This window comes from Sciurus vulgaris (genome assembly GCF_902686455.1).
Source record: "Sciurus vulgaris genome assembly, chromosome: 8".
Lineage (NCBI taxonomy): Eukaryota > Metazoa > Chordata > Mammalia > Rodentia > Sciuridae > Sciurus > Sciurus vulgaris.
In genome coordinates, this window is record NC_136468.1 from 67,281,645 (window position 1) to 67,403,540 (window position 121,896).

General features: G+C 34.9%; 1 protein-coding gene and 2 long non-coding RNA genes across 7 annotated transcripts in view; 2 read left to right on the plus strand and 1 right to left on the minus strand.

Moving 5' to 3' along the window:
* Positions 1-20,477, plus strand: part of LOC306667430 — a 26,931-nt gene extending 6,454 nt beyond the window's left edge. The window contains exons 2-3 of one of the 2 annotated variants that reach the window (XR_013765542.1): positions 16,616-16,688; positions 20,016-20,477. This is a non-coding gene — a long non-coding RNA (uncharacterized lncRNA). The other variant, XR_013765543.1, reaches the window with a different exon arrangement.
* Positions 20,478-31,951: 11,474 nt separating this feature from the next.
* On the plus strand, positions 31,952-121,656 carry KMT2E (lysine methyltransferase 2E (inactive)). Of its 4 annotated transcripts, XM_079149961.1 has the most exons (27): positions 31,952-32,324; positions 55,279-55,351; positions 59,152-59,336; positions 80,963-81,077; positions 82,092-82,321; positions 85,597-85,677; positions 88,849-88,907; positions 89,979-90,151; positions 93,941-93,979; positions 95,473-95,700; positions 95,819-95,949; positions 97,447-97,564; positions 98,461-98,570; positions 101,049-101,313; positions 102,487-102,585; positions 110,162-110,326; positions 110,858-111,166; positions 113,960-114,214; positions 114,324-114,468; positions 115,110-115,360; positions 115,711-115,767; positions 115,908-116,471; positions 117,518-117,807; positions 118,609-118,697; positions 118,808-118,933; positions 119,096-119,193; positions 120,008-121,656. In XM_079149961.1, exons 3-27 carry the CDS (start codon positions 59,266-59,268, stop codon positions 121,517-121,519), a joined length of 5,580 nt encoding a protein of 1,859 aa, XP_079006087.1. In that variant the 5' UTR covers positions 31,952-32,324; positions 55,279-55,351; positions 59,152-59,265; the 3' UTR covers positions 121,520-121,656. The 4 variants fall into 4 exon arrangements, with proteins under 4 accessions (XP_079006087.1, XP_079006086.1, XP_079006088.1 ...); XM_079149960.1 differs by lacking the exon at positions 55,279-55,351; XM_079149962.1 differs by lacking the exons at positions 31,952-32,324; positions 118,808-118,933.
* Positions 72,077-76,143, minus strand: LOC306667434. Its single transcript, XR_013765548.1, has 2 exons — positions 74,125-76,143; positions 72,077-74,051 (listed from the first exon to the last, which is right to left on the minus strand). It is a non-coding gene; the product is annotated as an uncharacterized lncRNA (long non-coding RNA).
* Positions 121,657-121,896: the final 240 nt, after the last annotated feature.

Sequence of the window (121,896 nt, forward strand, 5' to 3'; positions counted from 1 at the left end):
TGTATTTGAGATTATGTGCTTTTGTGTTGCTTCTCTTTAAGTGAAACTGCTTAATTGGTTGAATTGATACAGCCTTAAATTGTTAAGCTTCTCCCTAAACATTATTTTTAAGAGCCAGACCAAAAAAATGAATTTTGAGTGTTTCCCTGGCACTAAGGATATGGAGAGTGATAAAGAGTGTTTCTTCCTTAAGGGAGGCTTGTAGTTATTTTCACCTCTCAAAAGCCTGCTATTTTAGGGTTTGTTTGGATGCAAGGAACAGACATCAACTCTACTCTAGCTAGCTTAAGTAAAGAATTTGTCATAGGCTTTAGGGGAAATCTCAGATAATTTATTTGAAGAAAGTACAGATAGGCCTCAGAAATTAGCAAGGTGTCATAGAACTACTATTCTCCATCTTGTTCCCTCTAATTAGCTGTTACTGGATAAGGTGGTGCTTGTGGGGAAGGTATTTATGGGGTGTGGAGGGGAGTATCCTTGGATGAGGAACAACAGAAATACACCTATGAGTTACCTAAAAGGCGTTTTCTTTTTGTGAATAATCTTTAGAAGACTGCCTCCAAAGCTAAATAATTGCTATATCAAATTGAGTACTCCATTTTTTAGCTTAAAAAAAGCAAATACACCAACACATATATATGTTGAGGAATGCTTAAAAAAGGCAAGACTTTTTGTTTTGACTTACTTTTGAAATAATTTTGAAGTTACAGAAAGTTTATGTAACTTGTTTGTAGAACTTCATATACTCTTGAAGGCATGGTAATGACACCAAAACTTTTGTATCCCCCCCTACCCACAAGCCTGAACTGAGGATTGAACTCAGGGCCTCACTCATGCTGGGCAAGTGCTCTGCCACTGAGCCACATCCCCAGCCCTTTTTATTTTGAGACAAAGGTCTAAGATGCTGAGGCTGGCGTTTGAATTTGTGATCCTCTTGCCTCAGTCTCCCAAGTCATTGGGATCACAGGTGTGCACTACCATGCCTGGCCTAGAATTATAAAACTACAATTTTACTTATTAATAGGGAGTGTGGGGTTCTTGTTTTCTGTGATAGTGGGAAAAATAGTGGGTTTGTGTCATCTTCACATTTTTATACCCAGATCACCCAATTTGTAACATTTTGCCTTATTTGCTGTATTATTTCTACATACATACACATATTTTCCTGCACTATTTGAGAGTAGATTGCATATGTCCTGTCCCTTTATAGCCTTTAGTATGTATATATTCATTGCCTAAGCACAAGCATGTTTTCCTGTGTAACCAGAGTAGTTATTAAATTTGGAAATTTAAGCATTGATATAACACCTTTAACAGTCTATATTTTATACTTCACTTTCATTGATTGTTCCAATTATGTCCTTTATTAGCATCCCCCATCCCCATAGCCATTCCAGAATCTCAGATTGCATTTAGTTCTTTTGTGTCTTTCTTAAGTCTCCTTTCTTCTGGAGCAGTTGCTCAGTCTTTTCTTTCTTGACATTGACAGACTGTTTATACAGTGCCCCTCATTTAGGTTTCTTCATGTTTCAGTTTTTGTATTTTTTTTTTGACTGGAAGTCATCTGGAGCCATGATGTTTGTTTGCCCTTTACCAGTATGTTTTCATTTTAATTACTTCTTTAGGGTGTTGAACTGTTTCTCTATGTTATACTTACTGTATTTCATTTTGCTGTTATCAGTTGATCTGTAGCAATTGAGGGATTGTGTAAATATCCTGTTTGTCATCTGAGATTATATAAATGTGGCTGTTCTTATCAATTTTCTCTCTTCTAGATTAATATTTATTCTTGCCTGACTTTTTACTATGTTGATTGTAGATGTGTCAGAGTTTTAATAGTGATTTGTTTCTCTGTAATAGAGATTATGCGAGTTTTTTCTTGCTTTTCCAGTATTTTTGTGATGCAGATGGGTTGTTTAATCACAACAAATAAATTTTAGGGAAGCAGAAATTTATAGAATTTTATCTATAAATTTTAGATAGAATAAAAATAATATTCCTGCACAGTTTTTCACATAAATGAGATTTAATTTCCTGGATGCTTGTTTAATTTGAAATCGAGAACACAGAAATTAAGTATTTAGCTGGGCACGGTAGTGCTTGCCTGTGATCCCAGTGACTCAGGCGGCTGAAGCAGGAGGATTGGGAGTTCAAAGGCAGCCTCAGCAAAAGCAAGGCACTAAAGTAACTCAGTGAGATCCTGTCTTTAAATAAAATACAAAATAGGCTGGGGATGTGGCTCAGTAGTCGAGTGCCCCTGAGTTCAATCCCAAGTACAACACCCCCCCACCAAATTATATATTTTTTAAAAAACTTTGTGATTACAGCTCCTCATTTAATATTCAGAATTATTGTTAAGTGTATCTTAGGTTATATTGCTTAGGTTTATGATTTGCTCTAACACTATCAGTTTAATTTTTTTTTTTTTTTTGTACTGTGGAATTAACCCAGGAGCATTTAACCACTAAGCTATATCCTCAGCCGTTTTTATTTTTTTTTTCAAGACAGAGTTCACTAAGTTGCTGAGGATAGCCCCAAACTTGGAGTCCCTCCTGCCTCAGCCTCCCAAGTCAAAGGAATTGCAGGCGTGTGCCTCCATGCCTGGCCTAACAGTTAATTTTTTTAAGAGGGCAGAAAACATCTAATTTCCATTAAAAAGTCATTCAAAGCAAGTGTTATGTGAAGTAAAGAAATTTTTCTGAAATCACATTTTTTCCATACATACAAATTAATAATTTTAAAAAGGAGTTTGGTAAGATGGTAACATTTAACACAGTAGAGCACAAAAAACATCTTGTCATTGTAGAACAAAGCAGCACATCCTTTCTCAAACCTTGTGTTTGATGAAATATTACTCCCAGAAAAAGTTTGGAGTAGAATGATGACAAAGGAAAAAGAAACAGAATCCTCTAATCAATTTGGCATATTTCCTTTTGGTGATAGCAAAATGTTGGTGGTGAATTTGAAGGACAATTTGAATATTATGTTAATTTATTATTTATTGGGTAATTTATTAAAGGAATATTATTAATTTCTTTGGAAATAGTGGAGAAGGAAAATTTGAGAACCATGAATATTTAGAGTAGCAGATTATATTCTCTAAAACTTAAAATTCCTTCCAAGAAAATTAAGATACTATTTCACAACTATGAGGATTAATGAAATGATATGGGGGTAATTTGCATTTTGTAGGTGCTTTAAAAAATGTATTTGAATCTACTATATCCAAATGTCTGAAGAAATGAATGAAAGTTCAGTTTGTAGGTACTAACAAATGTTACCCAGTGTTTTAAGTATATTGTGAAAGTGCAGAAAGCAAGCCGCCATGATGAACTAGAGGATTTTCTTTCAGGCCAGAGCTTCCATCTTGAACATGTAAAGTGGCTTCCTATTGACTGAAATACAGCACTAGAGTTATATGTGTGAGGCCCTTCAGTTAGATATTTCTCACTGATATCTCATGTCAGTTACCATGGAGTGCTTCTAAAAGTGAGCATTCCTGGGCCCCATCCAGAGCTACATAATTGTGTCTTTAGATATATACATCTGCATTTTAGTGGCTTTCCCAGCTGATTTTTTTAAAAACTATTTTTCAAGCTCTTTGCTTTTATTTACAAGAAGAATGAACCCCAGAGAGGTTAAAGAAATTTTCCTAGAATAATATAGTTTAGATGGTGGTTGTTAGGGATTAAAAGTTAAGGTTCTAATGCTGGTGCTTTATAGCTTTTCTAAGAAATTGTGTTGGACATTCCTCTTTAGTAGGGCTGGCCTATGTTAGAGTCACTGAAAGAGGGAATATTGGTCTTTGTGGCAATGTCAAGTGATCACTGTTTACATCCAATGTTAAGATGATTTGTTGATTTCTAGAAACCACGTGTGTTATTGGGTAAAAGATCTAGATTGAAATTATGTCATTACACATTGGCGTCAAGCCGAGAGCACAGTGGCTCATGCCTGTAATCCCATCAGGCTCTGGAGGCTGAAGCAGGAGGATTGCAAGTTCAAACCCAGCCTTAGCAATTTAGCAAGGAACTAAGCAACTCAGTGAGATCCTGTCTCTAAATAAAATACAAAAATAGGGGGGAGGGCTGAGGATATGGCTCAGTGGCTAAGCGCCCCTGAGTTCTATCCCAGGAACCCAAAAAAAAAAAAAAAAAAAAAAAATTGGGATCAAGTTAATGATCCTTGAACATCAGAATAAAAGTATGTGTACTTTGTGGGAGGGGCTTCAGAAAGTTTCTGTTTGGGAAACGACATAATGGTACATGCTTATTTACCTCCTGCCAATTTTTAAGATTGTGAAAATAGTGTATGATTATTAAAAAGAACTCAAAATGGCACTTCTTTAGAGGCAAGGTAGAGACTAAAACCATACTGCTTGATTTGATTGCACTGTAACCAGATTGTGAGAACAGTACAACCAGTAATTTGATTGGGCAAATTATTTACCTGTTTGTACCTTAGTTTCTGGATCTGCAAAAATACAGATGATAATAAGATTCTATCAAGGGGTCGTTTTTGAGAGTTCAGTAAGATAATATCTGTAAATTCTCTGTAGGCTCTATAGCTGTTCAACTTTAGTTTCTGGAAAAAAGCCTTTGATTCTTTTTTTTTTTGTTTTTGCGGTGCTGGAGATCGAACCCAGGGCCTTGTGCTTGCAAAGCAAGCACCCTACCCGACTGAGCTATCTCCCCAGCCCAGCCTTTGATCTTATTTCAAAGGTCTCTCATGTGCGAGGGTGTTCACAAGTTTATAGTTTATTTTTCCTAAAGTGGTTTTTTTTGTTGTTGTTGTTGTTGTTTTTTGTTGTTTTTTTTTTTTTGAGGTGGGGGTCTTTCTATGTTGTTCCAGGCTGGCTTGAACTCCTGGACTCCTGGGCTCAGGTGACCTTACCTGTGCCTCAGTCTCCCAGGTATTGGAACTATAGGTGTATACTTCTGTGCCCAGCATTCCTAAAGCGTTTTATGTAGATACTATAGGAGTTCCCTTAGCCTTCGGTTTATCAACTTGCAGGATTAATACTCCTTCTTTAAAAAATATTAATGTCCAGGCATGTTGAATGAATGTAAACTACTGGTGTTTCTGCCACTTGAGTTTGTTCCCCAATTGACAATTTCAGTGTACTTGGATGGTGTTACTTTATTGCATTTGTGTGTGTGTGTGTGTTGCTGGGGGATTGAATTCAGGGCATCATGCATGCTAGTCACATGCTGTACCACTGAGCTACAACCCCATCCCAGGATTGTTATTTTTTTTTAAATATTACATATTTACATAAATCAATGATAATATATGGAGGTAAAGGGAATTTTTGTTTAATTGAAAACAAATGCTTTGGAGAACTTGATGAAGGCAAGTTAATTACTGAAGAAAAACTTGTTAAGGTAATTTACTAAAAAATTACTAAATGGGAAAGATAATAAAAATCTAGAAGGAAGTTCATATGCAGAATACTTGACAAGTATCTAAGTGATTTCTTATCTTGAAGTAAATAAAAACCAGTAACTGTAGAAAGTGCATTACTATGTATTATAAAGATATGAGAACCCAAATTCCAGTGATTTCCTAAATAATACACAAAGAATGTGTTTGGGCTTGACACCAAAAAATTGATGTTCATATTTAAATTAAAAATTTACAGTGTTATTTATTCGGTGCTAGGGATTGTACCCAGGTGCACTTAACCACTAAGCCACATCCCCAATCACTTTTTATTTGAGACAGGGTTTCCCTAAGTTACCTAGGACCTTGCTAAGTTTTTGAGGTTGGATTTGAAGTGACTATCTTCCCGCCTCAGCCTCCCAAGTGTCTGGGATTATAGGAGTGCACCACTTGACCACACTCTATTATTTTTAGTACATGTTAACTTTGATGAATTATCACTTCTACTCCTATTGTATATATGTAAATTCGGATTTTTTAAAATCCAGAAATAAATTGATTCTATTGTATGTTGTATATTTAGTATCTTGGAAATCTAAAATGTTATATCAAGACCAGTCTTTGTTTTGTTCAGTGGAGTTGATGATAGGAAGGGACCCAAACTTGATGAAATGACAGATTTCAAAATGCTTCTGGAACTTAAACAGATAGAATGACCTATCAATATCCAGTAACACTTCTTACCTTGTCAGATTTAAATTGTACTTTTTTTTTTGGTACCAGGGGTTGAACCCAGGGGCGCTTAGACCACCCAAGCCACTTCCCTCTTTTATATTTTATTAGAGTCAGTCTTGCTGGGTTGCTTAGGGTCTTGCTAAGTTGCTGAGGCTGGGTTGAACTCAAGATCCTTCTGCCTCAGTCTCCCCGTCTCTGGAATTACAGGCCACCACACCAAGCTTGTACTTTTTCTTAAGGATATTTTGAACTGTGATAATTTTATAAACTAGATTCATTTAGTGGCAAATAGTTGAATATCTTGTATGTAAAATAGCTATTAATTTTGCCTTGTTGATCTTGTATATACTTTTTAAGGGAAGTAACTGAGGACTGTGTTGCTAATGCTGCTGGGATCAATTTGGTTTTCACATTTAAACCTGTGGTTGGTGTACTTTATACACCAAAAAGTAGTGTTGTTAAATATATATTCACTTGTTAGCTATAATTAATCTATGAACTGCTTTATCTTTGAATTCCAAGTTAAAACTGAAATCCAGTTTTAACTGTAGCAGGTCTTAGCAGAAAAGGAACAGTTGTGCCCAAAGACATGGTCTTTGTGTATTACTTTAAAAGCAACTGAGAAACTGTAATATTTATATTTGAATTTTATCAAGTGTAATGATGGAAGTTGTATTAAAAAGGAATTTCAGTTGGAATAGTCTAAAAATATCACTTGTAGGAATTTAAAAATTCATGGCTGCTTAAAATTCATTAAGGATTTTGGAGAAAAAAGTTTGTAGTTCATTTTCCAATTTCACTCACAATTTCTCCATTATTTTACAAGAATGATCAACTCAGTATGTTGGGATATTTTTCATTTATATATAACTCTACAGAAAATTTCTTTACAGTGAAGCTCCGAAGTGAAAGAGTGCAGCCTATCTCTTGTAAATATGCTGATCCCTTAGTGTGCTCATAGTTATCAAACCTCAATCTTGACATTTTATTTTCCCCTTAATTTAAAAATTTTCCAACAATAATATGCCTTATTCAAGACAGGGCTACTTAAAAAGTTAATAAAATTTGTATATCTGAGTATTTTTCCTAATAGAGATATAAATCTATTTGTTGATTCATTTTTGAGAGTGAGGTAGCATAGACATTTTCCCTCAAGCTTCACCTTTCTAATTGCAATATACTAGTCTTTACATTTCTAGGTTTTTGTTTTTTTGTTTATAATAATGTAGGAAGAGGAAGAACTTGGTCTTTGAATGTCATAAGTCTTGGAATTAAAGAACTACCAAATGCTATAAAAGTCAGCTATTTGAACATAATTATATACATGTAGGTGTTTTTAAATAATTTTTATCCTTTGCTGATTTTATAGGTTGCTAAATACTTAGAAATTAAACTATAATCTCAGATTTTTTTCCTTTGGTACTGGAAATTGAACTCAGGGGAGCTTTAACGCACTGAGCTATATTCTCAACCCTTTTTTTAAAAATTTGAGATAGGGTCTCTAAGTTCCTGAAGGCCTTCACTCAGTTGCTGAGGCTGGCCTTGAACTTGTGATTCTCCTGCCTCAGCCTCCCCAATCGAGTTTACATATGTTTGCTGTCCCGCCTGGCAAGGATTTTTTCTTTGTGTTGCTGGGGATCAAAAGTCAGGACCTGCTAGGCAAGTGTGGCTACCACTGAGCTCTATATCTCCAGCCCCTTTACTCTTAAGATTTTTATAGTAAATATTTTAAGTGCATTTTGAATATCAAGGGTAACTTTTCTCATAGAGTGTGCTATTATTTCCACATTTGAGGGGTTGTGGCTGCCACCAGTTGTGATTTGAATTAATTAAATCATAATTGGATTGAATATATCTTCATATTTCTAAGAGGCAAGACAACTAATAAATATCTACAGTGTATTACATATCTTAACTTTTCAAGGTAAATATTTACCCACAGTCATGAGAGGCTGGTCAAGACATATTTCTTAGGGCCGCATAACTAAAGAGGACTGATAAGAATTTAATCATTTGAAAGTCTGTTAATCTGAACATAAAACACTAATTCGTTGACCAGGTAATGAGAAATCAAAATTAATCAAAATAACTTTGATAAACCTTTAATCAAAAGGTAATTACTTGAGGGACTGGGGTTGTAGCTCAGTGATGGAGCGCTTGCCTAACACATGTGGGTGATGCACTGGGTTTCATCCTTCACACCACCATAATTATTTACTTATAAATAAATAAAGGTATGTGTCCTTCCATAACTAAAAATAAACGAATAAATAAAGCATTGGTTAAATAGTGAGATGTTTAAAAAAAAGAAGAAGAAAGGTAGTTACTTCAGAGAACTACTCTGAGGTGCCCATGAACATTGAACTACCCAGACTCATTTCAGGTGCCTTAAGAACAACTTAATTTTGTTCATTGTTGATTCCCAAGCACTTAGAGCGGCATCCATAACATAGTAGGTGTTCAGTGAGTACATTAAATGAATCAATGTTATTGATTTTATTATATTTTGAAAGGGTAGAATAGTTGCCATAATCTGTGGGGGGGGAGCAATGGTTGTACAACATTAAGGATTTCTCCCATTATTAGAGACAAGGTACTCAGAACTTGATGGCAACAAGCTGAAAGAACTGTTGATTGTTGGAAGTTACTCGAAGGATGAAGATGGTGGTGGAAGCCATGGAGACTGAGGAAGAATAAATTTTATTTGTGGTGCTGAAGATTAAACCCAGGACCATGAGCATGCTAGGTACATTGTTCTGCCACTGAACTATATTTCCAGTTCAAGAATGAATTTTAAAACATTGGGGAGGCACAAAAGACTGAATGCAATAGAAGACTGGAGGAAAAAAGGATTTTATAGAGAACTGAAAGAATGAGAATCTAATAAACGCAGTGAAAGAAGATGGTAAAAAAGTTTCTGTTTGAAGGTTTGATTTTTGAAATGATTGTAGATACTTGAGTAGATATATAATCTAGATAACTGGGAACAGAAAAACAATGAATTGTTGGATTGATGAGAAACTAATAATTGGGAGGGGCCGAGCCTTAGGGGACAACATAGGTAACATTCTTCAGGGCAGGTTTTGCTTTTTTTTTTTTTTTTTAAATGAGTTTGTGTTCATCCAAAAGGAGCAGGAGAAATTAATGTGTTAGGGAAATTGTTGTTTAATCTTGGGTGGGTATCTTAGCCACCGAATTCTAGACTTAGAGAGCTAACATATAAATATCTCTAGTCTTGCTTTGGGGTTAATGGTCTCATTGTGGAAGCTATACCTTTTTTAAACAATTTTTTTTTTTGTTTTAATATTTTTTTAGTTGTCAATGGATTTTTATTTTATTTATTTATATATGGTGCTGAGGATTGGCCCAGGGCCTCACAGTGCTCTACCACTGAGCCACAATTCCAGTCCTGCAAGCTATACTACTTCTTCCTTCTTCCTTCTTTATTTCTTTAGTTGTAGGTGAATACCTTTATTTTTAGGTGGTGCTGAGGATCAAATCCAGTGCCTCACACACACTAGGCAAGCACTCTACCACTGAGCCATAAACTGCACTCCTGGAAACTGTACTTCTAATTGCTGTTTCAAAATAATGTGTGGTCAAATATAAACCAGTGGATTAAAAAAAAAAAAAAGGTAATACATTCTTGTATTACTTCGTGGGAAGCTAAGAAGGGAAAGATGAAGTTGGACAAGGTTTTATAGTTGGAATAGTGTTGAAACAGTCAGAATTTTGTTTTGGGTGATCGCTTAGGTATCCTAAAACGAGTTTTGTGGCACAGATGTAAAAAGTTGGAAAATTGGGAAGACTTAAAGGAAATATTGGTACTTAAAATGTCTTTGAAAGTTTGATAAGGTTTTATTGGATGGAAAAGGGAAAAAAGTGTAAGAGAAGGACTTTAGAAAATTTTTTAGGAGAATGAAGAGGGATATGACAACAGTACCAAAACTTTGCATATTTGATGGATTTTTATATTGGAAGGTTGTTAGTATGGAACAGGGTAACCTGATAAAATGTCAACATTAGGAACTTAATTTGATTGTTAATTACTATGAACTATGCTTTTTTTGAACAGGGCAAAGTTAAGAAGAAACTAGTAGCCTTTGAAGTATGATACATAGTGTAATGTTGTAAGCATTATTTACAAAACTGAGCACTGAAGTAAATGCATTTGTTGGGGAGTGAGGAGGTAAGATATCCAGGCCACATCGCAGACCTACTATATCAGAATGTGTGGTGTGAGTCTAGGAATCTGTCATTTTCTACGCTTAACCTACCATATTAGTAGAAAATTAGTAGTTTGTGAATCTGTATTTGGGAGCTACTAATTCAAACATCAAGTTAGAACATGGAGAGAAACCACTTAGAAAATTATTCATACTGTACAGTTCTGTTAATAAAGACAGAATCAGAAAGATTCATTGAAATCCTATTAATTAGATTTAAGGTACATTTCTTTTGAGTGAAAAAAGACTCAAGTTCTCTAGTCTGAAATAATTGAATCAGAGTAGTGATAGAAGCATACTTAGTTACCCTGAAGAGTGAAAACATTCTTCTACTTGAGATTAAAGAATGAGAGAATAAAATTATATGCCCCTACCTGGTGGTCTTAAAGGCTAACAGAGTAATAATAAACAAATCTCTTAATCTATACAAGTAAGGTGAATAAAAGATAAATGTGTTTGTAGAGTTTTGTTGTTTTTTTGTTTTTATTTTAAAATTTTATTTATTATTTATTTTGTAGTGCTGGGATCAATCCAGGCCCTCATGCCTGCTAATACATGCTTTACCATTGAGTTATACCCCCAGCCCTATTACTTGGTTTCCTATTATAAATGGCTTAAACACTACTTTTGGAAGAACGTTTCTTCTTTTCAAGGACAGGTAAAGTATACCAATAAAACAAGTTTTTTTATATCATATTTTGAGTCAGTAAATAATTTTCTTTTAGCCAGTGATTTTCAAAGTGTTTTCCAGAAAGCCCTAGGCTTGTCCTGTAGCTTAACTGGCAGTTGGGAGCACATGCAGGCCATGACATTCTCCCACCATTCTTTTTAACCATGGACATAAAAATACGAGGTACAAATGCCTACTGTACCCATTGTGGCTTTCTCTGTTATATCTGGTGGTAACTTCAACAGCACTTCATGTTGACACTGTCTTTGGGAAAAGCATAGGAAAGTAAGTAATTTTCATCATAGGATCAAAATAGATGCTTGAATATCTCTGTGAGATTTCATTTTTAGGAAAGTTGTTACCAGTGCTTAAAAAAAGCTTAAAAGGCCACAATTGTGAAGTCCTTTATTTGAAGTTTAAATTTTGAGGTAATTGTAGATTGATGTGCAGTTTTAAGACATAATGGAAAGATTTCTTGAGTTCTTTACCCAGCTCCCCTCAATGGTAATAACATCTTGGCAGAATTATAGGACAGTGTTACAACAAAATATTGACATTGATACAATCCACCCATTTTATTCAGATTTTCCCCAGTTTTACTTGTACTTCTTTGTGTATATTTACTTGAATGAATGATTACCTGTGTCCACCACTACAGTGTGTTACGGAACAGTTCAGTCACCACAAGGATCCTTGGCATTGCCCCTTTTATATAGCTGTATTTACTTTTCTCTTCTTATGAATCTGTTTTTTTCATTTCTATAATTTATCATTTTACGATGCTATGTAAGTAGAATTTCATAGTATGTAACCTTTGGGGATTGACTTTTTTTTAAAAGTCAGCATAATCCCTTTAGATTAATCCAAGTCGTTGCATGTATCAATAGTCTTTGCTAGAGTATCCCATTTAATGTTTTTTTCACATTGGTTAGCTACACATAGAGTATAACAACTTCAAACTTTTTAAATTTATAGAATTTAAATGTTGTTCCTCATATTTCCTTTGTTAGCTTTTCTGTTTCCTTCTATTGCAATCCCTAAGTTCCCTAGGACTGTAGGGAACATGGTTAAAAACTGCTCACCTAGAGCTGGGTTCAATTCCCAGTATCACCAAAAAGAAAAAAAAAAAAATGTTCATGTAGGTTTGGGTTATAACCCAGCAATAGGTCATTTGTCTAGGATGTGTGAGGCCCTGGGTGTTGATCCCTAGCACTGAGGGAAAATTGACTCATGTAGATAATAATTACTTTTCTATAAACTGGAAGAAATTTTATAACTCATTGAGCTTTATGGTGTTGCACTTTGCGGTACTCAGTACTTTTGTACATAAAGTAAGATTTTTAGGAAATTTGGGAAAGTGTTTTTTTTTTTTTTTTTTCTTTTTTCTTCTTGCTGTGATTGGAGGGAGGTGATTATTATTAAGTAAAAATTATTTTTGTATTTGCATCTTGAGCAGGGCATTCTAAAGTTACCAGATATATGATAAGTAGAAAGCAGGTATCGATAACTTTTAGGATGAAATGACTTGTGAGTTATATTCTTAGAGAATAAACCAAGGCTTAGCTTAATTCTAAGAAAAAACTTTTTTTTTTCTTTCCTTAATACAGGGTTTCATTAAGTTGCCCAGGCTGACTCAAACTTGTGATCCTTCTGTTCCGCCTTCCGGTCCTCTGGAATTGCAGGTGTGCACCACTACACACACTTTTTGTGTGTGTAAGAAATAGAAATCATACTTTTTATACCTGGAAATTCCAAACTTAATCAATACTAACAATATCTGGATTGCTGTTTGGCATAGAAGGCCACATTTGACCATATTTTACTTTATAGTTTAGTGTTCTCCCCAACACTGTCGGGAATGACAAATATTATTTTAAAATAATAGAGTGGGGAATTTTAAAACTGGATAAAATTGAAATTCATTTATTCTATTTTGAGGGGTTTTGGAATGGAGGAATATACCAGTAGTTTAGCTGGTTGCAAAATTGGTGTTGAGAACAACTTTCCAAAACCCTTTTAGGGCTGAGTGTGGTGGCACATGCCTGTAACTCCAGCATCTCAGGAAGCAGAGGCAGGAGGATCACAAGTTCAAGGCCAACCTCATGAACTTAATGAGCTCCTGAACACCTTAGGGAGACCCTGTCTCATACAAGGCCTGGGGATATAGCTCAGTGTTAAAGTGCCTCTGCGTTCAATCCTCAGTATCCACCCTGCCCCCAAAAATATTTTGTTATGTCTTGTTCATACCTGTATTATTTTTAAAAATTAATAGACCTTATTTTTTAGAGCAGTCTTAGGTTAGCAAAATTGAACAGAAAGTACAGTTCTCATGTGCTTCCGCCCCAGCACAGGCACAACTTCGTTCTACATCAACATCCTTCATCAGTGTGGTACGTTGAACAAGCACATCATTATCAAAGTTCACGATTTACTTAGGGTTCACTCTGTGTTTATGTATTATTTAAAAACACACATTTTTTAAATTTTAAAAGGTTGTTCTTAATTCTTTACTTTGATTCACATCTCCAGTGAGCTAATGATACAATAAACTGGGTTGCTAGATAAGCCATTATGAAGTTCCCAAAGTACTGACTGATTGGGGTGTCCTCTGCCTTGGCTTTATAAGGATGGTTTTATTTTCATTGGGTAATATGAATGTTGCCATTGGTTTCTTTCTTTAAGATACTAATCTTAATCAGAGCCAATCTTATGTTGGCAAAAATTCTGTAAAAAGAACTTCAGGAAGGACTGGGGTTGTGGCACAGTGGTAGAGCACTTGCCTTGCACACATGAGACACTGGGTTTGATCCCCAGCACAACATTTAAATAACTAAAATAAAGGTATTGTGTCCATCTACAACTAAAAATATTTTTTATAAAAAGCTTATGAAAGCTGCCATATATATGTGTGAGTGTGTTTGTGTGTGTGTTTATTTAAAAAAAAAAAAAAAAAAAAAAGAACTTCGAGGTCCAGATGGCTTATTTATTTTACCATTAGTCTGCTAAAGAATTTCAGTTTAAGAAAGTAATTGGAACAGTATGTTTGGAGTTTGTAATAAATGGTGTGACCGTTGGCTTTATAAATGAAACTACTCATAGCATAGTCACTGATTTGTAGTCCAGTACAAGAAGCATCCTTTCTTCTTTACTGAAAAGAATGGGTTCTAGAATAGGTTAGAATCTCATAGGAGCTTACTTGATATTTATAATAGCCAGAAATTGTTCTCCAGTACTCAGTTTTAAATAACTTTAACTTTTAATTCCTGGAATTGTTACCTGATTATAACTGACACTTAACTGAGTGCTCCATACAAATCCTTAAACAATTCGGAAAACATACTCTATGATTGGTCTCACAGGTGAGGAAACAAAAAGAGAGTACGTAACCGTTATCAGTAAGTGGCATAGTATGAAAACGAAAGCTTTGCTACTTTTATATTGCAATTTAGTACAAATGATTGGAATTGAACTAAACATGATACAGTGAAACTCTTAAAACTCTTATAGAATCAGAAAATGTGCATTTTAAACATTGAATTATGTGTATATGTTTTAGTTTTTCAAGTAGATCACCAGCAAAAACCGTGAGTATAAGACTGTTTCTCAATAGAGTGTTATTTGCCTCAGAAGTATACTGTAAGTTGAATTGGTGAAATTCTGTCCTCTGCAAACCAAATTATGTGATAATTGTGTGTGTGTGTGTGTGTGTGTGTATACTGGGGATTTAACCCAGGGGTATTTTACCACTGAGCCATATCCCCAGCTCTTTATTTGAGACAAATGTCTTATTAAGTTGCTTAGGCCTCTCTAAGTTGCTGAGGCTGGCCTTGAACTTGGGTCCTCCTGTCTCTTGCTAGGATTACGGTGTGTGCCAAGGCGTCTGGCTGCAAATGGTTGTTACAAAGAGAGAGTCAATTAAAATGTAAGCAGTTGGTCTTTGTTTTGTACAAGGTGATACTTGTTTAAAAAAATAATTTCTGTAAGGATCCATGAATATACTTATGCATATATTAGTAATCTTGAATTAGAAGCATGATTCCCTTAATTCTTAAGAGTTACTTTCAGCTTTCTAGTGAGGCATGTTCTTTTTTCTGAAATAATGGGCAAAGTTTATCTTTGATTATGCGCTTTGCACTTTTCCTGAAACATTTTAAACTAATTTTAGACTGAGCCTGTAGTTTTCTACTTTTGTGTTGTTCTAATGCATTATTGTGGAATGGATTGTGTTTGCTAACTAGATCAGGTTTGGCAGAAGAATAAAGATGGATTTTGTTACATTTCATTAACATACCAGAGTAAATGCAGACCAATATTCTGGAGTGAGACATTTCTATATTTGATTAATTTATCAGTCATGACAAATTTTAATTTCAGGCAAAGTAATGTATACGCTAGGGAAACAGACCACTTGAATTCAATCCCGATTTGGCTATTTATTGTTTATGAACTTTGGACAATTTTATCCTCTGTCTCATCCATAAAATGAGAATAATAAGTATGCTTGTACTGTACCTTATGCTTGTTGTGAGAATTAAGTAGCATTATAAATACTTGGTATTTGTTCATTATAACCTACTAATAAGAAAGCTTGGGGTATCAGTCAGATAAGAACTTGTAGAGTACTTGTTTAGTACTAAGATAAGCCCCACTGGAGAAATACATACTCATTGTCTCATTGGGTATTTATTCTGTGGTTTTGATTATCAAATAATTTAATAAATTTGTGATTATAAGATGTAAACTACAAGATCATGAACCCAACCAGCCTCCATTTTTAGTTAAAGCAAAGAGCACTGAAATGACTTGCCCAAGGTTTTATACATATTAAATTGGAATGGAATCTTGATTAAGCATTATTATATATTAGCTGCTATAAATAAGAAAATCTTGAATGACCAAATTGAATTTCTGATTATAAGGAATCTCAGATACATAGTCCCTTGCCATTTCTTTTCTAGTTTATGTAATTTCCATTGGAATTAGGCCCAAAATGCACCTAGCCTGGTCTCTTAGTGATATACGAACAATAAACTAAAATTGTCAATATTTTTGAACACTGTGTCTAGTGCTTATAAAGAACAGAAAGGTATGGATGGCCCTTTCCTCAAAGAGATTATTAGATTAGGCATTTTATTTGTAATTTTAGGAAAAACATTTTCCTCACATTTCCATTCTTTTTGTCTTTTGGGTGATCTTTTCAGTGATATTTTTGTGTTCTTTTTTAACATGGTCTTAAAAACAGGGTCAGTCTTCTAGCTTTTCAGATAGACTGTTTTCTATTTGAAATTGCTTTTTCTGTCTTTAATGCTTTTTTACCTTTTATTTTGTCTTTATTGTTGTCATTGCCTTTGCTTTACTAAATCTTTTTAATATTGTATTTTCCCAGTATGTTTTCAGTTTGATTTGGTACTTAACTTTAATTGTTGCCTTTATTGTGTTTACATTCATTTGTGTAAAGAATTGAAGAATAAATATATCACTAGGAATTTGCTGCTATTTTTGTGTGAGTCCTTTGGTTTTAGGTACCATGTTAATCAGAAGTACCTAGAATTCTATGCCATTTAAAAATAGCTCAATGCTCCTGTGTTCACTTGGTTTCTAGGTCTATTCTGGATAGCAGGTTTTGTGAAGACATTTATTCTTTCTTGGACCTCAGATTTCCCAGACATCTCATGGTATTTCCTTTTATATTATTTCATTAATGGCTGCCATTTATTCTTACTATATTTTGTACATATCTTGTTTGACAGTTGGAATGAACAGCTTTTGATTCGCATATGTCAGAGTTTGTGATAATTGTTTGGATTTTGTTAATTTTCCATCCTGTGTTATAAGCTCACTTTTTTTTTTTCTGCTTACTACATTGGCTTTCCCATTAAAAAACTTGTTTCTAAGAGAGAATGATTTGGGTGGCAGGGTATTGTTAATTGAACCCAGGACTTGCTGTATGCTAGCAAGAATCCTATCTGTAAGCTACATCTCCTGCCCCTTTTAAATTTTTATTTCTACACAGGGTCTCTCTAATGGCCCAGACTGGCCTTGAGGTTGCCAACTTCCTACCTCAACCTCCCAGGTAGCTAGAGTTACAAGCATGAACTTCTGTAGAATTTTATTATCAACCAGATTTTTAAGCAGTATGAGTTTTTTTGGCAATAGTATTTTTGTTATTAATGGAAATATTGAAATATTTGCCATTTTTGGTCTCAGTAGATAGGACCTCTTGTCTTCTGATCAGTTGTGAGTAGTTACTGATATTCCTTCTTATTGAGTCAAACTCAATATAAAGCTCTGTTTCACATGTGATGATGTGTCTTTATTCTGAGGATGAGCATTTGTGTTTATAGAGAGACATAGTTCTGAGTGTGTCATGTAGTTGTTTTATGGCATTTGATATGTAGATTGACGGTTCATTTGGTCAGCAAGACCAGAGGTGAACTTTCATCCCAGATGCTCCAGTTCATTCACCAATCCCTTGTAAAGTAACGTATTCCAGGCACAATAAGGGTTTGGGAGACGGGCAGAAATCACACAGATACAAGGCATTGTCCAAAATAGGCTTATAGCAAGTTCTTCTCTGCTATTTAAAAACAGCTCAAAATAGTTTTTATTGAGGATTGCATATTTACATAAGAATGGACACACTATTATATATGTGCCCTAGTAGGTCATTTTAGATTAAAAATATTAACTGATTTACTTAAAAAATATGTAATGACTTGCTTTTCGCTTCCTACCTTTGGTAAACGAATGTACATACCTAAAAATACAAGACTTCTGATAAGTCTAACATAAAGATAAGCAGTTAGAAAACTTCTACCAACCAGATGCTATTAACAAGATTATTATTATTTTTTTAATTGCAGTAGTTACCTGTTGTTAGGTCCAAGTCTTTGGCATCTTAAGGAAATACAGAATAATGTAACATCTGAATAGAACAAACTTGTAGTTTCCTACATCTAGCGCTGTCACATAGAAATTTTATAATTTTATAGCCTTATGCTAGTTAATAAATATGGCATTTACAAAGTAAATCTACTATGGAATGGCGACAGAAAAGGAGGTAAGACATTTCCTTTTGTGCACTTTGCTTCTGTTATCTTTGGGGAGAGACTTTTAATTGTGGAGCAAAGATAAAAATGGCAAGAAAACCATAATTATTTTACTTTTGAAAACTGTTAGGACTTAAATGAGAACTATGGTGTTTTTCTAGCCACACATTGTTTTGTGATGAAATAAAAATTCTTGTTAGGTGGCTACAGGTGGAGTATCCCTTTTCTGAAATGCTTGGCACTGGAAGTGTTTCAGATTTTGGGATATTTGTGTGAATAAGTTGAGCATCCCCAATCCAAAGTCTGAAATCTGAATGAATGGATTTCAGAGCATTTTTAATTTCTCATTAGCAGTGTGCAACCTATACTGTATATCAATTGCTAAATTTGTGTGATCCATTCTTTCTGTCTTACATTCATTTTCTTCACAGAAACCCTATAAAGATAAATCCCCATTTTGTGAACATGGAACCTGATACATAGGTTTTTGTTTTGTTTTTTGAATTGTGCTGGGGACTGAACCCAGGGCCTTGCACATGCTAAGTAAGAGCTGCTGAGTATATCCCTAACTTTTTATTTGACTTTGAAAAAGATCTCCCTAATGTGCTCAGGCTGCCTTTGAACTTGGGATCCTCCTGTGTCAGCCTACTGAGTAGCTGGGATTACAGGCATGGGCCAGGGTGCCTAACTCTTAGGTTAAATAACTCATCTAGCATCACACACATCTAGTAAATGATAGAGGCAGGCTCCAAAGTTAATTTTTTTTAATTTTTACGAGTAATTGCCAAGTATTGTTTTTTGTTGTAGTTGTTTTATATATGTGTGGAGATTTTGTTTTGTTTTAAGGTGGGGTCTTGATGTTTCCCAAGCTGGTCTTAACTGCTGGGCATGAGCCATCCTCCTGCCTCAGCCTCCAGAACAGCTGGAACTACTACATGCATATGCTACCATGTCTGGCTGATTGTATATTTGTATACTATAATAATTTGTAATCTAGTAGCTTTCTTCCAGTTACACATTGTTTAAAAGTAAAGACTGGTTTTCTTACAGAATTCAAACCATTTTTGACATCTTATTTTCCTATTTTCATAATTTTTCCTCAAAAGGTATGAACTTATAATTTGTATCATTTGTGAAATAGAAATTGACCTTTATAGGCATTGTCAAGTTTAATTGTAAAAATTAAAGATAAATACAAGGACTTCTATTTGAAGAAATGCTGCTCTTCTTTATTTCAGGTATAGCATTAAGAGATAGGGACCATCTTGACGGTGTTATTGTTTTCCAGTTTATGGGATTGTTGATTTTGTTCCCAAGTTATGTCATGATTGAAAAGACTTTGAGTAGATATAAATAACATATTTAGCAAGTGTTATAGAGTAAATTTAGATTAGAATACTTACCTTTTAGTTACTATCATAAATTTAAAAGACACCAAGTTTATTAGTTTTCTCTGCTCACTGGTATTAAACTTGCTAGAGTAGTAACTGCAGTTATTGACTCTAGAGAACCCTAGAGTTCTCTAAGAAATAGAGAATCCCTTTGATATATGTAGATTTATTTATATATTATGGAAAATGAATTGATTTTTATTACAAAAAATAGTTTTCCTTGTATGCATATATAAAGAGTGTAATAGCATTGGTATCATCTCAAGCTGAGCAACCTTGATTCAGTTAGTCTTTCTTAGTTTTGTGTTCCTTAGTGGTAAAATGGAGATACCTTACCCAGAACATGAGGATTCAGTAGACCATTTGTGCAAAATGGCACCTAGATAAGTTGTTAATATATTGTTAGATTACTCACTGAACCAAGAAGACTTGTTTTTGGGTACTAATAAGTTCCAATTTTATCTTTTAAAATGAATAACATTTGTTGGCTGTTTACTGAACAGTATCCCTAAGAATATGCCTTAAGTAATCCATTTTTTTTCTTGTTTTATTTTGGTATTAGGAATTGAATTCAGGGGTGCTCTACCACTTAGCTACTTCCCCAGTTTTTTTCGAGCCAGTCTCACAGAGTTGATGAGGCCGACCTTGTGATTCTCCTGCTTGAGCCTCCAGAGTTGCTGGGAATACAGGCATGCATTCCTGCACCTGGCAGTAATCCTTGCAGCATCCTAAATTCATTCCTTAAGGAAGATTATGATTTAGAAACTTGTTTTGTGTTGTTTTGGGTACCTTGCATGTGTTAAACATGTGCCCTACCACTGAAATACACCCCCGGAAGCTTTTCTTTTGATCATAATCACACAACTTAATTCCAGGAAAATAAATGAAATAGGTATTCACCGAGCATGTTCCCATTTTGAGATCTTAATAAAGAATGCTTTCTTCCCCTATTATTTACTATTGTTATATGGTGTGATTGTTGCTAGTTAAGATGGTTCTTAACTGTTTTGTTCCCATTTCTTTTAAACAGGGTTTGTGGATGCACTTAGATGTTTGCAATGAGCACTGTGGCTGGCATGCCCCAGTGTTTTGGATACCAATGCATAGGACTCCATAGTAATCGAATTTACCAGAGGCGAACGTCATGAGCATAGTGATCCCATTGGGGGTTGATACAGCAGAAACGTCTACTTGGAAATGGCTGCAGGCTCAGAGTAAGTATTTAAGCTAAGGTGTTTTTTGATTGGGAAGGGGAAAATATTTTACAATCAATTCAGTACAACCAACTAGTGCTTAATCTGCATTTATGTTTTTTTGTCTTTTTGTACTCTTAGCTAAAATATCAGAAACTGAAGGCAAAAATCCCTTTAACTGAGATTAGTTCTGCTAACTTTTGAGCCAAAATGCTGTCTTTTTAAATTTTTTTGTCTTTTCCATTTGCTAAATTGTTGGCATCAAAAATCAAGATAGATGGGTGTGGTGGCACATGCCTGTCATCACAGCTACTCAGTAGCTGAAGCAGGAGGATCACAAGTTCAAGGCCAACCTGGGCAACTTAATGAGACCCTGTATCCAAATAAAAAAATTTTAAAAGGGCTGGGAATATAGCTCATTGGTAAAGTGCCCTTGGGCTTAATCCTTAGTACTCCCACTTCTCACAAAAAAGAAGATAATTTGTTTTAAAATTTTTTATGTATATATTGGAAAGTAGTTTGGTTTTAAATTTTAATCTAAACTTCAGACTTTATTCCTCTTGAGATGCTGGGGATTCAAACCCATGGCCTCACACATTAGGCAAGCATTCTGTCCCCTGAGCTACAACCCCAGCCATAAGTTTTATATTTTAATCCTAACAATACATAGATATATTATAATATCCATTTTAAGTACATAATTTTCTTTTTAAAAAGAAAGTTGAGTTAAAAAATAAAACTCGAGAATTAAAGGAATGGTTCCTGCTAAATGATTTTTTTGACCACTTTGTTTTTCTGGGTGCCATTTCTGAAGGATTCAGTGAGATTCTTACCTTGTCTCTTGGCTATTTGGAATATGCACTTGTATGGATAGATTTAAATATCTTTGGTTTTTGAGTGACTAACTACCATAACACTAAGTTATTGCTTTGAAAATTGTTTTTGAAAATTCTGAGTTCAAGTGAGTATTGAAGCTAAGGGATGGAAAGATCATGTTTGTTATCTGGTTCAGTGTATTGGTGTATCTTACTTAATGGGACTTTAATCAGCCAGGAAACTGAACAAAATGTCATTTTAAAAAAAGGAAAAATTTTCTTTATTTTAGGACTCCAGAAATTGTCACATGGAGCACAAGAAAATAGTCTTATTGTTCCTTCTTTGCTGGCATTTCTAGTGGTCTAGAAGCATTTCTTTTTTACCACTCCTGATTCTGCCATTGGGAAAGACCCATAGATGTTCTCTAGTATTCCTATAATACACTATACAGTGCATTTAACTGTGTGATTAGTATATGGTTTTTAAAAATCATTATAAATTGCACAGTTTAATTCCAGAAAAATAAATGAAATAATTTCTTTGTCTGGACTACATATAAGTTGCTTTTTGTTTTTGTTTTGGTAAATGAAGACATTCCCAAACAAGGCACTCTTAGGACAATTGACTGTCACTCATTCTCCCCAAATATGGATACTATGAAGGAAGGAAACCCAGAAGCAAGAATTGAGAGGCACCGGACTGAAAGTCTAAAGTACTAGTCTTTGTTTCTTTTTTGCTGTGTTTTGTTTTGTAGTGCTAGGATTGAATACAGGGCCTTGTGCATTCTAGGCAAGCAGCATTTTACCACTGAATTAATATTGCACAGTCCCTAGACATTTCTTCTCTTTAAAAATAAAGTATCTGATAGATACATATCCTCATCTAATGAGTTATAAGCATGCAGGTAATAATAAAAAAATTCTTTGCTCCCTAGAAATATTAACCTTCACAGTCCTTATTTATTTATATAAATATATTTGTATAATTAGTATACAGTGTGGGAGATATATCTGTACCTTGTTTGTGTGTCTGGTATGTGTCTATAAGTCAATTTACAAAGTCTTGTGTTAATTATACAGTTAGAAAGGAATGAATAACTTGCTGAAAGAGGATAGTGGAGGGGGTAGATACCTACCTGTTTTCTTTGTTAAATGCATTCATAGAATATTTATAAGATAAGTATAGGATAACTGTGAGTTATATTATGGAATCAAATCTTTAAATAGTTCTCATTCAAGAAAAGTTTTTCTGTTCCTCATAAAGGTGTATGTCCCTCAGGCATAATTCAGAATGCAAAGTGCCAAATTTTGTTATGGGACCAACCATCAGAATTTTTCTGGTTTAATTTTCATATTTTTAAATCCTCCTTTTTTTAATGTAAGACCTAAAGCTCAATAAGATCCGTAAGTCACATTTTCCACCTTTCCAAAAAAATATAAACTTTGAAAATCTGTTTCATGAGAAATTTTTATATAACTAGAATATGGCTTCCTTTTTACTTCCAATATAGCATCAAAAGATACTAAATTATATAAGATGCAAGTGGTTGTTTGGTGTGGTGGCACCTGCCTGTAGTCCCAGGTGCTCAATATTGGGGGACCAAGGCAGGAGAATCACTTGAACTTAGGAGTTTGAGGCCAACCTGGGCTATATAGTGAGACCTTATCTCCAAAAACAAGCAGAAAATACTGAAAGGAAGAGATTGAGGGAAGGATGCATGGAACTCCCTTGTAGGTTCCTTTTGTAACCTCTTTATGAATATATAGTTATTTAAAAATAAAGTTTAAAAAAAGAATTATATTTTATTGTCTTGTGTAGTTTTTATTAATTGCACATTTTAAAAAAAGATTGTACTGATTAAAATCACTAATAAACTAATTTAAAATTTGGGAGGTACTCAATGTTTTTATAGCAAATAAATTAATATATTGGATTAAAATTTATACTCACTTCTAAGACTATGAAAGAAAACTTATTAGTTCACTTAGAGTTCATCTAGTCTACCCTAGTAGACTATTTTATGGATAGAAAATTGAAGGTTTAATTCAAGATCTATGAAGAAAGGGTTTGCTAAATGCTAGTGTTTAATGCTAGTTAAATGCCAGTAACATTATTTTGGAGTTTTTGTATCTCTGAAATAAAAATCATTATTCCCTCCATTTTCATTTTCTTTATTACATATTTGTTTTCCACTCATCAGTAAGTTTTGGCAATTGTGATTTCATTTGCCTTTCCTTTGGGATAGAGATCTTATATTTTACTGCTACTTACTCACTATTGCTTTACCTAGAGTTGGCTCTTCCTAAACACTTGAACTAAAAAGAACAATTTTAAAGTACTTTTGGAATAACTGGTTACTAAGAATTGATAGACTGCAAATTAGGGATATCTGCTTTGTAAGAAGAATAAAATTTTGTTTCATGAGCTCAAGTTTTTTCGTAAAGCAATTTTAAACTTTCCACAGTCCAATTTAACTAAAAAAAAATTATTTTAAAATTACTTTATACATAAAATCAAAAGCCAATACTTAGATTTCTGTGAATAAAAGTGGAATTGAAACCAGCTACTTGTAGTAGAGACTCTTGTAAAAAACCCTAAGAAATTGCCTTCTAGCCACTTTTGAATCTTAGCATAGTCATTTGTTCCTAGATTTGAAAAATACCAATAACAGCACACAGGTTAACATGACTGACTGGCATAATTCTTAGTACAGTAAAAAAAGTGGAAAAATAATATTAAAGGGAAAATTGAGCAAGGTGTACATATAATTTCGAAAAAATTGCTGAGTGGCAAATTTTTTTAGATTAGGAATCTATATCTGTGGAGTCCTTTGATTGCTCTATGTCCATAAATGTAGGCTAATACTGAATGTTCAATAAATCAGAATGTCCCCCAATTCAGAGTTTGACATATTGCTAAACTATGCTCTGTGTATTCACCAATCATGTTATTTTGCCCCTCAAGAATGAAGTCATTCGTAACAGCAGTAGAAACAATCTGGCTTGAAAGTTAAACTGTAGTTTTCACTATTTTCAGAATTTACACTATATTTTACTTTCTAAGAAAACCTAGGGCAGGCAAATAACTGAAAATGTAGGTTTAAAAACAAACCAAAAAACAAACAAAACAAAACAAAAAAATCTCTAAAATAAAAGGGTAAACTTCAGATTTCTACTCAGAATCATATAGATTAGTTGTTAAGTAGCTTAAAATGCTATTTGAAGCATTATAGACAATCTAACAGTAAAAAGTAGTGCTTGGGATAGTCATGAACAAAAATTATTTTATTTTTATCCTTACTACAGCTAATCAGACTAAGGTAAGGATATATGTACACAGTATATAATTTAGCTATTTAAAAAACTAAATGGGCTGGGCACCATGGTGTCTGCCTGTAATTTCAGCCCCTAGGAAGGCTGAGGCAGGAGGATTACAAGTTTGGGGATAGCCTCAGCAATTCAGAGAGACCCTATCTAAAATAAAAACATAAATAGTGTTGGGGATGTGTGGCTCAGTGGTAAAGCACCTCTGGATTCAATCCCCAGTACCAAAACAAGCAAAACCTAAATGTTCCCTTTCCTTGATGTAAAATGTGAACTAAAGATGTTGGCTTTCTCGATAGATTTGTCTACTATTTAGATCACATCTATTACTTTTGACTTTCATCTCTACAGACGCCTTTACAAATCTGTTACTCTCCTTGAAAGCCAGTTTTTCTCTCTCTATGCAGGCAACAAGCATGGGCATTTTTACAGTGTGTTACACACTTCCTTTATTCTACTACCATAAGGGCTTTAAGAGTCAGTCCTTCTGCCCCAGTTGAAGGCAAATAAGTTTTAAAACGTTCTTCCCTGTTCCATCCTGCACCTCCAAAATAAGTCTTTGGGCTAAGCGTTTAGCATTTGCTTAGCAAGTTTAGTGCTTGCCCTGTATGCATTAAGACCTGACGTCAATTCCCAGAAACCAACACACACACACACACACACACACACACGAAAAAGTTAGGTCTTTGTTCAGATGATATACTCTAGGACAAAAACAATGAACTTTGGTGAGGTGAAGAAGAGGTATTGAAATGACTGGTCTACCACCTTAGGTAAGAAAATCACTTAATTGGCATAAAATACATACAAGAGCATGAAATGGTTCTGGGTACTCAGAAAACATTTGGTAGTGATGGTGGAAGGAGTCACACTAGGAATTAAGAATTTCTGATCTGGCCTAAAATTAAGACTTCCCAATAATTCTCTCCACTCACTAAACTAGTATCAATAATAATCTAGTATGGCATGATTTGCTAAGAAAATAAAAACTTATTTATTCTAAGGCCTTACTTTTAATTACTATACCTCACTTACTAATCAGCGATCTTTCCTTTGTTGGATAACTATCAGCAACACACCAAGCTATATAAGGAAATGGAAGTAGCGTGAAAATTGAGCTAAGTTTAAATAAGTGGAATAAAGGATGGGAGAAAATAGCAATAAACATTTAGATATAAAGGGTTAAAAGTTCTAATTACCAAATAATTAATAACCTTATTGACCTAACTAAAAATGTAAAGGCTAGGACTTAGGTTGTGTGTTTTAAATATGGTCAAATAAGGATTATTTGACCAAAATTAAAACAAAGTTCTAATTTGTCCTAGGAACAAAGCAATGGTTCAGGGGAAAAAAAATATCAATCAATACTTTTGGAGGGGCACTTTAAAAATAATCTCTTTTGAGCTAGGCACAGAGGCATTGTAGTCCCAGCAACTTGGGAGGCTGAGGCAGGAGAATCCGAAGTTTGAGGCCAGTCTGGGCAACTCTATAAGACCCTGTCACAAAATAAAAGGGGAAGGAATGCAACTCAGTGATGCAGCATAGATGGGTTCAATTCCTAATATGATAGTGGGAGGGTCTCTTTTGAGGAGAAGGGGAACTAAAGTGATATAATCTCTAGAAATAAGTTTCTAGGTCATATAACAAGTTAGGTTTAAGTTATATGAAATATTTGTCATACAACCAATTTAGTTATTATATAAAAAACTGTTATATAAAAGATAGTTGTTTGTTGAAGATGTACCCTATACCTCAGACAATTTTGTACTTACACTAAAGGAGAAAAAAAAAAACCTCTAAAACTCAATTTTTAACATTAAGAAATATAAATGCAGAAATAAACTCTGCATACTCTGATGCTTATGTATGTATACATAAATGCCATATTTTTCCTAGAAAACAACATCAAAACACAATCCCAAGCTCTAAATAAGGAACAGTTGCCAAACTTGGTACATTTACAAATCCTGATTTAACATTCATTCTCTTCTCCAAGCAAATAAAGGACCTCCAATAGAATTTATAACATGTTTTTCACTGTATATTCAAAGTTTACAGTGAATATGAAAGAATCCCTTTTTACTATATTATTTTTAATACATGCTATTTAGAGACATTAAACTCTAGTCAAAATTCAGTTTACCTAAAAACCACCCAGAAGGGGTCTGTAAGCTTTTCCAATGTGTAGGTAGATATAATACACTATTAGTTCCTCTCATTTTCAGATGGAAAACCATAATAAAAGACGATTCAAATTTGAATTAAACACAGAAGGGATCATGGATCACATTAGTTGGCAGAGAGCAGAAAACTTTTCAGAATGTTTTTTAGATACTTGCCTTGGAATTACTAAGCAAGTGCTTTACACTGGGCTACATCCCCAGCCCTTTTATTTTACTCTGAGACAGAATTTAAGTTGTTCACACTTGTCTTCTAACTTGTGATCCTTCTGCTTCAGTCTCCCAAGTAGCTGGAATAACTTGTGTACCTAGCCAGGAGTAAATTTATTATCTCTTTAAAGAAGAAGAAGAGAAGAAAAAAATCAGGTTGATTCAAGGTATCCACAACCCACAAAATACAATGTTTTGTATTTTTAGAGCACTATTTGTAAATATGGACTTGAAAATTAGTGTTAACATAGTAACACTGAATCCATTCTTCAAGTTAAAAGCCAGTGGCCCTTGGAAGGCTAAGGCAGGAGGATCCAAGTTCAAAGCCAGTCTCAGCAACTTGTTGAGGCCCTAAATAACTTAGGGAGACCTGGTCTCTAAATAAAATATAAAAAAAAGAACTGGGGATGTGGCTCAGTGGTTGAGTGATCCCTGCTATGAAAAAAAGTTAAACCAACCAGTCAAGCTGTGTGTTTAACCACAATTTTTAATGTACAGAGACTTATTTCAGTTTGAACCATTTTCATATATAATCTTTTCATTCTTCTATATATACAGAAAATCACTAAAATGTCAGGGGTGGGAGTGGGCCACAGGTGAAAATTTTATATAAACAAAACCCAGTAACATGTTAAGTTAGAATGTTTTCTTATGTTGAACATAAGTTTCAGCAATTATGTAAATGGTAAAATAATACTCGTGACTACTAAAAAGTATACCAAAAAGGTCTAAGGGCAGACAATGAGTAAATGATACTTAAACTTACCAAAGGAGATTCATTTCAGGACTTCGTATAATATACAATGTTAATAAGTCCCTGTTATTGGAATGCCAATTTCATGATACAAAAAATACATAGCTATACAGGAGGCCCATACAGTGACATAAACAAGTGACACAAACTAAACTTGATGGGTAACAGCAAATTAGGTCCTCTAATATCTGAGTAAGCAGTGCCACATACCCTGTTAAACCTCAAACACATCATGGTTTCCTAAAGCTATTTAATTGATGGTGTTTACTACTGTTGAAGTTTGTAGGTGAAACCATTCTCTAGATTTGAGAACACGGATATCCAAAAATACTCAGCAGTTTTATTTTCTTCTTCCTGTGTTTTTGCAGAACTATCTCTGGCCCATCCAGCTTGCCCCCTGTCTTACTCTCCCTTGAGTAATCTTTTCCTCTTACTCAAACAATAGTGCTCTAAAGAGCTCTTGAAAACGTTTGAAAGTCAATTATTTTAGCTTAGACTATACTGTCTATAAGGAAAGTGTTTAATCTTAACAATCTCTGAAGAAACATGTACACTCAAATGCCAAATAAATTGGGCTGAAGAATCATCAATCAGCCCAAGGATTTGGGAGATTTATTGGAAGAGTTTCAAATGTAAGGAAAAGGCTAAAGTTGTGTTACCCAAAAGTGGGAAGAAGCACTCCAGATAGGGGGCAAAGGTACAAAGTTATGATAACGTGCTGCACAAAACCAGTAAGATTACTGCAAATGTACCCGACAATGATTGGAACAAAAATAATCTGTGAAGGGATGAGAAAAGAAAGTTCTTAGGAATCAAGTCCCAAGCCTAGTATCCATGAGCTCAGAAGTCCGTGACCCCCTTTAAGCCTTAAGATTTGCATTTGAAGCTAGAACTAAGATGGAGGTGAATAATGGAGAGTTCATAGAATAGGCACAAATGATTTTGTCCAGGGAGAACATAATTCAAGAAGGCAGTCAAAGAAAGTAATCCTGACTAGAATTTAAATATCACAGAATAATCAAGATAAGATAAAGAGTTTAATGGATTTGGCAATTATGAACCACAAGAAACACTGATTAAAGTACAGAAGGTTTGTTTCTATTAACTTAGAAAATGGCTTCTTTTTTCTTATTAGGTAGAATGAAGTTGAGAACATTCTGAAAATTATATAATCCACTGGCTTCATATTTAGTACCTTTTCTAAGTAAGAAGAGTTGCTATGAGTAAAGAAGGGAGCCAGGAACTTACCATAACAAATACTTATTCAAGGGTTCTACAAAATGCCTGTTTTTAAGTCTGGAAGGCAAAGGAGAAAAAAAAAAAAAAAAAAAGCTTTTGAATGTTAAATTCTTTGTATTAAGTAACTATTTACATTTCAGTACTGGCTTTTCAGTTCACTCACATTTGGTGACTTAATAACAAAAATGAAATCACAGAAACTAAGGATAAGCAAATTAATTAAAATCTTGTTTTCAAACTACCACAAAACTTACAACTAAAGAAACGTTACAACTTTGACCCGGGGTAAAGTCCTCTTTTTAGGTCCAGGTAAGCACTTCCTCCCTAACATCCAATTAACTACACATACTGTCAATGAGCTATCCAGATTTTGGTTGCAAGTACTTTTTGTTGAACAATTTCCCCGCTCTTAACGCCTTTAAATTATCACTAGTTTTTGGCTACGATTAACTAGACCGGCCAAGTGGGATAACAAAATATATAAATACACAGTCTCTAAAAAGTGTTGAGTTTCTGGACATTTTCACCTATTCAAGGTTTCAAACAATAAGTGTCTTTCATACGACTACAAAATTACTTTAAAGAGGGGGTTTTAATATTACACGGTTCAAGGACCCTATTGAATAGTATTTATCAGAAGTGCTTACAATTCCATTTTTTATTTTTAAACACCAGAATAAAAACGAAAGGCAACAGACTTTAAGGTATTGAAAACCTTACAAGTTCATACAGGCTCAAACACTGGCAGCTTTTATTCTGCCTACATTTAAAAAGAAAGGCAAATCCCACCAATAAGATTACACATTCTTACAGGATTTACAGACGAGGGAGGGTACTGTTAAGAACAGAAGGCAGGAATGGAAGCGGAGTTTGAAAAGTGCCCTTCAGTTCAGGAGACTCTCTGGTTGCTTTACACCTGCTTGTAAATTTTGGTGATACTGTATTTTTCTATTCAGATTCGAGAAACTTCACGTTTTCTCAAAAAACGGTCAATACTCCTCGTCAATGTGCCCCCGCACCTAACCTCCCCGCTGGCTACCCACCCAGTGGGCCTCACTCAAAATTGACTCCCATTTCCAGAAGAGGGACTTGCCACATTACGTAAGTACACTTTGCAAGGAGAAAGGCTGATAAGAAATTAGGGCGCCAAACCTCCTCCACCAACAGCGGTCACACCCGAAACGAGTGTCCCTCCCGGGGCTTTCCCGGGAGGCGCAGCAGCTCTGCTGTGTGGGGGAGGGGAAGCTTTGAAAGAGTCATCTCTTCCTCTTCAGGCCGCCAACGCCGACCGCACCACAGTCTCCTCCGCCCAAGTCCTGTACCCTCCCCCGCCCCAGCCTGGGTCTGCGCCAAACCCCACAGGAATGCAGCCGGTCACATGCGCTGCGGCGGCGGTGGACGTGCCTCTCCCCCCGCGCCCCAAGGAGACCCAGCGCCATCTTGCCCTGACGCAGTTAAAAAAGTCACAAGAGCAATCGTGTCTCCTCGTCCGCGCCATCGCCCCAAAGTCTTGCAGAGGCCGAGCCAGGGCCCTCACCTCGCGCAGGGACAGGAGAAAATGGTCAGGAAAGATCCTTGCGAATCCCTTCGCCACTGCTTGGGTTCCATATCAGCCGCGGCGACAACGATCACCATCGTCACTTCTCCCTCTCAGCCTTTGCAACAGCCTCCCCCGGCGGCCTTGGCCCCACCCGCTGCTGCAGCATGAGGTCATCGCTACCCAATCACGACGCGTCCGACAGAACACATCAGGCACCGATTGGCTGCCGCGACCGCCTCTGCCTCTCCCCACTCAGCTTACCCAGAGCTCGGGGTCGCTGTGGGGCAAGAAGACGGAAACCGCCATTTCGGGGAGAGACCTCCCCCCACCCCAAAACGAGCGCAGGAATTGCCGTGTCACTTTAGTGGGGGGAAATCCTTGTTTTATTATTTGGCCTTCCCCTTTTGTTTTAAGAGATAGCCGTCTCCCTGCCCTTCCCCCGTTCAATCACCGCCACTTAAAGGAATCACCGCTCCCCTCCCCACATATTGTCCCGCGGCAGGGGAAATCTTTTCCCGGGGCCAAGAGACGTATAGGAGGCAGCGACGGCAACTGCACCGATGGCAACGGCAGCTTTTACCCCGATACACGGTGGCAGGGAGGCGGCGCTGGCGGTGGCTGCATGTTTTCTGGTGCTTCTCCCCCCGACCTCTTCAGTTTCGCTCCTCCATCAAGACGGCTCTGTACCTGCCAGCTCCGCTTTTATCCGGTGCCCGGAGCCTGCGCACTGGAAGTTCCTCGTCCCCTAGTGGGCGTCGAGTGACATCCCAGCCGGGTTCACCCTGCGCTGGAGGCCAGACTGGGGCGGGGAGGGGGAGGCTGGGGCTGAGGTTGTTTTGCGGATGGAAGAAAATGCATTGCTTTAGGAGGGCACTGTGAGACGGGGTGTGGGGGTGGGGACCTATCCAGGCCCTACGGTCATCATCCTTCCACATAGTGGCATGCCCAAGCTCACTTGCTAACGAGACATGAGGGCTACTCAGGGAAAACGGGTAAAGAACCAATTCCATCAGATGTTGAAAATTTCCCCCAAACCTTTGGTGAACTGTTGAATGCATCTGTTGTTAAAAAGACTGAGACTCTATCCATCCTACTATCTTCAGTTACCTTCGCGCCTCTGTTGAGAGGCAACGGCCGGGCGGCAGCCCACAAGCAAAATGGCGGCGGACAGCTTCGTCCCCTCCCCCCCGCCCCTGCGGAGCGGGGCGGGCGGGCCCCGTGCACTTGCCGCCGCCGCCGCCGCCGCCGCCGCCGCCGCGGCCGCCGCCGTCGCCGCCATTTTCCCAGAGCGAGAAGCAGTGACACTGAGCGGGCGCAGGGGGCCGAGTCGGAGACGGTGCCTGAGTTCGGGAGCGGCAACAGAGGGGGCACAGATACACCGAGCAGCCTCGCCGTCGCCTCTGCGTTCCTGTTGACTGCCTGGGTGCCCCCTCCCCTACTCCTTGGCTCCTGGCGAAGAGGCTGCGCGCTGCTGTTTGGGGAGGGGGTGTGTGGAGCCGGGTCCTGTGTCCGCAGTGGCTGCTGTCGGGGGTTCGTCTGATCGCGGAGGTGTGAAGAGACTCCTTGGGGGTCGAGCAAATAACGGGGTTCGGGTGTCTGGTGTGTGAACATCACAGGTCAGTGCTTGTCGTCTCCGTGGGAGTTCGTGGGGTTTGCAGGGTGAGGGGACTGTGTTTCAAGGCGGTGGGGGCTTCTCATCTTTATCCTTCGGGAGCGGGGAGTCGACGTTGACTCTCAGGTGTCTTTGCTGGGCAAGACGTCGCTCGTTTAAATCGAATGTGTCCTTTCTCTTGCTTGACCCTAGAAATGGAGCATTATGGCGGGTTTTAGGGTAGTGGAAGGGGAAACTGGCAGTTAAACCCCCTTGAGAGTGGGAGTTAGGGAGGGGGGCGCACTCCTCCAGGCAGCGGGTTAAGGCCGCTTAGGTGAGGAGGGAGGCTGTGACTGTTAGTAGGGTTTGTGTCGAAGAGGTCCCAGGAGCTACCGGTTCTCGCTTTTCTCAGCTGCGTCTTGTTCAGGTGTGGAAAAGCCGAATAGGCCCCATTTTTTTTTTTTTTCTTTTTCCATCTCTTGATTGGCAGTCTTTGGCACAGTGTTCTCGTAAATATGAAGGGGGTTAAAAGAACGCCCTGGGCATCCCTCTTTGTGGGAAAGCGAGACAGCTCCTCATCCTCTCTGGGAGAGGGTAAACCCGCCCCTGAGGTGGTCACCCCAGTACCCAGCCTTCTCAGTCTCCTCCCCCCACTCCTCTTGCATTACCGCCGTCCTTTACTGTGCTGGAGCCTTAGAATCCACAATATGGCTTATTTCAGAAAAGCTTACTTTGACCAAAGGATTGGCACAAACACTGTGGCAGCAGACACAGATGAGAAACAAACGGTTCCCTGTGCTAAACGGAGGAGGAGGGAAAGAAAAAAACAATCCGGAGTGCTCTCTTCCACTGGCCTTAGTTCCGTGTAGATGCGTCCTAGCTGGGCTCTCTCTTGAGAATGATACAATTTGAGGTCAAAGAGAAATCAACTCTAGAGTAAACCCCGTGCTATTTTATTCACCTTTTAGAGATGTGAATAACGTAAGGTGTTTGGAGTTCTGGAGACCTTGGAGAGGATTAAGTGAGGTGCATTCAACTCTAGGCAGGAGACATCAATGCCTACTTGGAAAATAGTCCTTTTTTTCCTTTAATTTCCGAGATGGGGAGTAAAAATTGTAATTTCCCTCTTTTGTCCTTTACAGATTCTAAAAATGGCGGCCCCAGGCTGATGTTGTGGTAATCTAATCAGCTCGGGTCCTCCACACCCCATGCAGTGCGTTTGTCTGCAGCATATTACAGGCTTATTTATGTTTACATGAAAAGACTGGGATTTTTTTTTCTTACCCAAGTCATTTACAAAAAGGTGTTGATTTTACTGCAAATTAAAATTCTGTGTTTTAGTAGATTAATTTTATTTTTTTCCTGAGAGGCAAATTAAAAGACACCACTTTTAAAAAAAAATAACAGGTAGTCTTGGAAATTTCAGTGGTCAGGGTGGATGGAGCTAAATATTAAAAATATTATTTAGGTACCCATAATAGTTTGTGTTGGGTTTAATTTAACATCTTTTATTCAAGATGTCAGAGTAAATTAAAATATTCTTCTAAGTGTGTAAGTGTAATCTATTTCATATGATTGGGTATTTTAATCTACAGTAAAACATTTCCCTTCAACTCTTGACCAAATTTTTGCATTTTGGTTTTTGTATTCTGTTTCAGAGTAATTTTTAGGGAGCTGTACAAACAAGCCTAAACCTGTTACTTCACTAGGTGTAGAGATGCTGTTCTTCCCAACTGTTATATTTTGCATCCATTTTCCCATGTATTTAAAGCTTTCCTTAAGAATTTTCAAAGTTAATTGTATAATCGATAAAATGAAGCTCCTTATTTTGCTTGCTTTTAAATTTGTCTTATAGCATACTATCATCATTATGTAAGTAAAAACAGTAGGGCTTTGGTTTTTGGTCCTCAACCCCCAGACATGACCATTTACTTATTAAGGGATTGTGGAATTTAGTCTGTTTTAATAAACTGCAAGTAAAAACGTTACCATAATAGGGTCTAGAATCCATTTTTTGCCATATGCAGAATCTTATAGACTGAGGCCCACAATTAAATGCTGTCAGGTGTCGTTTAACTGTATTTTTAAAAGTGTAATTAGAATCATTTCCATAGTGGAAGGTTGATCTGTTGGGACTGAACTCAGCAGTGAGATATCAGTGGTCATTAATGGCATTTAGTGACCAGATTGTGGGGCAACTAAAAGATGAGTGCTTTTCAATATGGTAATACTTAAAAAGAGTGGGTATATACACCCTTTTTATGATTCTCTTATTCCATTGTCAGTATTTCAGAGCAGAATTTACTTCATATGGTGAACAAGGTTGATGATGAGGTTCTATTCTAAAAAATAATTATGGAAGTAACTGGTTTAGGGATTTTCCGCGTACCAGCGAGTTCATCCTTAAAGATTGAGCACACAACCTTACTTTGAATCTTTGAAATATTTTATTATGTAATGAAATGTAGGTCAATAATGGGAGAGTTTGCATAGTGATTTGGGATCAGTGCTCATTTGTATTATGCTCTTTTTCGAGTATGTAAGTTGAGATCCTTCACTGCTGTATTAAATGCTATGCAATTATTTTATGGACTTTGTGGTTAAGAGCTGTGATTCAGAAGAAGATAGGTAATTGAAACTTACTATCCAGTTTAAGAATCAGTGTATTCTCATACATTTTATTTATGTAGCCATAGGAGCGTTCACTGCCTATGCCCATGGTTTTCTTGATAGTGACCTTGGTCAGGTTTTTGATACACAAAGTAGTTAGAATCACTTGGCTTTAAAAATTCGATACTTAGGAATAATAAGAAAAGCTTCTGCCTTCTTCAGTCTACTAGCTTCATACTCGCTTGCTTTATTGCTTTGAGTTTTGTTCCTGTAAAACAGACTTTTAAAAAAGTGTTGTTACTCATTTTAAATACTTTATAAGTAACATGAGTATAATTTTTAATCAATTGTACATAGTTAAGATTATGGAGGCAGATTTATTAAAAGGTTATGTGTAATTTTTGTTCCCTGAGAGTTTTGAAACATTTGGCCCCTTGGGTTTTGTTCTTAGGGTAGCTAAGGATAGCTGAGTTTGAGGGATTACTTGCTTATCTGTTTAAGTGGATTTGTAGAAAACTAAATGTAATTGGAGAGTAAATTTTATTTTTAGAGACTATATTTTGATCATTTGGCTTTTGTTGTCAGTATAAAGGATCTCTGATCCTTAAGTTGAGAACCTTTGCAGGTCTGCATTTTCTTCCAACCCTATAGAACTCTGAACAGTTTTGGCTTTTCTGACTTCCTCATGGCTTCTAGTCAGAGAATTCTACATATATCCACAGTAAGCTCTAGGACCTTTGACTCTAAAAATAAGGAAGTAGGGAGAAAAACCAGTTAAAAAATTAGGAGAAATTCCTCCTCTCAATACATATCTTAGTAGTTGCAGGGAAATTATAACTTTTATTAAATTGGCTTTTTTTGTGTGTGGGGGGGTGGTTACTGAAGATTGAACCCAGGGGTGTCCAACCACTGAGCCACATCCCCAGCCCTTTTTATTTTTAATTTTGAGACAGGACCTTGCTAAATTGCTGAGGCTCGCCTTGGACATGGAATCCTCCTGCCTCAGCCTCCTGTGTCACTGGAATTACAGGCCTGCACCACCATGCCTGACTCGCGCATTAAACTCTTAAAACCCGTAGGCTTATTTTTAAAGGTATATTACGTAAATCCTAACAATTCTACTTTTCTGCATGTTACTACAGGAACATACATGTATGTATACTATCATAGTTGTATTTAAATGTATAAAACTGGGGTGTGGTGGTGCACACCTATAATTCTAGCGAATTGGGAGACTGAGGCTGGAGGATCACAGGTTTGAGGCCAGCCTTGTTAACTTAGCCTGTCTCAAAATAAAAATAACAAAAGGTCTGCACATGTATAAAACCAACAGAACATTGAAGAACTATCAAAACCGCTTAGGGAAGCTGAGCATGGTGGTGTGCACCTGTAATTTCAGCAACTTGGTAAGGTGAGGTAGAGAGGATCAAAAATTTGGGGTCAACCTCAGCAATTTAGCAAGACCCTGTCTCAAAATAATAAAAATTTTAAAAAATTACAAGAGTAGGGAGGTGACTCAGTGGTTGAGCACCCCTGGGTTCAATCCTCACACACACCCCTCCTCCCCGCCCCCCCCAAAAATACTGCTTAGGGAATATTAGGATGTAGTTTTCTTAGAAGGTGCTAGTTTGTTACTTGAAAAAAATTTTAATAAAGTGTAATAGGTTTTCTTGCTAAAGGATTTAGTCTTAGCAGATGATAGGTGCTCAGTTTGTGAATTTAAAGCTTTTGTTTAAATGAATACATTTTCATCTCAAATAATTCTGAACGATCAGGGGCTGTTCCTAGTTATGTGTTAGAATAGATTGTCGAATACTTTGTTCTGTGAGACTTTTTACTACTGAGTATAGAGTCCTTTTTGCTTTATGGTAAAATTACTATTTGGGTTACTGACCATAAATTAAGAGGGATCTATGTAAAATATTGCTGTTTCTAGCTTTTAGACTGAATTTAAAATTGGAATAGCTCAAACTTAATTGACTGCTTTATAATGTAGGAATATTACAAGGAGCCTTATGTTTTTCTTAATATTGAACTTGTTAGGGGCTGGGGAGAGTGGTAGAGTGCTTGCCTTGCAAGCACAAGGCCCTGGGTTCAATCCCCAGCACCACCAAAAAAAAAAAAAAATTATGCACACACACATATATATTGAACTGGTTACTTTTTATTAACTAAATTTTACTTAATACAAAAGTATTTGTATTGTGGTTGCAAATTGCTTTCTACATTAAATTTGAGGTAGATAGAATTTAACTAAAAATAGCACTATTGCTGTTAAACAATGAATATTTTATAGAGTTAAGGAATAACCATATTAAGGCAAAGAAACAGTTATTATGGTAAATATCTATACTAAGTGCCTCAGTAAAAATCAAATGATGGTGACCCACACTAAGTTAATTAGATTTTGTGTCTTTAAGGATATGAAAAGTTTTTAACCTTTACTAACTAGGATGCTTTTTACTTAAAAAGTCAGGAAAATAGTTGTTATATTTCACTAGAAAAACATTTTCCTTTTATGAAATCAATTCTTTTTTCCCCTCTTGAATAGTTCATTAATCAAATCTTGGTTTTAGTTTAAGAAATCATTTTTATATTATTAGGTGAATTTTAAAGCTTATATTGTTACTTAGCAAAACTAAATTTTTTGAGATGTAGGACATTTGCAATGCAGTATGTTGACAAAGAATTGTTTTTTGATGTGTTGCATTAAGATTACATCAAGGGGGCTGAGGTTGTGGCTTAGTGGTAGAGTGCTTGCCTAGCACATGTGAGGCCCTGGGTTCTATCCTTAGCACCACATAAAAAATAAATAAATAAAATAAAGGTATTTAAAAAAAAGATGACATTAAGGGCTGGGGAATATAGCTCAGAGGTAAGAGTGCTTGCCTAGCAGTTGAGACCCCAGGTTCAATCTCAGTACCCACACACACGTCATCAAAATAGATGTTTTGTCTTTTAATGAGTAAATAATAACCTACAACAACTTAATGAGTACCCCTAATCAACTACTTATCCATTATTTTATTTTATTTTAGGTACTGGGAATTGAATCCAGGGTGCTTTACCACTGAGCTATAATCCCAGCCCTTTTTATTTATTTTTTTAAATTTTGAGGCAGAGTCTCACTAAATTGCTTAGGTCCTTGTTAAGTTTCTGAGGCTGGCTTTGAATTTGAGATCATCCTGCTTCAGCCCCCCAGATTGCTGGGATTACAGGCATGGGCCACTGCACCCAGCTATCCATCATTAAATTGTTGAAGTTTAAAGATTAAATGTTTTCTTTATGTTTGTGCTAAGAACAAGGTCAAACCTAGTATCAATGGTTTTTCAGGAGGAGGAAAAAGGAATGTGGTGAAAAATGGTTACTACTTAGATATTATCAGGAAAATATAGCTTTGTTTTTTTTTAAATGTTCACAGATAAGGAGAATGTATATGAGAAAAATACTCTCTTCCAACATTTTTGTGTTCTTATTTCACACACTAATAAATGTAAAAAATTCTATGAGTTTATAGAAACACATCTTGGATTTCTTTTTATTTTCTTGCTTTATATATCATTTAAAGAAAGACAAGATTCAGGAATTTGAAAACTTATTTCTTCTTTAATGAAGTGGCGGATCAGAAGAATCTTGACCTGACCAATTTGAATGGTTAGGACTGTGCCCTGGTAGCCATAAATTGATAGAAAACTGAGGTTCATCTAATAATATTGTAAAGTTCATCTAGAAAATAATATTGCTGTATTTGAGATTATGTGCTTTTGTGTTGCTTCTCTTTAAGTGAAACTGCTTAATTGGTTGAATTGATACAGCCTTAAATTGTTAAGCTTCTCCCTAAACATTATTTTTAAGAGCCAGACCAAAAAAATGAATTTTGAGTGTTTCCCTGGCACTAAGGATATGGAGAGTGATAAAGAGTGTTTCTTCCTTAAGGGAGCTTGTAGTTTATTTTCACCTCTCAAAAGCCTGCTATTTTAGGGTTTGTTTGGATGCAAGGAACAGACATCAACTCTACTCTAGCTAGCTTAAGTAAAGAATTTGTCATAGGCTTTAGGGAAATCTCAGATAATTTATTTGAAGAAAGTACAGATAGGCCTCAGAAATTAGCAAGGTGTCATAGAACTACTATTCTCCATCTTGTTCCCTCTAATTAGCTGTTACTGGATAAGGTGGTGCTTGTGGGGAAGGTATTTATGGGGTGTGGAGGGGAGTATCCTTGGATGAGGAACAACAGAAATACACCTATGAGTTACCTAAAGGCAGTTTTCTTTTGTGAATAATCTTTAGAAGACTGCCTCCAAAGCTAAATAATTGCTATATCAAATTGAGTACTCCATTTTTTAGCTTAAAAAAAGCAAATACACACACACATATATATGTTGAGGAATGCTTAAAAAAAGGCAAGACTTTTTGTTTTGACTTACTTTTGAAATAATTTTGAAGTTACAGAAAGTTTATGTAACTTGTTTGTAGAACTTCCATATACTCTTGAAGGCATGGTAATGACACCAAAACTTTTGTATCCCCCCTACCCACAAGCCTGAACTGAGGATTGAACTCAGGGCCTCACTCATGCTGGGCAAGTGCTCTGCCACTGAGCCACATCCCCAGCCCTTTTTATTTTGAGACAAAGGTCTAAGATGCTGAGGCTGCGTTTGAATTTGTGATCCTCTTGCCTCAGTCTCCCAAGTCATTGGGATCACAGGTGTGCACTACCATGCCTGGCCTAGAATTATAAAACTACAATTTTTACTTATTAATAGGGAGTGTGGGGTTCTTTGTTTCTGTGATAGTGGGAAAAATAGTGGGTTTGTGTCATCTTCACATTTTTTATACCCAGATCACCCAATTTGTAACATTTTGCCTTATTTGCTGTATTATTTTCTACATACATACACATATTTTCCTGCACTATTTGAGAGTAGATTGCATATGTCCTGTCCCTTTATAGCCTTTAGTATGTATATATTCATTGCCTAAGCACAAGCATGTTTTCCTGTGTAACCAGAGTAGTTATTAAATTTGGAAATTTAACATTGATATAACACCTTTAACAGTCTATAGTTTATACTTCACTTTCATTGATTGTTCCAATTATGTCCTTTATTAGCATCCCCCCATCCCCATAGCCATTCCAGAATCTCAGATTGCATTTAGTTCTTTTGTGTCTTTCTTAAGTCTCCTTTCTTCTGGAGCAGTTGCTCAGTCTTTTTCTTTCTTGACATTGACAGACTGTTTATACAGTGCCCCTCAATTTAGGTTTCTTCATGTTTCAGTTTTTGTATTTTTTTTTTTGACTGGAAGTCATCTGGAGCCATGATGTTTGTTTGCCCTTTACCAGTATGTTTTTCATTTTAATTACTTCTTTAGGGTGTTGAACTGTTTCTCTATGTTATACTTACTGTATTTCATTTTGCTGTTATCAGTTGATCTGTAGCAATTGAGGGATTGTGTAAATATCCTGTTTGTCATCTGAGATTATATAAATGTGCTGTTCTTATCAATTTTCTCTCTTCTAGATTAATATTTATTCTTGCCTGACTTTTTTACTATGTTGATTGTAGATGTGTCAGAGTTTTTAATAGTGATTTGTTTCTCTGTAATAGAGATTATGCGAGTTTTTTTCTTGCTTTTCCAGTATTTTTGTGATGCAGATGGGTTGTTTAATCACAACAAATAAATTTTAGGGAAGCAGAAATTTATAGAATTTTATCTATAAATTTTAGATAGAATAAAAATAATATTCCTGCACAGTTTTTCACATAAATGAGATTTAATTTCCTGGATGCTTGTTTAATTTGAAATCGAGAACACAGAAATTAAGTATTTAGCTGGGCACGGTAGTGCTTGCCTGTGATCCCAGTGACTCAGGCGGCTGAAGCAGGAGGATTGGGAGTTCAAAGGCAGCCTCAGCAAAAGCAAGGCACTAAAGTAACTCAGTGAGATCCTGTCTTTAAATAAAATACAAAATAGGGCTGGGGATGTGGCTCAGTAGTCGAGTGCCCCTGAGTTCAATCCCAAGTACACCCCCCCCACCAAATTATATATTTTTTAAAAAACTTTGTGATTACAGCTCCTCATTTAATATTCAGAATTATTGTTAAGTGTATCTTAGGTTATATTGCTTAGGTTTATGATTTGCTCTAACACTATCAGTTTAATTTTTTTTTTTTTTTTGTACTGTGGAATTAACCCAGGAGCATTTAACCACTAAGCTATATCCTCAGCCGTTTTTATTTTTTTTTTCAAGACAGAGTTCACTAAGTTGCTGAGGATAGCCCCAAACTTGGAGTCCCTCCTGCCTCAGCCTCCCAAGTCAAAGGAATTGCAGGCGTGTGCCTCCATGCCTGGCCTAACAGTTAATTTTTTTAAGAGGGCAGAAAACATCTAATTTCCATTAAAAAGTCATTCAAAGCAAGTGTTATGTGAAGTAAAGAAATTTTTTCTGAAATCACATTTTTTTCCATACATACAAATTAATAATTTTAAAAAGGAGTTTGGTAAGATGGTAACATTTAACACAGTAGAGCACAAAAACATCTTGTCATTGTAGAACAAAGCAGCACATCCTTTCTCAAACCTTGTGTTTGATGAAATATTACTCCCAGAAAAGTTTGGAGTAGAATGATGACAAAGGAAAAAGAAACAGAATCCTCTAATCAATTTGGCATATTTCCTTTTGGTGATAGCAAAATGTTGGTGGTGAATTTGAAGGACAATTTGAATATTATGTTAATTTATTATTTATTGGGTAATTTATTAAAGGAATATTATTAATTTCTTTGGAAATAGTGGGAGAAGGAAAAATTTGAGAACCATGAATATTTAGAGTACAGATTATATTCTCTAAAACTTAAAATTCCTTCCAAGAAAATTAAGATACTATTTCACAACTATGAGGATTAATGAAATGATATGGGGGTAATTTGCATTTTGTAGGTGCTTTAAAAAATGTATTTGAATCTACTATATCCAAATGTCTGAAGAAATGAATGAAAGTTCAGTTTGTAGTACTAACAAATGTTACCCCAGTGTTTTAAGTATATTGTGAAAGTGCAGAAGCAAGCCCCATGATGAACTAGAGGATTTTCTTTCAGGCCAGAGCTTCCATCTTGAACATGTAAAGTGGCTTCCTATTGACTGAAATACAGCACTAGAGTTATATGTGTGAGGCCCTTCAGTTAGATATTTCTCACTGATATCTCATGTCAGTTACATGGAGTGCTTCTAAAAGTGAGCATTCCTGGGCCCCATTCCAGAGCTACATAATTGTGTCTTTAGATATATACATCTGCATTTTAGTGCTTTCCAGCTGATTTTTTTAAAAACTATTTTTCAAGCTCTTTGCTTTTATTTTACAAGAAGAATGAACCCCAGAGAGGTTAAAAAATTTTCCTAGAATAATATAGTTTAGATGGTGGTTGGTTAGGGATTAAAGTTAAGGTTCTAATGCTTGGTGCTTTATACTTTTCTAAGAAATTGTGTTGGACATTCCTCTTTAGTAGGCTGGCCCTATTTAGAGTCACTGAAAGAGGGAATATTGGTCTTTGTGCAATGTCAAGTGATCAACTGTTTACATCCAATTTAAGATGATTTGTTGATTTCTAGAACCCGTGTGTTATTTGGGTAAAGATCTTAGATTGAAATTATGTCATTACACATTGGCGTCAAGCCGAGCACAGTGGCTCATGCCTGTAATCCCATCAGCTCTGGAGGCTGAAGCAGGAGGATTGCAAGTTCAAACCCAGCCTTAGCAATTTAGCAAGGAACTAAGCAACTCAGTGAGATCCTGTCTCTAAATAAAATACAAAAATAGGGGGGAGGGCTGAGGATATGGCTCAGTGGCTAAGCGCCCCTGAGTTCTATCCCAGGAACCCAAAAAAAAAAAAAAAAAAAAATTGGGATCAAGTTAATGATCCTTGAACATCAGAATAAAAGTATGTGTACTTTGTGGGAGGGCTTCAGAAAGTTTCTGTTTGGGAAACGACATAATGGTACATGCTTATTTACCTCCTCCAATTTTTAAGATTGTGAAAATAGTGTATGATTATTAAAAGAACTCAAAATGGCACTTCTTTAGAGGCAAGGGTAGAGACTAAAACCATACTGCTTTGATTTGATTGCACTGTAACCAGATTGTGAGAACAGTACAACCAGTAATTTGATTGGGCAAATTATTTACCTGTTTGTACCTTAGTTTCTGGATCTGCAAAATACAGATGATAATAAGATTCTATCAAAGGGTCGTTTTTGAGAGTTCAGTAAGATAATATCTGTAAAATTCTCTGTAGGCTCTATAGCTGTTTCAACTTTAGTTTCTGGAAAAAAGCCTTTGATTCTTTTTTTTTTTTTTTTTTTGCGGTGCTGGAGATCGAACCCAGGGCCTTGTGCTTGCAAAGCAAGCACCCTACCGACTGAGCTATCTCCCCAGCCCAGCCTTTGATTCTTATTTCAAAGGTCTCTCATGTGCGAGGGTGTTCACAAGTTTATAGTTTATTTTTCCTAAAGTGGTTTTTTTTTGTTGTTGTTGTTGTTGTTTTTTGTTTGTTTTTTTTTTTTTGAGGTGGGGTCTTTCTATGTTGTCCAGGCTGGCCTTGAACTCCTGGACTCCTGGGCTCAGGTGACCTTACTGCCTCAGTCTCCCAGGTATTGGAACTATAGGTGTATACTTCTGTGCCCAGCTTCCTAAAGCGTTTTATGTAGATACTATAGGAGTTCCCTTAGCCTTCGTTTTATCAACTTGCAGGATTAATACTCCTTCTTTTAAAAAATATTAATGTCCAGGCATGTTGAATGAATGTAAACTACTGTTGTTTCTGCCACTTGAGTTTGTTCCCCAATTGACAATTTCAGTGTACTTGGATTGTGTTACTTTATTGCATTTGTGTGTGTGTGTGTGTTGCTGGGGATTGAATTCAGGGCATCATGCATGCTAGTCACATGCTGTACCACTGAGCTACAACCCCATCCCAGGATTGTTATTTTTTTTTTAAATATTACATATGTTACATAAATCAATGATAATATATGGATGTAAAGGGAATTTTTGTTTAATTGAAAACAAATGCTTTGGAGAACTTGATGAAGGCAAGTTAATTACTGAAGAAAAACTTGTTAAGGTAATTTACTAAAAATTACTAAAATGGGAAAGATAATAAAAATCTAGAAGGAAGTTCATATGCAGAATACTTGACAAGTATCTAAGTGATTTCTTATCTTGAAGTAAATAAAAACCAGTAACTGTAGAAAGTGCATTACTATGTATTATAAAGATATGAGAACCCAAAATTCCAGTGATTTCCTAAATAATACACAAAGAATGTGTTTTGGCTTGACACCAAAAATTGATGTTCATATTTTAAATTAAAAATTTACAGTGTTATTTATTCGGTGCTAGGGATTGTACCCAGGTGCACTTAACCACTAAGCCACATCCCCAACTCTTTTTATTTTGAGACAGGGTTTCCCTAAGTTACCTAGGACCTTGCTAAGTTTTTGAGGTTGGATTTGAAGTGACTATCTTCCCGCCTCAGCCTCCCAAGTGTCTGGGATTATAGGAGTGCACCACTTGACCAACTCTATTATTTTTATACATGTTAACTTTGATGAATTATCAACTTCTACTCCCTATTGTATATATGTAAATTCGGATTTTTTAAATCCAGAAATAAATTGATTCTATTGTATGTTGTATATTTAGTATCTTGGAAATCTAAAAATGTTATATCAAGACCAGTCTTTGTTTTGTTCAGTGGAGTTGATGATAGGAAGGGACCCAAACTTGATGAAATGACAGATTTCAAATGCTTCTGGAACTTAACAGATAGAATGACCTATCAATATCCAGTAACACTTCTTACCTTGTCAGATTTAAATTGTACTTTTTTTTTTTTGGTACCAGGGGTTGAACCCAGGGGCGCTTAACCACCAAGCCACTTCCCTCTTTTATATTTTATTAGAGTCAGTCTTGCTGAGTTGCTTAGGGTCTTGCTAAGTTGCTGAGGCTGGGTTTGAACTCAAGATCCTTCTGCCTCAGTCTCCCACGTCTCTGGAATTACAGGCCACCACACCAAGCTTGTACTTTTTCTTAAGGATATTTTGAACTGTGATAATTTTATAAACTAGATTCATTTAGTGGCAAATAGTTGAATATCTTGTATGTAAAATAGCTATTAATTTTGCCTTGTTGATCTTGTATATACTTTTTAAGGGAAGTAACTGAGGACTGTGTTGCTAATGCTGCTGGGATCAATTTGGTTTTCACATTTAAACCTGTGGTTGGTGTACTTTATACACCAAAAGTATTGTTGTTAAATATTATATTCACTTGTTAGCTATAATTAATCTATGAACTGCTTTATCTTTGAATTCCAAGTTAAAACTGAAATCCAGTTTTAACTGTACAGGTCTTACAGAAAAGGAACAGTTGTGCCCAAAGACATGGTCTTTGTGTAATTACTTTAAAAGCAACTGAGAAACTGTAATATTTATTATTTGAATTTTATCAAGTGTAATGATGGAAGTTGTATTTAAAAGGAATTTCAGTTGGAATAGTCTAAAATATCACTTGTAGGAATTTTAAAATTCATGCTGCTTAAAATTCATTAAGGATTTTGGAGAAAAAAGTTTGTAGTTCATTTTCCAATTTCACTCAACAATTTCTCCATTATTTTACAAGAATGATCAACTCAGTATGTGTGGGATATTTTTCATTTATATATAAACTCTACAGAAAATTCTTTACAGTGAAGCTCCGAAGTGAAAGAGTGCAGCCTATCTCTTGTAAATATGCTGATCCCTTAGTGTGCTCATAGTTATCAACCTCAATCTTGACATTTTATTTTCCCCTTAATTTAAAAATTTTCCAACAATAATATGCCTTATTCAAGACAGGCTACTTTAAAAGTTAATAAAATTTGTATATCTGAGTATTTTTCCTAATAGAGATATAAATCTATTTGTTGATTCATTTTTGAGAGTGAGGTACATAGACATTTTCCCTCAAGCTTCACCTTTCTAATTGCAATATACTAGTCTTTACATTTCTAGGTTTTTGTTTTTTTGTTTATAATAATGTAGGAAGAGGAAGAACTTGGTCTTTGAATGTCATAAGTCTTGGAATTAAAGAACTAACAAATGCTATAAAAGTCAGCTATTTGAACATAATTATATACATGTAGGTGTTTTTAAATTAATTTTTATCCTTTGCTGATTTTATAGGTTGCTAAATACTTAGAAATTAAACTATAATCTCAGATTTTTTTTCCTTTGGTACTGGAAATTGAACTCAGGGGAGCTTTACCACTGAGCTATATTCTCAACCCTTTTTTTAAAAATTTGAGATAGGGTCTCTAAGTTCCTGAAGGCCTTCACTCAGTTGCTGAGGCTGGCCTTGAACTTGTGATTCTCCTGCCTCAGCCTCCCCAATCGAGTTTACATATGTTTGCTGTCCCGCCTGGCAAGATTTTTTCTTTTGTGTTGCTGGGGATCAAAGTCAGGACCTGCTAGGCAAGTGTGCTACCACTGAGCTCTATATCTCCAGCCCCTTTACTCTTAAGATTTTTATAGTAAATATTTTAAGTGCATTTTGAATATCAAGGTAACTTTTCTCATAGAGTTGCTATTATTTCCACATTTGAGTGGTTGTGGCTGCCAACAGTTGTGATTGGAATTAATTAAATCATAATTGGATTGAATATATCTTCATATTTTCTAAGAGGCAAGACAACTAATAAATATCTACAGTGTATTACATATCTTAACTTTTCAAGGTAAATATTTTACCCACATTTCATGAGAGGCTGGTCAAAGACATATTTCTTAGGGCCGCATAACTAAAGAGTGACTGATAAAGAATTTAATCATTTGAAAGTCTGTTAATCTGAACATAAAACACTAATTCTTGACCAGGTAATGAGAAATCAAAATTAATCAAAATAACTTTGATAAACCTTTAATCAAAAGGTAATTACTTGAGGGACTGGGGTTGTAGCTCAGTGATGGAGCGCTTGCCTAACACATGTGGGTGATGCACTGGGTTTCATCCTTCACACCACCATAATTATTTACTTATAAATAAATAAAGGTATGTGTCCTTCCATAACTAAAAATAAACGAATAAATAAAGCATTGGTTAAATAGTGAGATGTTTAAAAAAAGAAGAAGAAAGGTAGTTACTTCAGAGAACTACTCTGAGGTGCCCATGAACATTGAACTACCCAGACTCATTTCAGGTGCCTTAAGAACAACTTAATTTTGTTCATTGTTGATTCCCAAGCACTTAGAGCGGCATCCATAACATAGTAGGTGTTCAGTGAGTACATTAAATGAATCAATGTTATTGATTTTATTATATTTTGAAAGGGTAGAATAGTTGCCATAATCTGTGGGGGGGGAGCAATGGTTGTACAACATTAAGGATTTCTCCCATTATTAGAGACAAGGTACTCAGAACTTGATGGCAACAAGCTGAAAGAACTGTTGATTGTTGGAAGTTACTCGAAGGATGAAGATGGTGGTGGAAGCCATGGAGACTGAGGAAGAATAAATTTTATTTGTGGTGCTGAAGATTAAACCCAGGACCATGAGCATGCTAGGTACATGTTCTGCCACTGAACTATATTTCCAGTTCAAGAATGAATTTTAAACATTGGGGAGGCACAAAAGACTGAATGCAATAGAAGACTGGAGGAAAAAAGGATTTTATAGAGAACTGAAAGAATGAGAATCTAATAAACGCAGTGAAAGAAGATGTGTAAAAAAGTTTCTGTTTGAAGGTTTGATTTTTGAAATGATTGTAGATACTTGAGTAGATATATAATCTAGATAACTGGGAACAGAAAAACAAATGAATTGTTGGATTGATGAGAAACTAATAATTGGGAGGGCCGAGCCTTAGGGGACAACATAGGTAACATTCTTCAGGGCAGGTTTTGCTTTTTTTTTTTTTTTTTTAAATGAGTTTGTGTTCATCCAAAAGGAGCAGGAGAAATTAAATGTGTTAGGGAAATTGTTGTTTAATCTTGGGTGGGTATCTTAGCCACCGAATTCTAGACTTAGAGAGCTAACATATAAATATCTCTATTCTTGCTTTGGGGTTAATGGTCTCATTGTGGAAGCTATACCTTTTTTAAACAATTTTTTTTTTTGTTTTAATATTTTTTTAGTTGTCAATGGATTTTTTATTTTATTTATTTATATATGGTGCTGAGGATTGGCCCCAGGGCCTCACAGTGCTCTACCACTGAGCCACAATTCCAGTCCTGCAAGCTATACTACTTCTTCCTTCTTCCTTCTTTATTTCTTTAGTTGTAGGTGAATACCTTTATTTTTAGGTGGTGCTGAGGATCAAATCCAGTGCCTCACACACACTAGGCAAGCACTCTACCACTGAGCCATAAACTGCACTCCTGGAAACTGTACTTCTAATTGCTGTTTCAAAATAATGTGTGTCAAAATATAAACCAGTGGATTAAAAAAAAAAAAAGGTAATACATTCTTGTATTACTTCTTGGGAAGCTAAGAAGGGAAAAGATGAAGTTGGACAGGTTTTATAGTTGGAATAGTGTTGAAACAGTCAGAATTTTGTTTTGGGTGATCTCTTAGGTATCCTAAAACGAGTTTTGTGGCACAGATGTAAAAGTTGGAAAATTGGGAAGACTTAAAGGAAATATTGGTACTTAAATGTCTTTGAAAGTTTGATAAGGTTTTATTGGATGGAAAAGGGAAAAAAGTGTAAGAGAATGACTTTAGAAAATTTTTTAGGAGAATGAAGAGGGATATGACAACAGTACCAAAACTTTGCATATTTGATGGATTTTTATATTGGAAGGTTGTTAGTATGGAACAGGGTAACCTGATAAAATGTCAACATTAGGAACTTAATTTGATTGTTAATTACTATGAACTATGCTTTTTTTGAACAGGGCAAAGTTAAGAAGAAACTAGTAGCCTTTGAAGTATGATACATAGTGTAATGTTGTAAGCATTATTTACAAAACTGAGCACTGAAGTAAATGCATTTGTTGGGGAGTGAGGAGGTAAGATATCCAGGCCACATCGCAGACCTACTATATCAGAATGTGTGGTGTGAAGTCTAGGAATCTGTCATTTTCTACGCTTAACCTACCATATTAGTAGAAAATTAGTAGTTTGTGAATCTGTATTTGGGAGCTACTAATTCAAACATCAAGTTAGAACATGGAGAGAAACCACTTAGAAAATTATTCATACTGTACAGTTCTGTTAATAAAGACAGAATCAGAAAGATTCATTGAAATCCTATTAATTAGATTTAAGGTACATTTCTTTTGAGTGAAAAAAGACTCAAGTTCTCTAGTCTGAAATAATTGAATCAGAGTAGTGATAGAAGCATACTTAGTTTACCCTGAAGAGTGAAAACATTCTTCTACTTGAGATTAAAGAATGAGAGAATAAAATTATATGCCCCTACCTGGTGGTCTTAAAGGCTAACAGAGTAATAATAAACAAATCTCTTAATCTATACAAGTAAGGTGAATAAAAGATAAATGTGTTTGTAGAGTTTTTGTTGTTTTTTGTTTTTATTTTAAAATTTTATTTATTATTTATTTTGTAGTGCTGGGATCAAATCCAGGCCCTCATGCCTGCTAAATACATGCTTTACCATTGAGTTATACCCCCAGCCCTATTACTTGGTTTCCTATTATAAATGGCTTAAACACTACTTTTTGGAAGAACGTTTCTTCTTTTCAAGGACAGGTAAAGTATACCAATAAAACAAGTTTTTTTATATCATATTTTGAGTCAGTAAATAATTTTCTTTTAGCCAGTGATTTTCAAAGTGTTTTCCAGAAAGCCCTAGGCTTGTCCTGTAGCTTAACTGGCAGTTGGGAGCACATGCAGGCCATGACATTCTCCCACCATTCTTTTTAACCATGGACATAAAAAATACGAGGTACAAATGCCTACTGTACCCATTGTGGCTTTCTCTGTTATATCTGGTGGTAACTTCAACAGCACTTCATGTTGACACTGTCTTTGGGAAAAGCATAGGAAAGTAAAGTAATTTTCATCATAGGATCAAAATAGATGCTTAGAATATCTCTGTGAGATTTCATTTTTAGGAAAGTTGTTACCAGTGCTTAAAAAAAGCTTAAAGGCCACAATTGTGAAGTCCTTTATTTGAAGTTTAAATTTTGAGGTAATTGTAGATTGATGTGCAGTTTTAAGACATAATGGAAAGATTTCTTGAGTTCTTTACCCAGCTCCCCTCAATGGTAATAACATCTTGCAGAATTATAGGACAGTGTTACAACAAAATATTGACATTGATACAATCCACCCATTTTATTCAGATTTTCCCCAGTTTTACTTGTACTTCTTTGTGTATATTTACTTGAATGAATGATTACCTGTGTCCACCACTACAGTTGTTACGGAACAGTTCAGTCACCACAAGGATCCTTGGCATTGCCCTTTTATATAGCTGTATTTACTTTTCTCTTCTTATGAATCTGTTTTTTTCATTTCTATAATTTATCATTTTACAGATGCTATGTAAGTAGAATTTCATAGTATGTAACCTTTGGGGATTGACTTTTTTTTTAAAAGTCAGCATAATTCCCTTTAGATTAATCCAAGTCGTTGCATGTATCAATAGTCTTTGCTAAGAGTATCCCATTTAATGTTTTTTTCACATTGGTTAGCTACACATAGAGTATAACAACTTCAAACTTTTTAAATTTATAGAATTTAAATGTTGTTCCTCATATTTCCTTTGTTAGCTTTTCTGTTTTCCTTCTATTGCAATCCCTAAGTTCCCTAGGACTGTAGGGAACATGGTTTAAAAACTGCTCACCTAGAGCTGGGTTCAATTCCCAGTATCACCAAAAAGAAAAAAAAAAAATGTTCATGTAGGTTTGGGTTATAACCCAGCAATAGGTCATTTGTCTAGGATGTGTGAGGCCCTGGGTGTTGATCCCTAGCACTGAGGGGAAAATTGACTCATGTAGATAATAATTACTTTTCTATAAACTGGAAGAAATTTTATAACTCATTGAGCTTTATGGTGTTGCACTTTGCGGTACTCAGTACTTTTGTACATAAAAGTAAGATTTTTAGGAAATTTGGGAAAGTGTTTTTTTTTTTTTTTTTTTTTCTTTTTTCTTCTTGCTGTGATTGGAGGGAGGTGATTATTATTAAGTAAAAATTATTTTTGTATTTGCATCTTGAGCAGTGCATTCTAAAGTTACCAGATATATGATAAGTAGAAAGCAGGTATCGATAACTTTTAGGATGAAATGACTTGTGAGTTATATTCTTAGAGAATAAACCAAGGCTTAGCTTAATTCTAAGAAAAACTTTTTTTTTTCTTTCCTTAATACAGGGTTTCATTAAGTTGCCCAGGCTGACTCAAACTTGTGATCCTTCTGTTCCGCCTTCCCGGTCTCTGGAATTGCAGGTGTGCACCACTACACACACTTTTTGTGTGTGTAAGAAATAGAAATCATACTTTTTTATACCTGGAAATTCAAACTTAATCAATACTAACAATATCTGGATTGCTGTTTGCATAGAAGGCCACATTTGACCATATTTTACTTTATAGTTTAGTGTTCTCCCCAACACTTCGGGAATGACAAATATTATTTTAAAATAATAGAGTGGGGAATTTTAAAACTGGATAAAATTGAAATTCATTTATTCTATTTTGAGGGGTTTTGGAATGGAGGAATATACCAGTAGTTTAGCTGGTTGCAAAATTGGTGTTGAGAACAACTTTCCAAAACCCTTTTTAGGGCTGAGTGTGGTGGCACATGCCTGTAACTCCAGCATCTCAGGAAGCAGAGGCAGGAGGATCACAAGTTCAAGGCCAACCTCATGAACTTAATGAGCTCCTGAACACCTTAGGGAGACCCTGTCTCATACAAGGCCTGGGGATATAGCTCAGTGTTAAAGTGCCTCTGCGTTCAATCCTCAGTATCCACCCTGCCCCCCAAAAATATTTTGTTATGTCTTGTTCATACCTGTATTATTTTTAAAAATTAATAGACCTTATTTTTTAGAGCAGTCTTAGGTTAGCAAAATTGAACAGAAAGTACAGTTCTCATGTGCTTCCGCCCCAGCACAGGCACAACTTCGTTCTACATCAACATCCTTCATCAGTGTGGTACGTTGAACAAGCACATCATTATCAAAGTTCACGATTTACATTAGGGTTCACTCTGTGTTTATGTATTATTTAAAAACACACATTTTTTAAATTTTAAAAGGTTGTTCTTAATTCTTTACTTTGATTCACATCTCCAGTGAGCTAATGATACAATAAACTGGGTTGCTAGATAAGCCATTATGAAGTTCCCCAAAGTACTGACTGATTTGGGGGTGTCTCTGCCTTGGCTTTATAAGGATGGTTTTATTTTCATTGGGTAATATGAATGTTGCCATTGGTTCTTTCTTTAAGATACTAATCTTAATCAGAGCCAATCTTATTTTGGCAAAAATTCTGTAAAAAGAACTTCAGGAAGGACTGGGGTTGTGGCACAGTGGTAGAGCACTTGCCTTGCACACATGAGACACTGGGTTTGATCCCCAGCACAACATTTAAATAACTAAAATAAAGGTATTGTGTCCATCTACAACTAAAAATATTTTTTATAAAAAGCTTATGAAAGCTGCCATATATATGTGTGAGTGTGTTTGTGTGTGTGTTTATTTAAAAAAAAAAAAAAAAAAGAACTTCGAGGTCCAGATGGCTTATTTATTTTACCATTAGTCTGCATAAAGAATTTCAGTTTAAGAAAGTAATTGGAACAGTATGTTTGGAGTTTGTAATAAAATGGTGTGACCGTTGGCTTTATAAATGAAACTACTCATAGCATAGTCACTGAATTTGTAGTCCAGTACAAGAAGCATCCTTTCTTCTTTACTGAAAAGAATGGGTTCTAGAATAGGTTAGAATCTCATAGGAGCTTACTTGATATTTATAATAGCCAGAAATTGTTCTCCAGTACTCATTTTTAAATAACTTTAACTTTTTAATTCCTGGAATTGTTACCTGATTATAACTGACACTTAACTGAGTGCTCCATACAAATCCTTAAACAATTCGGAAAACATACTCTATGATTGGTCTCACAGGTGAGGAAACAAAAAGAGAGTACGTAACCGTTATCAGTAAGTGGCATAGTATGAAAACGAAAGCTTTGCTACTTTTATATTGCATTTAGTACAAATGATTGGAATTGAACTAAACATGATACAGTGAAACTCTTAAAACTCTTATAGAATCAGAAAATGTGCATTTTAAACATTGAATTATGTGTATATGTTTTAGTTTTTCAAGTAGATCACCAGCAAAAACCGTGAGTATAAGACTGTTTCTCAATAGAGTGTTATTTGCCTCAGAAGTATACTGTAAGTTGAATTGGTGAAATTCTGTCTCTGCAAACCAAATTATGTGATAATTGTGTGTGTGTGTGTGTGTGTGTATACTGGGGATTTAACCCAGGGGTATTTTACCACTGAGCCATATCCCCAGCTCTTTATTTTGAGACAATGTCTTATTAAGTTGCTTAGGCCTCTCTAAGTTGCTGAGGCTGGCCTTGAACTTGGGTCCTCCTGTCTCTTGCTAGGATTACGGTGTGTGCCAAGGCGTCTGGCTGCAAATGGTTGTTACAAAGAGAGAGTCAAATTAAAATGTAAGCAGTTGGTCTTTGTTTTGTACAAGGTGATACTTGTTTAAAAAATAATTTTCTGTAAGGATCCATGAATATACTTATGCATATATTAGTAATCTTGAATTTAGAGCATGATTCCCTTAATTCTTAAGAGTTACTTTCAGCTTTCTAGTGAGGCATGTTCTTTTTTCTGAAAATAATGGGCAAAGTTTTATCTTTGATTATGCGCTTTGCACTTTTCCTGAAACATTTTAAACTAATTTTAGACTGAGCCTGTAGTTTTCTACTTTTGTGTTGTTCTAATGCATTATTGTGGAATGGATTGTGTTTGCTAACTAGATCAGGTTTGGCAGAAGAATAAGATGGATTTTGTTACATTTCATTTAACATACCAGAGTAAATGCAGACCAATATTCTGGAGTGAGACATTTCTATATTTGATTAATTTTATCAGTCATGACAAATTTTAATTTCAGGCAAAGTAATGTATACGCTAGGGAAACAGACCACTTGAATTCAAATCCCGATTTGGCTATTTATTGTTTATGAACTTTGGACAATTTTATCCTCTGTCTCATCCATAAAATGAGAATAATAAGTATGCTTGTACTGTACCTTATGCTTGTTGTGAGAATTAAGTAAGCATTATAAATACTTGGTATTTGTTCATTATAACTACTAATAAGAAAGCTTGGGGTATCAGTCAGATAAGAACTTGTAGAGTACTTGTTTAGTACTAAGATAAGCCCCACTGGAGAAATACATACTCATTGTCTCATTGGGTATTTATTCTGTGGTTTTGATTATCAAATAATTTAATAAATTTGTGATTATAAGATGTAAACTACAAGATCATGAACCCAACCAGCCTCCATTTTTAGTTAAAGCAAAGAGCACTGAAATGACTTGCCCAAGGTTTTATACATATTAAATTGGAATGGATCTTGATTAAGCATTATTATATATTAGCTGCTATAAATAAGAAAATCTTGAATGACCAAATTGAATTTCTGATTATAAGGAAATCTCAGATACATAGTCCCTTGCCATTTCTTTTCTAGTTTATTAATTTCCATTGGTAATTAGGCCCAAAATTCACCTGCCTGGTCTCTTAGTGATATACGAACAATAAACTAAATTGTCAATATTTTTTGAACACTGTGTCTAGTGCTTATAAAGAACAGAAAGGTAATGGATGGCCCTTTCCTCAAAGAGATTATTAGATTAGGCATTTTATTTGTAATTTTAGGAAAAACATTTTCCTCACATTTCCATTCTTTTTGTCTTTTGGGTGATCTTTTCAGTGATATTTTTGTGTTCTTTTTTAACATGGTCTTAAAAACAGTGTCAGTCTTCTAGCTTTTCAGATAGACTGTTTTCTATTTGAAATTGCTTTTTCTGTCTTTAATGCTTTTTTTACCTTTTATTTTGTCTTTATTGTTGTCATTGCCTTTGCTTTACTAAATCTTTTTAATATTGTATTTTCCCAGTATGTTTTCAGTTTGATTTGGTACTTAACTTTAATTGTTGCCTTTATTGTGTTTACATTCATTTGTGTAAAGAATTGAAGAATAAATATATCACTAGGAATTTGCTGCTATTTTTGTGTGAGTCCCTTTGGTTTTAGGTACCATGTTAATCAGAAGTACCTAGAATTCTATGCCATTTAAAAATAGCTCAATGCTCCTGTGTTCACTTGGTTTCTAGGTCTATTCTGGATAGCAGGTTTTGTGAAGACATTTATTCTTTCTTGGACCTCAGATTTCCCAGACATCTCATGGTATTTCCTTTTATATTATTTCATTAATGGCTGCCATTTATTCTTACTATATTTTGTACATATCTTGTTTGACAGTTGGATGAACAGCTTTTTGATTCGCATATGTCAGAGTTTGTGATAATTGTTTGGATTTTGTTAATTTTCCCTCCTGTGTTATAAGCTCACTTTTTTTTTTTTCTGCTTACTACATTGGCTTTCCCATTAAAAAACTTTTTCTAAGAGAGAATGATTTGGGTGGCAGGGTATTGTTAATTGAACCCAGGACTTGCTGTATGCTAGCAAGAATCCTATCTGTAAGCTACATCTCCTGCCCCTTTTAAATTTTTATTTCTACACAGGGTCTCTCTAATGGCCCAGACTGGCCTTGAGGTTGCCAACTTCCTACCTCAACCTCCCAGGTAGCTAGAGTTACAAGCATGAACTTCTGTAGAATTTTATTATCAACCAGATTTTTAAGCAGTATGAGTTTTTTTGGCAATAGTATTTTTGTTATTAATGGAAATATTGAAATATTTGCCATTTTATGGTCTCAGTAGATAGGACCTCTTGTCTTCTGATCAGTTGTGAGTAGTTACTGATATTCCTTCTTATTGAGTCAAACTCAATATAAAGCTCTGTTTCACATGTGATGATGTGTCTTTATTCTGAGGATGAGCATTTGTGTTTATAGAGAGACATAGTTCTGAGTGTGTCATGTAGTTGTTTTATGGCATTTGATATGTAGATTGACGGTTCATTTGGTCAGCAAGACCAGAGGTGAACTTTCATCCCAGATGCTCCAGTTCATTCACCAATCCCTTGTAAAGTAACGTATTCCAGGCACAATAAGGGTTTGGGAGACGGGCAGAAATCACACAGATACAAGGCATTGTCCAAAATAGGCTTATAGCAAGTTCTTCTCTGCTATTTAAAAACAGCTCAAAATAGTTTTTATTGAGGATTGCATATTTACATAAGAATGGACACACTATTATATATGTGCCCTAGTAGGTCATTTTAGATTAAAAATATTAACTGATTTACTTAAAAAATATGTAATGACTTGCTTTTCGCTTCCTACCTTTGGTAAACGAATGTACATACCTAAAAATACAAGACTTCTGATAAGTCTAACATAAAGATAAGCAGTTAGAAAACTTCTACCAACCAGATGCTATTAACAAGATTATTATTATTTTTTTAATTGCAGTAGTTACCTGTTGTTAGGTCCAAGTCTTTGGCATCTTAAGGAAATACAGAATAATGTAACATCTGAATAGAACAAACTTGTAGTTTCCTACATCTAGCGCTGTCACATAGAAATTTTATAATTTTATAGCCTTATGCTAGTTAATAAATATGGCATTTACAAAGTAAATCTACTATGGAATGGCGACAGAAAAGGAGGTAAGACATTTCCTTTTGTGCACTTTGCTTCTGTTATCTTTGGGGAGAGACTTTTAATTGTGGAGCAAAGATAAAAATATGGCAAGAAAACCATAATTATTTTACTTTTGAAAACTGTTAGGACTTAAATGAGAACTATGGTGTTTTTCTAGCCACACATTGTTTTGTGATGAAATAAAAATTCTTGTTAGGTGGCTACAGGTGGAGTATCCCTTTTCTGAAATGCTTGGCACTGGAAGTGTTTCAGATTTTGGGATATTTGTGTGAATAAGTTGAGCATCCCCAATCCAAAAGTCTGAAATCTGAATGAATGGATTTCAGAGCATTTTTAATTTCTCATTAGCAGTGTGCAACCTATACTGTATATCAATTGCTAAATTTGTGTGATCCATTCTTTCTGTCTTACATTCATTTTCTTCACAGAAACCCTATAAAGATAAATCCCCATTTTGTGAACATGGAACCTGATACATAGGTTTTTGTTTTGTTTTTTGAATTGTGCTGGGGACTGAACCCAGGGCCTTGCACATGCTAAGTAAGAGCTGCTGAGTATATCCCTAACTTTTTATTTGACTTTGAAAAAGATCTCCCTAATGTGCTCAGGCTGCCTTTGAACTTGGGATCCTCCTGTGTCAGCCTACTGAGTAGCTGGGATTACAGGCATGGGCCAGGGTGCCTAACTCTTAGGTTAAATAACTCATCTAGCATCACACACATCTAGTAAATGATAGAGGCAGGCTCCAAAGTTAATTTTTTTTAATTTTTACGAGTAATTGCCAAGTATTGTTTTTTTGTTGTAGTTGTTTTATATATGTGTGGAGATTTTGTTTTGTTTTAAGGTGGGGTCTTGATGTTTCCCAAGCTGGTCTTAACTGCTGGGCATGAGCCATCCTCCTGCCTCAGCCTCCAGAACAGCTGGAACTACTACATGCATATGCTACCATGTCTGGCTGATTGTATATTTGTATACTATAATAATTTGTAATCTAGTAGCTTTCTTCCAGTTACACATTGTTTAAAAGTAAAGACTGGTTTTCTTACAGAATTCAAACCATTTTTGACATCTTATTTTCCTATTTTCATAATTTTTCCTCAAAAGGTATGAACTTATAATTTGTATCATTTGTGAAATAGAAATTGACCTTTATAGGCATTGTCAAGTTTAATTGTAAAAATTAAAGATAAATACAAGGACTTCTATTTGAAGAAATGCTGCTCTTCTTTATTTCAGGTATAGCATTAAGAGATAGGGACCATCTTGACGGTGTTATTGTTTTCCAGTTTATGGGATTGTTGATTTTGTTCCCAAGTTATGTCATGATTGAAAAGACTTTGAGTAGATATAAATAACATATTTAGCAAGTGTTATAGAGTAAATTTAGATTAGAATACTTACCTTTTAGTTACTATCATAAATTTAAAAGACACCAAGTTTATTAGTTTTCTCTGCTCACTGGTATTAAACTTGCTAGAGTAGTAACTGCAGTTATTGACTCTAGAGAACCCTAGAGTTCTCTAAGAAATAGAGAATCCCTTTGATATATGTAGATTTATTTATATATTATGGAAAATGAATTGATTTTTATTACAAAAAATAGTTTTCCTTGTATGCATATATAAAGAGTGTAATAGCATTGGTATCATCTCAAGCTGAGCAACCTTGATTCAGTTAGTCTTTCTTAGTTTTGTGTTCCTTAGTGGTAAAATGGAGATATCTTACCCAGAACATGAGGATTCAGTAGACCATTTGTGCAAAATGGCACCTAGATAAGTTGTTAATATATTGTTAGATTACTCACTGAACCAAGAAGACTTGTTTTTGGGTACTAATAAGTTCCAATTTTATCTTTTAAAATGAATAACATTTGTTGGCTGTTTACTGAACAGTATCCCTAAGAATATGCCTTAGGTAATCCATTTTTTTTCTTGTTTTATTTTGGTATTAGGAATTGAATTCAGGGGTGCTCTACCACTTAGCTACTTCCCCAGTTTTTTTCGAGCCAGTCTCACAGAGTTGATGAGGCCGACCTTGTGATTCTCCTGCTTGAGCCTCCAGAGTTGCTGGGAATACAGGCATGCATTCCTGCACCTGGCAGTAATCCTTGCAGCATCCTAAATTCATTCCTTAAGGAAGATTATGATTTAGAAACTTGTTTTGTGTTGTTTTGGGTACCTTGCATGTGTTAAACATGTGCCCTACCACTGAAATACACCCCCGGAAGCTTTTCTTTTGATCATAATCACACAACTTAATTCCAGGAAAATAAATGAAATAGGTATTCACCGAGCATGTTCCCATTTTGAGATCTTAATAAAGAATGCTTTCTTCCCCTATTATTTACTATTGTTATATGGTGTGATTGTTGCTAGTTAAGATGGTTCTTAACTGTTTTGTTCCCATTTCTTTTAAACAGGGTTTGTGGATGCACTTAGATGTTTGCAATGAGCACTGTGGCTGGCATGCCCCAGTGTTTTGGATACCAATGCATAGGACTCCATAGTAATCGAATTTACCAGAGGCGAACGTCATGAGCATAGTGATCCCATTGGGGGTTGATACAGCAGAAACGTCATACTTGGAAATGGCTGCAGGCTCAGAGTAAGTATTTAAGCTAAGGTGTTTTTTGATTGGGAAGGGGAAAATATTTTATACAATCAATTCAGTACAACCAACTAGTGCTTAATCTGCATTTATGTTTTTTTGTCTTTTTGTACTCTTAGCTAAAATATCAGAAACTGAAGGCAAAAATCCCTTTAACTGAGATTAGTTCTGCTAATAACTTTTGAGCCAAAATGCTGTCTTTTTAAATTTTTTTGTCTTTTCCATTTGCTAAATTGTTGGCATCAAAAATCAAGATAGATGGGTGTGGTGGCACATGCCTGTCATCACAGCTACTCAGTAGCTGAAGCAGGAGGATCACAAGTTCAAGGCCAACCTGGGCAACTTAATGAGACCCTGTATCCAAATAAAAAAATTTTAAAAGGGCTGGGAATATAGCTCATTGGTAAAGTGCCCTTGGGCTTAATCCTTAGTACTCCCACTTCTCACAAAAAAGAAGATAATAAATTGTTTTAAAATTTTTTATGTATATATTGGAAAGTAGTTTGGTTTTAAATTTTAATCTAAACTTCAGACTTTATTCCTCTTGAGATGCTGGGGATTCAAACCCATGGCCTCACACATTAGGCAAGCATTCTGTCCCCTGAGCTACAACCCCAGCCATAAGTTTTATATTTTAATCCTAACAATACATAGATATATTATAATATCCATTTTAAGTACATAATTTTCTTTTTTAAAAAGAAAGTTGAGTTAAAAAATAAAACTCGAGAATTAAAGGAATGGTTCCTGCTAAATGATTTTTTTGACCACTTTGTTTTTCTGGGTGCCATTTCTGAAGGATTCAGTGAGATTCTTACCTTGTCTCTTGGCTATTTGGAATATGCACTTGTATGGATAGATTTAAATATCTTTGGTTTTTGAGTGACTAACTACCATAACACTAAGTTATTGCTTTGAAAATTGTTTTTGAAAATTCTGAGTTCAAGTGAGTATTGAAGCTAAGGGATGGAAAGATCATGTTTGTTATCTGGTTCAGTGTATTGGTGTATCTTACTTAATGGGACTTTAATCAGCCAGGAAACTGAACAAAATGTCATTTTAAAAAAAGGAAAAATTTTCTTTATTTTAGGACTCCAGAAATTGTCATATGGAGCACAAGAAAATAGACTTATTGTTCCTTCTTTGCTGGCATTTCTAGTGGTCTAGAAGCATTTCTTTTTTACCACTCCTGATTCTGCCATTGGGAAAGACCCATAGATGTTCTCTAGTATTCCTATAATACACTATACAGTGCATTTAACTGTGTGATTAGTATATGGTTTTTAAAAATCATTATAAATTGCACAGTTTAATTCCAGAAAAATAAATGAAATAATTTCTTTGTCTGGACTACATATAAGTTGCTTTTTGTTTTTGTTTTGGTAAATGAAGACATTCCCAAACAAGGCACTCTTAGGACAATTGACTGTCACTCATTCTCCCCAAATATGGATACTATGAAGGAAGGAAACCCAGAAGCAAGAATTGAGAGGCACCGGACTGAAAGTCTAAAGTACTAGTCTTTGTTTCTTTTTTGCTGTGTTTTGTTTTGTAGTGCTAGGATTGAATACAGGGCCTTGTGCATTCTAGGCAAGCAGCATTTTACCACTGAATTAATATTGCACAGTCCCTAGACATTTCTTCTCTTTAAAAATAAAGTATCTGATAGATACATATCCTCATCTAATGAGTTATAAGCATGCAGGTAATAATAAAAAAATTCTTTGCTCCCTAGAAATATTAACCTTCACAGTCCTTATTTATTTATATAAATATATTTATGTATAATTAGTATACAGTGTGGGAGATATATCTGTACCTTGTTTGTGTGTCTGGTATGTGTCTATAAGTCAATTTACAAAGTCTTGTGTTAATTATACAGTTAGAAAGGAATGAATAACTTGCTGAAAGAGGATAGTGGAGGGGGTAGATACCTACCTGTTTTCTTTGTTAAATGCATTCATAGAATATTTATAAGATAAGTATAGGATAACTGTGAGTTATATTATGGAATCAAATCTTTAAATAGTTCTCATTCAAGAAAAGTTTTTCTGTTCCTCATAAAGGTGTATGTCCCTCAGGCATAATTCAGAATGCAAAGTGCCAAATTTTGTTATGGGACCAACCATCAGAATTTTTCTGGTTTAATTTTCATATTTTTAAATCCTCCTTTTTTAAATGTAAGACCTAAAGCTCAATAAGATCCGTAAGTCACATTTTCCACCTTTCCAAAAAAATATAAACTTTGAAAATCTGTTTTCATGAGAAATTTTTATATAACTAGAATATGGCTTCCTTTTTACTTCCAATATAGCATCAAAAGATACTAAATTATATAAGATGCAAGTGGTTGTTTGGTGTGGTGGCACCTGCCTGTAGTCCCAGGTGCTCAATATTGGGGGACCAAGGCAGGAGAATCACTTGAACTTAGGAGTTTGAGGCCAACCTGGGCTATATAGTGAGACCTTATCTCCAAAAACAAGCAGAAAATACTGAAAGGAAGAGATTGAGGGAAGGATGCATGGAACTCCCTTGTAGGTTCCTTTTGTAACCTCTTTATGAATATATAGTTATTTAAAAATAAAGTTTAAAAAAAGAATTATATTTTATTGTCTTATGTTGTGTAGTTTTTATTAATTGCACATTTTAAAAAAAGATTGTACTGATTAAAATCACTAATAAACTAATTTAAAATTTGGGAGGTACTCAATGTTTTTATAGCAAATAAATTAATATATTGGATTAAAATTTATACTCACTTCTAAGACTATGAAAGAAAACTTATTAGTTCACTTAGAGTTCATCTAGTCTACCCTAGTAGACTATTTTATGGATAGAAAATTGAAGGTTTAATTCAAGATCTATGAAGAAAGGGTTTGCTAAATGCTAGTGTTTAATGCTAGTTAAATGCCAGTAACATTTATTTTGGAGTTTTTGTATCTCTGAAATAAAAATCATTATTCCCTCCATTTTCATTTTCTTTATTACATATTTGTTTTCCACTCATCAGTAAGTTTTGGCAATTGTGATTTCATTTGCCTTTCCTTTGGGATAGAGATCTTATATTTTACTGCTACTTACTCACTATTGCTTTACCTAGAGTTGGCTCTTCCTAAACACTTGAACTAAAAAGAACAATTTTAAAGTACTTTTGGAATAACTGGTTACTAAGAATTGATAGACTGCAAATTAGGGATATCTGCTTTGTAAGAAGAATAAAATTTTGTTTCATGAGCTCAAGTTTTTTCGTAAAGCAATTTTAAACTTTCCACAGTCCAATTTAACTAAAAAAAAATTATTTTAAAATTACTTTATACATAAAATCAAAAGCCAATACTTAGATTTCTGTGAATAAAAGTGGAATTGAAACCAGCTACTTGTAGTAGAGACTCTTGTAAAAAACCCTAAGAAATTGCCTTCTAGCCACTTTTGAATCTTAGCATAGTCATTTGTTCCTAGATTTGAAAAATACCAATAACAGCACACAGGTTAACATGACTGACTGGCATAATTCTTAGTACAGTAAAAAAAGTGGAAAAATAATATTAAAGGGAAAATTGAGCAAGGTGTACATATAATTTCGAAAAAATTGCTGAGTAGCAAATTTTTTTAGATTAGGAATCTATATCTGTGGAGTCCTTTGATTAGCTCTATGTCCATAAATGTAGGCTAATACTGGAAGTAGCCTTCTGGTTATGACATAATTTTGCAAACAAGTCAAGAGGAAACACAGTTTGGATCAGTCATTTATAAGCACCAACTATGTGAAAGTGTTTTGCTAGAGACTAGGGTTAAAAAAGTGAAGTTTGAAATTTTATCCCTCTTCTTAAGGAAGTTATAATCAGTGGGACAGTCAGAACTCTAGACCAGAGTTCACATATGTAATTAAAATTTTCTAGTAGTAGTATTAAAAGGTTTTTTAAAGAAATGAGATCAATTTTATTATGTATTTTACTTAACTGCATATACCCAAAGCATTATTTTAGCATATTATCAGGATAAAATATGGTGCTACTTTATGTCCTTTTTTCACACTAAGTCCTTGAAGTCCTTTATGTGTGTTAAACTTCCACACCTGTCAGTTCCAAATGACATTGTAAGTACTCATTAGGCCATGTATATAGTGACTACTGTATTAAATAAAGCAACTCTGAGATTAAATAAGAAGGTAGAAGGATTTCAGAGAACAGGCTTGTTATGAAAGTTGTGAAAGAATAATGGGTTCTTTCTGAGCAAGAAGAATAAGAATATAAGTTAGCTGTTGTCATTTTCATTTTATAGATTAAGGAAATTGAGGTCACAGAGCAAATAAGCAGAAGTGGAACTTAATGACATGTTGAATTTGGACTTTTTCTATTGTAGTACCTTTGGTAATATTACAAAGAACCACTTTCATTTGATGTGGTAGTTTCAGTTCTAGCAGTAATAAATTCAGTGTAATAAATGACTGTATACAACAAATGTAATCCTTAGGTCTTTGCTCAAGGGGTAAGGAATTGTAAAAGGAACGAATCTAGAACCCATTATCACTTGATAATAGGAAAGTTGAGCCAAAATTCAACTGTTGATTAGAATTATGTGTTTTTATCACAGTAGAATTTGTTACTTTTTTCCTCTTTTGCTCTAGCATTCCAATCCTAAATTGGTTACACCCCCCTTACCACCCCACCCCACACACCAAAAGGAAACCCTCCGGAGCTGGAAGGAAGGAAGAGGTATAAATGGAAAAAAAAAAAAAAAAAAAAAAATCCAAGTTACTTTTCCTTTTTAGGATTGGAAACATAAATTATTGCTACCAAGTTTCCTCAGTACCACTAGAAGTCATTATAATAAGCTGTTATATAATTATGTTTTTTGATAAAGTGAACAGATTAATAAATTTATCACATGTAAGTAGAAACGAATTATTTTTACACTATGCCTGGCAATTAAGAGGACCAAATAGAGATATCTATAGATTCTTTCATTTTTGTTCTGTCACAAGCATGCTAGTGAGTCCTTAAGCCACTTTATTATTCTAGACTTGGGTATCTTCATTTGGAGGAGGAGGTTTGGAGTATTGATATGACTTTTTTTTACTCCACATTTCTGAGAATCAATACTTTTTTTACCTCATGTATTTTGCTATAGTATATGATATTGTCATGTCATTGTCACTAAAGCAACCTGACAGAATTCATTAATTTGTTGATGTTTGAGTCCTTTTTTTTTGGTACCCAGGATTGAATTCAGGGGCACTCAACCACTGAGTCACATCCCAAGCCCTGTTTTGTAGTTTATAGAGACAGGGTCTTACTGAGTTGCTTAGCACCTCACTTTTGCTGAAGCTGGCTTTGAACTTGCAATCCTCCTGCCTCAGTCTCCCGAGCTGCTGGGATTACAGATGTGTGCCACCATGCCTGGCGTGAATTTGTATAACTGAAGACGAGAAAAATGTATTATGTATAATGAAATGTTCTTAGTTTTTCTTTTTTTTTTTTTTTTTTTCACTTGTCTGTTTTCACTAGTGGTTTTTGTGTGTGTTATTAGAGTTTGATCCCAGGTCTTTGTGCATACTAGGCAAGTGCTTACCACTGAGCTGCATTCTCAGCCTTAGTGCTTAACTTTTTGTTTATGATTTCTTTACCTTTAATCCACCATCAAGAAACTAAAAGTGAATGTTGATTTGCTTATATCTTTATTTGGAAGTGCTTTCATTTAAATGTGGCTTTAATATTTAAAAGCCTGTTTTAAAATTCTGTGCTAGCATAGAATACTAGAATACTTGGGAGGCTGAAGCAGAAGGATTGTTAAGTTTGAAACCAGCCTGGGCAATTTAGCGAGACTCTGTCTCAAAAAAATAAAAAGGGCTGGGGCTGTAGCTCAGTGGTAGTGCCCCACTGTGTTCATCCTTACTACTGGCAGGGGCTGGGAACAACTGTTCTTAGAATGATGCTGAGTTTTTCATTAGTTTTATATTAATCATAAACAGATTTTTCTTATAATTTTTTTAGTGGTGGTACTGCACACAGAACTCTGTATCCACACAACTTATAGTGTTAAGAAGCTCCCCTACTTTGAGCAACTCCTTTTTTTTTTTTTAAAATATAGGATCTCCTAATTATCCCAGCAAAAAAGTCAGATAGGCTTTATTCCCCTTTTAAGAACTGCCACTCAACACTCAAAGAGATTAACAGACATAATTAATAAAATGGAAAATTAAGTTTGAACCCAGGGTTTCATGGCTCCAGATCCATGCTACCACATTACAGAGGAGAGTCAATTTTTTTTTTTTTTTTTTTTTGGTGCTGGGATTGAACCCAGGGCCTTGTGCTTACGAAGAAAGCACTCTACCAACTGAGCTATCTTCCCAGCCCCCTCAGTTTTTCTTAACAGAAAAGTTAAAGTAAAATGCCCATATGATAAACTAAGTCCAATTGTCATACCAAACTTGCTTCCCATTTTAGAATTTCTCATACTATGATGTAATTTTAATGTCTTTTAAAATAATAGGGTATAAGAGGGATAAAAGAAATGGGCAGATTTTGGTTACAGATTGGTAGGAGCACATTGTGAACTCCTGGAGATGATCTATACAGTATATAGTATGATTAGTATACTCTATCCGTTGTGCCATTACTGATAACCAGTGTGTGTTATTGAGTTTTAATAAGAAAGGGAGAATTAGAGGTTTGACCTAAAACACTGGTTTGAACTTGTTATCAGAATTCACCTATAATTTGAAGACTTACAAGGAGGAAATTAAATTTTTGTTGAGGTAGAAGAAAATCATAGAAGTTTAATATCTGAGGATTTAGAGCTTATTTATTTGGTTACTTACCTAAACTGTTGGGTTTTTTTTCTAATTGCTTCTCAGTTTAATGTTTTTTTGTTTTTTTGTTTTTTTGTTTGTTTTTTTTTTTTTTTTAGATTTTCAGTTCACCTCGCTTTTTAAAATGTCTGTGCTAAGAATATATAATGTGGCATGGATGAATGATGATAATTTGTGATATCTTTAAAAGAATAAAGACATTTTATTATAAACAAATGAAGAATTTAGATCAGTGAGTGATTCTGGGAAAATATGACAACATCAGGTAGATTACTGTAAACAAAAAGGAAGTAGTTCTTCAAAGATTCTGATGTTAATTTAGAACTGTAACACATTTCAAAGTAGCCCATTTTCAAGAATATTACATTAAAAATTTTACTTTTGATGATGAAATATGTTCTCTGTAATGTTTGTGAAGTATAAATATTTGTATAATGTTTGCATGGTATAAATTCAGAAATAACAGAATTTGGGCTCTGTGTAACTCTAAAGTAAGAACATTTTGTAATTCAGACTACTCAATTAAGTCACTAATTCACAGGTGTAAATTATATCTAATTCACAGGTAAGTTTTATCACTGTAGAAAATTTGCCAGGTAATAGTTAGGCAGTGCAGTTTGATGGGAAAAGTGCTAGACCTGTTTAAGAGATCTGGGCTTTTGCATTCACTTTTCTATTTAAAATATCTCGTCATTTTTCATTTTACAAATGCAAAAATTGAAACCAGAGTGGTTATGTGGCAAGTTCTAAGGAAACACAGCAACTTTAGTGGTAGAATTAAGGCTTGACTCTAGAGTGTGTGGTACTTAGTCATCTCCTGATCTATAAAACTAGAAGTCGGACTGCATGATCTTTAAAATACCTCCTAGGATAGTATCTGAACATTACTTTGGATCAGAAGAGATCCTGTTATCCTGAGCAGTTCCTGTTCCACTATACTCTATCCCACACAACGTTAGAACTCAGCAACCATTCCTTCATGAATAGCTTCAAGATGGCATTGTTTGGGGCATCCTTCACCACAAGTTTTAGACCAGGACAATGCTACTCTCAGTCTTTAATACCTCTGAGAAAAAGGAAACCACACCCTGAAACTCCCTTAGGGCCAGATGCAAACTAGCCCTACCGCACTCTGTCCTACCTGTTTTAATTATCAAGGCTTAGTAATGGCATTTCACCTGGCCACCAACACCACCTTAAAGGGTCAGAGGTAGGGCCTGCCTGGCTAGTTTGCATTAAATCTTCACCTTCTCTGTTTTATCTGTGCCTCTCATATCAGTAATTATATTCAGATGCTTGAATAATCCCTGTTTTGTCTTTTTTTTTTTTTTTTTTCCATCCTGGGGGATTGAACTCATGGGTGCTATACCATTGAGCTGTATCCCCAGCTCTTTTTTTTTTAATTTTCAGACAGGATCTCAATAAGTTGCTGAAGCTGACCTTTAATTTACAATCCTCCTGCCTCAGCTTCCCTCTCTAGTTGCTGGGATTATAGGTGTGTGCCACTATGCTGCCTGGCTCTTATTCTTCTGTCTCATACAGTTTGGTTTTTACTCTGACTGTGCCACTGATGCATTAAAGCTAATGCATAGTTTTCAGACCTTGTATTGTCTGCTTTTTGTTGTTGTTGTTGTTTGTTGTTGTATTTGTTTGGCACATGATAAGCACATGCTCTACCAGTGTTACACCTGCAGCCCTATATTGCCTGGTCTTTCAGCAAGATTTAATTACTTTCTTTACCTTTGGCATTAGTGAAAATATTCTATTTTTCTTTGTGATAAGATACACACACACACACACATTTTTTACCTTGTTATTCATTTTTAAGTGTACAATTCTGTGGCATTAAATTACATTCAGAATGTTTTATGGCCTCACTGCTCTTACCACACTTTCATCACCCTAAAAAGAACCTTTTCATTCATTAGGTAACACCTCCTTCCCTCTACCGCCAGTGCTGTGTAGCCTCTTGTAATTTCTTTTTCTCTTTGCCTATTCTGGGTATCTCTTATAAATAGAATCATAAAATATTTATTCTTGTGTGCCTAGTTTATTTCATTTAGCATAATATTTTTAGAGTTGATCCATGTTATATCATATATCGGAATTTGATTCCTTTTTTATGGCTGAATAATAACTTCATTGTATCAATATGCCATATTTTGTTTATCCATTTATTGGTAGAATTTTGGGTCGTTCCCATCTTTTGACTGTTGTGAATTATACTGCTTTTAACATTGGTGTGCAAATATCTTCTTCACTTCCTGTTTCAGTTCTTTGGGGACATACAGGATGTTTCTTAATTTACAGTTGGGTTAAATTCCAGTCAGCTAGTGTTGTTGAAATATTTCAAGTTGAAAATATTTCAAGTTGAAAATGCATTTGATACACCTAATCTTTTTTTATATTTTTTTGAAGATGAACACAATACCTTGATTTTATTTATTCATTTTTATGTGGTGCTGAGGATCAAACCCAGTGCTTCATGTGCTCTACCACTGAGCTGCACTTCTAGCCCCAGATACACCAATCTTTAAGAGAGCTTAGCACCCAAAACACTGTAGAATATTGGTTATTACATGTGATTGCATGACTGAGAGCTGTGCCTTGTTGCTACTGCCCAATCAAGCTACCCTGGGAAAATATAAAAATTCAGAGTTCCAATTACAGTTTTTACTGCATATATATTGCTTTCCCTGTGATCACATGTTGAAAATCATAAGTTGAACCATCATAAATACAGAGACTTTCTGTTTACCTAGGAGTAGTATTACTGGGTCATAAGGTAATTCCATATTTAACATTTTGAGGAACTGCCAAACTTTTTCATTTGGTTCTCTTTATGACTTCTTTTTTAAATCCTTCTTTTCCTTTTTCCTAAGTATTTGTGTACTTATATTTCTTTATTTTTTAAAAAATATTTTTTTAGTTATTGATGAACCTTTATTTTATTCACTTATTTCTATGCAGTGCTGAAAATCTAGCCCAGTGCCTCACACGTGCTAGGCAAGCGCTGTACTACTCAGCCCCAGCCCATGTGTACTGTTATTTCTTTGTAAATTGTACTGGAGATTTCATTCACTTCTATAACTTTTAGTGTTCATGATGTCTGTATCATTCTCAATCTGTCTCTTGTGCTCTGTCCATACAGCCCTCTGTATTACTAGATCTCTTGAGTAGTACAAACTCATTAAAATCATTACTATACTCATTTTCTCTTCTTTCCCTTTTTGTCCTCTTCAAAAAATTCACACCAAAAGAAGCCGTCTTGTGTTATTTTTCATCCAGTGGTAACAACATGAACAAATCATGGTTTTTCTAAAAACAAATGTGATTTAGTTTTTTTACTTTTATGTCACTGATTTCTCTACTGCCTTTAAATGTAAATTCAAATTCTTCCTTTCCTAATGGTGTATAAAGACTTTTTGTATATATTGTAATTACCCTTTTTAGCCCCTTACTTCTTTTAAGTATATGCTGGCATACATAGGTTCATTTTACACGAGCTATTTCAAAATGCTTATCATTAATAAACCTTTTTGCAGATCTTCCCCTTGTTCATGCCAATTGTTCTAGCTAGATTGCTTTTCTCTTCTATATTTCCTCTCAAAATTGGATTTTTCTCTCTCACACAGTGAAGTTTAACTTTCATTCCCCACTAGACTGTGAGTTTCTCTACAACAGAAACTTTATTTATCTCCATATTCCCAGTGCACCTTCTATAGAAAGAATATTATCCTTTCCTATTTGAAAGGACTTGAGAGCCAGAAGTCCTTTATAGTTGTGTTGTACCCAACACAAATGCAAGAACAGTTTTTTCTTACCTGCCTTATGTCAATGTTTGATGTATTTTTTGAAAGTTTACATAAAGTATTTATGATACTGGAATTGAACCCAGGACTTTGCTTACTAGGCAAGGGCTTTTACCACTGATTTAAATTCCCAACCCTTAACCTTATAAAAATATAAATAGAACATAGTCATTGTGCATATTTCTGAAAACATATTCCCTAAAAGAAGTAAATATCCATAATCTATCTATCCAGAGGTGATAATCACAGATGACATTTTGGTGTATGCCCACTAGAATTTTTTTTCTTTGTATATATAAGCACACAGGGTAATAAGAGTGGGATCTTATTGACTATGTTGCAGTATAATTTTCCTTTAACAATAAATTTGGAATGTGTTGGTTTTCTTGAGTATTATTTTATTTCGTTTTAGTTTTGGTTTGTACTGGGGGATGAACCTAGGAACATTCTACCTCTGAGCTACACCCCCCAATCCACCTTTAATTTTTTAAAATTTGGTTTTGAGAGACAGGATCTTGCTAAGTTGCTGAAGTTATCCTTGAATTGGCATTATTCCTGCTTCAGCTTCCTGAGTTTCTGGGATTACAGGTATGCACCACTGTGCTGGACTTGAATAGGTTTTTTGTATTAACATTCAGACTCTTGTTTGAATGAGTTCTTGGTAGTCCAATATAGGATACCTCAAAACTTGATGAGTCCCTTTTAGAATATGTAAGTTGTTCAAGTGAAAATAACAATTCAGCATAAAAATTTTAATGCATATCTTGAATGATTTATTTAGAATAAATGTGATCTTGAATTACTAGGTCAAATGGAGTATAAGATCTTCTTAAGTCTACTGATACATGTTGCTAGATTGCATTCCTGAAAGTTTGTGTCTATTCGGAAGAAATAAATATAGTGGCAGTTTGGGACATTTACAGTAGGAGAAAGTAGATTTTTAGAATTTAAGTCTTGAGGGCATCACATTATAATAGTATGTAAGATGTTAAAAATTTAATGTATTCTGAGACATTAGGGCCATATACAGTTCAGTTAAACAAAATTGGGGTAGAAATAGTTGTATTTTAAAAGTTGACGCATTAAGTGTTCTAAGTGATTTACTAGAGAGACTCAAAAAACTCAGCATGAATTTTACTCTTTACAACAAAAGACTACAAGTCATCAAAGGAAGAAAGGCATATGGGATGAAATCCCTAAAAGCAGACATTTCCCCATTGAGTTACATGGAATATACTTAATTTCTTCAGCAATGAATTATGACAACACACATGAAATGTTGTCCACTTGAGACTGACGTGTAGGCTCCCTCGACCTCGTATATACCAAAATTCCACACTCCCAGAAGGAAAGCATGTACTCAACATAAGTCATATTTTTGTACAAACACTTTAGACATAGTAACACACCCTTGTCATTTAAGGAAAGTTTGGGTTTTGTCTCCCCTACTGCCCCCCCCACCCCAGTGTAAGGAACTGTTTACCAGACAATTTCCTAAATGCCTACAAAGGGCCAGCCTTGGAAACAGGCCTTTCTATCCTGTGATTACTCTTTTCTGCATTGTCGATACTCACAATATTAAGTTGAACTGTATGAATTATCACCCTTCCCTTTTTGGTGATAGTGTGGATTGAACCCAAGGATGCTCTGCCACTGAGCTACACCCCCAGCCCTTTTTTATTTTATTTTGAGACAGGGTCTCGATAAGTTGCTGAGGCTGGCCTTGAACTTGCGATCCTCCTGCTTCAGCCTTCTGAGTCACTGGGATTACAGACATGTGCCACACCGCCCAGCCATGAATGCCATTTTTGTAAATCAAAATTGGTCTAATATCCATAGTAATTTCATACTGTTCAACTTAATAGTAAGGGAAGAAAGAATTAAAATTTGTTGAACATCACTGTGCCAGGTAAGTGTTTTACCTTGTTGTTGCATTTTATTTTGTAGCATGATTCAAATATTATTTCATTGCACAGATGTGAAAATAAAATGGTAAAAAAGGTTAAATAATTCCTCTGAAGTCACAGATTATAAAGTATTAGAACAATGTAATATCCCTTGTTTATTTTATTTTTAAAATGTTTTTTAGTTGTCAGTAGGCCTTTATTTTGTTATATATGCGGTGCTGAGAATCAAACCCAGTGCCTCACACATGCTAGGCAAGTGCTCCACCACTGAGCCACAACACCAGCCCCCCCATGTCTCTTTTAGATCCATATTATGCATTTTCTCACTGTACCAATACTAAATGTCAGTTGTGGGTTAAATTTACTGCATGTACTTATTAAATTACTTCTGCAGAAACAAAATATCAGAGTAATTGATGTGGAAGTGAGGGACTCAGAGCACTTTGAGCACTTTTGCCCCTTTTCTCCCATAGATACTTCTAAGAGCTTGATAATCATTTGTTCTCTCATGAAGAGGAAAATGAAATGTAAATATTGTTTCAGAAGCAATAGTAGGTATTTGTGTAAAATTCTTTTTTAATGCCAAGAAGTTCCATGATATTTTATTTAGCCAAATATAGTATTAAGTATTGTTTTTAAAAAACTCCTTATTGTGATATTTAAACTTGATTCATTAGCAGGGTAGAGTTTTTAAAATTTAGCCTATGTCAGCATATAACTTCCTCCACCTTCTGCTTATTAGTAATAGGAATTGAACTCAGAGGCACTTTACCACTGAGCTACCTCTCTCAGCCCCTTTTTATTTTTTATATTGAAACAGGGTCTTGCTAAATCACCCAAGCTGGTTTCAAATTTGCTATCTTCTTGCATTATCCCAGGTTACTGGGATTACAGGTGTGTACCACAGTACCCAACTCAACATGACATTTAATACTGAATTTTATATCTGAGTTCCTTCCTTTCTGTATTCCCTTTTTTTTTTTTGTACTGGGGATTGAATCCAGGGGTGCTTTACCATATGCCCAGTCCTTTCAGAATTTTTTTTTTTTTTTTTTTTTTTTTAAAGACCAGGTCTCACTAAGTTGCTTTAGAGCCTTGCTAAATTGCAGAGGCTGGCCTTGAACTTGTGATCTTCCCACCTCAGCCTCCTAAGTTGCTGAAATTATAGGTGTATACCATTGTGGCCAGCTCCCCCATGCATTCTTATTTTTAAACTTAATTTGGTACCTGATTTTTTTTTTTTTTAAGTACAAGTTTGTTCTAGGAATTTCTTTTTTACTTCCCAAATTATTTTTTAAAATTAAGTTTAGTGTAGGAATCAGCAGAAGTTTTTAGTAAAGGACCAGAAAGTAAAATTTAAGACTTGCAATGATAGGGTTTCTGCTCAGATCTGCTGTTGTAGCTGGAGAGTAGACAATGAATGTGAATGAATGAATGTGGCTGTGTGCTAGTAAGACTTCATTTACAAAATGAAGAGCAGCAGACTCAATTGGGTTCAGGAGTCTTGGTTTGTCTTTTTTTTTTTTTTTTTTTTTAAGTATTTTTAGTTGTAGATGGACATAATATTTATTTGTTTATTTTTATGTGGTGCTGAGGATTGAACCCAGTGCATTACACATGCTAGGCAAGCACCCTCCTTCTGAGCTATAACCTGGCCTCTTACCTACTTCTTGTTCAGAGAAAGTGAATCCTGCTAAGTTTTCTTTTTTTAAAAAGAATTTTTTTGTTTTAGTTGTTGATGGACCTTTATTTTATTCATTTATTTATATGTGGTGCTGAGATTTGAACCCTGTGCCTTACACATGTGAGGCAAGCGCTCTACACTGAACCACAATCCCAGCCCCTGATAAGGTTTCTAATAAGTAATACCATTTTTCTCTGATTCCACTGGCTTAATGTAAGTATAAGTTTAGTGTCCCTTATCCAAAATGCTTGAGACCAGAAATGTTTCAGATTTCAGGCTTTTTGGGCAGTACAATTTGCACAGGCTATTCTAATTGAGCATCCCTAGTCTGACAACCTCAAATGAAAAATCAAACTTTCAGAGCACTTGACATGGCAGTCAAAATGACAGTTTGTAAATGTTTCAGTGACAATTTCAGTCCTTCCCCCTTTTAAAAACTTATTTGTTATTACCTTGTTTTAAATACCATCTTTATGCTGGTATTTTATTTCCTTCCCCCTTTTAAAAACTTATTTGTTATTACCTTGTTTTAAATACCATCTTTATGCTGGTATTTTATTTCCTGTCATACTCTTTTCAAGTTTCAGATTGACAGTTTCATTTGGAATTCCTGATGATCTGCCTCCATGTCTGCTTTTTGTTGTTATTTAGGCTTATCTCGTTTTCTCAATGGCTCCTTATCCTACCTAGTTGCTTAAGTTAAAACTCTCAGGTGTCACTTCCTTATTTTCCACTTCTAATTCCCTGGTCAGTCCTGTGTCCCCCTCCAAAATACATTCTGAATCACTACACTTCTCTCAGTTTCTCCTGTTGTTGTGTCGAAGTATGAACCTTTGTCTTTCTCCCCCTCTCCCCCTACTATGTTGCCCAGGTTGCCCCTAAATTCTTTGACTCAATCCTCCTGCCTCCTGAGTAGCTGAGACTACAGACATAAGCCACTGAGTCCAGTTTTTTGTCATTCATCTCTTGACTGGACACTGGGGTACAGTAGGCTTCTTGTGTTTCTGTAATTAATTCTCGATGTTAAAGTTTATATGATTCTTCTGAAGTATAAATCAGATCATATACTTCTTCCATTTAAAAATCTTGCAGTGGCTTTGTTTCTCTTGAAATTGTAGCTGCTTATGGTTCATAAATTCCTACTTACCATTTTCTTCTCAGTTTTTCTCTTGGGTTAGCAGCACTCCCATGTGGATTTTGTTTTTCTTCCTTTTTTTTTTTTTTTTTTTTTTTTTGGATCTTGTTCTTTGGATCATTATAAATTTGCTCCTACCTCAGGTTCTTTGTACTTGCTATTCCCTTTGCTTGGATCATTCTTTTTTGTTCTTTTCACAGTCTTATTGAAAACTCCAGTATCACCTCCCTGTGAGGCCTTTCCTCGTCATTGTTATATGAAGCAGTACCTGAAATACTTCTCTGAAATAATCATATTTCATAGCTTCTTTTATCTGTTTACTAAAATAAAAGCTTTATGACTGTCAGCATATAGTAATTGAGCTATAATCATATTGCTTGAAGGTCTTATGGTTAACCCTGAAGTTCATTAGTTTTTGTTGTTTTTGTTTTTTTCAGTACTAAGGATTGAATCCGGGGTCTTGCTCATGCGAGGCAAATGTTCACCATTGAGATACATCCCTAGGAAGAATGAATGTTGAATATTCATGTCTTATCTAATTCTGTTTTACTTGCTAAGAAGAGAAAGAACTTGCTGGGTGTGGTGGCAAGTTCAAAGCCAGCCTCAGCAATTTAGCGAGGCCCTAAGACCCTATCTCAAAATAAAAAGGGCTGGAGATGTGGCTCAGTGGTTAAGCATCCCTGGATTCAATCCCCAGCACCAAAAAAAAAAAAAAAAGGTAAGAGAAAGAACTAAAGCTAGAAATATTTTATAACCTGGTGGCTTGCTAAAATTAGCAATTCTCAGTACCTATTTTGGGAAGCTGAAAAATATTTGATGGAGTTAGGAAACCAGCAGAATTAAATAGACTAAAGGGAGGTTGAAATTTATTGCATACTTATCTGAGTTACTGTATACTGACCATGATAGGATACATTAGGGCAGAATGTAGGAGGGAGGATATTAAATTCTCCTGTATAAAAAATTTTAACACTAGGTATGGTGCCACACACCTATAATTACTTGGGATTATTTGGGAGACTGAGACAGGAGGAGCAGGAATTCAAGGCAAGCCTAGGCAATTTAGCGAGGCTCTGTTTCAAAATAAAATTTGGAAGAAACAAGTTTTATTAACCCACTTTTTTTTAAGTGATGGTACTTTTACTAGGAAATTTTAAATCACATATTTAAGTGAAGTATTAAATGTGTACTTTTCCAGATATAGTTAAATATATGGAAAATATTTATGTAGTTAAATTTATATAAGAGTCTTTGACCTTTTGACTATTTTTAGCTTCTTTAGCCCACTTCCAGTCATCTGTTCTGAATTTTAGCTTTTAGGTTTGTGTTTCCTAAACTTCAGTGAACATAAAATTTAAAGTGCTTATTAAAATGGAGATTTCTTGAGCCTGATCTTTAAAATTTTGATTCATTAAGTTGAACTATAAAAAAGTTTTAACTTGTACTCTAGGTAGATGTACTCTAGCTTAGATGTGTCTTACTTCTGTCTCATTGCATATGTGCCTCCTTTCTGGAATACTTTCTTCATTATTTTTATTTCTCTGTTTATTGAGTTTCATCATTCTTTAAAACTTTTAATTTTTTTTTTTCCTCTGGCAGTGCTAGGGATCAAACCCAGGGCCTTGTACATGCTAGGCTGCTTGCTTACCAGTGAGCTACATCATTAATCATTAATATGTGACTACTGTCATGAAGGCCCCTGTGTATACATTTGATGGTACCACGGAAATCATTGGTATACTTGTTTGCCTTATATATAAATCAATTTCTTGAGAAAAATGTATTATTAAAATAAAAAAAATGTATTATTAAAAATTCCTTGAAGGCAGAGAATGTCTTTATCTTTGTATCTGTCACAATCCATTGTAAACATTAGGCCTTCAATGTTTGTTTAATCCACGCTAAAAAACTGGGTTTTATGAATTTAGTCTCCTAGGGGCTTGGTGAACTCATTGAGGTTTAAAAAATGTGTTATTTTAATTTCAAGTTTGGAAAATATGTAATTATTCTGAATGACAATAACTTTATAGCTAATACTGCTGTGAGATTTCAGTACTCGTGCTTTAATTTGTTTTCTGTGTGGATAATACACAGATCATCTAATGACATAGTAATGTTATTCTCAATTCAAATGTCCAACCAACCCCCACCCCCTTTTTTCCCTGCTGTGCTGGTGGTCAAACCCAGGGCCTCATGCATGCCAGCAAATGCTCTGCCACTGAACCAAATCCCCAGCTCCAGTTTGTATGTTACCTAATTTTGAGAAACTGCTCTGAAGTCTAACTGACCTCACCATACTCTTTGAAGAGTCTACCTGCCATGTTTTCCTATCTCTTTGCATATGTATGGATATTGCCTTTCTCCGTTACTACAGTCTTTATGGAACTTTTTTCAATAGAACATATATCTGGTCAAAGTCCTGTGTATCTTTCAGAAATGTTCTCACCTCAGTGAAACTTCATGATGATCTTTATTTTTATTGCATCTTAGAGACGTTCAAATCTGTAATATCCTCATATTATGTAGGAATAGTTCTTTTAGTCCAGAAACAATTTACCAAAGTCTAGCAACTATATTGTAAATTAGTGAATCAGGTTTTTTGAGGAACAGAAGTAGAAAGTTGAAAGGATCAAAAACTCATATCGAAGAGGAAGGAGTTTTGTTAAATATTTACCTGTATCTATCCTGTGGCATTTTACCCTATTTTTGCTTTGTATGATCATTTTTATGTACCCTTTTATTTTTGCTGCCCCTGCTTCTACCCCTAAGGTCAGAAACACTATGAGAATGTCTTACATGTCTTTTTTATAATACCTGTGGTGCATCCCTGCAACCCCAACTACTGGGGAGGCTGAGGCAGGAAGATCATGAGTTCAAAGCCAATCTCAGCAATTTAGTGAGATACTCTCTCAAAATTAAAACAAATGAACAAACAAAAAATGGACTGAGGATGTGGCTTCAGAGATGAAGTGCCCCTAGGTTCAGTCCCTGGTATACACACATACCCTGCCCCTGAAAAAAATCTGTGTCTGAAAAGTTACTTTATATACATGGCATCATTGCTAAAACTCCACTTACTTCTATGTAATTTTTTTTGCCTTTTTGTGGTGGTAGGAGTTGAACCAAGAAACTCCACACATACTAGGCAAGCTCTCCATCACTGAGCTACATCCCCAGCCCCCCCCCCCTTTTTTTTGGTACCAGGGATTAAACCCCATGGCGCTTAACCATTGAGCCACATCCCCAGCCCTAATTATGTATGTATGTATGTTTGAGACAAGGTCTCACTAAATTGCTGAGGGTGTTTTTGAACCCTGCCTCAGCCTCCTGAGTTGGTGGGATTATAGGCATGTGCCACCGTGTACGGCTTCCCAGCCCTTTTTATTTTATTTTGAGATAATGTCTCAATAAATTGCCAGGCTGTGATTCTCTTGCCTAAACCTTCTGTGTAGCTGGGATTACAGGCAAGCACCTCCATGCCCAACTAAAGGACTCAATATTGTGAAGTGATTAAGGGCAGTTTGGCAATGTGTATCAGTTTTATGTGCATTTACCCTTTTTTGTTCAGCATTTGTTCCTCTAGGGATTCATATTGTGTAAATACTACATTACAGAAGAGATATATGAAGGAGGTATACAATTGCAATACTTTTTTTTTTTGGTGGTGCTGGGCATTGAACCGAGGGCCTCGTGCTTGTGAGGCAAGCACTTTACCAACTGAGCTATCTTCCAGTCCCTTCAGTGATACTTTTAATTGTAAGAAATGGAAATAATTTACTGAGAAATTTGTTGTGGGGCTGGGGAGATAGCTCAGTCAGTAGAGTGCTTGCCTTGCAAGCACAAGGCCTTGGGTTCGATCCCCAGCACCGCAAAAAAAAAAAAAAAAAAAAAAAAAAAAGGAAATTTGTTGTTATGGTATATTCATATCATGAAATAAGCAGTTATTACCAAGAATAAGATAGGTAGATACATATTGTCATTTAAAGCAAGTTGTGAATATAATATGTTCATAGTTTTCAAAAAACAAATTACATGGGGTATTTATGGATAGAAATATTTAGAGGAGGATATGTGGCAATATCAACAAGGAAATGTTTGGGGGTCAGTTAGTCTTCTTATGTACTTCTATATTTAAATTTCATAGCAGTAGTTAGGAATAGTGTCCCACACCAGTAATCTTAGCAACTGGGAAGGCTCACACAGGATGCTATCAAGTTCCAGTCCTGTCCAGCCTTAGCAGTTTGAGGCCCTAAGCCATTTAGCTAAGACCCTGTCTCAAAATAAAAATTTAAAGAGCTAGGGATGTAGGTGTGTGATAAAGCATCCCTGGGTTCAATCCCCACTACAAAAATAAGAAATAAAAATTCATAATGATGAGCAAGTATTAATTTCGAAGCTAAATAGCAGATTTAATAGTGTAGATATTAGAGTAATATTAGTCTAAAAACATATTCCAGGGACTGGAGATAATAGCTCAGTTGGTACAGTGTTTGCCTTGAATACCTAGCACCACAAGAAAAAAAAAATGTATTCAGAACATATTGGAGAATTCTTTTTATAATCTCTACCATTTAATGACCTCAGTTTGTGCTTCTTTCTGGCACACTGGGTCTCACAACAGCAGCTACTTAGATCTAAACTGAAACTTTGTAAAGCAGAAACAGTATATTAAAGGGTGGACTGTACAAATTCGTTTTTATGCTGTTGATCTTGTGACCATTAAGTCTGAAGCTATAAATAGTGCAAATAGTACTAAGTTCTAAGGAACAGTCATGAATAAGAAATAGGATAAGGATTGTCTTGAAAAAATGTCAAGTAGTAGACATGGTATTGTAAAACATGGACGCAGAAGCAGTTTGTGTTATATATATGGGGAGAGATTAATTTCAGATATAGGTTAACTACCACATTCATTAGCAGAAATTAGCCAGAGTAGGGCTTAGGAGATTTGGCATGAGTAATGAAGATGGGAAAGTGATGTATGTAAAATACTAGAGCAGGGAGCTTACAAATAAACAACAGTTGATGAGTTGTTTCTCCCAGTTTTATCACTAGTTGATTAGTCACTATCACTTAACTGTTACCAAGACAAAACTACAAATCCATCTACTATAGGCTGCTGCTTGTGTTTTTTCTGATATAAATCCTGGTTCATTGTGAGGTTTCCTGTTTCCTAACTTCCTGACATTTCCAATGCTCTGTTCTGTCTCAGCACACTCAACGTATGCACACAGTCTTGAGCATATTGAAACACCTACTTCACATTCGGGTCAAGGGCTGTATAGATTTAGCACATTCATAGTAATGCTTAAATTATTCCCACCCATGTGCTTAGTTTTTCCCAGTGTTACTCTGTGTGTGTGAGATATTTTTTTCTTTTTTTTTTAGTACCCAGGGTCACTTTACCACTCAGCTATATCCCCAGCCCTTTTTATTTTTTGTTTTGAGACAGTAAGTTGCCCAGGCTGGCCTTAAATTTGAGATCTGTTTGCCTCAGATGCCTGAATAGCTGGGATTATAGGTGTGTACCACTGCACCCAACTGCCAGTAGTATAATAATGATGATGTTTGGTCTCTAGTAATTTTTTTTCTGGGAGGCAGAAGATACTGGGGGGGGGGGGGTTTGAACCCAAGTGTGCTTAATCATGGAGCCACATCCCCAACCCTGCCCCCACCCTTTTTTTCAATTTTTAAAAACTTTATTTCTTTTTTGGTATCAGGGATTTAACCCAGGAGCACTTTACCACTGACCCACATCTCCAGCTCTTTTCATATTTTATTTTTGAGACAGGGTCTTGCTATCTTTCTTATGGCCTCACTAAGTAGCTGAGACTGGCCTCAGCCTCTGAAGTCCACTTGCTGAGAGAGATTACAAATGTGAGCAGCCAGGCCTGGCCAAATTTTTTATTTTGAGATAAGGTCTCACTAAATTGCTTAAGGCTGTACTAAGTTGCTAAGACTGGCTTTGAACTTATAATCCTCCTGAGTAGCTGGAATTAGAGGCAGGTGCCACTGTGCCCAGCTTTAGTAAACTTTAATGATGGGAAAGAAAACCATATTTGAACTTGAAGTAGGAAATTTATTGTACTTAAAAGTTTTGTTATAACACAGAATATATATATATAGGTTGTATCTTATCCACAGGGTATCTACCTACTTTATAGACGTTTTATTTGTATTGCCAGTGTTTTAAGTAGTTATCATTTAAAACTGATTCAAAGAAAGAAAGAAAAAAAACCATGGGATTCTCATTAATGAAACTTTCTTTCCCCAGACCAGAATCCGTAGAAGCTAGCCCTGTGGTAGTTGAGAAATCCAACAGCTATCCCCACCAGTTATATACCAGCAGCTCACATCATTCACACAGTTACATTGGTTTGCCCTATGCGGTAAGTGTCAAACATTTCTCTGGAAGGATATTTCTAAAATTTAGGGATTGAAAGAAGATGGTGTGGTATTATGCTTAAAATGGAATATTTTAAAGGCACATTTGTTTCATATTACCTAAACAATTAGGTGTACAATTATGTTTTATAAGTGGAACGTTCCTAAAGATTTCATTATTATTTTGCAATTTATGTTATTAGAACTTTGTTACATTTTTTTCCCTTGGGTAAGGTTATATTGTGCTATTTGCTGTTAATTCTAAGTTCTGTAGTAATTTACATGTTAATATACATAGTTATCATTTGTTGAACACTTGTTATGTGCTAGGCTTTATGCTAAGCATTTGTACATACAGTGTCTCATGTAATTCTCAAAAAGAACCTCATGATATGTGGTTTGCATCTGTATTTTATATCTGAGAAAGTGAAAGCTTATCTATTTAGTATTATCTAAGTTAATTTATTCAGTATTGCATACCTAATAAGAGCCAGAGATTACATCCAGTTTTAGATCTGGGCACATTTGTGGTATTAGGAAGGTCCAATTATGAGAGACTTTATTACTTGGGCCAAAATACAGATTACCAAATTTTTTAAAAATCTCATTATATAATTTACAGTGATAGTATATCTTCTGCTATTTCTGTTATTCTTAGTTTCTGGATTCCTGAGGGTATTTTATTTTTTTTAACCTTTATTTTCTTGTCATGCATCTGCTTTCATCTTGAAGGTGAAACTGTGTGACCAAAGGACTCTCATGATATCTTCTGACTTAGGCGCCAGGGTGACATTGATGTGAAGATGACCTCCCTATCCTTGCAGATAGCTATATTCACTTACCACTATGTTTTAATATATTACTTCATCAAGTTATTTTTTTTAAAGGTATTCAGGAAGAGTTGAGTCAATTTCACATCTCTCTAGTTACTAAATTAAGGGTTAAATTTTATTTAAATTGCTTAGGGCATATTGGTGTTATTAAATAACATCATGCTATTTTTGTGTTTCATTATCCAGGACCATAATTATGGTGCTCGTCCTCCTCCAACACCTCCAGCTTCCCCTCCTCCATCAGTTCTTATTAGCAAAAATGAAGTAGGCATATTTACCACTCCTAATTTTGATGAAACTTCCAGTGCTACTACAATCAGCACATCTGAGGATGGAAGTTATGGTACTGATGTAACCAGGTGCATATGTGGTTTTACACATGATGATGGATACATGATCTGTTGTGACAAATGCAGGTAAAATATTTCACAACATTATTATTTTTCAAATGCTTCTAACCTTTGTTAATTTGGAAGAGATAACTTAGAGCCATTTTTGAAGGAACTTATGATTGTATTTTTTAAAGTGGGACTTCTACTATTGATGCAGTTTATTTTGTTCTTAGAAGAAACTCATATAAAAAAAAAAAACCTGTCTCCCAGTTTATTAGAAATCTCCATTGTAAATTGAGTAGTAATCAGTTCTGAATTATATTTATATAGGATCATCTCTTTTTTCACTTAGTACACTAGCAATACAAGTACGTATAGGAGTAGGTGAGATAAAAATGAGAGGGGAATTACATCCTTTGTGTTTCCTTTGCAGTTATCTGTGCTGTGTAGTCAACTGTGATTTTCCATTTTGGGGGAATTAAACATTTTGATTGATGTTTATTTGACCTGACTCTCTCACCTCCTTTTGACTTGAACCTTGCAGCACTCTGGAGTCTTCTTGTACCAGAACCACAGTCTCCCCTCCCCCAACCCTGATTCAACCACCAAGAAAGGCCTCCTCCCCTAGAGAAGGTGTGATTGGGACAGAAAGTGGGGTTTTGTTTCACTTTTGGGTTTTTTTGTTTATTTTTTTGCGGGAGGGACTTTGGGAGGATGGAGAGGGAACAGTAGGATTTTAGCCTTTAAAGTTATTCAGTCCATCCCCTGCATAGGGTGGGGAGTAGAGAGAATTTAAGCAGTGTATTGTAGAAGGTAAGAAAGTTTAGTAGCTTTATGGGATTTCCTGAGTCTGTTCCTTATGGCTTTCTTGATTTGAAGTAGTATGGTTTATATCCATATTTGAATGTAATACCCATATAAAAATGCATCCTAGAGCCAAATACAAATTAGTTTGCATTATTTGTACTATTGTTCCCACCTAGTAAGTTAATTGATTAGGAGTTGCATATTATTGATATAAATATGCAGTTAAGGGTAATATTTCAAAAAGCTCATTTACTTTTGCCCCCAAATAGTAAATTAATATGTAGAATATGAAATTGGTATTATACTTATGAAAGGTTGTAATATGAATACTTGGAGTTTATTTTAGTAATAAAAATATGCCACCTGTTCAAATTTAAAAATAAATTCTCATTACATATTGTATACATTATTACCAGGAGCACTGACCTCAGTAAATTTATTCAGGAGGTAAATTTAAAAGCTAAAAAATAACTTCAGTGACATAATCGTTTTTCTTATATTATTGTCAATTCTTATTGTAGCCAATTACAAAAGAGCCTTCTCTTGACTGATCTCATCTAGTGTGATAAATTACATACCATTTGGCCTTGTTTTTATTTTAATGTATAAACTCAGCAGTGTTTTTCTTTTGATCCAGTTACAGTGATCTATGTATGATACACAGTTATGTCTATTAGAGAGTAGTGAAATTGTTCTTAGAATTTTTTTTATATCCATCTACACATTCTTGAAGGACCACTTTACAGTGTTTGGATTATTCAGGGTATTTGCTTCTCAGTGACTGCTCTCTCTTTTTCCTCTCTGTTCTGTCACTCAACCAGTAATGTACCATATGACCTAATCTCTCTCCCTTTCTCTCTCTCTTTTTTTTCTTCGTTGTCTTAGGGATCATACCCAGAATCTTAATGCATTCTAGGCAGCACTCTATCACTGAGCTACATCCCCACCCAAGGACTTAATCTTCTACCTCTATTCTTTTTTTTTTTTAGATACTTTTTAGATGTTGATAGACCTTTATTTTATTCATTTATTTATATATGGTGCTAAGAATCGAACCCAGTGCCTCACACATGCTAGGCAAGTACTCTGCCACTGAGCCACAACGCAGCCCCCCTCTATTCTTCTTTAATGTTGCCTCTTTATATTTTTTCAATATTCCTGCTACCCATTCTCATTGCTTTCAAGCCTGACATCTGTAAGCTCTGTTCATTTATTTATTTTCTAGTTTTTTTCCCTTCTGTTGTCTGAATAACATCATTACTTAACCCTCAAATTTAATGTAATCTGTTTTTCTAACCTTCCTTGTCATTTGCCTGTTTTTGTTTTCCTTTTTCTTTTTTTGGTACAGGGGATTGAACCCATCCCTGCTTTGCCATGGAGCCTCATTCTCAACCCTTTTTATTTTTTGAGACAGGGTTTCATTAAGTTGCTGAGGGTCTTGCTAAATTGCTGAGGCTGACCTTGAACTTGTAATCTTCCTGCCTCAGCCTTCTGAGTTGCTGGGTTTACAAGTGTGTAATACCCTACCTGTATTGCCCTGGTCCCCGCACCCCCCACTTTTTTATATATGTATATTCTATTGCATACTGCCACATTCTACCAGTTCTTGTCCTAACATTCTCAGTTAAGAACAGCACAGTTGTTTATTACTTTTATATTAGAAGTGGCTAATTATTAGGTAAAGAAAAGCTAAGACTATTTTTGGAAACAAACATATACATCATTTCGGATAATTGAAAATTTGGCAATAAAATAGTAATAACAAACTGAGAAATTTGCTGCAAGCTGGTGCATGTATTTCATCAGAAATAATTAGGTTTAATTTCTCTCTCCATGGAATGCCTCTTGGATTCTTTGATTTCCTTTTGTCATTATTCAAGTTCTGTCCTTTTTTAACTTAAATCTGAAATGTAAAAGCCTCCCATTTGGTCTTTTTACTTCTGTTTTCTTAGCTCCTTTGTACTAATACTGTATGTCACTAAAATTGTTAAATGTTGACAGAAGAAATTTATATATATCTCTCTATTGCACGTCCTATATAATCTGACTGTATTTCATTAATTCACTTTTAACTCCTCCCCTGATTTCACAAAATGAATAGTTCTCTTCATATATATTGGTACCATCTGGTCACCTTCTTCTTGTATCTGTTAACTGATAAATACTGCAATGATACCCTTTTTCCTATTTGCCAAAATGAGATTTCTTTTCACAGCCATTATTCTCTAGAATGCGTTCCCCCTTGAACTTCAAAAAGGGTGGACATCTCCACTTTCCAATTTCTAATAATATCCATAACCTTTACCCTTTAGCATTATTTAAAATTTTATTTGCTTTAGAAATTTATTTCATGTATCCTATTTTGCCCTCTTGTTTTTGCATCTCAAAATTTTATCTGAGGATACATTTCTATGAATTCCTCACAGCACCTTTTAGTGTGCTAAACTCAAAGTAGGCACTGCTTAAGTGGTGGATAAATAGAATATAAAATCTTAATTTAAGAATGTTTTAATATTTTATGTTCTACTTTTTTTTTTTTTTTCCTTTTTAAGTGTTTGGCAGCATATTGATTGCATGGGGATTGACAGACAGCATATTCCTGATACATATCTATGTGAACGTTGTCAGCCTAGGTAAGTTGCACATGGTAAGATTACCAGTAATTTTAATGAGCAAAGTAACAAATTTATTTATGAATTCTACATTAAAGAATGTAAATAACTATTTCATTGAGTTTGAGAACATTTTTATTTTTCTGTTTATTATTTTTGTATCTCCACATCCCTAAAATTAGGAAGAATTTTGCCATTGACCATATTATGTATGGTTTACTATATAGGGATTTTGCTTTATTGTATTGGCATCTTTTTTCACTGAAATACAATATGTAAGAGTTACAGCCTGGCGCGGCGGTGCACGCCTCTAATCCCAGTGGCTTGGGAGGCTGAGACAGGAGGATTGCTCAAAGTCAACCTCAGCAACAGTGAGGTGCTAAGCAACTCAGTGAGACCCTGTCTCTAAATAAACTACAAAATAAGGCTGGGATGTAGCTCAGTGGTCGAGTGCTCCTGAGTTCAATCCCCAGTAATCCCCCTTCCCCCACAAAAAAATGTTTCTATACCGCTTCCTTGATTGCATACAGAATTTGATAGGTCTGTTATTCTTCCTGTTTGTAGTATATAGTTTTATTTATTTATTTTAACCCCATTTCTTTCTTGTTTTACTATGGATATTTAAACCTATATAAAACTTAAGTAGTATAATGAACTCATTTCCACCACCTTTTTTCAGTAATTATCAACGATTATGTTTTGTCTGTTATCTTAACTTCAAAGATAAAATACATGTGTTTATATTTAAAATTACAGTTCAAATCTAGGAGTACAACTTTTTATTGAATGTTTTATAATGTTTATCTCCTTTTATCATAGTTCTCAACACAGAAATAATATAATTAGAATATCACATTATCACTAATCATGATCACATGATTAGTTAATTCCTTAATCTACAAAAGACTACAACAGTCTCAAAAGTAACCTCAACACTAGTACCAACAGTCTCAAAAGTAACATCAACACTAGTTTCATTAGTGGGATTATGTAAAGCAGTTTAAAACTTTTCTCCTCTTGGAGTATAGTTCATAAAGATGTAGAGTCTGCTTATTGTGTTAAATCCTTTGAAAGAATTTTAGTGTTTTATTAACAGCACCAACAATATGCACACTTAAGTTTATTTTATTTCTCTGTCAGCTTTTTAGTTATTGGTAAAGTGACATATAGTTGCAAAATAATGTAGAGGTCTTCTGTACCTAGTTTCCCCTATTGGTGATATCTTGTGAAACTGTTAATTCAGTATCATAATTTGGATTTTGACATTGGTATAGTCATGGAGTCAAGGTACAGAGCCTTTCCATCACCGGCAAGGACCCCTTATGCTGCCTTTTATAACCACCTCTACTCCACTCCTCCCATCTGTGACCCTTGCCACCCACTAATCTATAATAACATAATCTTCATTTCTATAATTTTGTAATTTTAAGAATATTCCAAAAATGGAATCATAGAGTATGTTCCCTTTGGGAATTGTCTTTTTCTCTTAGCAAAATTCTCAGCAAGAGCTATTTGATTTGTTACATGTGTCACTATTTCATTCTTTTTTAGTGCTAACTAGTGTCCCATGGGGTGTGTGTGTGTTACAGTTGTTGGTTTGTATATACATCATAGTTTACATGCTTAATTTTATAAGACATTGTCAAACTGTTTTCCATAATGGCTAATTGTGCTTTCCTACTAGAAATGTATGAGTAATCCAGTTAATTTTCAATTTTAAAACTAGTTTTTAAATTTTTTTTACTTTTACAATTGTTTACTTTATGGTAAGATGTGCTTCTGTCATTCTGAAGTCAAATATATAAAACCAGGTGTATTAAGTAAGTCTAACTTCTGTCCTTTTTCCTTCTACCCCAGAAGTAACTATTTTTTAAAATTGATTTTTTCCCCTCCCATTACTTGTTTTCTTACATATAGATATGTACCTATATATTTATATTTCCCTCCTTACATAACTAGAAGCATATTATACAGAGTCCTTACCACATTTTTTTTTTGTCCTCTTTTAAAAATATGTGATGATCACTTCATAGTAGTATATCTTTCTATACTACTTCTGTAGCTTCTGGACAGACATAAAGTACTATGGTTTATTCAACCAGCCTCTTCTGGGTGGACATTTGTTTCCAAGCTTTTGTAATTGCAAACCAAAGTGAGATCTTACACTAAAAGGGTAAATGTATATAAAATTTTGCCAGCTATTACCAAATTCCCCTTTAGTAGGAGTTGTGCAGTTTTGAATTCCCATCACTAATGCATAAGCATGCCTATTTTCACAAGTATTTGACACAGTTGGATTTTTGACAGTTGAAAAATGGTAATCTCAATATAGCTGTATTTCTCTCATTGTAAGACTTTTTTATATTCTTGTTTGTTTTATTTTATGATAGTTATTAGCCCTTTGCCAGATAGTTTTTTATGGACTAAATGTCTGTTGATGATTTCAGTAAGGGTAGGTTAAAAACTGATCATTAAGAGGGCATTCATTTGAGAGACATCTGCTTATCATTCTGTGATAAGTGGGATTGTTATGTGTGATACTAAGATAGTAATTATGTGTCCTTGTCATTAAGGCAAGTCTGTTACCGAGTTGTAGACATTTTAGTCCAGAGCCCTTATTCTCTCATTTAAGAATAATCTAGTATTATTTGATCTCTAGAGTAATAACATGTATACAATGAAAAAGTTGGAGAAAAAATATAACCTTAATTCCCACCGATAATATAGTTAATGGGTGAAGGCTGGGGAAAGTTAATGACATGTTTTGTTAAATGTTTAGTGTTTGTTATTTTAAGAGTGTAAATAACTTAAGGCATGTGGTTATGTGTAGTAGATACTAATTCAGTATCATACATTTAAGAAATTTAATTTGTAATTTAAACTACATTGTTAACAGAGTTGTTTCAGAGATTTTTTTGCTCTGAATATTGAATTGGAAATAAAATGTGCTTGTTTCCTAGGTAAAATAGTATTTTCTAAACAGAATGAAATAGTCACTTAATTGGTCTCTCCTGCTTTAATACTAGATCATATCTAAACTGAAAGGCAAGGGAATTTGCATATATTTTGTACTGTTGATCTTTTACTAAATACATTAAAGGAATTATAGAATTCTTCATATTTAAAACAAGTCTGCTTCATATATAGGTTTATGAAAATGTGATCAATAACCATGTTAAAATTTTGATGTAGGAGTTTGGATAAAGAGAGGGCGGTGCTGCTACAACGCCGGAAAAGGGAAAATATGTCAGGTGCGTAAAAAATTTGTTTAGTGTTTAGTAGTTATATCTAACTAAAACTATAGAAGTTTTAGTTAGATATAAATATCTTATTGATGAATTTTCATTGTGTATATTGTTTACAACCTCAGGAATAGATTTTAAGTATTCTTTTTTATGGATTATAGATTATATATATATTGATTTAAGGAAACAACATGTTTGTTCTTCAGAAAGATGGTGATCCATTAGTTTATCATATGAAATAGAATCTCCTTCTTTTCAGGGGTTGGTACTGGGGATCGAATTCAGGGGCACTTGACCACTGAGCCACATCCCCAGCCCTGTTTTGTATTTTATTTAGAGATAGGGTCTCACTGAGTTGCTTATTAGCGCCTCACTTTTGCTGAAGCTGGTTTTGAACTCATGATCCTCCTGTCTCAGCCTCACGATCCACTAAGATGACAGGCGTGTATCCTCATGCCCGGCAAATCTCTTTCATTTTTAGACAGAATTTTCTAAATTCTATATAAGATTTGCCACAACTTTCATTTTGGTTTTCAAAATACGTTTGGCTTAAAACCAATACAACTGGTTTTGAATAATCACAGTTTCTTCAGCACTTCCTTCCTTGATGGACAATTTTGGTTCTTTTTCAGTATTTTTGTTATTACAAATAGTATTCTTAGTGAAACCCTCTTGCATAAATCTTTTTGTACTTTTGCTACTTTTTCTTTGGCTAGATCCCTAGAAATAGGAGGTGTGGGTCAAAGGATAAGTACGTATTTAGTTTTTCTAGGTGTGGCTAAATTCCTCTCCATAGTGAATTTTGAATTTCTGCTGCTAATGTACAATAATGCCTGTTCCCTTCCACATTTACACAACCAGAGTTTTGTTGTCAGACTTTTGGATCCTTTGTTCAATGCGTGAGGAATGACATTTTGTACTTTGCATTTAAATGTATCATCTTCTGAGGGAAGTGAGTAAAGAAATAAAAAGGCATGTTTATTCTTCAGAAAGAGATAATATTGTGTCATGTGGAATGCTGTTTTACTCTTTGAAATAGAAGTATTAATGTACAATAATTTTATTTTGCATTTGAAGATGGTGATACCAGTGCAACTGAGAGTGGTGATGAAGTTCCAGTGGAATTATACACTGCATTTCAGCATACTCCAACTTCAATTACTTTAACTGCTTCAAGAGTTTCCAAGGTCAATGATAAAAGAAGGAAAAAAAGTGGGGAGAAAGAACAAAACATTTCAAAATGTAAAAAAGTACGTTTGCTTCTTTTTAAGTGAGTAGATAAAATAGTAGATAGGGGAATGAGTTTTATAGGAAAGTGAGACTAATGAATTATAGCTAAATAGATCTAGCAAAAGTTTTTTTTTAAAAGTTTAAACATTCAATATATTTAATGTGTTTTAAAGATTGAAGTAGAAGAGAAATTTTGCAGACTGTTGAAATTGTCACTCTAATGAGAGTAGTGATAAAGTACTAAGCCTAAAATACAAAAGACTACTATTTTGGAAAAATAATAATTGTCTTAAATTTGTAATAACTTGTAACTGGTAAGGAAGTGTGTTAATTGTTGTTTATAGCTGTTCTTCTCTATTTGATCATTTTAATAAGACTTTGTTTGAATTTCTTACAAAATATTTTTTTCACTTTAATTTTATTTGATACATTGTGCTTAGGATCTGATGGCAAAGGAATATCTGTTAGCTAAGTTTTCATTAAATTTGTTAATGAAATTTTGTCAGTGACCACATATGTGATGATGATCTCAAAAGATACAAAGGGAAAACGTTCTATCTAGCATTTTTACTGTATTTTTTTGTTTAAATAAAAATACTTCATTATGTTACAGTTGCCTACAGTAACGTGCACATATGCAGCCTGTGATCAATAAATAGGCTTTGCCTTGTAGGTTTGTACAAGTATACTATGTGATGTTTGCAGTAAGGATGAATTAGCTCAATGATGCATTTCTCAGAATGTATCCCTGTCATTTAGCAATGTGTGACTGTAATTACTAGTAAATGTTTTTAGTAAAGGTTTTTGTTATATACTGTAAAAAATATTTTTCCTAATGACTATCTTGTCGTTACAGAGTGAAATTCTACTTAGATATGAAATGAAGGCTTCAAAATAAAGCTTTTTCTTTCCTTAAGTAATTTCTTATGATATACTTATTTAATAGGCAGGATGTACTTTTAAATACGTTTTTCATTCTCAGATTTTACCTTCCTATTTAAAATCAGCTTGACTATCTAGCAGTCTTCAAGTACATGTCCTCCTCATTTTCTGTTACTCTTCTACTTATATTTTATCCAGTCTGTACAATTCATTGGCCACATTCTTCCCACACTTGCTGGACATATTTCACCATTTGGAATATTCTCTTCATCTTGATCTTTTAATCTTCTACTGTAGTAAGGCCCATCTCAAGTACTATTACTTCCATGAAATTTGCTTTTCTACTATTAAATATAATCTTTCTTTGCATTCTGCCATGGCACCGAACCTAGAACATAACCACATTTTTCCTTATTTCATTATTACATTCCTCATTACTCAGATTGTAATTTATACAAAGAGATTGTTACGTGCTTTTTAGTTTAGAATGCATGTATACATGTTAACACACCTTTTTTCTATCGAATTTTATGATTTCTTTTTTTGTCTATTTTATAAAAGTTAACTTGGAAGCTTCTTATGTTTCTGTTTTTTATCTTTGGTTTAATACATCATAGATTCCATATTTTCTCTGACTGGAATGCCTTGGTATTTGAAATAACTAAACTCTGGGTCTGAATTGTGTGTCATTTATTTTAAAATAATGCTATATTTAAAAGGAAAGAGATTTTTCTCTGGCATTAAGTTAGTAACACTTAACAGGAATTGGGGGAAGAAACAGAATCCAGGAATTGGGCATTAAAGATAACTAGTTTATTCTTCTGTTAACATTTAATCATTATTTGGGGGTAATATGGTAACATAAAATATATAGCAAAGAATATGGTTTTGCGTTTTATTCAGCATACTCTGAAGGCCAGTTGTTCAAGTTATGAATGGATTTAGCAAAATATATTCTGGACAGGTTTATTTTATATTCATAAATCCTAATAAGGTAGTCTCGATATTTTAGCATTCAGTATTTTTACTTCTCTTACAGATTGAGCATTCCTAATCTAGAAATTTAAAATGCTCCAAAATATGAAATGGTACTTAAAAAATTGCAGATTTTAGGTTTTCAGATTACAGTATATGCAAATGTTCTTTGAAAATTCAGTCTGAAAAACTTCTTGTCTCAAGCACTTTGGGTAAGGGATACTCAACCTATACCGTTTTTTTTCACTGTTCACTCTACACCAAATTAGTATCTTCCTTAACCTGTTTTTGCTGCCTTTTTTTTTTTTTGTCTCAATACAGTGAATACACAAGCTCTAATATGTTCTAAGTCACCTTCAGTTTTTGATACACAGATTTATTCTCAAAACCTCTGTTTTTCCTTTGAGATGTCTCTTTGGTGTATTTTTCTCTTTTCACTTCTACAAACCTAGTCTAAGCTACCATTACGTCATAGTAGTACAGTAATTATCTTTTTTGTGGGGGAGGGTACCGGGGATTGAACTCGGGGGCACTTGACCACTGAGCCACATCCCCAGCTCTATTTTGTATTTTATTTAGAGACATGGTCTCACTGAGTTTCCTGTCTCATCCTCCTGAGCCACTGGGATTACAGGCGTTGCAGCACTATGCCTTGTCCAGTAATTATCTTGTTTTCATCTCTGATTTATCTTTATCCTCTTATCTCTTCAATCCATTTTGCATTTGGATATCAGATTTCCTATAAACATTGTTTTTGTATCCCTTCTATGCTCAGAAATAAGGATTCTTTGTTAATAATGAAGAATAATATGGTATTTGTCAGAATCATAAAATCTGACTTCTTAAATAAGCCTTCTGTGACCTACTTTGATATTATTTTAGCCAACCCTTTATCACACTACTTTTCAGGAGGTAAAAGTGGTAGTATATTAATTTTTCCTTGAACTTGGCAATTTCTTCCCATTTCTTGCATTCTTTCTTAGTTTTTTTTTTTTTTTTTTTTTTTTTTTTTTAACTCCCAGGAATAGTATTCCTTTCATTTGTTTATCTGTCTAGATATATGCATTCTCCAAAGTCACCTAATTTTTTCCCATGTTTTAATTTTAAGCTAGCTAATATATTGCCTGCATACACATTTGACACTTAAATATGTTTGGATCTGTCTTGCTATCTCTTTTTGTTAGTCTCTCTAGAAAGAGTTTATACTCTGGGATGAAGAATAAAGGAGATAGTAATTAAGTCATAAGTAACTCAGGATCTTGCAATTAGTGGGGTCTCAGTAAATGTTTGTTGAATAAATGCAGTTCTGTTTACCATAGAGCTTATTATTTAAGCCCCATTAAGGGCTCAAATCAATTATTTCTTGCTAGCTAGTTGCCTTAGAGAATTGAAATAACAACATTCCCCTCCCAAACATCTCATCATGTTAACCAAATTATTACAGAATTTCTAATACTTTGTCATTTTTTATCACAAATATTTCTTTAGAGTTGTAATATTTTTTATTAGAAATTACAGGTATGTGCCACTGTGTCTAGCATATTTTTAAGTTTTCAGCTGATCACAAAAACATAAAAGGTGTACATATTAATGATGTACCATGTAATGTTTGATATATGTACATTTACATTGTGTGAAGTTTAAATCAACATTTGTCATGTCTTTGCAGTGAAAACTTCCAAAATTGTGGTTATCATACTGTGTAAGACTTATGGTTATAATATTGAGAATATAGAATATTCGGAGTTTTATCTGAGCATCACATATACATACTTTAGTATTCTAAATAGTCTGCATTATTTTGGTGATAGAATAATATTCTAGTAGATAGATTTATTTACTTCAAATTCTAATTTTATTGGTTATTGTTAATTTTTTTATTGTTTAACTATGATACTTAATTTATATCCAGCTTTTAAAACTAGTAACCCAGAATTCCATGCTTATTTTAGGCCTTTCGTGAAGGATCTAGAAAGTCATCAAGAGTTAAGGTAAATACATTAAATTTAAGGAGCTTAACTAAGTGGCTGCTTGTCCACGTCTTTTTGCTCTCTTCATTGTGCACCTCATTGTGCACCATTTCATCACTTATCTTTGTAAGAAGTGGGACCTCAGAATTCTAATTGCATAATAAATCACTGTTGTTGTTTATTAATACTGTTAATAAAGTAGGGAGGCGACCAGGCAGCGTGGTCCATACCTATAATCCCAGCATCTCTGGAGGCTGGGGCAGGAGAATTGCAAATTGGAGGCCAACTGTGGCAACTTAGCAAGACCCTGTTTCAAAATAATAAGAAAAAGGACTGGGGATGCAGCTTAATGGTAAAGTGCCCTTGGTTTCAATCCTCAGTATCCAAAAAAAGTGGATGTGTATAAATTATTTCTAATAGTAAAACAGGGTAATTACATTTGATCTATCACTGTATTCTATGTCTGTGATAGTACCTTATGTTAGTTTTCTGTACACAAGAATGCAGAATCACATTTGGAAATTGGGATTTTATTTTGCATAGTTGAGATTCTTAAGGGAGCCAAGTCAGTTGTACCATAAAATCATCATAGTCTCACCCTGTAAATACAAACTAGTCACATGTACCTTAAATAATCAGAACATAGTCCTTCTTGCTGATAAACTCTCTTCTTTTGGCTTCTTTCTAAAATGTAGATTTTTGTTGAGCTACAGAGGTAGCTATATAGTGTTATTAAAGCTTTTTGGGTTAGGTAGTAAAGGATAACAAGTTTTTTAAGTACTGAACATTAAAGAGGATGTGGGGAGTATGTTACAGTATATTTTTTGTCCCATAGTATAAAGCATAATTATTCATTACACCACATTCTGGAAAACATCATGAACTAACATTTTTTTCTCAAGAATATTACAATATGGTGTCATCCAGCATAATGCAAGTCCCATGTTTCATAGAATGTTCTTCATATGCTAAAGTTGAAGATTTATACTTTATTCTGTTAACATGGATTTTAGGAATTTTCTCTGACAGAATAAAGAGGTCTGAAAAGTTTTTTGATTAAGTTACTGGTACTATTAATTCTTGGACATTCTTTTCTTCCCAATCTTACTACCTCAAAGAGGTAGGCTTCATGAGGAAGGAGCATCTTTTTTACTTAACTGAAATACTTTAATTTAGTACATAAAAAGGTAACTTAGGAATGCAAAAATTTTCAAATTCTTTGCAAATATTAGAAAATATATTTTAACTCAAAGATTACATTTGAAAATCATTACAACTCCAATAAATAATTTGGTAGTAAATTTTGTAAGTTCAAGATCTATAAGGTTCAAATGTGGTTAGGATAATTTATGATCTTTTTGCTAGGATCAACTTAGCTAAACACTTTCCAGTTTATATTAATTTTTAACACTTTTCAGTTTATATTTTAATGTATACTGCCATTAATTGTGTGTATGTTTGTGTGTGTAAGTACTTCAGTTCAAATAGTAATACTTACTTTGCTGTGATTTTAGGGTTCAGCTCCAGAAATTGATCCTTCATCTGATGGTTCAAACTTTGGATGGGAGACAAAAATCAAAGCATGGATGGATCGATATGAAGAGGCAAATAATAACCAGTATAGTGAGGGTGTTCAGAGGGAGGCACAAAGAATAGCTCTTAGATTAGGCAATGGAAATGATAAAAAAGATGTGAATAAATCAGAATTGAACACCAATTTACTCTTCAAACCTCCTGTAGAGGTAAATATATAATTTGTCAAAAAAAAATTGTAAAACAAAACCCTTTTTATACTGTGTATCTTCAGTTAGACTGAAAACAACCAGTGTAATTCATGTCAACATATACTCTTGATTTTAGAGCCATATACAAAAGAATAAAAAAATTCTGAAATCTGCCAAAGATTTGCCTCCTGATGCACTTATCATTGAATACAGAGGGAAGTTTATGTTGAGAGAACAGTTTGAAGCAAATGGATATTTCTTTAAAAGGTATATTCACTTTTTCCTCATATGTTCTCTTTTTTGTGGATAAATATTATATTTTTGGATATTTAGATGCTGTGATTATATGTACTTTTTTCCTTACATGATCACTTCAGGATTAAAGTATATTGTAGTTGTCTAGTGATGTATTAGTTTTAACGTACAAGTTTTGACGTATTAGTTTTGACGTACAAGTTTTGAACTATGAAAACGTCCACCAAAGAAAAATGACATTTCTCAGCTTCTTACCAGTCTCTACCTTGTTGAAAATCCTAAGATAATTCACTTCAAAGATAAATCAAGGGGCTGGGGTTGTAGCTCAGTAATAAAAGTGCTTGCCTAGCCATGTGAGGTGCTGGTTGGATACTTAGCATCACATAAAATAAATAATAAAAGAGTATTGTGTCCACATCTACAACTAAAAAAAAAAAAAAAAAAAATTTTTTTTTTTTTTTTTTAGTAAGACCATTGGATATTTAGGGTATTAGTCAGGAACTCTGATTACCTGATAGTACCAGGAATCCTTTCCATCGTGTACCTGTGCTAATTCCTTGTAACATAATTACTAGCACCTGAAAATACCATGGTGATCACAGGCAAACCTCTTTCCTTTTCATTAGACAGTATTAGATTTGATTCCTACATTATTGCCATCACCTTAAACTCCAACTTTGGTGGTGTTGGAATGGTTTTGAAGGCCTCTTCTATCCTTTGGGATTCTTGTGGAGAATTAATATGTTTCAGTAGCCATTGTTTCCTTGAAGTCTAGAAGTACATTCCTATCTTAGGGGGATAATGTTGCCAATACATGTTCTACAATTATTAAAAACATTTCTTGTTTGGAAGATGTGTAAGAATCTTTCCCTATTACATAGCAGATTTGATCTGAAATAGGGATATAAGACAAACAGTTTTAAATATACCAAGAAATATGGACTTTAAAAGCAAGGAATTAGAGGGTGAGGATGTGGCTCAGAAGTAGTGCCTGCCTGGCATGTTCAAGGCCCTGGGTACAATCACTAGTACCACCCCCAATACAAATATGGAATTAGAATCTTTCTGTAAAGGCAATGCTCACTCTATGTTTGTAAATACTTCTATCTTAAATTAATTGCCTTTGACTTGGGTAAGCTTATATGAGCAGGGAAGAGGGGTTCTGTAGTCAAGACTACTTAAAATCCTCACTAAACTGTGTGCATTGGCACATACCTGTAATCCCAGTAATTTGCAGGAGAATCACAAGGTCTCAGCCAGCCTCAGCAGTTTATTCAGGCCCTAAGGAATTTAGCAAGACCCTGCCTCAAAAAGGGTTGGGGAAGTATCTCATTATAGAGCATCCCTGGATTCTATCCTTACTACCAGAATAAAAAATAATAATGTAATGTCCTATTTGTAAATTTCTTAAGGTGTTTTTTTTTTTTTTTGAACCCATTTGTCTCTGAAGAGAAGCATCCGATCATTTTACTAAAATGTTAATTCCTTACAATGTTTCTTTCTTTGTAGACCATACCCTTTTGTTTTATTCTACTCTAAATTTCATGGGCTAGAAATGTGTGTTGACGCAAGGACTTTTGGGAATGAGGCTCGATTCATCAGGCGTTCTTGTACACCCAATGCTGAAGTAAGCTTACTGAAGTATTTTGGGAAGTTGTGTATGTATGGAATTTTAGCATTAAGTACAAAAGTCTAATAGTTTAAAACATTTCAACTATTGATTAGTTTATTTTGCCCAGCATCTTCCTGTTGTGAAAATTTAGGTGATACAAATTATACACTGAAGAAATTGTAATGTTTCTTGCAAGAGGAAACATTGGACTTTTCTTTTTTAAATTCTGGAAGGTCTATTTATGGGCCAAATATGTGCTATGATTTTATCAAGTTAGATGATAAAGCTATTAGATTGTATGCTATTATAAAATTTTTAATGTTTTGTTTTAGGGTGGAGTATAAAGTATATTTTTATATGCTAAAATACACATTATTAATTTTATAATTATATAATGTTGCAGCTAAAAGTGTAGGTTTTGAAGCCAGTCTCCTCTTTCACTCACTACTTTTTGCAGCTTGATTCATGCATTTATCTACAAAAAGATATTAAGAACTAAGAGTATCATGTAAAATATTTAGAAGTGTGTGTGTGTCATACAGTGTTAGCCGTATCATTATTGCAGTTCATCAAACCTAAAATGCTATCACTTGTAAGACTGCCAATTTCAGATACGCGAATAAGTGACAAAATATGCATCTTAGAATTAATAAAATACAGTTTTAGTTTTATTTTGTTTTGGATGCCACATGGGGGTCACTGGGGGTAGGGATTGATTGTAGGCATTGATGTACTTTTGAAAAATCTTCCCAGGTGATAACCAATGATTTATAAGTCTTAATAATTAATGGTACTTTTCCATGTTGTGTTTGCAAAGTACTTTTACCAATAGCTTTCCAATTGCAAGAGAAGATGCTTTTAAAGATAGAAAGTGGTTTATAGAAATGTAAAATTATTCTTCTAACTAACAGGTGAGGCATGAAATTGAAGATGGAACCATACATCTTTACATTTATTCTATACAAAGTATTCCAAAGGGAACTGAAATTACTATTGCTTTTGATTTTGATTATGGGAATTGGTAAGTTCAAGTCTGTAAATATATCATTTGTTGTTTTCAAAGTAGTTCCTTAATGTTCATGTAATAATTTAGGTATTATTGCTTTTATAACTTATTTCTCATGAGGCAGTTAAAAAGTACTTTAAAACAAGCATTTTGGTATCAGCTTTCATCACATTATTGTTGCTTAGTTATTTTCTGAACTTTCCTAGTGTAAATGTTTTCAGTGTGTGATTACTAATGCTAATTCAGCAATACATCATTGACTTTATTAGGTAAGAATTTTTTTCTTCACTTTCTTGTATTTTAGAGGATACAATTTTAATTATACAATTCATTTTATTAATCAAGTGTATGAGTAATTTGTTTTACCTCAAAACAAGAAATCGTATCAGATTTTCTTTGCAGTGTAAATTGCAAGGGTTTGTAGAAGACTTTACAAAAAGAACCTCTGAGAACCATGTTCTGAAACAAGAAAAAGGATTAAAACTTTATTTAAATTTTAAAATTTTAATATACAAATATGAATAATACAAATATCCATGTACTTCTCAGATTAATAGAACATTATTCACTGATGCCTCTTATATTTAGCAGATTGTATCACCCTTCTTCACATTTCTTTGACATTTTAGTTTGTATGTCATCAAATGGTATTTAGGAATTTTGTATATCTTTAAAACTTTGTTCATTGTAACCTGCTACTTCTGCATTCCATCTTTTGTCTTTCATTACATGAGATGAAACTACATTATTGTGTGTAGTTCTGATTCATTTATTTTCACTGTTAATGGCATTACTTGCTTCCACTATTGATGAACCTTTCTATTTATCAGAATATATTTCGGTGGCTTTTTGAACATGTATGCATGTGTACATGTTCCCTCTGTGGTAGGGACTGAGAAGTTGAGTTGCTATGTTTCAGAATGTACAGACTCAGTTTTTTTTTTTTACCAAAGGTAAATTGCTTTGCAACGAAAGTTGTTTTACTTTCCTAAGCAGTTTAGTTCCTTTCTAATCCTTTATCATTAAGACTTTAAAAGTGTATCTAGTCCTTGTGAAATGGTATCTTTATATTTTTATTTACCATTTTCCTTTATTATTTATAAGCAAAAGTATCTTTTTCTTTCTCTTTTCTTTTTTTAGTGGTGCTGGGGATTTAACTCAGTGTCTTCTGCATACTAAGCACATATTCTTCCACTGAGTTACACCCAGACCCCAACAATCTTCCTATAAGTTACCATTTGGACTTCCTCTTGCAAATTGCCTAATCATATCATCTGACCCTTTTTCAGCTGTGCAGTCCTTTTTTTATTTCTTTATACATTCTGTAGCTTTTTGGTTATGAACATCTCAGTTCATTTTTTTTAAACGTGTAATTTTTAAAAATGCATCTTTTTAAAAAATGTCCATTTTATGTTTTCTCTCAATGTGAAATTTTTCCTTCATTATGAATCTCTAATGATTATTGGAAACAAACATCATAATAATTCAGTTTTTCCTTTTAAGCCCTTTTTGTCCCTAGAAGATGGAAAATTTAGCATAATGACTCTTTGCATCTTGCTTTGGGAAGACTGTACATCACATTGAGGTTAAGAATATAAATTTTCCATAATCTGTCTTGTTTCAAATTCTAGCCAGTTATTTATAGTTTGTGTAACTTTAGACCAATGTCTTCAGCTCTCTGTGCATCATTATCTCAAGTATGAGAATAATAATTCTCCCGCAACAGGAATGTTTGGAAGATTTAGTGAGTTAACACATGTAAACTTTTTAAAACAGTTTCTGTCACAAAGTAACTGCTTGATAAACATACCTGCTTGGCCTAGTGGTGCACACCTATAATCCCCATGATTCAGGAGGCTGAGGCATGAGGATCTCAAGTTCAAGGTCAGCCTCATGCAATTTAGAAAGACCCTGTCTCAAAATTTAAAAACAAAACAATACCAAAAAAAACAGACTGAGGGTGTAGCTCACTAGTGGTAGAGTGCCTCTGGACTTAATCCCCAGTACCGCAAGAAAAAATAAACATATACATACATAAGTAAATAAGAGTTGTTGCTATCATTAAAAGAAACCTTGTTTATTTAAATAATTCTTTGGAGTAAATACAAACTAGTTAAGGTTTAGTATTTTTATACTTAGCATGCTTTTTATTTAGGTCAAATTTCAAGTCAGTATTTTATAACACTCTGGGACCACTGAAGAAATTAGGGTTTTTTTGTATAAGCTACAACATCATTTTACTTTAAAAGACTTGAGTTTTAATTTATGAGTTTTTTTTCATTCTGTATAACATTATTAGTTACCTTAAGACCCAATCCGTGATTCACATTCAACATTTGTTACGAGAAAACAATATTTCTTTTGTGATAGAAGTCAGAAATACAAATTAGTTAGAAAGTTAAGGATTTTGTGAAATTGCATCTTAAAATGAGTAAGAAATTACCCAGTTTTGTTTTGTATCTTGAATAAATATATATTTGGATATCATTTCAGTAAGTACAAGGTGGATTGTGCATGCCTCAAAGACAATCTAGAGTGCCCTGTTCTGAAACGTAGTTCTGAATCCACGGAAAACATCAACAGTGGTTATGAGACCAGAAGGAAAAAAGGAAAAAAAGACAAAGATATTTCAAAAGAAAAAGATACGCAAAATCAGAATATTACTTTGGATTGTGAAGGAACAGCGAACAAGATTAAAAGTCCAGAAACAAAACAAAGAAAGCTTTCTCCCCTGAGATTATCAGTATCAAATAATCAGGTATCAAATTCTACTGATTCTTAATGAAGTTAAATTAACAAAGGCAGTTGTCATATTTTACCCCTTTTCAATATAAAAGTTGCTTAACAATTTTTAAGTCTATTTTGTTATTTAATGAAGTACTTACAGGTGTAGATACAGGATACAAGTTCTGTTAGCATATATACAACATTTGTTAAAATTAAAAAAAAGAGCTGGAGTTGGTGGTGCCTGTAATCCCATCCGCTCAGGGGGGTGAAGCAGAAGGATCTAAGTTCAAGGCCAGCCTCAGCAATTTAGGGAGGTCCTGAGCAACTTGCTTCAAAACATAAAAATTGCTGGTGATAACAAGCAGTGGTTAAGCATCCCCTGGGTTCAATCCCTGGTACCAAAAAAAAAAAAAAAAGCCAACAAATCACTGTTGAACTGACAAGATTTTCCAAAGGCTGGAAAATTAACAGTTGTAGCTAGTGTTTTATGTTCATTAGTGTTCTTTTTTTACATTCTGAAAGCATAAAATTAACTTTTCCTGAAGTATCTGGACAGAAGTAATAACAATTGTAGAAGAATACCACAATCAGTAGCAATAAAACTTAGAGGGCCTGGGGTTGTGGCTCAATGGGAGAATGCTTGCCTAGCATGTGTGAGGCTGGGTTAGATTCTCAGCATCACATAAAAATAAAATAAAGGTCCATTGACACTAAAAAAAAAAAAAAAAGTTTTCTGACAGAAAATTCACTAATATGTAAGGTAGTTTTGGGAGAATTTGGGCTTATACTTCTTCCCCACCAAGAAATATGTATTATATGGCCCTCAAAATAGAGGTTAGGAAGGATCATTAAAATGTGAAGGTTAAGTAACATTTTGCTCATTAAGGGGCCCTATATTCTAATAAGCTTTAAATTGAAATTTACCAAGTACTTCATATTTGCAGGTTTTGTGAAAAATTTGTTTTGGGAGGAATATATACAGAAGACCATGCAACCACATTTTAGCAGCAATAGAACTTTAGAAAGCAAAATTATTTGATGGCATGATTTTAAAAGCTTTCTTGAACTAGGAAATCAGTTTTAAATTGGCTTGTAACATTTATATTTCTAGTTGTGGTTAAAAGACTTTTAAACAGTTTGATGTCAAGGGCTTATAGATGGAGTAACAGTTTCTTTACATAAAGAAGTCATTTCCATCTTTCAGGAACCAGATTTTATTGATGATATAGAAGAAAAAACTCCCATTAGCAATGAAGTAGAAATGGAATCAGAGGAGCAGATTGCAGAAAGGAAAAGGAAGATGGTAAGTTGGGAAGCCAGTAGTTGCTTTATGCTATATGGCTTTGGCTTAGTGACAGCTACTCTTCTCAGAGTTAACTGTTGCTGCCTCTCCATGGGGCTTGCACACTTTTCTTTGAAGTTAGCAACATGATGTGTCATTGAGCATTTTTATTTGGCTTTTTTGTCATTACCATTTAAGTAAACTCACTAATAATTTGTATTTTTTACTGATGTTCATTAGATATTTTAAAATGTACGGCTTTTTAGAAATTGTATGATTTAGAAATCATTAATATTTTTGAGGCTGAGAACTGTTAATGAATTTTATACTGTAATTACTATTCAAAATTTCTTTCATTAATGTATCCTTTCTCTTCATGATTTAGTTCTAAAAATGGAACTTTAGCTTCTTAATAGTACCAAATAAATGGCTTATGCAAATCCAAAACAAAAAAACCCACTACTGTTTGGTAGCTATTTCTGTGTTTTTATACTGTTATAAGGTTTTCATTAAAATAAGTTTAATTTATATCCTTTGTACTATTTATTCGCAGTTATTTTGTCAGTGTGAAAACTAGGACAAGAAATATCCTAAAAAGTTAGTGAATAGTTAAGAAAGTATCATGGTATACATTGAGTACCCTAAGATTTTAAAATGACTCTGCACACCAACTGATCTTAATATAGATTTTCCCCCTTCCATTTACTTGCCTTATTTAATGTTCTAGGGGTTTTCACATTGTACTCCACAGAATCTCTTGTGTCACATACTTGGGGTGGGGTCTTTGTAAATTTGGTTAATGTGCATCTGTTCCATCATCACAATGGCCATCTTTCTATCCTACAGTTAATTCTATACTACAATTGTGAACTGTTTCATAGCCTTCAAATTTTAGAAACTTTGTTTATTGTGACAGGAGAGTAGAGATAGAAGAAAAATACAGGTGAAAATTTGGAGGAGGCTGGTTATAAAGGAGGAGTTCCTTTATCTAAAAATTTGAATCTGTTTCAGGATTTAATTATATACAAATTCCATGTGCCTTCCCTAAATTTCCTATAGTGCTTTCTTGAATATTGATTTTCAGTACTGTCTTGTCCATTCCCCAGTTTGCTATAGCCTTGTATTTCTATTACTCTGTAGGGATTTTTAGGAGACCAATTTAAAGTATCACTGATTTTTTTTTTTTTTTTTTAAAGGGGCATGGTGTTTCATAGAAGAGCCTTTTTTACAACTGCCTTAATAATTTTGAAAGACATTTATCTGGATTTTTGTCGTATATTCATATTTTTATTCAGATAACGCTCTCTGAAACATTTGACTATTGGACTACTTTTAAAATGTCAATTTATCTATCAGTGCTGAAAATAATAGTGGAACTTAGAACATCCTCATTTCCAGACCCCAGAAGAATATTCTTTTGATATTAAACTTGAGAAAAATATGCTTATTCATGATCAACTTTTTATTCTTATTTTGCTTATTAGCATGCTGTATTAATACAGAATAATTATTCAGAGTTTTTATATCCATTTGAGTTAGCATATCCACCCTAATATCTGCCATTAAGGTGACTGCGAAGCTGGAAGTTTTATTCATGAGAATAAGATGTGGAAAACTTGAAAAGTTAAATGTTCATAATTATTTTAAAAGGATATAAAATAAAACTAATTTTTTGTTTGGTTTTTTGATGCACAGTTCTGAAAATCATTGCAATCTTATTATACATTTGCTTTAATGTTTCAATTATATGATTTTTGAATGTAATCAAAAACAGAAGCACACATTCTAAGGTTCTCAAGCAATTAATAGGGTTTTTCCTCACAGGGTGTTAGCATTTGGTTTTGAAAATTTTGGTATGAATCAGTTTATTTTTCAAGTCTTTGCCATTTATAAGGGTTAGATTATAAATAGTTAGAATTGGGGAGTTATGTGATGATGATTCTATTTGGCTGGGATTATAAGCTCTACTTTGGGAGTGGGCTACAGGGAGATAAAGTTGATTATTGATGGTACAAAATGTTCAATGAAGATTTCATGAGAAGGCATTTAAATCATGATGTGGTTAGGATACATGAGCCTCTTCATTCTCAGTTCCGTTTCCCCTTCCATCTCCTTTGGTGTTTTGAAATGTTCTTTTAGTAACATTTTCTTTTTTCCATCCATTATATTATGTGTGTTAACCCTTAAAAAGTTGGCTGCCTTCAAAAGCAAACTTTTGGCTAAATTGTATGGAACTAAATGGATGGATAATGTCCATTTCCTCTTATCTAGCAAGAGATAGATTGGGAGCAGGGCAGTGCAGGGATTGAATTGAACCTGGAGCCTTGTGCATTGTAGGCTTGCTCTATTACTGAGCTACATTCCCAGCCCTTGAGAGATACTTCTTTGATAGTTGTTTTAATTAGTTTGGGAGAATTTCGAGCCCAGTTTAAGCTGTGGCACTGGAAATACAGAATATTCATTTTATTCCAAAGCCCCAGGGTACTACTGAGCAGACTCACTCCCTTTGGTACATGTTAAGGTAGGGTTAGGGGACTATAGTTAAGAGAGTGAGCACCTGAAAGGGGATTAGATACTGAGAAACAATATTAACTCAACAAGCAATCATTTTAAAATGGCAAACCTTTTGAACAATTTAACAAAGATGCTTTCCTCATTTCTAGTGGTATGAAAAGAACCTCCTTTTCCAATTGGGTATTTTTAAAAACATTTCTGAAATAATTTTCTATAAGCACCGTCTTAATATACTTTGAGAGTATAGTCTTGGTAATACTTGGTAGTCTATTATAGTGAGATTGCCTAAACTAGAGTCCACGGAAGTTGGTTCAGGGAGGCTTCACATTTAAAAGGACAGAAATTTGAGAAACAGTGTAAGACTACTGAAAGATAATCATACAGGTATAAGACCCCTGGACTTGTCGAGCAGCTAGGATCTTCTGGATTTAATTATATATCACTAGAACATGAATATCCCAAGGGAAAGAGTACTCTTATTCATCCTCAGCTCCTAGGTGGGGAAAAGTACCTGGCTTTTTAAAAAGTAGACAAGTAAATAATCCAACTAAAAGTTCATGTCAGCCATTTAGAGAGAGGCAGGCCCACAAATGTGAATTACATGAAACTTATAGCCTAGGAAGTTTTGCCTAGGATTATGTAGGAATCTCCACAATTTTCTCAGCTCTTGTCCTTCACAGGAGAAAGTATTCCATAGAAGTCTATAATTTGACATATTCTGTAAAAAAAGAGAGTGCTTTAGCTAGTTAGGTTTAGTAAATCTTATACCATATCCCAAACCTTTAGGATTCCCAGTATATACAGTATTTTTCAAAACTCTTTCCTTGTACACTCTTGGAACTTGTTTTTTGGGGGTTATATCTAACATCACACAGGTTTTTATTCAGTCACAAACACTCCAGGAAAACAATGTTATTCAGAATCTATGCTGTTACTACTAATGTCTTTAGGAAGCAACATTATTTAAAAAGCTACTTTTCTAAATCAAGAATAGTAAAAAACAGGGTACTTTGTTGCTAGAAAAGTAATCTGATGACAGGACTGTGGTGGATATTATCTACATCCCTGTTTTACTACAGCATGATTAAAGTAATACTGATTAATAATTTTCTAAGTTTCTCTCGAGAGATGAGGAATAAATATCATGGTAGTACTGAACAGTAAGAGAGGACCAGTTTTGTAGGTATTCTGTTCAAACAAAACGAGGTTGTTCTGCTTTAGCTGCCTTCTAATAAATTTGACTCTCAAAATCCTTTGAATGTTTCTGGTTACATGCTTTCACATAAGTGACACGTTTTATAGAATATATATGCCCATCGCTTAGTGTTTTAATAAAAATGTGAATGCCTGCTATATATGCTAAGTCCCATTTAAGGTACTGGGTGAGCAGAAATGACAAGGTCACTGCTCTGGAGAAGCTTTCGTGGAGGACAGGGTGCAGCTAATTGTGACTGTCAAAACAGGAAACAGGACCAAGTATAAATTAAATTGTCATGTGATAGAGGAAATGGAGATGCCACTCAAGACATATATACTACTTTGGAACTTTTTGTCAGAAATAATCTTAACCATAAGATTCAAAATTAATCTCTGATTGCTGTTTCAAAGGGTAGGGAAGTTTTTTTCTGAGTAAGGTGTCTCTTATTTTAAGACCACAGGTTAGGGTAATTTGGTAGGTGGGCTCTGGCTTTCCCTTTCTTTGAAAAGCAATTTTTTTGTTTGTTTTAATTTAAAAACTATGAATTGCTTATTTCTGAAATTTTCCATTTCACTTTGGACCATGGGTACTAAAACTTAAGTAAAACAAAACCAGACATATAGAACTGCTTTCTAGCCACTGTGAAGACTCCACCAGGCAGTTTTGCAGGGTCAGGTCTCACACCCTGCATTCTGGATGCCATGGACCCACAGAACTGTTTTTGGTGCCCAGCACCTGTTTTATTTTTTTATTTTAAAGAAAAGCCACTTCCTACCTAGTAGCAATGTAGAAAAGCCAACTAGGAGTTCCTAGATGGCTTTCTTCCTTTTTGTTTGTCCTTAGTTCTGTGACCCTACTATCAACAAATTACCCCCTAAGGCTACTTAATAGCATTCACAAGTGTTTAAAATTACCAGATTAAAAGTTTACTCAGTGAAGTTAATTTTTTCAGTTGCTATATGGTACACTTTAATTCTTGTAATTTATTACATAATCCTGAACCATGTGGATTTTAGGCCTTCTCCCTCTATTGAGTAGGAAACTCAGATTAAGAATTTTGTCTGTTAACAAAAGTTGAAATTACATACATTTTTATTCCAGTGTGCTTACAAAGTATATATAGGTTTTAGGAGCTATGGGCAGTTGCCTAGGATTACTTAGTATCCTTAATTTCTCCATCTGTAGTCACCTGTAACTACCTTAGTTTTATATAGAAATTATTTTTCAGATCTGATCTATAAAATGGGTGGCAAATTTCCAGTTATTAAATAGTGTATATGAGGTTGTGTCAAAGAATATATTAGACATGATGAATATAAAAGCTGAATGACCCTTAAGGATTTTAAAGTAGATCAGTGTACTAATGAGTTTTATCCATGTAGAAAACCAGTCATGTTTATATTCCCAATGTTTATATATTAAGAAATGTTTAGTGTTTTCAGCTTTTATTTGTTCACATACAGGAAGACCTAATGTTGTATTTTGCTTTACATAGTATGTCAGTGGTTGTTAATTGGAAAGAGGAGCAAATTAGGAGCCAAGAAACTTGCACAATTATGTAAAGGCTCCATCTTTGATGAAGTCATTTAATCCAGAGGGACTTGGATTTCTTCAGTAGTATAGTAACTACATTTTTTAAGATCCTGACCAGCTCTAAAAGATTACAAACTATTTCTCAGGGAGTTTGCTTTAACTATCAATTAGTTGTAACTTAATTTTATACAGTACATTTTTAATTGAACAAGTTTGGGTCTATTTTCTTTACATAATTTTGTCCCTGACCCCTCACTCCTACAAGGGAATGTTGAATATGTCAAAGAACCACAGTGTAAATTCATAACTGTATTAGAAAGTCCAGAATGATCAGAATATAGAAATTATGATGGCCAGAAACAGTGATACATGGTTATTCATCTATTCAGCTACTCAGAAGGGTAAAGCAGGACCATAAGTTTAAAGCCAGACTGGGCAACTTAGCAAGACCATCTCAAAAAACAAACAAAAAGGCCTGGGGAAGTTCAGTGACAAAGTGCCCTTGGGTTCAATCTTCAGTACAGGGTGCCACCCTTTTATTAAATTTTTCTTTCACAAATATAATATTTGCTAGGACAAGTTTGTTTCTTCTAGGAAAATATACTTTTTGCACATAGCAAAACATTTTTAAGAGAGGAAATCATAGTAATCAACCTCTGGCTCATTACTATAGATTTTTAGAAATGCCCTGACATAGTCAGTTTTTTATAGAAAGCCATATAAAAAGAGGTAAGATAAGGTAATTTAAAAGGCCACAGACATGAAATTGCCTCGGGCAAGAATTTGGCTTTAAAATTTGCAGTTCACCGAGTATATAAGATCATCTTTTGAGCTGGGCATGGTGGCACACTCCTATGTAATCCCAGTGACTCAGGAGACTGAAGCAGTAGGATTGCAAGTTCAAGGCCAGCCTCAGTAATTTAGTAAGGCCCGAGACCCTATCTCAAAAAATAAAAAGGGCTGGGAATGTAGCTCAGTGGTTAAGCGCCCCTGGCTTCATTCACCAGTACCTAACTAACTAAATAAATCATCCTATGCCTACGCAACTTTTTTAAGTGTTTGATTACCTACCCAAGATGCAAAGTGCTAATAAGATGGAGATGTGCAGCTGTTTATCCATAAACAAGTAATCTTACCTCTGGACCATTTCCTTGCCTGTTTAAAAAAAAAAAAAAAGGTGAGGACAAAATAATTTGTGTCATATTTGCAGTGTGGCCGTTTGCTATAAAAGTATTCTCAGATGGTTTGACACATCCTTCTTTTGTTTTCTTAGTAAGTGTAACAAAAAATAAAAAACAGAAAAAGCAGGAATTTCCAGAGTGTAGGTGCCTTAATGCTTGAATCTCTGCTGATTACTGAAGTGCCAATATTGGCAAGACTTTGGCAGCCAGATCTTGAGTTTCTGATCTTTCTTTCTTTCTTCCCCACATCGATGACAATGAAGGAGGAAAGACAAATGGATCTGAGCCTCAGGACCTGGTTCTTTCATTTGGAGAACTGGACAGTTGATGGACGTGCTTCCTGGTTCTGGTTGAGAGCTGAAGCATTTGCCAGGCCCTCTGGTCAAGGCTCTGGGTCTTGCTCTTAATGTTCTCTATCCAAAGAGAACTGATGCTCAAAGGAACTCTTGCTCTTCCCTCAGTCCCTGTCTTGAAGTGTCAGTTTAAGAAAGGAAGAGCAGAAGGTAGAGGAATGCCTTACAAGAGTTAAAATGGAGGGCAAGAGGGCTAAAGTAGAAATAAAATACTTACGGAACGCCTATCAATTTCTAAGTGTTGTTTAAAAACCTCACATTTTCTGTTTGAACTAAATAACAATCCAGTGAAGTGTAAGTATTACTATCCACATTTTACAGCCTCAGAAAGATTTAACTAACTTGCTTAGAACCATGAAGGTATTTATTAAATGTGTACCCCACAACATCCTGCTTCAACATAGCAAAAATATATTGACTGATTTCATAAGTGCATAGGAATTTTACTTTTTGATATACAATTACACTAGGAATTTCAAATTTTTTAAAAAGGCTGACTTCCATATTTAAAAAGTGATTTTTTTCAGTTTAGAATAAAGCAAGGTCGTTTTTGAGACTTTTGTTTCATCCTTATTATTAACAATCATCCAAGTGTTCTTTTCATGAAATGTATTTGTAATAACAATGGTTACTGAAACAATGTTTGGAATCCTTACAGACTTTGAATGAATATAAATTGTTTTCCCCCCATATCTACCATAACAGACTTGTTTTGCTAACAGTATCCTAGAAATAATTTTTATAATTTTGCCTGAACAATTTGGACTTTAGAATTTTTACTTCAGAGCAATGATACTAATAAAATTGAAATCTTGTAGACAAGAGAAGAAAGGAAAATGGAAGCAATTTTGCAAGCTTTTGCCAGACTTGAAAAGAGAGAGAAAAGAAGAGAACAAGCTTTGGAACGGATCAGCACAGCCAAAACTGAAGTTAAAACTGAATGTAAAGATGCACAGCTTGTCAGTGATGCTGAAGTTATTCAGGTATAATTATCCAGGTCTAGTTTTTTGTTCACATTTAAACTACTTCAAATAAAATTTCCAACCAGGCATGGTGGTACAGGCTTGTAATCAATCCCAGTGATTTGGGAGGCTGAGGCAGGAGGATCTCAAGCTCCAGGCCAGACTCAGCAATTTTAGTGAGACCCTGTCTCAAAATAAAAAGAGCTGAGGATGTGGCTCAGTGGCAGAGTACCCCTGGGTTCAGCCCCCAATATTGCAAAGGGGGAAACAAACCAACAAATTTACATACGCAGCTTACACGATAATAAAATTTTAATTATGCAGATTTTAGGTCCTATGAGAAACTTAGACTTGAAACGTAACACTGTATTTGCTTTGTTTTGGAGTAATAAAATTCTTAATTATGTCAGTTTATTAACAATTCATAAAGAAATTGTCAAGTTAGCTTCTGAAGTAGATTGTTACTATATTTCAACTTATATAAACATAGTATCTGTAAACATAATATCAAAACAAAATATTAAAATTCCTTTCTGTTGTATTTTGATTTAGGAACAAGTAAAAGAAGAAACTGCTAACAAACCAACCCCTGCCAAAGTGAATAGAACGAAACAGAGAAAAAGTTTTTCTCGAAGTAGGACTCACATTGGACAGCAGCGTCGGAGACACAGAACTGTCAGCATGTGTTCAGATATCCAACCATCTTCTCCTGATATAGAGGTTGCATCACAACAAAATGATATCGAAAATACTGTACTTGCCATAGAACCAGAAACTGAAACTGCAGTAGCGGAAATAATTACTGAAACTGAAGTCCCAGCACTTAATAAATGTCCTACAAAGTACCCCAAAACAAAGAAGGTATGATTCTTAATGAATTTAAGAACTGTTTTCCAGCAAGTGTCTTATGATATTTAAATGGTTATATTGGTGTTTAAATATGGTTGCATTGGTCTATAACTATCTCATAATGAACTGAACAAGAGGCATCATCATTTTTATACTTTGCAGATTTTTTGACTAAATGAAAAATGAAAAGTGTGAAGTCAATAACTATTTGCATTTTGTGAAGATGATATAATATATCAAGACTTTTAGGTTACCTGCCTTATGTACAAAATTTACATTTCTCTAACTGGTTTCAGATGTGTTACAATTCAACCCCACCTGGTGCTGGGACTGAATCCTGGGCTACTGGGTAGGCAAGTGCTCTACCACTGAGCTATGTTCCTCCTCCCTATCTTTTATGGTATTTTTTTATAAACTCCATTGCTTAGATTCTAAGAATATAATGTAATGAAATTATTGATTTTAATAGCATGTACTAAGAATGTGAATACTTATAAGAAAGTAGTTTTATCAAATTATTAATAAAAATCTTGTCAAATTTAACAGATAATTTGGAAACTAATCACTAAATTAAACCAACCTGGACTTTTCAGTTAAGAAAGAACAACTTTAATGAAGCTGCTGTTTTCTCCCACTGTGACTAAAGTACAAAACATTGGTACCACAGTGGTCAGGTTTCCCTTAGAGGAGGGAGTAGATCATAAATATATCCTCCTTCCACTGAATATTTTGAAAACTATATTTATTTAGTCTTCGTACATAATTCAGTAGAGTTTGCAGACAGGCTGCTAAATGAAGAGTTTATTCATTAAAATTCTAGTATGAACCAGCGATTATGTTTGAACAGCAAATTTAATTTACTTGCAGGAGGGCACAGGTTTAGTTGAGAAGATCAAAATACAAGTATTGTGTGATTCAGAGTCTGTGCTTTCCTTATTGTACCACCTACTTTAATCCAGTAAGCCAGTATTTGTCTTTACCAGTGTTATTTTTGCCCACTTTGGAAGGACAAAGAATGATTTCAACTTTTTTTTTGTAATGGGAATAGGAAAAAAAAAAAAAAAAAAAAAAAAAAACCTCAGGTTTTAAACATGTGAAACTACTTTCTGGATTATAAATATGACATAAACCCTGCCTTTAATTACTAAATGACTAAATTGTTCTGGTGCTATGCACTTATTTAAACTCCTGGTCTAAGAGCAGAGATTTCCTGCATCTCACTGGTGTGAAATGTAGACTTTCTAAATCCTGTATGATTCTCTTCAAAAGTCTCTTTTCCCCATAGGTTTTGCTTATGGTATTGTTATTTTAAACATATTTTGGTCAAATAGTACCAAATTATAATTCCCTCTAAAGACCTTATTCAATTTAATAACATATAACACTTACTCTGTGCCAGATATCATTGAGAGCTTTATATGTGTTTTTCTAAAAACTCAGTCGTCATGCTACATTGTAGAGCTAGGTTCTATTATGACCCTTCTTTTACAGACACACCTTGAAGTGTGGAAAGTTGCACAAGTTGCTCACAGTTACATATAAGTGGCAAAGACAGGATCATTCTTTTAGTCTAGCTTCAGAATCCATGTGCTTCAGCACTAGGTTCTGTTGCTTGTCCTCCAAAGGTAGTTCTGTACACAAAGAGGAAATGAAAAAGTACTAAAATGTTTACAGTGGTTACTTCTGAAATATAGGGTGGGCAGGTTTTTTCTTCTTTTATACTAGGGATTGAACCCAGGGGCACTTTCACTGAGCAACATCCCCAGCCCTTTTTATTTTCACATTTTTATTTTAAGACCAGGGTTGCATGAATTGCTTAGGGACTCACTAAATTGCTGAGAGGCCTTGAATTTATGGTCCCCCTGAGTTGCTGGCATTATAGGCATGTGCCACTGGCAGATTATTTTTTTAATGTGTATATTTCTGTATGTTTACATATTTGTATGTATAAATGTACATATGCACATACATTTTCCACAATCTACATTTGTAATATGAAATTTAAAGGATATTATTTAATAACCAGATAAACATGAATGCCCAGAAAGCAAAAGGAAAAAGAAGTTGTAAGTTGTGTAAGCCGGGGTGCTAATCACACACATGAGGCCAGCCTGGCAACTTAGATGTTGTCTTAAAATAAAAATTAAAAAGGACTGGAGATGTAGCTCAGCAGTAAAGTACCCCTGGATTCAATCCCAGTACTATCCCAAAATAAACAATAAATAAATTTTCAAAGTACCAAAAACTCTTAAGAGAGAAACCATGTGAATCAGAGATTGACAATGCTGATAGTTTTATTTTTGAGTATATACACTGCCTTCATCTGTAGGAGACTGTGAGGAGCACCTCAGGTAGAAAAATGCTGCCTAAAATCAGATTTTTCTAAACACCAAAACATTTTATGTATATAATGGAGGAAGCAACAAACCTAAACTTAGCGTTGGTGGTACTGATGTCTCCTAGATGTTACTGTATTAAAAACATTAAAGTTTTTCATAAACAAAAGCAAATATGTGTTTTGTTCCTATAAAATACTGTATTATGGGATTGGCAATATAGCTCAGTGGAAGAGCATACAGGAGGCCCTGCATTCAGTCTCTACCACCACACAAAAAATTTGTGTAAAACATTTTGGGATAAAAGGAAATGGAGAACAGTATACTGATTTTTGGACATCAAATATGAATGATTTAAGTTACCCAATTATCATTTTAGATAATATATGTTTCTATTTTGTATTAGAATATTCTATGGGAGAATCTGTGCAATTAAATATATAGTGACCCCAATTTTCCTTTCCTTTAGCACTTGGTCAATGAATGGTTAAGTGAGAAGAATGAGAAGACAGGAAAGCCTTCAGACAGCCTTTCAGAAAGGCCTCTGCGCATAACTACAGATCCAGAAGTGTTAGCTACACAGCTCAATTCTTTACCAGGTCTCACTTATAGTCCCCATGTGTACTCTACTCCTAAGCACTATATTAGATTTACTTCACCATTCCTTTCAGAAAAAAGGAGAAGAAAAGAACCTACTGAAAACATTTCTGGCTCATGCAAAAAGGTAAACCTTTCTTTAGTGAAATGATTTTGGAATTGGCTCTACATTTCTGGGCTATATAAACAAGTACAAACCCTGTTCATTTATTTCTCCATTTCTCTGTTTTATTCAGCGATGGTTGAAACAAGCTCTGGAAGAAGAAAATTCAGCAATTTTGCATAGATTTAATTCACCCTTTCAAGAAAGATCCAGAAGTCCTACAGTTAATGGTGAAAATAAAAGTCCACTATTATTAAATGATAGCTGTTCCCTTCCAGGTAGAATTTCTTTTTAGTATTGCTTTAGTGTGACCAATGTGTTAGAATCTATACGTTCCTAACAGGCATAATCTAGTTACTGCTGTGTACTTTAGCAGAGAAACACACTGTCATATGAATTTTCTCATTTCTGTTCTCCAAGCCTTTTAGAGGAAGATAGAAAAACCGTGATTTGTAATACACTCTATGTTGGGGTTTATAGTTGAATTTCTAAAGGCGTTGGCTTTGGGGCTGGCTGATGTCAAACAGATTCAAAAGGACTTTGTGTGTTTGTGTGGTGCTGGAGATTGAACCCAGGGCCTTGTGAATGGGAGGCAAGCACTCTACCAACTTAACCAACTGAGCTATATCCCCAGCCCTCAAAATGACTCTTAAGAAGAAAACCATCAGTACTTATAAGATTTCTTTGAAACCTCTAATCCTGTAAGCATTCAGGCAAGATAATACTTGCTAAAAGTGAAATTAACTTATTTGGGTATGGGAGTATTTCATATTAGTTTAGTTGTTAAAAAAACTTGTTTAGTTTTGGGGTGAAAATCATACTATTAATGAGATTTTTATCTTCCCCAGAATGTAATATATTATAGATTACATTAAATACCAGCAGTATAACTTCTAACAGATTATTATCTCACCAACAGATTTAACTACACCACTAAAAAAACGAAGACTTTATCAGTTGCTAAATTCTGTTTACTCAGAAACCTCCACACCTACTCCTTCACCCTATGCTACACCAACTCATACAGATATTACTCCTATGGACCCATCATTTGCCACTCCTCCCCGGATAAAATCGGATGATGAAACTTGTAGAAATGGTTATAAACCCATATATTCACCAGTTACTCCAGTAACTCCTGGTACACCAGGAAATACCATGCACTTTGAGGTGAGAAATTTCAATGAAAAAAAATTTTTCAACTCTTATTTTTTGAGTTTCATTAAGAACTTCCCCCACACTCCCTTTAATAACTAGTGTGCTAAGAATATAAAAGGGAAAATTTGGGAATATTTGTTTATATGAATTTAAACATTTTTATTCATACTAGAATAAGTATAACTCGTCTTAATATACACAGCAGACTAAATTTATCAAATTGACCTGAAAGCAAATATCTTGAGGAATGAAAATAACAGTCTAAAACCAAAATGTTCTAATTTAAAGTTTTCATTTCTAAAAATATCATACATTTAATTCATGTATTTTAATTTTCAATTCCCATTATTCCTTTTATATAGAATATTTCTTCCCCAGAAAGTTCTCCGGAAATAAAGAGACGCACTTACAGCCAAGAGGTGAGGCATTACTTAAAAAAAAAAAAGTTGCTGATTTTTTGGGTTAAATCATTATTTTGCCTAAATTACTGGTAGATTTTGAAGTAAACTGTCCCAAGATGTCATGTGACTTTTTTTTCTTTTTTTAATTCTGTAAACAGGGTTATGACAGATCTTCAAACATCTTAACATTGGGGCCTTTTAGAAATTCCAATTTAACTGAGCTGGGTCTGCAAGAAATAAAGACTATTGGTTATACCAGCCCTAGGAGTAGGACTGAAGTCAATAGGCAGTGCCCCGGAGAAAAGGAACCTGTGTCAGACCTTCAACTGGGACTCGAAGCAGTTGAGACAAGTGCTTTACATAAAACCATGGAAACACCTGCACATGACAGGACTGAGCCTAACAGCCAACTGGACTCGACTCACTCTGGACGGGGCACAATATATTCTTCCTGGGTAAAGAGTCCTGACAGAACAGGAGTTAACTTCTCAGTGAACTCCAACCTGAGGGACTTGACACCCTCACATCAATTGGAGGTTGGAGGAGGCTTCCGAATAAGTGAGTCAAAGTGCCTGATGCAGGATGATGCTAGAGGCATGTTTATGGAAACAGCTGTGTTTTGTACTTCCGAAGATGGGCTTGTCTCTGGTTTTGGACGGACTGTTAATGACAATTTGATCGACGGGAATTGCACACCCCAGAATCCACCACAAAAGAAAAAGGTTACAAATTTAACAATTTATAGTCCTTTTATAGTGTTTCTTAGTACTAAGATTGAGGGTAATTGATAGATATAATATGTATTATATAAGGCATTCTTAATTGAGTTAAAATATTTATGTGTACATTTTCCCCCAGATTATATATTTTAAAATATTTTGTGAATGTTCCTTTAGTTAGAAAATGTTTACAGAAAAGTAAAAAATTCTAGTGATATGGATTGTCCTTACTAAGGCATACAGATTTCAGAGACAGAAACCTCAACATGATCTGTTTCACCAAATAAGTAAATTAAATAACTGCCCCATTCAAAAGAGGGGTGAATGATAATTATGTTATTGCCCTTATTTTATATTAAGCAAGCATTCTTGTAAATAGAATACATGCCTCTTTCATCATCCCATAATACCAATAGTATTTAGGCTGTGGAATAAGTATTTTGTAAAGTATGATACTAATAGTAAGTATTATACCAAGATACCTAAGTTCCATGATTTACCACCATTATTTCATTGGCAGGGATGTTGAGATGATTATAGAATGCCTTATTTCAGACAAATGGGAGAAACTACAGCACTTATTTAATTTGTTAATAGGCTTATTGCTTTAAAAGTCAAAGAATTTTAGTGATGTGTGCTTTTAATTTTTATAACAGAGTCCAGTTGGCAACTTTGTGGGAAGCAATGTAGTATAGTGGAAAGAGCACGGGCTTTCAAGTAAGACCTAGGTTCGAATCCCGGCTCCAACACTCACCAGCTGTGTGACCTTGAGTGAGTGAGTTACTCAATTTCCTCATCTGTAAAATGGGGATGATAATATACCTATTTCATAGGATTGTTGTGAGGATTAAATGAGATAATGTATGTAAATCATCTAAGTACAATGCCTGATATATAGTGGGCATTTGATAATTGTTAATTATTTCTTGAGAATCAAATTATTTTATGTAATTTTCCTAATATAAATAAAATATTTTTTTAGAAAAAAATGAATTGATTCTGATATGAAAGACAAGAATAAAAGATCTGCCTTCTCTTTCTTGCTTAAGGTTTCTCTATTAGAATACCGTAAGAGACAACGAGAAGCAAGGAAGAGTGGCTCTAAGACAGAAAACTTTCCTCTGGTTAGTATATCACTTCATGCAAGTGGAAACCTGAGCAACAACAATGGAGATGGGTGTGTCCATAGTAGTGAAAATGGGGAACAGGTAGAAAACACGGCTAGCCTGCCTTTACCAACACCAGCTGCGGTTTATAATGCTACGTCTGAAGAAACGAGCAATAACTGTCCTGCTAAAGAAGCTACTGTCAGTGAGAAGAATGAACCAGAAGTTCAGTGGTAAGCCTGTTTTGAAGTATGCTACTCTGACAAGAAAAAGCTTTCTTTTGTGCTTCTCCCAAGGCTACGTACGTGGTGATTTGAGAGATCTTTGCTGATAATGTTTAAAACTAGCTATGTATTTATTTGCCTGAGTTGTTCAAGGTCTATCATATTTTTTTAAATATTTTTTAAATTGTAGATGGACACAATACCTTTATTTATTTTTATGTGGTGCTGAGAATTGAACCCAGTGCCTCCCACGTGCTCTACCACTGAGCCACAAAGTCTGTTGTATTTATTTCTTAATATATTTATTCACATTTTTCATGGAAATTTTCCTCTTGAAAGAATTTTTGTCATAGTCAACATCCTGCCATTTCTTTAACCCCTACCAGTTACCTTGAAAGAACAACAGGTTTAGAGTTTCTTTGGTAGAAATAGAATTAGCAGCTGCATGTAAAGTGTCTTGGCAAAGTGGCAGGAGGACACGTTCACTCTTGTTTCGTAGTACCTTTGATATCCCGAAGTGACTTTCTGAATGTTCCTACACTAAAGCTTCCTCCTCCTTTTCATCAACAGATTGGTGGAGGCAAAAAGAATTTAGCCTGAGTTATTCAAATAAACTGAATAAAAGTCTCAGTTTTGGAGCAGTTAGCAAATAAGAGAAGATTGGCTGTTTTCAAAGCTTTAACACCAAAGTATTTTCCCAATAGAGCAAAATCCTTGATCTGAGAGGACATGTGGACCTTCAAGGGACAAAGAATAATCTAGCTGGCAGTAGCTTCTTTGAATTAAGGATGAAATAATTTTATTTTAAAGGACTGCCTCCACTTCAGTGGAACAAGTGAGAGAAAGGAGTTACCAGAGAGCTTTACTTCTTAGTGATCACCGAAAAGATAAAGATAGTGGTAAGTAAGCTTGTTCTTTCATCAAAAAGTGGAGTTGGCTAATCACCCTGCTCCTTTGTTTTTTGTAAGCTCTAATATTCTCTTTGGTTACTGCTCTGCTTCATCTCTAGGGGGAGAATCACCTTGTGTCTCATGTTCACCGAGTCATGTTCAGTCTTCACCTTCATCTCATTCAAATCACATTTCCCAGTTGCAAGCTAAAGGCCTAGCCCCTTCTTTCAGTGAACTCATGGAAGGTCAGTAAGCAGATGACCTATCATGGCTATTGTTTTAAACACCTTTTTGAATCAGAAAAAACAAGTTGCTTTGAGTAATAGAAGGCACATTGTTTTGTAGTGTCAATAAAAGGCAATAATTATCATGTAATTTTACATTTACTATAGTTTCTTGTTTCACAGACCCTGACTCTGAAAATCCAGAACCCACAACTACAAATGAATGTCCATCCCCAGCTACTTCTCAGAACACTTGTAAGAGCCCTTCAAAAACGAGCAAGGTAATAATAAACTTTAAATGTGACCATTCAGAAAAGCTTATGGTAATATGCAGACAGATTTTTTCCTGCTGCATTATCAGTTTATGATTTCTGGATTCTTCCTTCTAAATGTACTCAGTTGTGTTTATTTTATTTGATCTCTCACTGAGATGTGATAATTTTCTAGGCAAACTTTAAAAACTTATATTTTTCTCTAATTCTACCTCTATTCTAGTGGTATCTAGGGAACTTGTAACTTCATGAATTATATAACCAGTCAATAATCTAAAAACAAAGGTCAGGTGATGATTCGTGTAAAGGAATAATATCAATCTGGGCTCATGAAGATGTGATAATCTGATGTCAGGAAAATCACTGGAAACTGAAGATATGGAATCTGAGATTGGTTTTCGTATTTTAACAACAAAAAGGTCATATACTCTTGGGTCATTGATGTGTGAACGATTTACAAGGAAAATGAAAAGTATTAAAAATCAAAAGGGTCCAAGAAACCAAGTTTATTTACCCAAACCAAATTATGCCCTGGATAGAGTTTTCAGTTATGGAACTGAAACTTGCAGTTTTTTTTGCTTACGGAACTTGTCAACTTGTCTTCACTAAAATTCAATGTACATTCACCAGAATTTGTTGAAACTACTCAGAACCGGGCCTTGCAACATCTCAAGCCTCTATTGTTGACTTCTCAACCCTACATTTCCTGCCCCTTTTTAAAATTTAACATATTAAACCAACAAGAAAAAAACTCAAGGTTCATAAAATGTTTCTTAAGTTTATGTAATATATCAAGTTTATACAATTTGTTTTCTCTTCATAGCCTGGTTCACCGGGACCTGTAATTCCTGCTCAACCACATGGGAAAATACTCACAAAACCAGATCCCCATTGGGAGACAACAGTTATTGTATCAGAAGCTGAGAACAGTGTTCACCTAAAAACAGAGCTCCAACAAAAACAGCTATCAAATAACACCCAAGCACTTTCAAAGAACCATCCTCCTCAGCCACATGTTCGCAGTTCATCTGAGCAACTTTCACAAAAGCTGCCTTCCGCACCAACGAAGTTGCACTGTCCTCCATCACCCCACATAGAAAACCCTCCTAAGCCATCTACGCCTCACACACCTGTACAGCATGGTTATCTCTCACCAAAGCCTCCTGCACAGCAGTTAGGATCTCCCTACAGGCCTCATCATTCACAGTCACCTCAAGTTGGAACCCCTCAGCGAGAGCCTCAGAGAAATTTTTATCCAGCAGCACAGAACCTTCAAGCCAATACTCAGCAGGCATCTTCTGGAGCATTATTTACACAGACACCCTCAGGACAATCTTCAGCAACATACAGTCAGTTTAACCAACAGAGTGTGAACAGCACGGCACCACCCCCCCCACCCCCTCCGCCTCCTTCTTCGTCTTATTATCAAAACCAGCAGCCCCCTGCAAACTTTCAGAATTATAATCAGCTCAAAGGTAGTCTTGCCCAACAAACTGTGTTTACATCAGGACCAAATCAAGCACTTCCTGGCACCACAAGCCAGCAATCAGTTCCAGGACACCATGTTACTCCAGGGCATTTTTTGCCCTCTCAGAACCCTACCATTCACCATCAAACTGCTGCTGCTGCTGTCGTCCCACCCCCTCCTCCACCACCACCTGCTCCAGGACCTCACCTTGTTCAACAGCCAAATTCCCATCAGCAACACTCTGTAGCACATGTAGTAGGGCCAGTTCATGCCATCACCCCTGGGTCACATATGCATTCTCAAACTGCTGGACACCATTTACCACCACCCCCTCCACCTCCTGGTCCTGCCCCTCATCACCATCCACCACCCCATCCTTCCACAGGACTCCAAGGTCTACAAGCACAACACCAGCATGTTGTAAATTCAGCACCCCCACCTCCCCCTCCCCCTCCTCCCTCCAGTGTTTTGGCTTCTGGGCATCATACAACATCAGGTCAAGCCTTACACCACCCACCTCATCAAGGACCTCCACTCTTTCCTTCAAGTGCTCATCCAGCTGTACCACCGTATCCCTCACAAGCCACACATCATACTACTTTGGGACCGGGACCCCAACACCAGCCTTCTGGAACAGGGCCACATTGTCCATTACCTGTCGCAGGTCCTCATCTCCAGCCCCAAGGACCAAACAGTATACCAACACCTACTGCTTCAGGGTTCTGTCCTCATCCTGGCTCTGTGGCCCTGCCACATGGGGTGCAAGGACCTCAGCAGGCATCACCAGTGCCTGGACAGATTCCAATTCACAGAGCACAGGTGCCACCAACGTTTCAGAACAATTACCATGGTTCAGGGTGGCACTAAAATGGACTCCAAAAACATTTTTTAAAATGTTCTGTAAGATAAACTGTATATTTCATATGTACCTATTAAGGTACTTTTTAAAGCTTGTACATGAAACTTTGTATAAAAAAAAAAAAAAAAAAAACAAAAAAAAAACAAACCCAGTGCTCCTTCATTGTATTTTTCCCATTTTTGCTTTTTAAAATCCTTTAAAAAAAATGTGCTAAGCCAGTATTAGGTATCTTTATTTTATAAGTGAACATTCCAGCTGTTTTTCTGGCAGATTTGATGCTACATGATCTTTAAATTTTATTGTTGCAGTTAAATTCATTTAGTGAATGTTTTCTATATTATTTTATACATATGCATTGAGTACACAGCTAAGTAATGGCACTATG

Excerpts from the sequence above, each read along its gene's own strand:
- KMT2E (XM_079149961.1), top strand. The coding sequence starts at position 59,266 with ATGAGCATAGTGATCCCATTGGGGGTTGATACAGCAGAAACGTCATAC. Across the intron at positions 88,908-89,978 it reads GAAAAGGGAAAATATGTCAG|ATGGTGATACCAGTGCAACT; the intron begins GTGCGTAAAAAA and ends TTGCATTTGAAG. Across the intron at positions 90,152-93,940 it reads ACATTTCAAAATGTAAAAAA|GCCTTTCGTGAAGGATCTAG; the intron begins GTACGTTTGCTT and ends TGCTTATTTTAG.